Source organism: Sparus aurata, chromosome 23, assembly GCF_900880675.1.
Source record: "Sparus aurata chromosome 23, fSpaAur1.1, whole genome shotgun sequence".
NCBI classification, from domain to species: Eukaryota; Metazoa; Chordata; class Actinopteri; order Spariformes; family Sparidae; genus Sparus; species Sparus aurata.
Genome location: NC_044209.1, coordinates 8,955,569 through 9,095,897, shown reverse-complemented (window position 1 = coordinate 9,095,897; position 140,329 = coordinate 8,955,569). Strand labels below are relative to the sequence as shown.

The window sequence follows — 140,329 nt, the reverse complement described above, 5'->3', positions numbered from 1 at the left end:
GAAACCAGTAGGTCATCTCTAGTATATGTTATTCCCCGCTGAGCTGGTGATTTTCCCTTTTTATTTTCACTGCCTGCACAGTGATGTCTGCTCCTGCTATTAGTAATCGGAGCCTTGAAATAATATTTTGCATGAGAGAAAACATGGCATGTTTGCATACAGTTTTGTGGTCAGTCAAAGGGGGAAGTTGGAGCACTGTCATCTAGGCTCAAAACCATATGTTGTGTGTGTGTAGGAAATATGGGTCTGCTGTGTCTTTTGGAAAATGGAAAGTCTGACAAACGCTCTCATCGAGTTACTTACATCCCCCTGAAGTCATGAAGCTGCAGACAGAGATACAATTACAGTTCCTCTGGTTTCTCTTCAGAGGTAAACCCCGGAGATAATAATACTCCAGTTAAGCTACGTGCGTTTTCCCCTCTCGTCCCCCTTTATCGCCGAGCGTGGGTTCAATGCAGCACTTGTCATTTGCAGCGCACGGTACTAGAGGTCTAGTAAAAGGCAGGGCAGGGCTCTGATGAAGCGTTAATTTGACACACACCGGCAGAGCCCACACACTCTGCTCACACACGCGCATGAAGAGCTGTCAGAGATGAAATCAACTCACAGCGGGGAGTGTGAGGATGATTGATGGGTGTATGGCTGCAAAGAGATGTGCCAGGGCACAGTTTATTGCAGCGAGTTGAGCTCATTTTGTGGCTCTGGGATAACAGAGGAATGTTTTCAGGTGCGGTGATCACATGTGTGGATTTACTGTAGTGTGCTAATATTATTCCTGTTGAAGAAGTGTGTCTTCTGCAGCAGCAGCAGCAGTTGCATCAGTGTATGTATTCCAGTGGTTCCTGTGGTTCTGAAAACGAGCTAAAAATGAGTGTGGTGTGTGTGTGTGTGTGTGTGTGTGTGTGCGCAGACTTGATTGTGTGGAACAACTTGATGTGTAGCCAGAGGGGGGTTTCAGAAGTGGAATTGACCCAGCCACAGTTCCAGCCCCAGATTGGCTGTTTAAACACTCCTTTAAAAACGGGATACATTTTATTCTGCCCACACACTGACCTTCTCCATGCCTGACTCTCATCTCCCCTACACACTCATTCTCTGCAGCCTCCACCCACTAAAAACACACCACTGTACGATGCAGGTCATTTAACTTTTACGGCACTCCTCCATATCAAATCCCCACGCATCACTTTAACCAAACCCAACTGAGATCTCAGTCCCGAGCTCGTAATAACACCACACAGCCCCCTGTTACACGATAATTACCTGCTAATTGCAAATGTGCACATTGTTCCTGTTTAATTGCAATAAACAGCATGAACCCAGAGCTCAAGGAGTGTGCAATCAGAGGGAGCCAAGGTCGACGTGCTACTGTTTTTTGTTTACACGTGTTTCACGGAATTGGAGATTTGTTGTTTTTGGCTGACCTCGTGGCTGTTTATAGCTGCCAAACACACACTTATTTCCCACGAGACTCCTTTATTTTAGTTCAGTTTTAATGGGAGTTCCACCTGACTTAATGGAGCAGAGTGTATGTTCACAACTAAAGGTTGGCAGATGTGTGTGTGTGTGTGTGTGTGTGTGTGTGTGTGCGCAGCGCAACATTTGTTTTAGCCGCACTGTGAGGCTGCAAATCGTTTGTTGATATTTGCACACTCCGTTGCAAAAAAAGGGAGCCTCTGTCAAGAAATCCAGCAGTACCTGCCCCTCTTCATCCACACAGGTTACATCTATACAGGATGGTGTCTTATAGTATAACTGTTTATAGATGTAAAATGGCTGTAAATGGTCCTCTGTCTACTGGAGGTCTGCCGGATCCTCCACCACCAGATTGAGGCCATCTGTCCTCTTCCCTCCCTCCCTCGCATCCGAGAGCAGCAGAGGTAGGACCTGCTGGAGTGTGACTGCACAGAGGGGACGAGGCCGGTAGTGCTGCAACGATTGGTTGTTCCAAAGATTAACCGTTACTGTTTGTTATTAACCATTTTGATGACAATCAATTATTGTGTGTCCCTTTTTCAAGCAAAAATGTCAAACATTTGCCGGTTTCGGCTTCTTAAATGCAAGGATTTGCAGCTTTGTGTTTAGGATTTGGGCGGTTGGTTGGACAAAAGAAGCGGTTTGAAGCCGTCACTTTGGGTTCCGGGAAATTGTGGTGGAGCATGATATTTATTGGACTAATTCATTATTGGTGTGATATTGGAAGTGCTTATCCACATTAGTGAAATTCAAGCTGGTAAATGCCCCCAATAATACAAAGCCAAAATGCTTTTATTGACTAAACAAGCGCAGCATTTACCCACTCCCATACAGTAGCTGGCTGTTGGTTGCTGATACACCAAAACCGCAGATTCATGACATAAAAATTCAAATGATCTGTTATCTTATTGGCATTGACCATCAGATGGGGGAAATGATTGTTATTACTGAACAAAAATATCTATCATGCATTCTCATTTTCGTTTGACATAAAATATAGACTAAATATTGATCAATTAATCCTGAAAATATTTGTCAGATAAATCAATGAAAGCCCTAGATGAGTGTTATTGTTATGGTTGGCGAGGCGGGAGAGGATTTTATTGTGAAGGGTGTGTATCAAGAATCAAATTATGTACATGGTTGTGCAGGAAAAGATTTCTTTCCATTTGAGCAACATGTTTAATGTCAGATGCTCTTTTGCCCTCCATTCCTCTGAGATCATGTGATGATCAGACAGCGTGACTAATGTGTCTCAGGATTTTAACCAGTTGATCATTGTATTCCTCTTCCAAATGAACAGAACATGTTGCTGCAGCTTTGGCAACGTAAAGCCCATCACCTCCTGAGCACCAGCGGGCGTTGAGAGCGGTAGAAATTGTAGATGCAAGCATGAACTGGGTGTAGGTTGAATCTCTGCTGTGTTATATCTAGTGGCCATTGTTATAGATGATTGCTTCAACCTTATGGAATGACCTTACAGGAGTACAGTACAATCCAGTTTGGAACAAATGCTGAGGCAAACATGTCATTCAGGGCGGCGTCCCTTTTCTGTTCAACTAAAGGGATAACACGTCTGAACCAGCAACTTTCCTGTTCTTTTGTCCCTCTCGCTCTCTCACACACGCACTTTCATACACTTCTCGGCGCTCACTAGGGAGTAGAAACCGATAGGAGTGAGACGCAGAGGCAAATGTAGGTGTTGTGGCGCACGCAGAGAAGGGAAATCAATAGATGCGGATGGAAACGGCTCAAGACAAATGGAAACGGCAAACTAAATGTGCGCAATCCCTAAGGTGGAAAGCAGTGTTTTGTTTTCAGGGGATAAGAGCTGAGGCTGGTGTTTGTGTGTGACTGAGAGACACGGTGTAGATGAGAGGATTGAGGTCTTGTGTATGGGAATGGGAGCATGTGATTGTGCTTAGTGCAGTTAGAGACGGGGTTTCCCCCCCGGGACTCGCTGCAGAGAGAAGGGAAGAGATTTATCCTGACCACAACACATTCAAGCACGCTTAGATAGATGTGGTAGCCCTTCATATGTTCTCTTTTTCAGTCTTGCTCTTATACACTCTCACACTCACTCTCACACACACACACATGCACACACGCACAGACACACACACAAAAGGGCTGTAAGTGTTAATCAAGCAGCATGCTATTCAGGTCAGGGTCATGTCAGCTGATACCAATTTGTCTTCCACTCCACTTGCCTAGTGTGTCTGTGTATGTTAAAATTAATGTGATGAGTGTGTGTTTATATGTATTCAAGACACAGACCCCTACCCCTATGTATGTATGTGTGGGTGTGGGTGTAAGAAGATGTGCCTCGGCTCGGACACATCCCCTCTCAGATTAATTGAATCCTTCAGGAGAGAAAACAGGCTCCTTAAGAGAAAGCACAAGGCACCGCTGCCCTGCCACAATAAACCTGTCAGAGGCAGACAAACTGCTCAGACACACACGCACACAAATATATATAACGCACACACACACACACACACAGCTGTCAAACATAAGAGTGATAGGCTTGTGTGTGTGTGTGTGTGTGTGTGTGTGTGTGTGTGTGAGAAAACGAGCGTGTCGTGGCATGTCGAAAATACCCAAAGCATTAGCTAAGTGGCTCTCTCTGCCAGAACCCTCCCTTAAACTCAAACAACACACAAAGGTCACACACTGCGTTCTGTCTGTCTGTTTGGCGGCATGTTGAGTCTCTTACATGTCCCATTAAATAAGGTTCATCATACTCCTCCAGGCACAGTTACAACTCCAAATATGTAGTGACATGATGTGAGAAATCAGATTTGACTGTGTTACACCTGAAATTTATTTTTAAAGCATTCTTTAAGATTTGACTCTTTTGCATCTAAAACTGAACGAGCTGCAGACTCACAGTGTCCTTTCTGTTTTTTTAATCTATCGTCTCACTACGGAGAAACATCCTGATAACATTCATCACACAAGATCAGACTATTTCCTGTCAGTCAGCACCTCAGTAGTCTGACGTTAAAGCCACTTATTAGTTTAAGATGCATGTTCCACCAAAAGTCCGACCCACCCTGTGCTGCAGGCGTAGATGTAGTTACTACTGTGTGTGTGTGTGTGTGTGTGTGTGTGTTGCTGTATCCATGTTACCATGCAACTGTGCATTCCATTCGGGCCGTGTGTGACACGTCTGTTGCGAGCACATTTCCATTTGCTGGTATGGAGGAGTGTGTCAAAATAACACCTGCCGTCTTCACAGGAGTGCACCAGCATGGTACTGCGAGGTTCTAACACACGTGAAGCAAGTTTAGCAGGTTTCTGAGAGCTGCAAGAACAAAACTAACTTTGTGACTTTTCTGTCCTTTAGTTGGGGTTGAAGTGGGCATTGTGTGGCAGGCTGCTCCCGTATTTACTTTGTTTCAGCTCAGATGGCTGAATTCACTCAAGCTGCTTCGGTTTCACTGTCCTGGTGTCATGTCTGAAGGCTACCTGATGAGTAAATAGTCATTTAGCCTCTTAGGCCACAGAGATATTTGCTTTTTAACCATGTGTTTGTGTAGAAAGTGTGCATATTGCATCGTGCAGATGCATAGTATTAATATTTGCGGATGTGCACATCTGTCGTCAACATATGTGAAGTCTGTCACTTTTCATTTTATTAAAGAAACAAATCCAAGGCTCGACAGTAATGGTTACCAGGTTGTCATTGGAAACTATTTTTAGGCAGTATATAAAACAGTATTAAAAATTGGGACAGTATAACAAGCATCCCAGAATAACATCTGTTAGAGCAATATTTAGATATCAGTAATCTAACAATCGAAACCGGAACCAACAACACTGCAAAGTATCAGATAAAGCAAAAACTAAGACCTTTTAAACAATACTATGATGTCACATTTTCATTATTTAGCAGACCTGTAAACTGCATAATATCTCAATTACTCAAGGTACAAGGTGATTGAAGAACATATATTTTCAGTCATTTTCGTTGACCAAACTGGTACCTTATCTCCAGCCTGGCAACCAGTTTGTCAAAGTTCCCCGAAAAAATATCTGATTTCCTTAACGCCTTGATTGTGTAATCTCTTCATCAACAAACTGAACAAAGTCGAGACACGTCAGATTTTAACACATCCTACCATGGTTTTGCAAAGTTTGACGTGTCGTAAGGTGAACTTGTCAAAGAGGCAATTTTAAGTGAAGTTAAAGAACTGTTTGCTCAACTGGAGGCACGTAAACAAAACAGTTTCCTCTCAACACTCCAGAACACAGGACGAACCAGACGTGCACATTTTGAAATCATTAACTGTCACACGTTTAACCACATGCTCTCAGCCTGAACCAACACTTACACACACAGACAGATATGTGCTTCCAGACGTGCATGCAAATCCTGCACATCCATTGCCCGTGTGTGTGTGTGTGTGTGTGTGTGTGTGTTTGTTCGTGTGTGTGTGTGTGTTTGTTTGTTCGTGTGTGTGTTTCTGCTTACCCGCCAGGATTAATGGTTACCAGTGTGCTGGTTTGCTGTGGAAGAGACGGACAGCGCTGCAGAGTTTTACTGTGTGAATGTTTTTTGTTTTTTTTTCTTGCAGGGAATAAAAACCAGAGATCAATAGAGATTTCTCCCCCTAAGCAACTCTGCTCTGAGTGCCACTGATGGATAACAGATGGGTTCATGGAGTGTGTGTGTCTGTGTATGCGTGTGTGTTTGTGGCATACATTTAAACCAGAGATTTTTTTCTCTTGTTTTTTTGTACATGTTCCAGTATTGTTGCTTTTGGATTCTGTTGCCTTTCAGTCCATCTTAGATCGATTTGCGATATCAAGACTCTTGTTCTTGAGTTTGATTTCACTGATTTTCTGTGTGTGTGTGTGTGTGTGTGTGTTTGTGTGTGCGATTTGCAGTACCGACTATCAGAATTGATCTCCAGCGGGCCTTTTCCTCTCTGATATGGAGATGCACTTCTTATGAGGATCTGAAAATGGAGGCTTAGAACGTGTTGGGGAGTCAGAGAGCGTGTTTTTTGGCAACTTGCTTATCCCAATATGGCAAAATAACTGTCTTGTGAAGTGGGAGCCAAATTGTTTTTGTGTGTGTGTGTGTTTGGGGGGGGAGGAGGAGGAGGAGTGGGAAGGCGTTGTGAGGGGAGAGGGAGGGAGGAAGGAAGGAAAGGGCTGAGAGAAAGAGAGAGCGAGGTAATGAAAGCATAATTCCAAAACATTTAAAGAAACATTTCCCTCTCAGCTACCATTTGGATGTTGATTCTGGAACGAAGAGCGCAAATGTTTTCCCTCGCCCCAGCCCTCCCTCTTCTTCCTCCCTCGGACTGTTCAGGAAGGGGAAAAGGGAATTGGGGATTGTATTTTTTCCCCCTGATCACTGGCATGAAGTGTGTGTGTGTGTGTGTGTGGGTGTGTGTGCGCGCGTGTGTGTGTAAAGGGCCTGTAGGCTGCTGAGATTGATCCATACTCTAGTGAGGCATCTGTGCCTCTTGACGTGTGTGTGTGTGTGTGTGTGTGTGTGTGTGTGTGTGTGTGTTAGTTAGAAAGACCCTGGTGTTTGGCCTGAAGGAATGGAAACTGCTGACATCCTACCAGGACCTCAACATCCTTGACAGGTGGTGGTAGTAGGTGTGTGTGTGTTCGTCAAGGAGGTATGTCTAGGATTTTTGTTCCACACACAGACACCAGGTAACAATAAGAACATGGATTTTAGGGGAGGACAATTTGTTCGAACAACATTGTTGGCACGTATCCCGACACACACCGAGTGAATTGTAGAAATGGGTTTCTTAGCAATGTTCATTGTTGGTTAGGTTGGTTTATCCTGTGCATTATTTTAGTAATAATGAACAAATCAGTTTTACAGCCACCAAAAATCAGTGTCAAAAAATATGAGTACACTTAAAAAAACAGGAAACATAAAGGCAGTTTAACTGTCAGCAAATGTCATGGGTTATAATTTGTATTGTTTGTTAAGATGCAAAGATGGTTCTAGGATCCCATATAACCTCCTGTGTAGTGTCACTCTGCTCGCCGACATCAGTTTACGGAAAAAATATAATAATGGATCCTACATATTAAGGATAATTTGTACCTCACAAAAAAGAGCACTGCATAAACATTAGTGTAATGGTTTTTTTTCAAACAACATCTGGAGGGGCCCTAAATATTCCCTAAGGGCCCCACTTTGGGCACCCCTGCATTCATGGATACTGTGTGCTTAACACACAACACATCGTTTAATGTAACATGTTGTTGCTTTCCTCTGAAAACCACGAATCACCTTAATGCTTAAAGCTTTCATCAACTGAGTTTTTTTGGTTTTGTGTTTTAAAGGTGTTTTAAAGCCAGTTTTCTTTTCAGCGATAGCATTTAAATAGATTAACATTCAGTAATTACCTCTCTTTATAGTAGATTCTCTTGTTACTCAAGCACTAGATTAATTGCCTTCACATGCAAGTGATAATTAAAGCATGTAATCCAGCATTATTGTATGTAGCTATCTCGGACTGATATCACCCTCCAACCTACAGCCATGGCAGAGATGTATGAAGTTTTTGCTCATTCAAACCCAACATCTCCTGCTGCTGATAAGAAGAGATAAAATAGAACTTAATGCATTCTTGTGTCAGAGATTGCTCCAAAAGAAATTCCAGTACAACCAGTAACAACCAGCGGGTTCCCAGGGTCAGAGTCACACACTTGGCAGAGTTTCTATAAGAATGCAAAGTCTAAAGTGTTTAAGGAGTAAATGAAAAAGAAACAGCGCTTGATGGAATAACAGTAGAAAGTAAGAAGTTAAGTTCAGGAGGAAATTAAAAATGAACTAAAATAGAAAAAGATATTATTGGCAGTGATATTGAAAGGTAGTTACAAGTTATATTGCACCTTATGACTCAGTGCAATAGTGCCCATGATATAAAACGTTATTGTACATGATAATATTGAAAGTAGTATCGCACATGCTGTATAAGTAAACATAATATTGGTATTATTTTCATGAGTGCCAGTTCACATCAACTGGCAGAAAAGTGAGTAACCTTTTTATTGTAAAGTAATCACAGCAGCTGACAAGACCATGGTCACTTTCGGTATTTTCCACTAGTGAGTCAGTTTTAATTTTTCCTGGTAGAAAGGGTGTGCTGCGTGAATTTAGATTGTGGCCGCTCATGACACGATGGAGAAAAAAAAGACAAATTATTGACTGAATGTATTATTAAAACCGCATGACTGTGTTTGGCTGCACTGTAAACAGATACACCAGTCACTCTTCTATTGTAAGTGTGTCCAAAGTAGCTGCTCAACGCCCGCTCTACTGTTAAAAAAACACTTGATTTTATCACCATTCGTTGAAACTTTAAAATATAAAAGAATATTCTCAGACTCTGAAGTATTCAAGCCGTGTGTGTGTGTGTGTGTGTGTGTGTGTGTGTGTGTGTGTGTGTGTGTGTGTGTTCATTAATTAGAAATGGGACTATAAGTTGTCTCTTTTTGGAGGTGAAACCCTGCACTGTGTGGCTCTTCAGCGCTCCACACAGGATGGGATGTGTGTGTGTTCCAGCAGAGTTAATGTACTGAGACTAACTGAAGGTTAATCACAGGCTGTGTGTACATGTGGTTAGTTGTTCATGCTGCATGTCTGTATGTTCCCAGCAATTGGTGTGACAGTGAGGATCCATACATGCACGTTTATGTGTGTTTTTCACATATGTGTATCTTTGACGTGTGTTTGTTGCCGCACGTTTGAAGCTCCACCAGTGTCTCTGACTCAAAGGCCATTCACTGCAAACCAACACACAACTGTTTGCACATGTCAGTGGTTATACAGTGGTGCAGTGCAGCCACTTCAGCTATGCACACAGAGACTCCCCCCCCCCTCGTACACACACACACGTAGCACACAGATACACATGGAGAGACTTGAAGAGATCTGTGTGATCAGGCTGGGTGTGGAAGCATCCACCTACACAGTAATTTTTAGAGCAGAAGAAAAAGGCTCTGTGTGTGTGTGTACACAGTTTGTGATTAATTGGAAAGCTGCATTTGCTATTGATTTAAAATGCGCCCTGTGTGTGTGTGTGTGTGTGTGTGTGCAGGGGCTGACGGACTGCGGTTTTAATGTACTGATTTAGATGCAGGAGGAAACTCAGCGAGCACAGCATGTCTCTGAGATTCCCACAGGACTAATACAAAAACACACACACACTCAGTCCCTTCCCCCTCGCCAGTATACAGAGAGCACCCTTTCCCCTACACACATGGTTAGTTTTATCAGGGTAATGGTTGTGCGGTGCATTCAGTAATGGGCTGGGTGGGGGCTAACATCAGCTAAACATGAAACCTCTCCCAGCTCTTACGGAGGTTGTGATTGGATGAGGCAGTGATGGTTCAAAGGTTCAAAGTTTACTAATGGTTAGATAGCACACATGCAGGGAGTGAAGTCAAGTCAAAACAAGTCTAATAAAAACAATCGATAGCGGCATCATTTCGAGATATGAAATGTTTTAAGAGGGATAACTCAGTCCATGTTTCCGCGAAGGAGCTGGTTTTAATGGTGACGTCAACATGCTTTGAACAGAGTATACACACATCACTGTCCTCGCACTGGATTGTGGGTTCAAATTGATTCAAACTAAGTGGTGGTGGTCAGTTTTCATTTGTTGAAGCAAACATTATTTGGTTCAGTGTGATTCTTTGGGTCTGCAATTATAAGTTTATCATATTGAAAAACGTTAGTGTTAACCAACCATTATGAATGTGTCCCAGTAAGTTTTCTGCTCACTGAAGGATCGACAGTATGTAAAACAGTAAGTTTTGTGACGAAACATTAAGCAATGTACAAAGTAGAGCTGAAATGATGCAACAGTCATATGACAGAAAAGTTACTCAGTAACAGATTCAATCCTTTTCAAGCAGAAATGGTAAAAATTCACACACACTTTCAGGTTGAATCTTCTCAATTTAGAAGATTTTTTGCCTCTTTGTGGGCATGCATGATATACAGTATATCGTTGTCATTGAAATTATAACCCATAAAAAGAGCCGATAATAGCAAGCCAATATGAAGTCATTTATTCATGACAGCTTTTAAAAAGTGCAAAACATGAGATTTACGTCCACTAAATAAAGACTTGGTACGCTTTAATGGATCTTAAACCAACTTACTGTTTAAACTGGCAGTGAAAAAACTTAGTCGGGGTGGGACTTTCTAATATCTAATCTAATAGATTTGTTTTATTGCAGGAAAATTAATTGATTAGTCCTTTTGGTCTATAAAATGTTTAATTGTGAGAAAAAAGTCTGAGTGATGTCATCAAGTTGTGTTGTCCAAACCCAAAGACTCTTTATTTACTATCGTAAATGACAAAGAAAAAGCAGCAGATTCTCACATTTAAGAAGCTGGAACCAGAAAATGTTTGGCATTTTTACTTGGAAAATGACTGAATTTATTAACTTATCAAAAATGTATCAAAATAATTTTCTCTCAATCAACTAATTGATGAATAAATTGTTGCAGCTGTAGATCAACAGATAAACAAATGAAATCCCTGAACAGGGAAGGATCTGATTATCCGTATCTATCGAGAGAGCGTACTTGCTGATCTGATCCAATCCAACTGTGCACGAGTCCCTAAATGCTCCGTCCAATCAGTGCCTCCCAGAAGAGCGAGTAGCCTCATGACTGCCCCTCTTGGTTCTCTCCTGCTGTGACAACTGTGGTTTTTAGTTGGTGGTTACATTAACTGTCCTTTTCTTCTGTGTACAGTCTGTCTGTGGTCTGTCTCATGGAAACAGAGTGCATGGTGGCTCAGTAATAATGTGATTACAACAGACTGCTTCAGCATAGAACCATCAGCATGTATCGATTGTGCACATCTCACTCTCTCTCACACACACACACACACACACACACACACACACACACACACACACGCACACACACACACACACAGAGGAAAGTGACAGCATGTACAGTTTAAATCAATAGTGTTTGTCGAGTTTGGTTCTTGTGGGTATGAGGGTGACTGACGACCTTCGTTCTCCCTCCCAGGCGATGCCTTCCCGGCAGGCTCCAGTCCCTTCCTATCAGGTTATCCCGGCCCCTCCCCCCTGACCTCTGACCCATCGTACAGATCGGCCAATCCCAGCGGTCTGCAGATGGCTCAGCTGTGGGCGTCACATGCTCATGAAGGTAAATCACCATTCTCCTCGAAGACACTTGGATTTTCTTTTGCTTTCTCTTCCTGTTTCTCTCCTCCTTTCTGTCTCGGTGCATAATTCAGATGCTTGAAGACACAGGCGACATCATATTCTCATGACATTTGTCACAGTGAGCTCCTGTCCAAAGCCCAGGAGGCTCGTTCCTCTCTGTTTCATTGCTTACACCAGTGGGATCCTGTTCCATTTCTGTCTCTCTGCTGGTGGCTGTGCTCCCGGCTCTGTCCTATATGCGTCTCGTTTTCTCCGTCCTCCACCTGTCTCTTACTTTTGCCTGTCATGCGTTACTGTAATCTATCTTCCTCCCTCTTGTTCTTTTTTTGAGCTTCCTGTCCAGCATGCACTTTGTCTCTGTCTGTGTCTCTCACCTGCCCTACTTTTCCACAACATCTCTCTCCTGACCTATCTTATGTACACAGTTTTAGACACACACAGGTGTGTGTGTGTGTGTGTGTGTGTGTGTGTGTGTGTGTGTGTGTGTGTATATGTAGAGAGATAGAGAGATAGCGATAGAGATATATATAGATAGTATGTGTGTGTTTTTGTCCTTTCCTTGGACCTCTCTGTACTCTTCTTAAGGTCTGTTCAGTAAGTGATTGAATCTCTGTTTCCTCTTCATTCCCTCCTGTCCTTTTGTGTCCTGTTATCAAATCTCGCTGGAGTAGAAGGTCAGATGGGAGGAAACGTATCCCGCAGTGCATTTTGTCAAGGTAAAGGGAGAAGGGCGAACAGATTCTATTTAGGATTCATTTAAAAGCTGATCGCATCTCCTGTGTGACACAGATCTTGTTCAGTGCTTTTCCAAACACGGCAAATCAGATTGTGTGCGATTCGTTTTTTTTTTTAAGATTTAGTCTTAATCTTACTCCCTACAGGGATGATTCCGGCACATGATTGCACCTATGATTATCTGCAATAGTCGGAGTAGTAACTTCTGGTGGTTCCCTGACAGCCACTCAGAGCCATAAAACTATAAAAGGGATTAAACAAACATGGTATAATGTGTGAAGAGGTGACCTTTTGGAATTGCTGGTATGTGCACTTTACTTTCAGAGCCAGGCTAGCCTGTTTTTTCAGATGTTTTCTACTAATCCCAGGCTTCCATATATTCGTATACAGGAACTCGTGTTTAAGGAGTACCTATATGCAAATATATGGAAGCCTGCGATTTAAATTAAATTGTATGCATGCCTTGTTCCTGTGAACCCCCTGTGTGTGTGGCGGACTCCACCACCAGCAATCACAGCTGTTAAATTGAGAGCTAATTACAGACTGTAAAAACCTTTAGACTATTGTAGAAAAATGCTAAACATGAAAAGTACCAAGAACAGTTTTTTTGCAATTCTGAAGGGTTGCACCTTTCAAATTATACATTGAAATACACACGTTGATGTCTTACCCACCGGCTCTGAGCGTCAGCCCAGCCAAGACACATCCTGTTTGACTTTAAATTCAGCCGAAGCAGGAAGGATAAAGGATGGATGGACTTTGGAACGCTCGACTTACTGCAGCCTCAATTCAGGCTAAACTGTATCTGAAGCTAAAGAAGCTCAAACTTCCTGCTGGCTGAAGGAGCAACAGAATCCACTTTCACTGATATGAATAGAAATCTTCACAGCCTAAAAACGGTTCTTAATACCTGCTGGCTGGCTCTAATAGCAGCTAAAGTTACTAAAGCTGGAGACGTTTCTGGGCTGCAGCCTTTGGATATGCCTGGGATGCACCATAGCTGCACAGGAACCCTGAATCAAAGCTGTAGTAGATCAAGGTTAGCTGTTAGCCGTGGTTAGAGGACGCTTTGCAAGAAACCTATCCCGCATGCCTGTACACCCGTCACATCGTTCCTCTTATAGTTCTGTCTCCTTGCGCCTTCCTCTAACCGCTGACGCCCCCACCTCCCGCCTCTTCAGGCTTCTCCATTTCTGCCTCTCAAAAAACAGAGACTGAGACAGATTTATACTTGGGCTCTGCTCCCCGGCACTCTGCGCTGGAATGGGTGCGGCGTCTTTGATTTTCCTTGGAATGGCCAGAGTGTGTGGGAACATGGAATGTCTCACCCTCTCTCTGGGTGGGCACAGGTCTTTCTTTTATTACATGTGGCTTGACGCAATGACACCAGCCAGCATTGGGGTTGCACCCAGCTCAGGCCTGACACAGAAATCCAAAGCATTACACCAGGCGCAAGGCTTTGTCTATATTAAGATCTGGTCTCTAAGAGCAGCAGCTGGCTGTCGGGCAGACTCTCGCCCAACATCAACCTCAAGCCGACCTCACCAACAAAACTCATTGTTGCAGGTGACGCGGGGTCAACTGTTAACGCCAGTGTGCAAAGTTTAGTATGATTTCAAAGTGGTCCGATCTGGTTTACATGTTACATGTTCTCACATCTGCTGACTTGTCTGAGTTGGAGCTCAGGGTACAAGTTGAGTAATCCCTCGGTTAATCAATAGAAAATGAATTGCCAACTTTTGGCACATCATATTCTTTCAAATCTGACTGATCATTGTTTTTCCCTTGTTTTCCGTGACATAATGTGTCGTTATGTTGTCATATGTTGTTATAAACTCTTGGTTCATATGACAGGCTGTTAATGTTTTTTGCTGACACTCTGGGGACAAAACAATTAATATACTGAGAAAATAATTGTTGGATATATCAATAAAGAAAATAATTGGCAACATGGGTCTGAATACCCTTGTGATAATGAATCAATATATCTATCAATAACTCAATATAATGCAGTACGCACATACAATTCAGTCGACACATCTCTAAAAATATACATCATAGCCTTCAATTAGGTATGATCTATTGCAGGACTGAATTTGTTTAAATAAACTGACAACTGAGTATGAAAGCACCAGTTTCCTACCAGTAACCCGGGGTGACATGCATTTATTTAATAGGTGAGTTGCTTTACTCCATATGATGCAACAATCAGCAATCCAACCTCATCCTCTGTTTATGGCTCTGTTCAAATGACTCAGTCACTTCAGGAGGATGTAAGTAGGGCTTCAGTGACATATTTTATTTCATTATTAGTTACTCTGTCCATACTTGTCTCCATAAACAATTTGGTCTGTCAATCAAATGTTGGAAAAAAGTGAGAGATCAAAATTGCCATCTTCAGATTTTTTGCAGCCCACAAGACATTTCGTTATCATTAATAAAAACTGGACAAAAGAAGCAAATCCTCACAGTTGAGAAGCTGAAGCTTTCCAAGTAATTGCCAGTTCATTTTCTGCAAGTCGCCTCATTCCTGTCGGCGATGTAAGTGCCAATATTCTGTTTGTGGCTTGACTACACGAGCTGCTTTTAAATCCCAGGAGTTGTTCAGTAGCTTTAAATAGAAGCCATAGTATTTGGAGGACGAGAAATTGCATAGTTATATTTCTGTGTTAACTAGATTGTGTGACATGTTGTGTTTGTGTGTCTCTAGGCTACCCTCCTCTCCCGAGCAGCCTGTACTCAAGCCCCTACCTGTCTCTGGGGCACCTGGACCCTCCCTCGCTCTCCCAGCATCCTCTCTACGACTCACATAAAGGTCAGTCGCTGTCACCATCCACATTCACAGAGACAAGTGGCTGAATTAAGTGTCCACACACACTCCCACACGAGTTCACGTGGGGTTTGTTTTCATTGAGTGAGAAGTATGTTGTGGAACAGGGCCAGAAATGGGCAACATTCAGCTGACAGGAGGACCAGTTTTAGTGTAATGTATCGTTTTGCTCCTCCTGGATGTGACTGTTGTAGAATTATTGTCAGCTTGTGTAACTGTTATATTTTTCTGGCAAGTCGACATTTAAATATTTATTATGCTCACCTTTGAATCTTCATCTGTTCAGGTTATATAATGTAGTGTGTGTTTGTGTGTGTTGTTGTTTTTTTGTTTGTTTTTAGACTCACATGACATGCATTTTGTGTCTTTTTAGATGGATTTTACCTGCCAGCCTCCTTGAGCCAATTACCCCTCCATCCCCCATCTGCACCGCCGACTGCCCCGTCCAGCTCCACACCCCCTCAGAGGACGTCCCGAGACGGGGGGAGAGACCGGCATTACCGGGGGGAGAGGGAGAGAGAGAGGGACAGAGAGCGAGAGCGATCGAGAGAGGAGCAGAGACCGCATAGCGTGGTGGACCTGACACAGGACGGCAGGAGCGAGGAGGACCGCAGGGCGAGGAGCGGTGAACGAGAGAGAGAGAGGGACAGGGACACCGAGAGAGATATTTGGTCCATCCATCCTCACCACCACCAGCAAAAGTCACACTCCCAACCTTCAGCAGAGCCCAGACCCAGGCCGTCGCCTCCACGGCCATCCTTCCCTTCGGGTGGTGGTGGTGGGAGCAGATTTCATGGAGCAGAAATGGACAGAGGGGTTCGGGATGAAGAGGGGGCCTCTCGACACCACCATAACTCTAACGCGAACTCGAATAACTCAAACTCTCACTCAGAAAGACACAGGAGGAGCGACGCTGCAGCCACGTCGACCGGAGGCCTCCACATCTCCTACGCCCATCCTACTACGCTTCAGCCCTCTGCCGTTGGCCCGCCCCACCCCTCCACGCCCAGAGAACCTTGCAGAGAGCAACGAGTCATCGCGCCGACATATGTGCCTTCTGTGGAGGTATACGACGAGCGGGCTGGGCCCATCCAGATCGCCTCGCAAGCCCGTGACAACAAACACGGTGACAAACACCGGGACAGAGACAGAGACAGAGACAGAGATAGGGACAGGGACAGGGACAGGGACAGAGACAGAGACAGAGAGCGGGACAGAAACAGGGAGAGGGAGAGCTACAGGTTTCCTGAAAGGAGCCTTGAGCACCCTCGACTCTCCCAGTCTGGCGAATCAGGCAATCAACGAGAAGAAGGCTCTGTCATTTGTTCCAATGGTTCCATTGGTAAACGAGGACAGGATGCTTCTTACTCCTCCAGTCAATCAAGGTTCAGCCCGGAAACCAGGGATATCCCTAAACACTCGCTCCGATTGGGCATAGAGCGAGGAGGGGCGGAGCCTAAGTGGAATACCATCAGCCCATTAGCCAACTATGCCACGAGTCACATGGCTGCCCTGGCGGCCCAACATGGACACACACTCTCCTCCACCCACAGCCAGCAGACACACACACAGATGTCTCATTCGCCTCACACGAGCCACCGGCCCAGCAACAACACACACTCCACCCACAGCCATTCCCCACAAACACACCCCTCCCAACACGGACACGGGCATGTAGGCGAGGAGGGGAGTCAGAGACGCTACCTGGACCCATCGACACTTTACCGACCTGGAGGGTCAGGTGGTGGAGAGCGAGGCGGGGGCGCAGGTTCAGAGCCCACAGAGGTTTCAGCCATGCAGAGTCTGATTAAATACAGTGGAAACTTTGCAGCTGAGGGTCCTGGGTCCACAAGGCACGCTGCAGACGGCCGAGGGCCCTTTGGGGGTCTTGGTAGCATCGTGACAGAGGCTGAAAGAGAGAGGGAGAGGGAAAAAGAGAGGGAGCGGGAAAGAGAGAGGGAAAAAGAGAGAGAGCGGGAGAGAGACAGGGAAAGGGTTTCAGTTGGATCAGGTGCTTCAGGGGCGTTGAGGGTGCCTCCTCAGCTGAAGAGGGAGCAGGAGCGGCCAGACAGCGCCCGCTCCTTTGGCCGAGAGGGGGAGGGAGAGGTGCGCCACCCTCCAGTTGGTATTGCTGTGGCTGTGGCCCGGCAGAGAGACAGTGTGAGCACCAGTAAACAGACCAGCGGACCTTCAGACTCACAGAGGACCCTGCTGCAATCAGCTATTAAAGGTAACAATCTACCGCATGTCAGAAAGTGCCAGAAAAGTCACCGAAACACTGTTATCAATGCTACATTCATGCGTTGTTTTTTCCTAACCTTCTTTTTAAATTTTTTGTTTTCCTTCATGTGAATCATTTCCATTGTGTGTCGTGTATGAAAAGAGTACAGTTTTTTTAGATGCATTCTGATTGAATATAGGTTAGAAAGACCTGCCCAGAATCATGTGGTGACATTCACTCAATCAAAGAAGTCATTTTATATTTTTATAGTTTCTGGCAAGTTAAATCAAGTGCACTTCCCTTATTGGAAACATTTTTCTAATGTATTTTTGCTTTCAACTCTCTCGGCTGTGGCTTCGCTCAGAATCACACTGCGGGGAACGTAGATCCCCTTAGTTAAATGAACCGAGAGCAAATGATTCCTCATTTCGGTTCCCATGAATAATGGAGGATTCATTTTCTTTCGGATCACAGTCATGTTTCCACAGTCCTGTTTGACTTTGAGGTGTTCATGCATGTAACGTGATTGGAATAGTAAAAACAACCCCCCCACCCACCCCTTCTCCCCAAATTACTAATTATGTCATGGGTTGTATTTTGTTGAAAGGCTCCTTTTTTGGCGAGCGTGTTGGCTCTCCGCGCTGCATAGCAATTCCTGCCATACAGCGCTCTATTCTCGTACGTCAAGGTCATTCAGCTACTGTGCTCCCTCTCATCGCTCTGTCTTTCTCCTTGTTTCTGTTTCTCTTCTCTTCTTTCTCTCTCCGTCCTCCCACAGTTCACCTCTCTCTCTCCTGCTCTTTTCTTTTGGCTGAATGTCTCTCGCCCTTCCTTCCTCTCTGAGAAGGTCTCTTTGTGGCGACACTCCCTCCTTGTCCCACCTCAGGCCCCCCGCTCTTTCTCCACTCTTTTCTTCAGCTCCACCTCCCCAACCCCACCTCCACCCTCTCTGCATTAAACATGTCATTACAGAGTGCAGCTAAAAGCTACAAACAAGCCTTGAATTACAATAAGACCATGGGTGCGTTGCTAAGCAATGGATCAGTCTTGAGAGTGACGGACTGTGTGTGTGCGTGCGTGTGTATGTGTGTGTGTGTATGAGGAATTGTGTGTATCAGTAAAATACTAAAGGTGTATGTGTGCGCGCACTTGCATCCCTGATGGGGGCGTTTATTCATTTCCGTGCTGGAGCAGAGTGATTGGTCTAATAGCATCAGCCCCTCACGCTAAGAAGAGCTCTAAATAAACAGCTGAGGATTTACACAGAAAACACGAGTAGATGGATGAGTAGATGGAGGGAAGCAGGAAGGAGAAGAAGAAGGATAGGTTAATGATAAGGGACGGACGTAGATCGATAGGTTGATAGACGGGAAGAGAGAGGTATGTCGGGAAGTAAAGAAGTGAAAAGAGAGTGTGAGGTGGAGGGAGGAGCGGGCAGAGAGAGGGGGCGTGCAGCGCTAATCGCTGGCTTTCTGATGCAGAGAGGATAGCATGTGGGACAGACTCCCTGTAACCTTGGTAACAGTCTTGAAACCTTTCCTGCGGAGCATGTCAGGGTTTGTTAAAGTCTCTTGTCCCTTTACGGGCTGCACACACACACACGCACACACACACTCGAGCACAACTGAAGGGTTCAGCACACTTGTATAAAACCTTTCTGCAGCTCTGGGACCTTCAGTCAGTGTGGATGGGATGGAAGAGGGTTAACAGGGGAAGAGCGCAAGGAGGAGATCCTCATGTTTATTCTGGATTGCTCGGCTGAGTGCTGCTGCTGCTTTCCTTCTTTTTTTGTACTGCTCTCCATCTCTTGTCTTTTGCCATCGGCCCTCATAGTAAGCAGGATGGGTTTTGCCGTGTGTGTGTGCGTGTGTGTGTGTGGTAAGGCAGTAGTGGTATGTTCACACATCTCCTGTGGCACTAGACTAATAACTGATAAGAGCTGACACTCGGAGTGAGAGCTGTCACTCCATTTGTGTGTGTGCTTGTACAGTATGTGTGCACACGCTCTTTGTGTTCGGGCTGCGGCCCAACATTGTATTTTTAGCCTCTCCTCTCGTTTTGACATGCCGTGTCATGTCACCATTACATAGCCAGTGCCACCTCGTCTCCCCCCCCCCGCCGTCACCCACTTCGTCTCTTCTCACCACATATTTTTCCAGCGTTGCTCTCAACGGTCCAGCGTATCATCTTTCACAGCTTGTATCCTTTTCTTTAATGTATATTTCATGTGGGATCAGGGTTTAAACACTCAAGCCAGCGATGCAGCGACTGAACATCTTTATCTAATCTCTTTCTCCCCCCTCTGTGCCTGAACCCATCACAGATGAGGAGCGAGGGGAGGAGCGCGCTCGCCATCATGATGACAGACTGTTGGCCGGCCGACTTGAGCGCGAGCAGGAGAAAGTGCTCAGGTAAGGGGGTGTGGCTTACAGTTTATCCACATTGACCCAAACCTGGAAATATGCTCTCAACTTTCCATTTTCAGTCACTTGTTTAAAAAAAAGTTTGTTTCTTTTTCTTCCAGAGAGTCCAAGGAGCTGGCAGAGTTTACTCAGATGCACCCGGCCCCGCTGTCTAGCGGCCTGACACCCAGTATGATGACTCCCAGCCTCATGACCCCCAACCTTATGGTGACAGGCGGGGCTGCACTGGCAGGGGCGGGGCGATGGCCGCCTGACCATTCAACTCTAACCTCTCACCCCTGGATGCCCCGGCCTGGAGCCCCTCCAGTCTGGCTCTCCAGCTCACCATATGGTACACTGATGTGCACGTGACTGACGACACTTGTTAACTGCTGCAAGCACATGTTCAGATGTTCCACAAATTATTAAACATAGCCATTATATGAAACGTGTGTCACAAGGAATGTTAAGAGCTTGTATCGTGAGAAAAGTTTTAAGATTATGAGATTGCTGATTTTAATTTTTTAAATGTGATAGGTATTTGAATACCTATTGGTTAGACAAAACAAGTAATTTGATGATGTCACAATAAGCTTAAATGTTTGTAATTAACAGTTGATCAGAAACAAATTGGCAAATTAACTGCTTTTGAAAAAAAATGCTTAAAAGCTTGTAGTATGGCAACACACCATTGTATTATTTGAAGATTATATTTCCATAATATGTTCATCACAACATCATTAAATCTAGTTATGAAAAACACATATGAAAAGGTACATCAGCATGCGACACAAAGCATTAGTATTACAGTAGTTTTCAGTGTATTACATGGAGCAGCACCTTTTATCTAATGCGGTGCTGTAGATTTAAGAGTCTAAATCAGTTCAACACCAGCACGTGGCATGCTTGCAAAATTCTACATGTGCCTGTGTAGCCTGTTCTCATCGGCGTAACAGAAAAGGAGTTGTTGTCTAACTGTCAAGTGGCTAGTCCAGCAGCAGCCTCCAGGGGTTAAGTTCCTCAGACATTCCTGATCTTGGCAGGACATTCCTGCTCCTCCAACAGCATCAAGACTCACATACTTATGTGAGCGTACACATAACTGCGCACACATCAGAAAATATGGAAACCACACATGTGTACACAGATTTCCCCAAGGACCAGCTCTGTCTAGACCAACGGGGCAAAAAAGAAATTCAAAAACAGTGTTCTCACTGGTATAACTCTAACTCCATTATGGCTACAATTTGGGTATATATATATATATATTTATATATAGGGTGAAGAATGTAGCTGAGTAAATGTTAGTTTTAACTTGGCTGAGATTTTTTTCTCTCGTCTAACTTTCTCAGTCTCTAACATTTTTCACACTTTTTCTTTCCACTTCCACCCATTTGTCCCCCTCCTTTCCCATCCAGGCCTGGGTCCTTCCTCACTTCACCAGACCCTCCCACCAGGCTACGCACCCTCTCTGCCAGGCTCCTTGCCCCCTCCGTACCAGTTTGCCAGGGACCCACAGTCTGGACAGCTAATAGTCATTCCCACTGAACACCTGCCACACTACGGTATGAAAGCTGCTCCCTCTGTATGCTTGTATGCATTTAATCTAAAGTATAGGTACATGGTTTTAGTTTGCCTATTCTTTTATTTTTAACATTTGTTGCACTTTGGCAAGAAAATGAAGTATTTCTACATTCAGTTTGAAACAGATGTTGGGATTACAATTACTGTAAACAAATAAAATCATATTCAGTGGTATCGACAGCTTCCATATGTTATTGTAGATGGATGCCAGTTGTTTGTTGCGTAATATTGCTTTTTACCAACTTTGATAGCAAAAAATGCTTTATAAACACGACAAGTTGAAATCTTTTGTCCTTTGTTCCCTGTGCCCTTGTCCATTGCTCTGCAGGAGGTGATGTGCTGGAGCGTGGAGGCCCGGTGTGGTCGGGGGTTTACGGTACGGGCAGCTCGCTGCAGCACGCAGCCCAGCTCCAGCTCCTCTCCCAGCAGCAGATGCTCCGGCAGCAGGAGCTGCTCATGATCCAGCAGCACACGGCTCAGGTCTTAGAGCTGCAGAGGAACGCACAGCTAGTTGTAAGTGGACTTCCCATAGCTACACATGGAATGAAGCAAAGCAGTCCTGCAGCTGTATGAGATATTTGTGTGCATAATACAGCTGTCTTTACAAACACATATTACATCAAGCAAGTAGAACTCGAAATGAGACAAAATACATACACAATCAAGCCATGTTTTTTTCACGGTAATGGTAATAAAGGAAGATGTCACCCAGTGTGGCCCCTTTATGTTATATGTGTGACAGCAGCAGAGCTCTGTGGAACAGAGGAATAAGCTACATGTATATTACTTCAGATACACACACAGTACTGGATCCATTCATTGTTGTTCATGGGATTTGTTCATAATAATAAAATATATAGAATATTACCTGACGATGTATACAACCAGGAGACATATTTTTATGAGAAAATAAGGTGTGCAGCATATTCAGAGAACAGCACATCCTGCAGCTGCACAACTAGAAATTGAAGGAAGTCTAAACAATGCAACCACACAACGATATTTATACCCTGAAGCAAAGTATGTCACATGACGGACACAGCATACAAAGCCGTCTCCTCTGCTGTGTTTCAGGAGCGTTTAAAGGCCAGCGAGCACCGGCCAGAGATGGAAGACAAAGCAGACAAGCGGAACGCCGACCCCAAGCCCTGCCCCTCCTCCATATCCTCCCCGTCTCCCTCACCTGTCCTGCACCCGCGCAAACCTCCCCCTCCCTCTCGCTCCCCAACCCCGTCTACCTCCTCCCTCACCCCGCTGCCTCCGCTGCCCTCACCTGTGACCACCCTCAAGTCAGAGGATGGTGGGCAGAGAGTGATGTCTCACCCACCGACGCCCCTGCCTCACACGCCTTCCCCCCACTCGGCCTCTCCACTCACGTCCTCCCCGCGGCGTCCTAAACAGGAGGCGGCCGAGGAGGTGGAAGTTGGGCGGAGGGAGCAGAGGGGGGGACAGAAGACCTCCTCAGCACCCTTTCAAGGAATCTACTCAGGTGAGTCCTGAGGAATCTTAACCAGAGCTGCTTGGCCTCATGTTAACTCAATCTTCTTTACATTCATGACTGTAATTTCTGTTTTCTTTTAACGCCAGATCTCCCTCCAGGTTACCCTTACCAGTCCATCACCGCCCCATTTGGCTCACCTTTCCCCCCCTATCATATCCCAGCACCCACAGCGGCCAACACAGAAGTTGTCCCACCCCACCGCACCCGCTCTCCTGCCTCTGCTGCCCCTTTGCCCTCAGCCCACCTGCATCCACGACTGCAGGAGGCAGACGTCAAACCACAGAAACTAGAGCAGTCAAAGAACGGGTCTTTTCTCAAGCAGGAACCCGGTGTGGAGCCGCCTCGGCTTGACATGACACCAGAGCCTCTGGGTCCTCTCCGCCGGAGCTGCAGCCCTGTGCTACCCAGCCAGGACAGAGATGGAGACAGGGAAGCCCCTAAGCCCACGCCTCAACCGCTACCTCTGCATGTCCCCAGCCCTCCGACGCAACAAGATGACAGACATAAAAAAGTCAGGGAGGAAGAGAAGGAAGGAGGGCAAATCAAAATGGAGGTGTCATCTTACTCCTGTCAGGCAGCATACCCCCTGCCTCCTCCGCTCCTAGAAGCCGAGCCTAAACCAGAGATCATCAAGGATCCAGAACGATATCCAGCGTGCATCACAGCAGATTCAGACAGCCAGGAATTGTCTCAAGTGTGTGCGTCACGAGAGCAAACAGCCAGCGCTGTGTGTGAACAAGAACGACCTGATATTCCAATGAACCTGCTCATTCCTGGTCAGAAAGAAAGTGTCACAGAAACACCAGTTTGTCCTCCTCCCCCCTCCATCTCACCACTCCCGCTGATCTTCGGTCCGGAGGATCCTATGGCGGGGATGCTGGCTCTGCTGACAGCCAGTGAGATGGCCCAGGCCCGCCCCAGCACCCCACCTGCCCCGACACTCTTACCACAGATAGAAAACCCTCCAGTGGATGCAGGTGCTCTGGAGATGGTGGCCCTGGAGGGGATGGCCCTGCTCAGCCAGATGGCCCAGCAGGAGATGGAGCACATGAGCCTGGAGCAAGGTGAGTAGACATGAGGGTCCGAGAAGAGAGAGAGAGAAGGGGAATTGAGAATAATACTACTCTAATGTTTAAATATACTCTGCTTCACCTCCAGATCTGACGTTGGAGGGTCTGGACTGTCTTCTTGAAGCGAGCAGACAGATTTTGTTGGAGGCCATCGAGAAGCAGTCGCACATCGATCTGCCCAGAACACTGGACCCTGACAAGAAGTACAGCTGGAGGCAGAGGAAGGAGGAGCCGGTAAGACCAAGACAAATGTGATGACCACTTAAATGTGTCCATTTGAGAAGCGTTGTGACACTTTTCCCTTTTGTCTACAGATTTACAGTAAAATGTCCGTGGACGTGCTTGACGCAGTGGAAGTGGAATACCGTGTTCGCCTGGCCGAGCTGCAGAAGACGTACAAGGAGAAACAGAGAGATCTTAGCAAGCTGCAGAGACGGCGAGACAAGCGGTGAGTCTTACATCACACAGCTGTAAGAACCACATACAAGATTAATTAATCACACCGCTGCTATTAATATACACTGAAACACACCTGCATTATAATGTTCCCACATCTCCACCCCAGACAAGCACACACCTTTAACTTTTTTATGCATGTGTTAGTGAGCGGCAGCAGCAGGAGGATGAGAGGCGGAGTCTCACCAGACGGGGCAGAGGGCGACCCAGGAAGAGGAAACACCTGACCACACCTGCCAAACTGGACAGCCGGCCTGGAAAGTGAGTGAAATCTTACAATTTTTTTAGTTTTTTTCGTGTGGTCTTTGGTTTTATGTGCTTTACATGAAGTGCAAATATTCCGATGTCTCAGGGTTGGTAGGTCGGTGCAGTACTCTGAGGACTCTGAGGCTGGGGATGGACAGAGGAAGAGGTTCCGACTGTCCAGAGAAGAAGAGGAGACGGAGGCTGGCAGTGGAGGAGTGAAGGTGAAAAAGAAGAAAAAGAAGAAGAAGAGCTGGAATGACCAGGAGCCGTCCACCAGTCACGCTCTGGAGGTAAGCCACCTGGAAGGCCATGTTTTTAATTTTGCTGTAGAATTGTGCCATTGCTGTCATGACTAATAAGGTGTCTCTGTTTGCGTGTGTTGTCAGGTCTTGAAGGCGAAGCGCGGCCAGGTGTGTGAGCAGGAGCAGCTGGCATCAGACCTCGACAGAGCCCTGTCGCTCTCGCAGCTCAGCTCACTTGGCGCATCGCGCAAACTTTCATCCAACTCCAAATTAGACAAGTCCAAGGGCAAGTCCACAGACAGTAGGATGAAGGAGCGCAGCATCCACTCGTCCGTTAAAGGAGGGAAGCACAAGGTGGCAGCCAAAGCTTCTGTTTCTGAGACCGTCCGGAAGGTGAAAGGTCAGAAGAAGACTGCTTTGTTCTCTTCCATGAGATCAGAGCTCAGCAGCTGCTCCAACAGTGAGTACATTAACAGCTTTATGTGGCTGATGTCGTCAGATGAGAACTCATAGAATCCCAGTAACTGAGTTGCAGGTGACGCACTTTCAAAGTGACAAGACTGGCACAGGACTACATTTCTGTACAGCAGGAATGTTTGTTAGATGTTGGTAATTGTAGTTTGACAAAATAATCTTAATTTAAAGTCTGCTCTCTAGTTTTCCAGAAAAGATGCTAAATGGAAATTATTGTGGATTATTTTGTCAAACTATACTTTTCTTATTGTCAACAAATACCATGAAAAGAAAGAAACCAAAAATTAACTGATCCTTCTGACAGCACTATGTGTTTGTGTGTCCAAAGCCTGATATAGCTCATTCATCTGTGCTGTAGTGTTTAGCAGTTGTCCAAAAACTATTAAAAATCCAACAATGAGCCACTGTGACTCACCAGACACCAGATGAGTAAACATCCACAGCTGAAAAGTCCCCCATAAGTATAAGTTTTGATCCTGTTCATGATTATGTTTTCTGAAAGTTTCACTACCCAGCTGAGCCTTCCTTTTATTTTAAATGTAAATATATTTAGTTTCTTTTGACTCAGACTCACTATCACAGTCTTAATGTCATAATTACTCACCAGAACACCAAATGTGTATTCATCTGCTTAAAATAGTCCCAAACAACTGCATAGTTTCCTAACATCGCAGTCCCATTTTCTAAAAACTGCAGTTCCCTGCTGTTCGAGGAAATGATTGAACCTTTTTTAAGAATAAAACTAATGGTCACAGAGCAGGAACGGAAGTGGGAAAATATTAAACAATGGACTAGAAAATTGTTCGTTTTGTTTTCATTTGATTTGTTGACATTAAGAAAAATATAGACAATGGCAGACTCGACCTTTAAAAACATAATTGTAGGTTAGTCCTGTTATAAAAGTATTCTACCTCGCACTCAAGACTGTTATCTTGTTTATGGAGAATATTTCCTCATCTGACCTGAGAGTGAGTGGTAAACTAAGACCAGCATGCAGCACGTACTTGGTGATCGTACACAACTGCTTCTTGAGTGGTTGTGGTGCTCAGTTGTTTAACAGGGTCAGTCCCATCAGGTTATTAACTGTACTTTCTCTGCACCAGACTCAGATTCAGAGGAACACAATTCTGCTCGAGGGGGCTGGCCCCCTCTCTCAGGGACACGTTCCCACGGCAACCTGACCAGGAAGAGGCGGCCCGCATCATCGCCGACATCCCTGCTGTCCAGTCAGAAGTCTCAGAAAAAGAAACACAAGCACTTATCCCTGCTGCTGGAGGAAGCGGGCCTCAGCTCCTCTGACGACTCCTTCGACCAAGGTTACTGACCAAATCTTACAGCTCCTCGCCCCTCGCTGTTGAGTCAGACAAAAAAAACGTGTCACAATTTGAGCCTCGTCACAGCTTGTGTCTTTGTTTGCGTTCCGCTGCGGCAGCTGTTTTCAGACTGTGCTTGAGCGCGACCATCTCTACCTCTCTTGCTGCTGGCTTCTCTGCAAAGTTGCCTTTGTTTTTTAAGAAGAGTTTATACTGATTTCTATGGTGTTTTTTTTATTGCCTGGATTGCAAACCGTTGTTTTGTAGCATTTGTACATTGAAAATTGTGTGATCTGTGAGATTTTTTTCATAAAGTTGTATTGCAGTTTGGTATCTATAAGCTTTATTAAAGGTGTTGATTTGATTGGCACAGAAAGCAAAGCGCTGTGGTCCTTGTGTCTGCTTCATCTGTCTGTCCGTCTCTGTCAGTCTGTCCAGCTGCCACTGCACCTCACACATCCTTTAGACTGCTCTGTTCGTCAAATATCCCTTCAGTTGTCCTGCAAAAAAAAAGTTTTACATTTGGGAAACTGAATCCTTATCCCAGAGCACACAAAGCTGAATCTGACATCTTTGCTTCCTGGTCATAAAAAAGACAAAAGCATTAAAGGTTGGCTCTTTTTTTAGAATGATTAGTTGAATTGACATCAGGCTAAATGTTATTGATGATGTGGTCTATTGTTTTGGTGATGTGGGGGAGATAAATGCAACACTTCTCATTCTAAACGTCTTAACGGCACCAATCCTCTTAGACGTCGGGGATATTTGGACAATAGAGCTCCTCCTGTGTCTACTAAACCTTCAAATAACCCTTTTCCCTTTTACGTTGCTCTCTCAGACACCTTGCTCTGTCCTCTCACCTTCCCCCCCCTCCCCTTCGTCCTACCCATGATGCTTTGAGTGTCTCTCAGCCTGTTCCATGTGCTTGTGCTACTGCTGCTGCCGCTGCGACATTACAGAAGCTTGGCAAGGATTAGCGCAGCCTTGAGCCTACGCTGCCTCGCTACGGCTAAGTCTATGCTGCGGCTAGATCTTTGCTAGAGCTTGACTGTGCTATGGCTAGGCTGCGCTCACGCCACCACTCTGCCCCGCCCTGCCTGAGGCCACACCCCTGTCACCTGCTCTGTAAGTAGGAAGTGCCCCTCCCTCTATTCTTTATTGACCGCTAACATGGGCTATGCTGAAATTGAACTACACATGCAGAGCATTAACTTTTACCATTTTTTATTTATTTATTTCTTTGGTTTTTGTATTTTTATTCTTCTCACAAATTAAAGCTCATTAATGATAGCCGTGGTTGCTCCCACTCACCCAGCCTCACGTCTCCCGATGGCTTGTGAAAGTTCAGAGGAAGTCTTAATGCTGGGACGGAGGATGCAACCACGTTTACTCAAAGCTCATGCCAACACTAGGGGCCTCACAGGGCTGTCCTCTCAGTGCCTGCCTGTTGTAATGTCTGCCTGCTACGGTTAACACATCGTGGATCCACAGTACAACACAAGCACCCACTTTGGCCCCTAAGACAACATGAAATTATGTTTTTAATTAGTTTATTTTGCTCTTGTCTGGAGCCAAAACTAACAGTTTGACCTAAATAAACCTCATAAATCGATTCAAGTAGAATTATTTTTAGTTTAAGAGCGACTTAACACCCCTTAAGAATCTTGTTTTTGCCGTCCTCTGTGGGTTGACTTCCCAACATGGCGCGGTGACGCACCGTGACATCACTGTGTCGCTGTCACAGGTATGAAACTATCAACCAGAGAGGGCGGCAAAGCGCTTTTTTTCACCCGGGTGTTAAGTTGTTAGTTAAGATCATGTTTTTGCAGACACATATTATAGCTAATTTTCTGACGGACATTTGACTCTTTAATGTCGGTGGGACTGAAAAATAATCTTGTACTGTGCTTCCACCCTCACTGTTAACACTCTAACCCCTGAGGAGACGCTCCTCCTGCTCATCTGCTGCCATGGATCTAACTGCTTACTACCATCAATACACAGCTAGCCTGCAGTTTGCTATTGTGTGTGTGAGTGTGTGTGTGTGCCTCGTACAGTCAGAACTGGAGGAAGATGTGCAGTTTTTCACTTTTCTCTCTGTTACTGTAGTGTCTAAAGATTTTCAAATGATACATGAAATCTGAGTCAGAGTTTCAGCACACATGGTGTGTGTGTGTGTGTGTGTGTGTGTGTGTGTGAGAGTGTGAGACATGCATGTATGTGGTAAATCCCAGTTTTTCCTTTCTATATCTTGCTTACTCAGCATTGCAGTGTGAACATGGGCTGCAGTGGTTTGGACAGTCTGTCTCCTCTCTCGCCACTGTTGTTTCTGATCAGCCTACATGTGAAGGAGTGGGATTGAGTGTCTGTGGCTGTGTGTGTGTGTGTGTGTGTGTGTGTGCGCGCAGACAGTTAGATATAAGTTCCAGGCTGCTGTATCCTTTCACACAGGGTTTAATTCAGCTTTGTACTTAGTTTCTCGTCTTCTGAAAGTCCCATCTAGTTTGTTTTTCTTCAGTTCAGTCATTGTCTCTGTGCTGCGGTGTTTGTGTCCACAACCAGTAGAAACAGTAGGGAGTCATTTGACCTTTGGCCCAGACCCGCCCCGCAGCCACATTCCTCTCTGACCTAAAAATCATGTCTCTGACACAGAAACCTCAGAGGACGAGGACGAGGACGTGTCCGATTCGGATGCTGACGGCGGCTGCGAGGAGAGCGGGCTGGGTCTGCTGGCCAGGTTTGCAGCGAGCGCGCTCCCGGTCAGCTCCACGCCACTGAGCCTTCTCCACGACGGCAAACACCACCGCAGCAGGCAAAGCACTCTGGGTAAGACGAGAGCTACTAATGAGTTGTGTGTGACTGAGGGAATGAATATGGATTTTGTTGAAAGTGGAGAAAAACACAGTGGTCAAGCCTTCATTACTGTATTTAAAGAAAATGTCGACAAGCCCGTTCTCTGCACAAACTCTCCTGCTCTCACTGATGTCACAGGTTCCCCTGACAGCGCTCCTCAGTGTAATTGTAATTTTTGTGGTCGACCAGGTTCTCCGCCTGAGTGTTTCTCCAGGACTGTGTTATTGATTCATAGTTAAATATCCATTTATTTCTAATTGTCACATCAGGCTGCCTGTAATGATTCACTCTTGAATTATTTATAACATACAAATTGATCAGTGGTCCTGTTCACGGGGTTATTGATTGCAGAGAATCTAACACCTGAGTTTATTACTTGCTGCATGTTTATGGGAGGAGTCTGTTTTGTTTTTTTTCCTTTTTGTGTTTCTACATCACGTGACTCTCTCCTCTCCTCTCCTCCGTCAGGGTCGTCAGAGTGCGAGTGGTCCGACTCTGGCTCGGACTTGCGGCTGAGGAAGTTCCCTTCGCTGCTGCACGGGAAACGCTCCGCCCCTGAGCTCCCCCTGCTACCCCCGGCAACCCGCCGCATCGACCAGACCAGCCCCACCAAGCGAGATGATGCGCTGCCAGTCAAACGCAAGCCCCTGCCCAAGCCGCGCCCCTTGCCCCGGTCACCTCGGCGATTCAGCCTCGACCTCCCCTCCAGCTCGGGGGTCGGGGGCTTCAGCGAGGACGAGGGTTGGACCCGGCGACGCAGCGAGAGGATTTTCCTCCACGATGCCACCACCACCACCACCACCACCACCGCCGCCGCCACCACTACAACCAGTCAGACGCCTGCACCCGCCTCCACCTCCTCTAATCAGAGCTCCTCCTCCTCCTCTTCGTCCTCCTCCTCCTCCAGCTCTGCCCCACCTCTCACGCCGAAGCCAGCCTCCAGACCCAAACCCGCTCCGCCCAGCAGAGAGGGGAAAGATGTGGTGAAAGTACGTCAATAATTCATCAGCTTGTTCTGCACCAACTGACACGAGGCTGAAAAACAAAGAGGCTGTTGTATTTCCTCCTCCTCTCTGTGCTCATCTTCCTCTTCTGTTCCACTCGTCTCCTCCTGCCTAAAAACTCTGGTTCCTTTACATCCCCTTTTTATCTCCCTTGACACCTCGGTGTGCGAGAGTGTATGTTTAAGTGTGTGTGTGTGTGTGTCAGAGTGCCAGCAGGGTTTCCCAGTACTTCAGTCACTGCAGCACTCCCCTGCTGTCTTTGCCGTGTTGCTGACAAGAAAGGACAACTGCAGGAAGCCTGGCAGCATCCCACCCTCAGTGTGTGTGTGTGTGTGTGTGTGCGCGTGTGCGTGTGTGTGTGTGTGTGTGTAGATCTGTCCAGTAGTGGGTGCAGTCATTCATATGCATGTTTTTAACTCTGTGTGTTTGACTTTTTGAAAACCAGAAAAAGAAGCTGAAGGACTCTCCTCTGCCTGTGAGCCCGTCCACGCTGTGCGGTCCGGTCCCTGAGGGCCCGGTGCCTCTGAGCCTCAGCCCGTCACGCAAGAGCCAACCAAAAGCCAAGACCAAGGCCAGAGAGGTCAGTGGGATGATGGATCAGCTGCAAAGCCATTATGGATGTGAACTTAATTATCTTGGCAAGGACAAAACCGGAGCCTATTAGCTGTTAAATGTGCACACACAAACACACGCACACACAGTTGACACTGCTGTGTTACACAAACACATGAATAAGTTGCAAGAAATTAAACTGATAGCTTCTGTTGCAGCTAACACTGTTTTGTTCCGTCAACGAGAGGAAAAAAAGTAAACCTCTTGTATCGTGCTATTTTCTGCCAAAGTGTTGCATTGCTCTCCATCTGCCACCAGCTCGAAACTCGAGTTTGTTTTGGAAACAAGAAAGGCAGCTAAAGTGTGTGTGTGTGTGTGTGTGTGCGCGTGTGTGTGGAGCGCATTGTGGCGGCGGAACAGCAGAGGAGATTGTGTATTCAACAGCATAAGTGTTGTAATATGTTGCTGCAAAGTTAATTTGCGGTGCGTCAGCCTGGTAGTTTAGTGGGCGGCCTCAAATTAACCTTAAGGAGCGGGATCATTTCATCATCATCATCTGGGTTTTTGGAGTTTAAACTAATAGATTTCAGGCAGTTTTTTCCACTTAAATGGATAATTAGCGCTCTGAAATCAAAGCCCTTACGCAAGTGTGTGTGTGTGTGTGTGTTTGTGTGTCTGCAGCCTTCCAGGGGAGCAGTGAGCCGGCTGATGGAGAGCATGGCAGCTGACGAAGACTTTGAGCCCAACCAGGACAGCAGCTTCAGCGAAGACGAGCTCCTCCCGCCGCGCAGCAACAGCGTATCAGAGAGGTCAAACACACCTGGTCAGTATACAGACGCCATCTGCTGCTGCTGCTGCTGCCCCCGACACTGTTCACAGCGACATGCTCATTTATCGCACGTGTTGTTGTGCTCAGCTCCAGTGCAGTGCGTGCTGGACAAAGACTCCCTGGTGGACGGACTCAGGGTTCTGATCCCAATGGACGACCAGCTACTGTATGCAGGACACGTGAACACCGTCCACTCCCCTGACATGTGAGTACACGGCAACAGGACTCCGCGGTGACTGACTGTGAAAGGACAGTTTCTGTTTTTCTGTTTGTAAAAAAAAAAGCTGCACATCAAGCCGCATGCTCCAGTTTCCTTCCCCTCTAAAGTTAGTTGTCCTTGAGTTTGAGAAAGACCTGATTCAGCTGCACACAGCTGACAGGTGCACAGAGAAGCCCCAGAGAATTGTACTGGAAGAGAAAAGACTTGTGGGTAGGAACCACAGTGACCTGTTTTTCAGAGCTTGGTTTATTTTTCATATTCACAACCCAGGACGAGGAGTGATCTGTCTATCTAAAGCCCAATCGAGTAAAAGTAAAGATATCGTCTCAGAATATCACTCTGGTTCAGACAATTAGAAGTTGAGTAAAACTCTGAAAGTTTCTTATGTTAAATGTACTTGATAATCAAAAGTCCAAGTGAAAGTAATTACAATGTACAGTTTTTATGGACTGTATACCACTGGTCAAGAATTTAGGTTGAAATCATTTTTGAAAATAACTAAAAAAATTTAGCACATTTACCATGTGAGGAAATAACAGTTTTGATGTTGCGATGTCTGTGGTGTGGTTTTACAGAGATATCTACCGTTGTTAACATGCTAACCAGCTAGCCCCAGCCCATCCCCATCCAAAGCTACTGTGCTAGCGATGTCAACAGCAGCACATCCCCGATCCCACAGCTCCCAGTCCATGCTGCTAGCTGCACGGCTAACAGAACTAACCAGCTAACAGCAGCTACAGTTAGCAGCAGTTATATGCTCCGCCCAGCTGTACTAATTCTGACTTAAATATTGCGTCTTTTAAAGGGATAGTCTGTCATTGGAAATCAGCATATGTGCTTTCTTGCGGAGAGTTGTATGAGGAGATTGATATCACTTTTACATCCGTGCGTCAAAGTGGCTGATTAGCGTAGCTTAGCTCAGCATGAAGACTGGATGCAGAGCTAACTCAACTGCTAATGAAGGAGATATAAAATGTTAACAGGTGAGCTTTAGAGGAGCTGGTCGGCAGTAAGCGTTGTGCAGAGTCAGGCTAACTTTGTCCTTCTGTTTTCAGTCTTTATGCTGAGCCAGCGACATTAGAGTGGTGTTGATCTCCTCATCTAACTCTTGGCACAAAAGATAATCACATTTCCCCAAACTATACCTGCAAGAGTACACAAACAAGAAAACATAGAGCGCTACATTTATATTCTTTTTTTCTTTTTTTTTTGGTAATTTAGCTGAGGCTCAAATCCTCAGTGGTTCAATTAAAGGAAAACAAACAGAGTAAAGCCGTGTTCAGACGGGATTAATATTCCCGGAGGGATTGTCCGTCCACGCTCTGGACAACATTTTAGCCTGAGCCAAAGTACTGTAATGGCAGTTAGTAAAAGGCAACACGTTCCCCGGCTTGTCACACATCAGAGCAGTCAGAATCGAGATAAAGACTGACACAAATGTCCTCCCCACAGATACAGCGTGGTGGTGGAGGGCGAGAGAGGGAACCGACCACACATCTACTGCTTGGAACAACTGCTGCAGGAGGCTGTGAGTAAACTGGATCACATATAGATCCTCCACGTTAGTGCTCCTCTCCACTCTATTTCTGGTGACACGTGAGATACGAGACACTCTGAAGTGTGAGGAAAGGGAGAGTGCAAAGTCTGGCCTGTGAAATAATGCGTGTGTGTGTGTCTATGAGGGTGGCAGCGTCTGCCGTGTTATGTTGACGTATCAGAAGTCGTTTCGCTCTTTCTGTGCAGATCATCGACGTGAAGCCTCCCTCGGTGCGCTACCTCCCAGAGGGCACCCGCATCGCTGCCTACTGGAGCCAGCAGTACCGCTGCCTTTACCCCGGCACTGTTGTCAATGGTACACACCCACACACATACACACACCACTTACATGATTTGATTCATAATCCACTTACATGGACAATTTAATTGTAGCTGGCAGCACAAACAAACGTAAAAGATCTTAACAGAGCCTTCAGTGTGCGACGCAGCAGGGTTTATTAGTTTGAAGAGCTGATGGTAATGGGAACATAACTGGTCTGGGTTCAATTCAATTCACTGAGCTTTACTGCGCTGAACAATAAGAACCTATATTGCTTTAGCGTTCTGACACAGTTAAACAAATCTGCAAAGCGTCAAAATCAAATGCTCTCTGTTTACCTGTGACCGTTTTATTTATTATTTTTTCCAAACAGGAAGTTCAGACATTGACGAGAACGACGATCTCATCACGGTAGAGTTTGATGATGGCGACACAGGTCGCATCCCCCTCTCGCACATCAGACTGCTGCCGCCGGACTACAAGATCCACTGTGAGCGTGCACACACAGACACAGACACACACACACACACACACACACACACACACACACACACACACACTCTCATAGATTTTGTAGACGGTTCTGCAACAGCAACATCTCTGTCATGGAAATTTTTCCAGAGGTGTCAAAAAGGCACACATTCTTTGCTCAAGTAGAAGTACCGATCAGTGTACAGTGTAAGTAAAAATAAAAGTGAAGAAGAAGTTGGATTGAAATCAGTCTTGTGATATTGGGAAGGCATCGTGTGACGAGGCTTGCAGGCTTGTCTGCCCGAGTTTGCATGAATGTGTGTGCGTGTGTGCGTGTGTGTGTTGATGGTTTTAGCATTAGTGTTCCCGGTAGAGTGCTGCTAACTTATAGCTGTTCCGGTACATGGCCACTCTTTAACTTGCTGTGTGTGCACTGTATGTATAGTTGTTCCTAAGTGGACATGTTCTCCAACACTAAAGCTTCATTCTGGCCTCATGAGTGTCCACATCAAACGCACGTACAAGGAAAGAAACAACATGAAGCGCTCTCAGGACAAAACTGAAAATATTTATGGAGCACGGAGCTGAAAATATCTCATAACGTGAAGGTCTTCTCTCTGTGGGCACTTTTGTTGCTTTCCGCACATCAGAAGCTGCTGTAAATATTTATCTTTTTTGCAAGCAAGGTGCTTCCACACTCAAAAACACATCATGGCGTCCAAAACAGCCGATCACCTTGGCTCAGTTGAGAGGTTCAAACATGGCAGGCAGCAGAAGCACAAAGGTAAAAATCTGCAGAAAGAAAACACTAAAGCCTGCCGGCGCTTTGCTTCTGTCCAGGCGCTGAGCCGTCCCCTGCCCTCCTCGTGGCCAGCTGCTCCAGGAGGCGAGTCCGAAAGTGCAGCAAGGAGGGCAAAGAGGCCGGAGCGAAGCCGGAGGAGACCACTCCCAAGATTAAAGGGAAACCTGGACGCAAACCCAAACCCAAACCAGGTGAGCCAATCACACTGCTTCATCAGCTAGAATTAGTCTTTAAGAAGTCTTTTGTAGATTCATCAGGGCTTGAATCTTGAGTTGAGCATCATCATCATTATCTGATCAATAAAACACTACTGAAAGTGTTTATCATGGAAGAGAAACATGTTCCACTTGATTGTTAGGAATAATCAAGTGTGTTGCTGCTGTCCTTATTTGAACATATTTGTCATCCAGACCATTAAAGGGCCAAAACCAACAATGCCTTTGTCACATTCTTCTTCTGATGAGTCTTTTTAAAACAACAGAACCAACAAAAATAGCCCAAAGCTCAGGCAGATCTTTCATCAAACATCCCATTTTTGACCACGGCTGTCATCTCTCACGTCAGTTTAATGAATTTCCTCAAACGGCCCTGTTGTTGTTCTGCTGCTCGTGCTGTAATACACGGAATGTTGCTTGTCTGATTTGCTGACGCTGGCCTTGTTTCTCCTGGGTAAGCAGTTCCTCAGAGGCAGTGTTTTCATTTCAGAATAATTTCTTTGCTGATTTGTCTGCCGTTCTCAGCATGTGAGGCTGCAGACCACAGACAACATGAAGCCACACAAAGAAAACGTCAGCATGTCCAGTGTAAATACATTTATGGTGTAGCACAAGTTCATTTTTAAAAAAAATGTTTTTCTTCTTTCAGAGACCTCTATGAACCCAGATGGCCGGGAGAAAGCTGATCCTCCATCCTCCTCCACCCAGCCCTCAGAGAGACCCCAGGCTCCGGCTAAGCCTCCCCAGGACAGGACCTTGTCTGTCCAGAAGGCGGCTCAGGAGAAGCCGCAGCCTGCATCCCGGCCCACAATGGGAACCCAGCCGAAACCGGCCCGCAAGAGCTCCACCACCTCCCCTGCAAGCAGCCCTACCCTTCCCAACCCAGTGCCCAGGAAGTCCAGCTCAGCCCAGCCTGCTCCTTCTAAACCCAGCCGCCCTCTTCCTCCCTCCCTCTACCCCTCCACTTACGGGAAGGTGCTGACTGTGGATCTGTACAGCGAGCCCAACCTCAGCTCCTACAACAGCCAGCGCAGAGAAAGAGACAGTACCAGCAGCGTCAGTCCCACCGCCAACAGGCCAATGTCCAGGTCGAGCATGTCCTCTACTGCACCCAAGCCAAGTGCTTCATCCACACCGAGGCCCACGTCTGCCTCCACGCCCAAAACCAAATCCTCCTCAGACCATCACAGCAGCTCCAGACCCAGTCTCAGCTCTGGACTCATCCCCAGCCCCATCTCGAGGCTTTCGGCAGGTAAACCAAGCTCTTCACTCACTCCCAGACCTTCATCGTCATCTTCGCTGTCATCCTCATCCGCCCCCAGGCCCAAACTGAAGATGCCGTCCGAGCAGATATCCTCCAGCGCCAGACCCAGCACCATCTCCAGACCGAAGCCCAGCCAGGGGCAGAGTGACGCAGGCTCGGTGGTGAGGCGCAAGCCCCTGCCTGCCGAGCCCCTCGTGAAGCTCGACCACGAGGGCGTCACCTCCCCCAAGACCAAGAAGACCAAGGCTCTGATGTTGCTAGAGGGTCGGGGCGTCAGACGAGATCACACCCCCATCGCTCCAGCAGCAGCCAGTCCGAAGCCGCTTGCAGCTAAACCGAGAGCTCCAAATAGAGAGACCGTCCCGCCAGAGAAAGACTACAAGGCGCCTATGATGGCGAAGGAGAAGGCAGAGAGTCGCGGGAGCGCTGGTACAAGAGGACAAGAGATGGATACAAGGGAGGAGAAGGGTAAAAAGGAGGAGAGGAGGGAGGTGGAGAAAAGAGAGGAGCGGAAGATGAAGGAGGAATCTCAGAGTAGCAGCAGCTCAGAGTCCGAGGAGGAAGGACAGAAAGGGAAGATGAAGAAGAAGAAGAAGAAATGCACCTCAAGTTGCTCGTCCTCCTCTTCGTCCTGCTCTGGTTCCTCCTCCTCGTCTTCCTCCTCGTCCTCTTCGTCGTCCTCTTCATCCACCGATGACTCCTCCTGCAGCTCGGATGAAGAGCGGACCCCCACGCCTCCACCAGGCCCCGTCTCCCCACCTCCAGTGCAGGACAAAGTGAAAGAAGAGACCAAACGGGAAAAGGAAGAAGAAGAGGAGGAAGAGGAAGAGGAGGAGGAGGTGAAGATCGAGACGGAGGTGAAAGTGGAGGAAGAAGAAGAGCTGTCTCCTCCCTCAGAATCTCCCTCTCCTCCAGCCTCTCCGGCTCCTGCTCCCACTAAACCTGCTAAACCAGCCACCGGGAAGGGCTCCGGGCAAAGAGGTCGTCCCCCGAAGCCGAAGCCCAGCGGAGGAGAGGGGAAGGTGGGGAGACCGAAGCGGAGAGAGGGGGTCCACCTCCCCACAACCAAGGAGCTGGCTAAACGGCAGAGGCTTCCCAGCGTGGAGAACAGGCCCAAGATCTCTGCTTTCCTCCCAGCCAGACAGCTCTGGAAGTGGTTCGGGAAACCCACTCAGGTGAGGAGGAAAACGTAGAAAGAATGACAGCCAGAGTTTGTCAAACAGCCCACTGTGTTCGTCCACATGTCCCTCATTTCCCCTCCATGACCAGTCTGTCCTCTTCTGTCCTCCCCAGAGACGCGGCATGAAGGGCAAAGCTAAGAAGCTCTTCTACAAGGCCATCGTGCGAGGGCGAGAGATGATCCGCATCGGCGACTGCGCCGTGTTCCTGTCCGCCGGCCGGCCCAACCTGCCCTTCATCGGCCGCATCCAGAGCATGTGGGAGTCATGGGGCAGCAACATGGTGGTCAGGGTCAACTGGTTCTATCATCCAGAGGAGACGAACCCCGGCAAGAAACTCACCGACAAGAAGGTAGGAGTCCTGGAGAAAATAAGGTGAAGTGGCTGATGGCGTAGTGGAGTCTTTGTTGTTGACGTTAAATCACAAGACTTTGCATCTTGATGAACTGCTGCCGGAGAGTTTCGATTTTTCATTCAGCAGCAGATCATTTTGTTTCTTGAATTATTTTGCCTGAATAACAAACGATCTCATTCACAAGTGTTATGACACGTATTTAATTTCAGGAAAAGTAATTCACGGAAAAGAATATGATTTAGTTCAGTCTCAGAACTAATAGAACCTTCCAAGAATCAATTTTTCTCTCGTCTCTCCTCATTACAATATACAGTATGAGGCTGGAGTGTCATTAAAAAACTGTCATGAGTTGATAATGACTTTTTTAGTTTGTATATGATTAATTCATAGCCATTAAAGAAACGTGTCAGACTGAATACATTGTTGTGTTTGATTAGTTTGAAGCCTTTTTCACTTCATTCCTCTACAGAACTGGGATCAGATGTGTGGTCAGTCTTTACCAGCAGCTCTGCACTCGTCCATCCAGAGGAAAGACTTCATGGAGGTGAGACAAAAAACAATGTTTTATACCTGTGTACTTCAGCTCTGCAAAAATACATACATTTTGGGGATGCTAAAGTGTCGTAAATAATCAAATTTCACTCAAATGCATTAAAACTAAAGTAACGATCCTGTTAATATAACACTTAATACTTTTGGATTATTTGGTTTTTAAAAACAAGCTTCAACTTGTAAAATGTGTTGCAACATTTTCCGTTTCCGCAGCACATTTGATGCAAACTAGCTCAACTGAAATCGGTGGAAGCTAACCACACTGAGCGCCAGCCTTTTCCAGCTAGCTGCCCAGCTAGCTTGGCGCTAACTTACTTCATGAAACTTTTTTCGTTTAGACTGCAGACTGCTGTAGCATCTATGTGTATACGTAGCTAGGAAGCTTATGATAGCAAAGTAAGCTAGCTAAGCTACTAGAAGTTGTTTGTTTGACATGATGAGAAAAGATGCATTAAATCATGCACACCTACAAACAATGCTAAAGTTCAGGATTATTTCCCCAGACATGAAAATATAAAATTATAAAGCTAGAATGGTGTCTGTTAACTTGTAGATTGAGTTACCTCACTAACTTTCTTAGTGTTAGCTTTACAGCTTCATAAGGTGATGCAATAGCAGTATGCAGTATAATGTATAGATGATAAGATCAGGTAAACTGGCTGGTCTAGTTCTTGGGCAAGGCACTGATGTCCAAATAGCTCCAGATGGTCAGAGCAGCACCCTGCGTGGTGGCTCACTGTCAGCAGTGAGTGTGTGCGGGCCACGGCTCGATGAGCAGCAACAACCTTGTAGAACACTTTGGATAAAGGTGCCGTGTAAATGTAGCGAGGTTGTTTAGCATTTTGAGGTACTCTGTTACATTTTTGACTCGGCTGATAAAGTTTTGCCACATCTTTTTCATTTTTGGGGCTGAACACAGTTAACTGTGTAATTGGGTAGAAAGGTGTTTCGCTCACAATCTACAGAGCGCAGCAGATGAAAAATAAAACCTTGTGTCTCTGCCACAGCGCGCCCTGTACCAGTCGTCTCACAGCGACGAGAACGACGTGCAGACGGTCAGCCACAAGTGCCTGGTGGTAAGCGTGGAGGAGTACGAGCAGATGACCCACACGCGCCGCTACGCCGACAGCGAGGACCTCTACTACCTGGCCGGCACCTACGAACCCACCACCGGCATGATCTTCAACACCGACGGAGTCCCAGTCATCTGCTGAACGAACACAGAAACTCGCCCACAAGTTGCTGAAACCAAATCGCGACCCGACTTTGGACGCTGCCTGAGGTCTTTCCAAGTCTAATCACTGATCTTCACTCGCCATGGATCTTTCGCAGCCGCGACTCAACTCTGCTCCGATACCACGATACACTTCAACCAGACTGTCATGAACAGCTACTACTACAGAGACTGGAGACACTATAGACAGTATTAGAAGGAACGAGTCTCTTGAAAACTTTTGCACACACAGACTCCATCGACACACACACACACACACAAGCTGCTTGTGGTGTTCATGGGAAAGCTTCAGAACACACATGAGCACTTCAGTTTCCTCTTACGTGTAAATATGCCCTCCATACACACATACTTACACATGCACAGACACGTGTAAATACTCACCTCCATGTAACACACACACACACACACACCGTTATAGAGGAAAATATGAGTGTTTTATTTTCATGTAATAGATTTATGTCAGAGTACTTTTTTCTAAAGAGGTAAACAGCCGAGAAGCTTTAATGAACTGTGAACGGTGATACAGGAGAGAGGCCTGACAGACACACGCCGGTGATGTGACGTTGTGGTTATGATGTTGCCGTGGTGATGTTACAGTCATGTTACAGTCATATATAAATGTATCTACAGAACAGCAGGAGCGACGGACAGTCGTAAAAAGAGAGACGGAGATGCACAGAAAGAGAGAGGTAGAGAGTCCTTCCGACAGAAAAGCACTTAACAAAAAACAAAAAAACACTTAAAGTCTACCCTCCTTTAATTTAACCCTTCGAAATCCACCTTGACAATCCTAACTCGGACAGGCAGGGCTGTCCGCGTGCGACTAAAACTTCTGACTCCCTCTGAGACTCAGGCTTGAAGAGAGAGAGAGAGAGAGAGGAAGGAATCTTGTACTATTAAAAAGCACTTGCCATTTTCACCCTTGAGTTCCTTCACTTAAAGGAAAAATCCACCCCGAAAAACACTATGAAACAAAACAGCAGCTGCTCCGGTCGACACATATCTTGTGTGTTGTTCTTCGCCCATTTTTTTTTCGCCCCGAGGTCTAACAACAACATGAGGGGGAAAATATATATCCCAGACAAGGCAGACAGAAACCTCACCCACCACGAGATTCAGGTGTCTGGGGCGATGTCCAAAAGGAATTCTGGGAAACGTAAGACCAACTAAGCTACAACACTTGATCGCGGTGACTCCAGGAACGCACTGAACTAGTAAAACCAAATGTATCAGCAGTGTAGGAGTCCCAGAGGGTGGATTTTTCCTTCCATTTTTTTGTTTTTTTTTTTGTTTTTTTTTAGGTGTTTTCAGGGTTGTAAACATTGCAGTCAGTCCCGAGATGCATCAAGGTCGCGGCACCGACAGTCGGCACGCAGCTGCCAGCACTGATTAGATCACGAACGTAATTCAATTTTAACAGTCATCCTCCACAGTTTGGCTATTTATTTTGGCTGCAGCGTTTCCAACCTCTAAACGTCCTCTGTGAAGATGTGTTTGGTTTTTCTTTTGCTTCCGCTGTTTCATGGATGTCTATCTCCAGACCGCCACTACTTTGAACACACACTTCGCCCCTCCAGCAATCATCTTTGACATGAGTGCACTTTGAAAGAGTTCCGCCGCAGAGGAGACTCTGTGACCGGGAGTCTTGTACGTCTTCCTAGAGTATTCTCAACCCCCCCCCTCCCGCCTCTCATCCGCACGATGCCCCCTTAGGACGAACAGACACACGCCGCCACGTCCTTTATTTGCTCGTTCTTCTTTTTCATAGCTGCTTATGAATTTTATTTTATTTTTTCTACGTGCCTAGTTTGAACTGTTTTTTTTAGGGTGAGACTGTTGAATGTCATGCTCAGGGTTGTGAGCGTTTGGGCGGCCTTACTCTCCCAGGCCTTATGATGATGATGATGATGATGATGATGATGTGATGAGGATGATGATGATGTGATGATGATGATGATGCGCCAAAATCTCACTTAGGAGTAAATCAGATTCCCCCAGTCCGTTGACGTTGAATTTTTTGTGATATACATTTTTAAACGACCCTCCGTTCCTGAGCTCTTAACTCACCTAGCTACACTATTGTGTATAGAGTTTGTATCAGTATCTGTATACAGTATATGGTGTACTGTATATGTAGTATGTATCTGTGATTATCATGTTGATTTTCTTGTACGTTTCTTACCACGTTGCCCTCTCTCTGCTTCGCTGCAGAGACTGAAGATTGTCTTGTTGATATTCAATAGGTTTAATATTTTCTACTCTTTGGAGATCTGTTGGTTATGTCTGGATTTGTTCTGACTTTATTATTTTTTACTCACCCTGCGACGGCTGCAGGACGTCCCAAGATGCCGACGTCGTCAATGTAACCCTCTTCCCCCGATACCGCGACAAAAGACGTCTGCCAGTAAAAGTAACTTGTCAGTACGCGTAGTCCAGACCCAGGAAAGGAAACGTTTGAAAATGTGCTGCTAGTCTGTTAGTATTGAAACCAGGTACAGATCGACTAAATGTGCTGGGGGTTTTTTCTCAGATTATTTGAATCGATCAACGGCAGAGAAATTCTTATCTGCTCAAAGCCCCACCTGCTCGCCAAGCTGCCGCTCGAGGATCTTACCCGCCTGACAAAAAAAAAAAAAAAGTTTTGAGCGACATGCGGCCGAAATGGATCTCGGGCCGGTATCTCAGCTGTGGGAGTGTAGTGGGCACACAGGTCGCCCCGGTGTTTGCAGAGTGAACAAGTTAAAGTGCCCGTTATGAATGTTTGTTTACCCCTGGAGCTGCTAAAGCACTTTTTTTCAGTGTGTGTGTGTGTCTGTGTGAGAGGGTGGGAGACCGATAAGACATCACACTCTTATCCCCTGGTATTACACACACACACACACATGCGCACGCTCACACACCTTTGTAACCCTTTAAGGTGTGTGTTATTGCCTTCCAATCTCTGTTTGCCCCCCCCATCTCCATCCAAAGCCCAGCCTTAGGCCTTCAAACAGGGTCCAACGCACACACACACACACACACACAAACACACACACACACACGTTTTGCCCACTTCGCCTTTCATTTGGTGTCTTATATTTTAAGAGCCTGTCTTTGTATTTGTTCTTTTTATCACCGTTTTTGTTGTACATTGGCTTGACGTTTAAAAACTCTGTTTTTTGCTGTGATTTTTTTTTTTTTTCTTTGCATGTTTTGCGTCATTTATTATTTTTTTCTTCCCTTTGCTTCCCCTCTCTGAACAATCGTCCACGCCTCTCAAGCAATACTGCTGACAGGCACTGGGAGCTAGCTGCTAGAGAGAGAGAGAGAGAGAGAGAGAGAGAGAGAAAGAAAGAGAGGAATGGGAGAGAGAGAGTAAAAGAGAGAATGGAAGAGAGAGAGAGAGAGAGAGAGGTGGACTGGAGGCTGGTTCTTCGTCTGCTGTTCCTTCAGTATCGTTATCGTCCTGTTACAGAAGAAGAAGAAAAAAAAAAAAGATTATTTTGAAAATAAATAGAAAAAAATCATCTAAGTTTTGTAAATGATCCTTCACCGTCGAGGGGAGAAAAGCTATCAGAATATACTTTGTACACATGTCTAATCTTGTAAAAATGCAAAAAAATAGAATACATTTTAGAGATAAATCTGAAACCAGATATATTCTGTCACCCTATACTGTATGTGTAAGGAAATGTTTTTTTTTTCTTTTTTTTTTTTTTTTTTTTACAGACAGCAACCACGTTTATCAGTGTTTCTTTTAAATTGTTTTAGTAACTCAGTATTTTATAGTTAATCAATAAACAGATGGAACTGTACCTCTGGTGTTCTGTGAGTCTCTGGCATGAAAATCGAGCTCTTTCATGTTTTTAAGCTTCCTCTGATATCTCTGGATGACATTTGTTTTCCCTTTAAACTGCTAAAATGCCTCACGTTTCCCTTTCATCCCTTCCTTTGGTTTTCTGTCAGTCATGGAGGAGGGGGAGGGGGGGGGGGGGGGGGGGGGGGGGGGGGGGGGAAGCAGGAACACAGTTTTTTGATTCATTTTGAATTCTGAGTTAATCTAATGTTTCATCTTCGCAAAGCGGCTGAAAGATATTTTAAAAAGGAAGTTTGACTTTTTGGGGAATGGCTTGTTTGCTGTCTTGTTAAGAGTCAGATGAGAAGATCGATATGACTCTCATATCTCCTCGTTACATCTGAGGCTTCAGCCGACAGCTGGTTAGCTTGGTTTAGCATGAGGACTGGAAACAAGTGAAACTGCCTGTCCAAAGCCAACACAATTCACCAGCCAGCTACTAATTAACACACAGTATTTTCTTTATTTTCATGAAAGAAGAAGTATGTTGGATTATGTACAGGACATAGGCTCTACAATAAATAAATAGTTGCATGAGCCACCATAGCATCTCTTAGTGGTTAACGGACTACAACACTGAAGCTTCGATCGTGACTTTATAGGCTTTTTTTTTTTTTCAGCCAGAGATGACCATACTTGGATGAGCAATTACAAGGTAGCCATGCCCTAAAGCACACCCTGTTTTATTGTCTATTTTACTAAATGTACATCATTTTGTATTGACTTGAAACAAGCGATTGTGACCATGAGCCAAGGTTTTAAATTGGGTTAGAAGTTCGGTCATTTTCTCATAAACTTGCATACAATTCTTTTGGAACCAGTGGATTCACCTCTTAGAAAACCCTGGCTTCACTTCTCACACCTCCTATCATACTGGCTGTGGTACAGGACTTTTTGACTGGTGCTGTTGCCAGGCAACCAGCACAGACTCCAGGAAGTTTCTGCTCCCGTCATTCAAACTGAGAATCAGACAGCCCTGCCAGATGTTTCTCCCTGTTTCGAGTATTTGTGCTAAGCTAAGCTAATAGGCCCTTAGCTCTAGCTTCATATTTAACGTTGCAACGTGGAGGACATGGCCAGGCTTTTAGTTCAAAACATTTAAGAAGTGAACTAACATCATCAGCAGAGTTTGTGCCAAAGGTGTCTGTGTATTGAGTTGCAGAGATTGCCTTCTTAAGTTAGCATGCTAATCAGCTAGGCAGATTCCAGCCAGCTAATAGGACCACTAGCTGCAGGGCTAACTGAGCTGACTAGCTAATGGCAACTGTTGGGTATAGTGAGCAGCAGTTCATATTTACTGATTTGCTGCTCCCTATTTGTTTGGAGTGACCTCTGACAAGAAGCCGTGAAGGTGCCGCACCTTTTGGGCACAGACATGAGAGTGGCGTCGATTCTCCCGCCCACTGAGCACATTTTTTTAAAATCTCGCTGCTCGAGAAGCAGCTCACTCGCCTAAATTAGAATGCCCTTCTGTTTTATGTTTTTTTGTTCCTTGCCCGTGTGCCTGGGTTCTGTTTGTGTGGACTGCCCCTTTAATCAACAGTGGACTCCATCAGGCCTCCATTTTGGCAGCCAAGTAATGAAGCTGCTGCTGCTGCTGGTGATAAAATGGAGGAAAGTTCAGCTTCCCTGCTGAGCTGGAGAGCTGACCACAGGAGACACATTTTCCGCCGCTGACCATTCATGACTCTGCCCTCAAAGAGCTGGCAAAGATGTGTGTGTGTGTGCGTGCGTGGCTTTTGAATTCCTGTGTGTCCACGTGTAATTAAATCTTTGCTGACATGAACTGAGTGTGTGTTCCTGTTTCACGGTGAGAGCAACAGTCAGGGGTTCGGCCGCCTCTCTGTTTCCCCCAAAGGACCAACATCAGCATAACATCAGAACCTGCTGGGAGCTTCCTCTTACACACGCACACACACACACACACACACACACACACACACACACACACGCATGCATGGATACAGTACACCAGCACAGAAAGGTGTCCACACATCCTAACACTGGCGCACACACACGCTCTCTCCATCCTACCTCAGCAGCGCCCTACACACCCCTCATGTGGGAGTGACAGCATGGAGGGTCCTGATTGGCTGGCATCACGTGAAACAGAGTTGTCCTATTGGCTGGGGCTTCATTGCAGCTTTAACAGAGGGACCAGAGGGAGCTGAGATGTGTGTGTTTGTGTGCGTGCGTGCGTGGGTGTGTGTATGTGCGCACACACGCACCTGTGTGTATGTGAATGTGTTTGAACTCATTACTGTTGAATCCCTCCAACTCTCTTTCTTTCTTCACTCCTCAGCTCTTCCAAGCAGCCCGTGTGTGTGTGTGTGTGTGTGTGTGTGTGTGTGTGTGTGTGTCGCACACACCGGTTTCCCAGGAGACAGGTATCTAAGTGAGGGGGCGTTCAAACGCACACTGAGCACAAACAGTTTGAAAGGGTTGTTATTCATACTGGAGTCTGCTCTCAGACTTCCAGAACACTGTGTTTGTCCTTCAACTCTGTTTTGTCGAGAAAAAAAAAGTGTTTTCTGTATTCATTTCTGTCCTGACTCCACCTTGTCCTTCTTCACTCTTTTCTATGTGTCCGTCATTCTTTCATTCTAACGTCCGTCCCTCTCGGATTTACTTGAATTAAGGACAACCTAGATGTCACATACATCTCGCTGACCTGGAGACACCAGAAACCTTAAATCATCAGGTCATTGTCCCTCTGCTTCATAGCAACAAACACATCAAGACTGAAAGGTTCATCGGCCTCGGCGTGGAAAATGATCTGATAACGTCGATACTGCTCCCACCTGTGTGTGCAAGCGCCCCTGTAAGCAATATGTTTTAATAACAATAGATCAAATGACTGCATCTGTCAGGGGTCGCTCCTCCTGCAGGTTCCCTCGGCTCTATTAAGCTTTCTAACATTAATTCTTTGTTTGGTTTTCCAGCCTGCAATTTAAACATTTGGGTCACTCTCACGGCTCTCATAGAGTTGTTTTTGAATGCAGCGAGCGGCTGTTTTCAGTCACTGTACATTGCCTGTACAGTGCTTACAGACAGACAGACAGGCAAGGAAACCAACCAGCTGCTGAACACAGTGGAGCATTAAAGTCCAGGTATTTCCTTCAGGAATAGGTGGAGACCAAAAACAGAACTAAAAGGAGAATGTAGATATGACTTAATATATGGGGTTGATCAGGTGGATGAATCGCAATAAATATCAAAAAAGTGATAATGTGTCAGCGTCGCCCAGAGGCAACCGAAAACAAAAAAGTTAAAAGTGGTTAGCTAAGCTTAGCATTAAAGGAGCAATATGTAAGAGCTGGCCACCTGTTGAATTCATACTCAAGACATGCAGCATATCACCGGAATAACCACCAACTGTAGCTGCCATTAGCTAGTTAGCTCGATTAGCTGTGCGTTTAGTGGTCCAGACTACTTTTACACCACAAGCACAGGACAGGACGAGCGGGTTAGCATGCTAAGTGACGTAGACACAACACAATACATAGATGTCATAACGTCAAAACTGTTATTTCTTAATATTCCTTCTGTTGATTATTTAAATTGTTGATCGAAGTTATCAACTGAAATTTTTACATCGGCTCTGTTGAGTCACCACCAGCACCCGGAAAAGCTCTCTGATTCATATGTTGCTCCACATTTGTTTATCCAAACGGAAACATAAAAACAAGTTGAGGTTTCAGGAAGAGTTATGTGCTTTTACTTTCTCATCAGTGAACAGCGAACAAGCTCCCTTCTTTCGATATGAAATGCAACCCGAAACCAAACCAAACCCCAACTAGTCATTCATTTTAGGTTCATTTTCATTCGGTGGAATTTACTGAGTCATATCTTGAGGCCTGCAGAAGCATTAAAGGATGTTAAAATTAGAGGAAAGTTGCCCATTTCCTGTTGTGAAATCATGACACGACACATTTTCTTCTTTATTACCATCTTGTTGATCACCTTATGTCCCCTCGAGTCTATCTGGGGACCCCTGAGGTAAGATATCCTCTATTAGTCATTTCAGAGTGAGTCTAGTTACTCTGTGATTCATGCTTTTACAAAAGTAGTTTGACACTTGTACAGGGATCTAATAAAAGGTTCTGATCCAATAAGAATAAAGCCGCTCAGTCACAGAGACAGGAGTAGTAAGTTATTATTTTCAATCTTTGCATGCGTGTGTGATATATATGTACTGTGTGTGTGCGTGTGTAAGTGTGTGAGTGTGTGTGATCGCGTTTGCTTTCCTTGTTTCCTCTGGCTTTTGATCTCACTTTCCCTGTCGCGCCCCTCACCAAGTCTCTTGTTCTTTTTGCCTCTTGTGATAAATTTGAATGCGAAATGACAACTGAGCCTTACAAATATTAGTTCAGAGTGAGATCCCACATGGAAGTGTGTGTGCATGTGCATGTGTTTGTGTGTGTGCGTGCGCGCGCGCTTGTGTGTATTTGTGAGTGATGTACTGCATATCAATTAGCTATCTATTATTCATGCTGACAACATAATGAATGAAACATCACAGTCTTTGAATTTCAGGCATGTTTACTCCTCTCCCTGTCTCTCTTTCCCTGTCAGACACACACACACACACACACACACACACACACACACAGATGCCGTTGTGGGTATTTAGACAGAAGTGACAGTGTGAATGAAATCCCACTGTAGCTGTGAAGACGAGGTGATGCCCACTGAATACCTGACAGCTGAATGCAGCTCTTCTTCATTTACACTGAGGATGAGGATGGACATGACGATGAAGACTCGCTTCACAGTGTCCTCGACTGTCCAGCTGCCAAAATCAGTAATCAGTTAAGAGTTGCAAATAATTGTGATGCCCTCACCTACTTAGGCTTCATTTGTTACCATGTGCTGACAGTAACAGGCTTTTGAAGGCAGAAGATTTGGGGGTTTCTTCTGCCTGGGTGTCGCCTCTCAGGCCACAAACTGTTCAGGCTTTAGTCAGAATCACGAGCAGCCTGACGGGATGTTCTGCAGACACTACTCAAGGTCGAAGACAATACTTCTACATTCTCTTCAACTGTGGCTAGAAAAAATGACTATATTTAAGTCGAAGATAACACCAAGATGAAGCAACCAGTGAAATAGCCGAAAGATACAAATACACTACTACATACATTTACTACTAATGCATTAAATCTACAAATAATTTCACTTGATTTTTTGTTTCACTAGCATTATTAACAAAAGCACAATACCCAATTTTACCATAATTGGTAGTGGTCATCTGGTTTTGCTCTTAGAGAGAGAACGTCAGGGTTCCCATGCCGAAAACAACCCCAGAAAATAATACGACATACAGACTGTACAGCCTATAAATCTTTTATGCCACAGTAAATGTATAATTCAAAAGAAAAGAGCATGTTTAGTGTGCTGTTTGAAGCAAACAGCTAAAAAGAACAAACTAGCCACACAGCTAACACAAGAGTGCTAACATCCTGTGAAAGCCTAAGTTACAGGTAAAAACACAAACTTTTAGCTGTTTCCTGTAATTGAAATATAGTAATTTTGATGAACCAACATATCAGTGATTTAGCTCAGTTATCTCACATGAATGACGTAGTAGCTAAACCCAGTCATGGAGGATAAAAACAGCTAAATTAGTCCTGCGTAGCTTAGCAAAGCTAATTAGCAGTAGCTGCCATTGAAGCTTTTTACTCTGGCGTGGTTTAAATCACATATTCAAACACATCATATTGTACATTATTTGATTTCCTTCATTTGAAGATAATTACACTTGATAAACAAAAGCTGAGAAACACTTCTTGTCCGGCCTATTGACAGCGGGCTTTTTCTACTTATATTATCTGACGTTTTTGCAGAATGATTTTTTTTTTTTTTTTTTTTTGCTTTGAAATTGCTCAAAACATCACATGAAAAGAAATGAGTCATAACGTCCTCCATTTATTACAGTGTACTGAGACTGAAACTTGAAACCATTTTTTTCTCAGCTTCAGCTTTTACTGTATCCCTGTTACCGCTCTCTGCCTTTGTAGGTCAACATGTTGTAATGCACAGTTTGTTATTTCTCTATTTCCACATTGTACACTGTAGAAAGCTCAGTACACTGTCAGCCTTCACCAGCCTGCTTTGCCACTGCTTGAATAAAAAAAATTTAAAAAGCAGAGTGGAGTCATCTCCAGCTCAAGTCCGCCACCTGTAGGAGAGGCTTCTTCACTCGGCGCCTGGGAAGTTTTCTGTCATAATTAATTTTTATGTCTTGTTATACAGGGACAGTTTTTATCATCCTCTATCCATCCTACTTACGACGCGTACCTGAGCATTGTGTCACTTATCAGGATGCCTGCGTCTGTACTTCTGGCCGATCCCTTCTTCTCTGGTTATCTTTCTTTTCTCCCAGCTCATCCATCACCTCTCCCTCCTCTACCGTGTCATCGCACCACACCTTCATGTTTCGGCCATTTTTCTTCATCTCGTCTCTCTCTCAATGGTCTCCTCTACCTCTCTCGCTTTGGTTCTTCCACTCTCCCTGCTCCGCTCTCTCTGTCACTTATTTCTGACCTTAAAATCAAACAGGAATGCCCTGATTAGAGCGTTCATGAATGCACCATCTTGAAATGTGGCTCCCTGCATGTCCACCCGTCCTGCAGGGCCTTCTCTTTCGCTCTTTGTCTCTCCTGCTGCTTCCTCTGCTTCTACGTCAAAGCCGTTTTGTTGCTGAATTTTTCTTAAGCTGAATCAAGCGTCTAAAGGCAAGCCAGAGCAAGTTTATTTGCACAGCACAGTTCAGACACAAGGCAACTCAGAGTGCTTGACACAGGCATACAAATTACATTAAAAGAAAGGAACAATTGCATTTGAAGTACTTTAAAAACAAGTGGGACGACGTCAAGAAACAAAACATTAAAACAAGTTGAGAAATAGGAAAGACGGCTAAAGCAGAAATACGTTTAAAAGAGGCGAGACCGGAAAATAAAAGTCACAGTGCAGCTCAAAGACTTGAAACTGCTTCAGTGAGCCAGCAGCAGGATTTTCTCTGACAGACAGGAAGCCAGTGTAAAGATCTGAGAGCTGGAGTGATGTCATCTACTTTTTTGGCTCCGGTAAAGGGAGGCTGTCATATGTTTTGTAGCTTGTGGAGCCCTCTGAGACATCCATTATAGGCTCCATATTTAAAACTGACTTGCCTTTAGAGAAGAGCAAAGGTGAATGAGTGAAGTGATGAAGAGAAAGAGAAAAACAAAGACAGGGTACATGTACAGACACAGACATGAGTGAATATCTTTGATAGAATGAGAACATTTTTGTTTTACAGCTATACAGGTTTTTTTAAGGGACAGATGTAACCCATTCACAAATCTTTTGACACATCTAGTGTACTTTCTCTCAAAAAGGCTCCGTAAATGGACAACACCAAAATATGAGTCCATGGCTGAGCGGTGCAGATCCACACTCCCTTCAGCAGGAGTACTGAGTTCTTGCTGTTTTTGATTTTTAACGAAAAGTTGTGAAAAAAGAATCAAATTTTTCAGACTGAAATGTCTTAATTTCAAGTACTCTGAGTTTTCTAGATGTGTATTTCCGTTAGCCTATTAATCTCTTTGCCTCAGCATTGTTTTATATAATGTATTGTGTTATTATTCATTAAGGTGATATCCTTGTCTCCAGTCATTCTAATCACTCTAATCATTATAAACATATACTGTATATCTGAGCCATCAAAGAGGTTTTGTTTTTATACTTGAAGAGTTCATTTACGAATGCAGATAAAATACATTCTTACACCGGTTTGATTGACATTCCCTTGTGTGCACAGTTAAAAAAAATAACTTGATTCGTGGAAACGTGAAATTTTTAAGATATTTTATTGAAACAACACAATACATGTCAGATTGATATTCCCCAGAGTGCACAAATACAAGGACAAAAAACAGAGATATCCGGTTCTGCAAATGAAGCCTTCACTTGCCATTTGGCAAGACACACAAAAACTGCTAAGGAGGATGGTTCTTGAGCTAGAATAATCCCCAGTAAACTTTTGGTGCAGATTTCTTCTTTTTCTTTAACATTGCGAGATTGCATTTTTCACGTTTTCGTTAAATTCCTGATGAAATAAATCTTATTTAGGCGGCTGGTATCGTAAGTCACAGTAAGTACAACAGTTGGACCATTTGGCCTTGGCGGAGGTATGCGCTCTACAGAGTGCCGTTCCAAGTTTCTCAGCTCTGTCACTGGGATATGATGTCAGCAGTCAACCATTCTGCAATCCACAGATACATCCAAGGTTGACACATGTAACAAACTAGATATATCATGTCTACATTACATGCTTATCAGCCATCTTTCACATCAGGCGACGTTCAAGTTGATGGCGGCGACCACTGGGGCCTCTCCTCTCTCATCACCCCATCACCAATACGACGGCAGAGTATGCTAATTATGTAGAGAAAAGACGGCGACTTCCTCTTCCAGCTGTTTCATGGGTCATTTTTTAAAACGCATCGTCCCAGTATTTAAAAATAAGTCTTCCGGCTGTGTTCTCACTTCCTCCCTTCTTCATAGAATTTGGTCCACGTCACAGAGGCAGTAAAGGAGAAGAGGAACATCATTTAACGATGTGAAAATGCCACATGCAGCGCTTTCACATCAATAGCTGTCCTTTATTTATGCAGACAAACAGGTTGACAACAGAGGTCATGGTTTATGGCACAAAGCTACGCTGATTTATGGCAACAAAAAACAAAAACACACATTTCATCCTCACAGATGGTTCTGCAAGTGAGATATATTGAATATATAAAGTACCAGGACATTACAATCCATTTGAAAAGCATATGGTTACCTTCGAAACATGGCACCATTACAATTAAGACTCAGTGTAAAGCATACTACCCTTCCTCTCCCTTTCCACCCTCCTCCTCCTCCTCCTCGTCTCTACAGTATGTGGAGCAGAATGACTAATGATCAGTTGCTCAGTCACACACCAGAGACTTTCTTTCCCTGCAGCCATATCCAAAATTAGCGCGCGCGCACACACACACACACACGAATACACACAGGCAGAAATGCACACAGACAAACAGCCAGATATTCATTGGTAGGTCCATGCACACACACACACACACACACACACACACACACACACACAGACAAGAGAAGCAGCTCGACCAGAACACTTTGACCTGTTTAACACTGAACAAGACAGAAAATGTTATTGTCGTCCAGCCTTGTGTGGTTGTGCTCTGCTTAGAGATGCTGTGCTGTAACAGAAAGGTCAAAAAAGGAGGTTTTCACTTTATTTAGAGCTCTTTCTTTCATCCTCTGGAGGCTGAGAAAAAGACACAGCCTCTGATCTCTGATACAGACGCTGCACAGCGGTAGTTTCCATTTGGACCTCAAGTCCTCGTTCTGCTCAGTCCTCGACGTTGTTCTCTGGGCTGCAGCTCTCTCTGCTGGATGGACGCAGTCAATACAGATTTAATTTTAACTGGATGCCCTGCAGGGAGAGATCGGCCGGATTCTTGCTCAAGGGCACTTCAGCAGGATGAGAAACAGGATGTAACCTGCTCACTATACGCTGGAGAAAAAAAAAACCCAAGCTCAGGGATCAAACACTTTCATGTTCACACAGAGCCAAATAACTCTCAGTAATACGATGATCAAACATTTATAACGAGGGCTGCGTTTGTGGAAAAAAAAAGAAGAAAAAAAAAAAGCTAGGAGGTAAAAGATTTTGTGAGATATGAGGTTTTGCGGTGCAGATCTGCTCCGCTCACAGCCGTTTCAACAAGATAAAAACTGAGTGACTACACGTGGCCGCTTCCTGTTTTGACAGACACAGATGAGCTCTGATCTAAATCGTCAGATGTAGGAAGATAAAGCCTCTCGTCCTTCCATGTAAGTACACGTCACTGCAGAAAACGGCAACGACACGTTAAAAAGAGGCGAAACGGAGAAAGCTGTAAACAACTGTTTTATTAAGCTCTGATGATGGGATGATGCTGATTTAACATATTTACATTAAAACAACAATTCAGTTCACATCGTTGGTGAGTTTTGGGCTTACTCTAACAAATTAGCAACTTTTAGGGGATTATATTCATTGAATTAAAAGTGCAATGTGTAAGAATTTAAGTTTAATTGAACCCAGTACGAACCACTAGCTGCACGGCTAACTGAGCTAAATAGCTAACAGGAGCCACAGTTAGCAGCAGTTGGCGCTTACTCCGTAGCACCGAGGCTGCACCTATTTGTTTGTCGTTCTAGGGGTTTAGGATTCTTACATTTTGCACCTTTAATAAAAGAATATTATTTATTCGGATTGTTGAATAATCTCCATCGTGGTTAATGCAGCTAAAGATAATTGTCCTCCCACTCCTGAAAAAGGCGGGTCTGTGAGGTCGTTGAATCCTTTTAATATATGCACATATTTTGCATTTAAAGCTGATCCGACTCCCGTAAAACGGGCCAAATTTAGCTGCTTATTCTTGATTTAGGCTTTTGAGAAGCTCACCAAGAAAACTTCTAATTTCCTCAAACATCATGACCAAAGTATCTTGTTGCAGTAGATATATATACAGATAAACAGAGTAGTGTCCGTATGCTATCTTTCACACCATCCTGATATTTCACAGTGTGCAGTCGCACGAGGGTTGTGTCTAAAATTATCAACACGAGATGGTTTCCGGCAAAATTCTGAAGAAGTCTGTGGTGGATACAAAAACAAGAAACTGGAAGTCAAACAGCAGACTGACACATAACTGACTGTGATGATGAGATAAAAATGTAGTAAAAGAATAAAAATAAAAATAAAAATAAAAAAACAGGTCAGTGACTTTACATGCAGCTCAAAACGGAGAACAAACTTCGTGCCCCAGCGGTGGAATAACCTTCAAGCTCCGTAGTTGCTTTCCAACTCCCATCAGAGGTGAAAACCTCGCCTCATTAGTGTCTCTCCTCTCTGCTCTAGTTCACTCTAATTGCTATCCAAACATTCCATCTGCCGCTCGTTCCATGTGTTTCGTGACACTTCTCTTGCGTGGTGATTCTGTTGGAGCGCCCTGGCTCTGCCCTTTGGTTGGATGTTTTTCGGTGATCTCATTTTGAGGAAGCTTATACTGTTAAACTCATCATAAGTGGCCCTGGATGAGAGTGTCAGCTAATGCCAGAAATACGTTCTCAAATGATAAATGATTCATCAGCAGCGGAAAAAAATACGGAGCGTGCAGTAGGTCAAGATTTTATAATGTCAGTTTTAAACAGATCAAAATGTCATTAAGGCTAAACTCTGCATGAATCATTTTCTACAGTAAAGCTTTAACTATTCATTGCACTGGCAGATAAATGTGCTGGTTTAAAAAAATAACACCGGTGTCATGACAGGATACCTCATCGTTTTATACAAAAACTACCACCGCAGTGAACTACTGTTTTTTTTAGGCAATATATTTGGTCACATCATGCTGAGGGTCAGATGAGAAGATTGATACCACTCTTGTCACTGGGTCCAAAGATAGAGCAGCAGCCGGTTAGCTTAGCTTAGCATAAAGAATGGAAAAGGGGGGGAAACAGCTAGGCTAGCTCTGTCCTGTATCAAAATCCAGCTATCAGCACTTCTAGAGCTCCCAAATAACTAAAGTGAGAGATATAATATGTGAATTTATCAACTTTTAAGGTGTTGGTGGATTGAGACTGAGCTAGGCTAGCATTCTTTGAGCTAAGCTAACAACCTTCTGCTACCTGTAGCTTGATACCGTACAAACATGAGAGTTATCTCGACCTTCTCATCAAACTCTCACAGTTCACCCAGACATGAAAATTCAGTCATTATCTACATAAGTTATTTACACCTGTTTTAAAGCCCCATTTTCACTGTAGCTTCTAAGCTATTAGCGTTAGCACATACCCCCTCTGAAGTAGTTGGGTATCATCCATTCAAATCAATTTGGGATCTCAGGACTTCTGCAGTATTGCATTGCACAGGTCAAACTGTATAGAGTCACTTCATGTTTTTTTGGGTTGTTTTTAATATCATCGTATCGTTTATATCGGCGAATGCTGCAACGCGCTTTTGCTGTAATGCTCCAAAAATATTTAGTGGACTACTTTACTTGCCTTACTCCATCGACATGAGTTTGATTGATAATGACTGAATTTTCACGTGTGGGTGAACTGATCCTTTAAACTAGCATGAAGGGTTGGATTCAACATAAAGATGCAATTTTGTGAAAACCGGACTGTCCCTTCACTGAAGAGCGAGAGATGGAAAGTGATTTTCCATGTCCTTTATAACGCATCTGACCAAAAATAACTAAAAACACCTTCAAATCCAGCAGCTCGCTGAGAGGACACAGGCCTCGGGCAATATGGCAGCGTCAGCACAGCGGGACATACATACAGTAATGAGGTCAGCTCCCAAATGGCACCCTACCATTCTTCAAACAGCTCCGCATTAGGCTCCATTTGAGCCGTCACCTACATAATGTAGTGCACTTCATGGCGTTTTCTACACCGAGGCCGGGCTTTCTTCATAATGTATCAACTCTGAACTCTGATGTAGCAGGAGATCCTCTTTATCGCTGAAAATTTAATCAAATCCAACGGAAAATGTGGAGGGACTAACAGGCTGTGGAAGCTGCTCAGTGCTGTGTTGACAGAATAAAGGAAATAGTTGCTTTCCGGATCGCCTTTACAAGCTACAAAAAATATGAATCTGATATATATTCCAGAGGCTTCCGCATGAATAAAATAAGAGCTCTTCACTGCCTTGAGTGGATTTCATTCTGTATATTTACATTTTTTATCCTGTTAAACTTTTTTAGTACATTCACTGTTTTCTCAGCTACTAACACTGGTCAGACTTTTTGGCACTATTTTTGTGTTTCCCCATATTATCCCACATCATTACATGTTACACACAGACACCGTTCAGAGGGACCCAGAGGCGACACAAACCATTAAAAAAACAACTTCAATACACAGCCAACCAACGTTTTGTTCTCTTTACAGCCATCAGAGGGAATAGGAAGTGATGTGAAGATGGAATTCTTATTACTCTCATCTTCTTTTAGCATTACTGGAAATACAAACAACAGGGGGAAGCAGCTGCTAATGTAGAGAATCATAGTAACCCCATGGAGGTTTATCATTATAAGGCTCATGATGCTTTTCATAATTTAAAATAAGTATGTATATAAGACTGGAGCTTTGCCAGTTCACGTTAGCTGAAGATAGACTGGAAAGATTTCACTAAGTTGCATTGTGGGTAATGTAGGCAACATGTTTTGAAAAAGCAAGAAAAAATAATCAAATAAAACAGTTTATATCTCTGAAGCTGCTGTATAGCTTGACCATTTGTTTAGAAACTGTTTATGTTGAATCCAACATATTTTTTGTGTACATTACCCACAATGCAACTTTGCCACTAAGTGACATCACTGGAGGCAATTGAAAGACTACATTCAGCTTCCTTATGGAGCCACAAAATGCTTTATACTATTTTTTCACATGGACACATTTCTCCCCAAGACCTGTAAACACACTTTAATGTATACAATTGGTGGAATTACCCTTTAACTGCTTACCTCTGATATGTTAAATCCCTCTCTTTTCTCATCCTATAAAACATTTCAGCCATATACATAAATGTATCAGAACAAATGTTATTTTGGGTGACGAGCTAACATTGGCTCATGGGTCATAGCAGCTAGCGTAGTAATGTTATGGGTCAGAGGTGTTTGGGGCTCAGCTGTATGATTTAAATCCCTCTCATAATTATGCTAAGTCCACATATTCCATTATACCCATAAATATGTCACATTACAGGACCTGAACGTGTGCTAGCTTATGTTCAACCGTAAATTAAATGGGGCTCTCTTTAAGTTGCTTTTGGTGCAGATTTCAATAACATTAGCTGAATCAAATCACCATGGCTGTAACTCACTGTCCAAAAATCCTGACAGTATTGTCATCAGAGGCAATGATAATGAGCGAACAGCTGATCTAGAAAACTCCACACTGATCTGCTCATCTCTCTTTTCTGAGTACCAACAGCTCTGAGGAATCATGAAATGCAACATACTGTGTGTGACCTGTGACACACGGTCTCCTTCGTCCCCTGCAGCAAAACATCACTTGATTTTACACTGTACAAATGTCAGCCCATCTGTTCGCACACGCATGCAGACGATAATTTCACTGTAGAGTCACCCAAAGGGCTTCTTGTTGGCCCGCTGAGCTTCCGTTCTTCAGCTCCGGGGAAAAGTTCATCACATCAGAGCCGAGACATTTGAAGGTCACTGGACCGCCGGGCTGGAGAGTGAGAGAGCAGAGAAGTCTGCTACGTTTTTTTACTGTCTAACCTCATTTTCTCCACTACTCAGTCCAATTTCTTTCTCTTCTTTATCCAATGTGCCAGATCAGAGCATGAATCAGCCTCTCAGAGTATAAACAAGACCCTTCTAACACTTTTTACAGATGTCTTCTTGTCCTCTGTAGCTGGACTCGAGTCTGCGCTGCCCCTCCCGACCGGGCTCTTATATGTGAAAATAACTGCAGGTGTGTGTGTGTGTGTGTATATGTGTGTGTGTGTGTTTACATCTATGTGTGTGTGTATATTGTATGTGGACATTCAATACCCAGTACCGTTTGCGTGTGTGTGCATGTTGAGTGTGGAGAAGCGTGTTCCTGATCCCGGAGCGGCGAAGCTGTAAGCTGCATATGCCACCGCCGAGCCCACCATCAAGCCTGTCATATAGGAGACCGTCATGGTGTTCCCTGGAGAGAGACACGGGGAGCACACAGTGACTGTGGAGCTGATACAGACAGAGAATAAAGTACTAGCTTATTTAAGGTGAATGGTGTTAAACAAAAGACACCCCTGGGACAGAAAGCTTGAGACGGTAACGAGACTTAGCAGCTACGTTGCAGCTCTGTCAGGCTGTAATTAGCTGCAGCAGGGCTTTTGAGCAAAATGCTAACTTCAGCATTCTAACATGCTCAGAATGACAATGCTAACATGTTGTACCTGACTGAAGTTATACTGTTTGCTGTGTTTACTATTTTAGTTAAGCGTGTTAGCATGATAGTATTTGCTAATTGGCAGTAAATACAAACTACAATTCTCAGTTACCGTACAGTTTGTTTTTAAACTCTGACTTTAAGTTCTTGTTGAGCGATAGATGAAAAGAATGATATCGCTCTCATGTTTGCACAGTAATCCTGAAGCTACTGCCAGCAGCCAGTTAGCTTACCTTTGCTATTTTAAAGGGTAACTCCGCCGATTTCACAGACTAAAGTGTGTTTACTGGTCTTGAGGAGTGCTTCTGAGTATGTGAAAAAGGTAGTATAAAGCCTCTTGTGGCTCCAGAGGAAGCTGCATGTCTGATAGATTGCCTCCAGTGCTGTCACTGAGTGGCTAAGTTGCATTGTGGGTAATGTAGGCATCAGGTTTCAAAAAGGAAGAGGAATGCATGGAAAGATTCTGTATTGATTTTGATCATGTGTTTTTAAACTGTTTATATTGAGTTAAAAGGAGTGCTAGACCAGTGTACTGCTTCACAAAACCTTGTGCCTACATTACCCACAATGCAATTTTGCCACTGAGCAATTTATCAGATTACATGCAGCTGCCTTTGGAGCCACTTTATGTTTTTATGCTATAGTACTCCCTAAGAACTGTAGAGTTGGTGGAGTTACCCTTTAATTTAACATAAAGATCAGCATTTTATGTTCCTGCAGCTTTTGGAGATTTGGATATTTTTAAGGAGAAATCAAGCCAATCTCCAGTTCCACATTTGTAGGGACAGATCCATGTAAGCCAAAATCAAAAACCTAAGGAAAGTCGCAACATAAAGAATTGAAAAGAAAAACACAATGAAATATTTGTTTGTAAAATGTCAGAAAATAATGAAAATGCCCATAAAAATGTAGTCAAAACAACGTCTTTAGACTGCTTCATTTGACAAACCAAAAGTGCTACACATCCTCCAATTTGAGACGGTGGAAGCATTGAAAGCTAAACTATAAGAAAGAAATCAAAATCTTGTCAATGTTTCCTTACGCTACACATATTTTCCCTCAAGGTAAACAGGTCTCACCTGCCAGCTCCCTCTGTTCAGGCGGCACTTTGCCAGCAGCTTGGATCATCGGCACCGACCCAAAGTAGCCGTTGGTGACTCCCATGAGGAGAGAGAAGAGACACGGCCAGGCGGGGTGTGACAGGGTTGGAGCGCTGGCCGGGTACACGCACATGACGAACAGGGGGATGAAGACCACCCTCAGACAGGAGAAGAAGAGCAGGCGGCCTCCAGACCAGTCATATGGCAGAGCTGCCAGGATCTGAGGAAAGAACAGGGTGCTTTAGTGATGCTGGGGGTTAAATCCTCTTCTGCTTTGTCATGAATGCCTAAGGTTTTAGTTAAATAGTTTAAATGAAATGTAAACTTGCACTTTTCTTAGCATAAGTCTACATTCTGCAGTCATTCTCCTTAGGTCTACTAGTTGCTGATGGCACTTGTCAGAGAGCAACAATAAGTTCAAATGCCACAGAAACAATTTTTTTCCCACTCTATTCATTGTTCTTTGTTATTGTTCAACCTCTAAGCTACCTTAATTTTTCCTTTCCTACTTACTATCTAATTCCTCTTCTTATCTTTTCCCCCTCGTTTTGACAAACTGCTAAATTTGCCGTGAGGACAAAAATTCAAAGAATAAAATCAGAATAACTTTCATTCAGCCAACTTTTGTCCCTTCAAAGTCAAAATAATGACTTCAGGACACCAGATAAGGGTTTCATTTCTGAATATTCAGATAAAGCCTTTGAGCTAAGTGCAATTATCCGAAAATAAACCAGGCTTTTTTTCCCCCCATCCTGCACTCAGGTTTAATAAATGGAGCAACTCCTTTAACAATCTCACAAGGTCAGCTGCTGTGTTAAAGTGTGACTTTGTCACTTTTCGGCTTCTTAAGTGCTGACAAGCCTGACATACAATAAAATCCCAGGATCTCTGTAAGTGTGAAATGAAATGGGGTCATTACCATATTTTCTGTGATTGTGAGGAACTACTTGAATTTTGACAGAGCATAAAAGACGAGGTGGCAGTAACAAAATGATGGATGTTGACATCCCATTATTACAAGTGTATTATTTTATACTTGAATGCAACAGCATGATTTCCATGGGGGATGGGGTTGGGTGCATGTCCTCCTCACTGTTCAAAATCCTATTTATGTCTGCTTCACTTTTTACAATTTTCAATTTGATTCATTCATTAGAGAGACCTCCAGTGTCCTCTAGGTGTCTCTTAGAAAATGTTTACATGTTTTTATTTTTAGAGAACACATTTTTTCTCATGCCGTCCAATGCTGCAGCACCACTCTTCACCCTCTGACTGAACGCTCAGTTTCAGGGCTTGTCCACACATATGAAAACAATCTTTTTTTCCTCCATCTTCCTTGGCATCGTTTCAAGAATATTTTTGGTTCCATACGGATCCACTGAAAATGACCGAAAATGCTGTAGTTCATATTCCAGGCCAATAGGTGGTGCTTGAAATTCACCAAAAACGAAGAAGAAGAGACGGAGCATGCGCATAAAGCTTATGCGTTGTAAACAAACAGACAGTAGAAGGAGAAACCAAACACAACAAGAAGACGAAAATGGCTAGTGCAAGGAAACCAGAATCATTCGTGTGCACCGTTAATGAGGTCGAACTGCTGCTGCGAGGCGAGTAAGTTGCAAGAAAGGCTCAATATCTTCTGTGGCACGAACACAAGCATGTACTCTGCCATAGGTCGGAGAAGTCGGAGACTAAAGGTCGAGGGGTGGGGCGATGGCCTCATCGTTTCAGAGAGTATGCGGATTCGCTGTCGACATGAAAACGGGAGGGCTGCGTTTTCGGATTTTTCCACCCTGAGAACCGTCTTTCAAAAAAGTGCATTTTCAGGCAGTGCGTTTTCATGATCCGTGTGGACAGTCGGCCAAAACGATGCAAAGCGTGCTTTTCGTGTGGACGGCCCCTCAGTCCCTGTCTCTTTAAGGCTCCCCTCCCAAAAAAACCCAGTCTGCTCTGATTGGTCAGCTCTCACAGGTTTGAGCAGGTTGAAACAGGTTTGTTTTAGTGTTTTGATACTTTCCTCATATCTATATAGCATCGAGACCTGCTTTATAATAAAAAACATGGAAAGTTTTGCGAGCAGTAGTGAGTGACTTACAGACTTTCTCTCACAGAGCAGACTAGCTTCTCCTACCCTCTTGGTGGATTTTGTCTCAGCTTGAGAGGAAGTGATGAAAAAGACTACCCAAACTGCTCTGTATGTTTAGGTAGAAAACAAACAATAAGCTGTTTTTAATAATAGATAACTCGCCTTAAATTATGCTACATCTGATATCAATCAAAGACAAAGACAATGCTCTCTGTAGTTTGAAGGTTCCTTATTCATATTTCAAATGGAAGTTTGATACAACAACAATATTCATGAAAAAGAGTAATCTATTAAGGAAATTATACGTCATTGGGTTAGTGCACCATGTGAGATCTATTCTGTACGCTTACGGCTATTTTTGGTACACCAACATTTTTATCGAACCAGGATGACAAATGTAATCACTATCTATTATTTGGTAGAAGATACACATTCATATAAATGAAGAAAATAACAATGATTTAACTTTTGTTATTGAGGAACCTCAGACTTCATTGTGCAGTTCTTAAATTTGTTTTTCTTTTGCCACTTGGGGGCAGCAGAAACAAGCCGTGAACACAACACTGACATTTCATGACCCTGTTAATGGATGTGGTGACTCTGTTTGCACAGAGATGCCTTTTTACACATCCAGCGGTCCTGTTGTCTGGGTACCTGATCAATGAAAGTCCAATATCCACCCTCTTCTTAGTCCACTTTTGGTCTGTAACTGGACATCATTGTAAATGAGTGCTTTGAGTTTAAATAAAGGTTTGAGTGAATGAAAGAACGAATGTGTTTGGTCTCTAGCGACTCCTGAGGGAAATATTTGCTAAGTAGCTGCTAAATGCTTTGCTATGTTCAGCACCTTGTCACTGACTGTGTCTTTCTGCTGTTTGATGCTGAGCAGTGATGTGAGAGTGGCTTTAAAAGCCTTTTCACATATAACTGTCTGCTGAAGCCAAGGCAAAGATACTATTAGAGCCATAGGAGTTCATCAAAATTGTGGTTAAAACAATGAGAATTAAAATGCGCAGTCTTGTGATCCACTGCTGAAATGGAAATATTGATTATAGCTGCTTTAACTTTGCCTTTGAAACCAAACTGGCGAACCCAGCACAGGGCTTTCTATATCAATTCTCTTTCATTCTATTTTTAGAATGAAAGAGAATTCATCCAAAGCTATACCATCACTGTTATAAAACGAAGGACCGACTGAGAACACATTTTTATAAAATTTACGGAACCCCTGAAGGTCAAAAAGGTTTCTATGGGTGTGATTTTGTAAATGCTACACAATACTGAAAGAAACCTGCATCTCGTATTCATCTGTGGGTTTGGCACTTTTATTTTTCATGGCTGATTAAATCAGATCAGGTGGAGGAGTGCTGGGAATTACATGAAGTCACGGGACTCCGTGTGTTAACAGGAATAAGACAGGTGCAACAAAGACGGTCAAGGACATGTCAATCAAACACAGTCTGTACACGCCCACACAGATCTGTGTGTTCACCATGGGTGTGCAGGGACTTTAGAGCAGCCATCGTTAGTTACCATAACCATAACATTTGTCTCTAAAATCACATACGGGAACATAGATGAAAGAGTATTAATTTTGTTCATCTATGAAGCTAAGCTAAGCTTGTGAATCATAAGGACTTTGACTGGCGTGTGTCTCCAAGCTGAAACTGGCCTCTTGAGGTACAAAGTGGTACTATGAGACAGGATGGCCGGGGCCAGCTGGTTAGAATGCTAACCACACATCTCCACAACACAATACATACATGTTTTTAACATAACTTAGGCATTTTCCATTCAAAAAGGCCACTCATCATCATTCATCTCACCTTGCCAACAAAGTCTGACATGTTGAATGTGGCCATGATGAGGATTGGGAGCCATTCCCCTAAGGTGGGGTTCTTTATCTCTGACTCCAGGCCGGGGAACAGACACAGAGTGATGCTGTAGGTCACTGCTATAGACAGCATGTAGGCCCAGATCACACGGGACACCACGTAGCGATGCAGGATCATGTCTGGTTGGGGGAGACACAGACAGGTTGATGTTTAAAAAACCTTAAACTCCCTCTCGAGCAGGTTAATTCACTAAGAACCCCCCCCTCCTCCCTATAATCACCAGGGGATGCATTTAAATTTCAAATCCATCTGTGAGAGTCAGAGGGTAATTGAGCAGTGAGTACACGGGATTAAAAAAGAGAGTACCGCGGACGCCGGGCCAGCTTTTCCTTATCTTGGCTTTTGGGGCGTCGAATCGCACGTACGTCCCACCCGCAATGTCCTCGACGCTTTCCTCTGCGGAGGGCGGTCCTGTACCACCATTTCCCTGAGGACGACACAGAGATATTCAATATTTTGACAACAAATTTCAAGGCTTTTTAAAGGACACGAACAGTTCATTAAGAAAACACTAGAGGTAGCCATCACGCAGTAAATAACCATATTCTCTTGCACTGGTTTGGAATTTTTAAGCTTTTTTTCTCCACTCATAATGGCTTCCTGGCTCCATGACATCAGCTTTCAACTTTTTATAAGGATGGCTATAAGTGGCTGCAGGTTGACGTAATGATGAGACTGCAGATCGGACTGCAAATGAACCCACACACGAACACACACACACAAACACACACACACACACTTCCCTACAAACATTTGTCTTTATCAAAACATAAAGACAGATAGACACATCCTTCTCCATATGTCCCCATTCAAACACACACTTTTAATATGCACAAGCACACATGCACATAGACACACACAGACACACACACTCACAAACACACACACACACACACACACACACACTCCAATCCATTAGTTGATTAGAGGGACCTGCGGGCCAGCAGGCACTACTCCTCTTGATTATCTCATAATATAGAGTGCTGCCTCGGTTTCCCCCGGCAACCAGAACAAAGAGCTGCCTGAATCAGCCCCCAGACTCAGATCCACAAACACACAAACACACCAACACATACGCGCACACCACTGTAGAACACCGGGGGACGACTTCCCTCGCGCGCTTGTCTTTTGCGTAACAAGCCTGAGGTGATGTGTCGCCCTTTGATGGCTCTGAACACACACACACACACACACACACACACGGTCTGATGATCCGCTCCATGTCTTCAGGCTACAAAGTGCTGCTTCACCTTCTCTTCTGTCATTTCGTTCTCTCTTTGCCATGACTGATCTGCTCTCTGCCTTCTCTCCTTTCCTTTCTTGCTCTCCTTCTGTTTTAACTCTAATTTTTGTGATGATCCCTCACTCTTCCTCCCCCTGGCTGCCTCCGTCTCCCCCACATTCTGTTTCACCTCTTTTGCCTCAACAGTTTTCTCCCAGCCGTTTTATCCTCTCAGTGTCGTGACTCTCATTTTCTCTCTGTTCGCTGGAGGCCTCAACCTCTCCCTTCCTCCCTGTAACTCCATCTGTCTTCATTTTTTCTGCCTGCATAACAACTCTCTACCTCTACGTACTTCAACCCTACTAACCCCTCCCAAAAATCTGTTTCTCTTCCTCCATCAATATTTCTCTTTCTGAGTGGTAGCCAAAACGGCAGCGCGCATCTTAAATAAATGATTCTGCATTTTAAAAACGCACACAGCCCTCAATCTTCGTGTACACAGCCGCGCTGAAACAGGCGAGTGGCACTCACTGCTCACAGAAACCAACAAGGAAATGGGAGTTGCATGACACCACGATTTAGAGACCTCACTGTCTTCAGAAACAGTTTGTTGGTGCAACATTTATGAAGGGTTTAATGAATGAAACATGTACGAGAAACTGTAATGACATAATCTGCTCCTCCACATGTACAAACTGTACACATTAAGCTGAAGCTAAATGGATGCTAATGGGTGGACGCCCCGATGATGGATTTTAAGAGGTAGACCACTAAAATAAAATAATAGAGGTGAAAAATAGTGCACAATGTAAATAGAGAGGTTTTAGGCATGGATGATGAGTCATGCAAGAATCTCTTTGAGGCTGTTCTTACACACAGGGGCGCTTAATACTCAACATCTACATTACATTAGATTAGCAAGCTAGCATGCTAAAATTAAGTCAATAAGCGCTAAACACAAACATTTGTATGGGTCCAAAATGTTTTATTTATCTCTGTGTAAGAAAACTGACAGTTGGTTTCATATTCTAACAAGGTTTGTCAGCCAATAGTATAACTGCATTGGTATCACATGGTATCTGTGTTTCAGCGGTGAACAAGAGTCTTGGTAGTTGCCAGTTTGTGAAAAAAAAACTAAGGAATGGCTGAGTTACCATACTGCCCTAATGTTAGCTAGTAGCTAACCTTAGAAACATTATTTAAATTGCTATGGCAATAACAGGAACGTTCATGTTGGCTAGCTAGCGGCAATAGCTAGTGCACAACCTGGCAACCACTTAAAAGGGCAGATGATTCCAACAAAAGCAGAGGTGTAACCTGAATGCAACGGAAGGAGGGAGATGAAATGTGATATGTAGTGGCTAAAAGTTTTCAGTAACACAGAACACAGATTTTGACCTGACGGCGGTATGAGATGAAAAGTTGATGATCCCCTGCACACATGTATTAAGGCATACTTAAAAATGTGTCCACTTGCTTTTGCTACATTAAAATCCTTAACATGACACCCTCTCCTCACTCATCAAAAAATCCTGAATACATGAGTATAAAAATATCCCTAATTCAAAAGTTTGACTGCTGGACTATGTGTCCTACATCACTGTAAAGTCCATTCACTGTGTATGGTTTCCACATCACACTTGCGTTTGCTAAATATTGGACCAGGATTGCCTCCCAAACTATTTATGTAACAAATCGTGCTCATAGGCACGACTCTTGAAATCCGATTTTCAGTGAGCACAGAGAAACCGTACACTTTAAGCAATGAATGTGAAAACAGTCCTCTAGTTTCAAACTCTGCACAGACATCATTTACACAGTGATGCTCAAATATTCAACTGTAGGAATAAGAAGTAAAACACATTTCGAGTTGGACTTTAAAATTATTACAATTCGTCCTGAGGGAGACATGAATGTATTAATGTTAAGACATTGTACCAAAAACCATAAATATGACCCTCTTGGCGGTGCTAGAGGAAAAGTGAGGGGATTACTGAAGTTAGTTGGACTCCTCCCCCGAGGATCGTAAGTGTCTCTATAAAATTTCAGAGCAATTCATAATAAATGTATCTGTCTGGACCATAGGAGAGAGAGAACCCACCAACTGATAAACTAGTATAGAGCCAGACTAGTGACATGACTACAAATAAACATTCAGTAAACTGACTGTAGTCAAGAACCTGTCCACAAACTTACAAATCTTACTTCCTCTGCGGTGACATCATGGTGAACGCGGTATCCCGCCCCGTTGTCACGCGGGTCGTGACACTTCCCCGGACCTTTGCCCGGCGTGTGGCTGGTGTAGTAGCGGACGAATCGGGAGCGGCGCACCAGCAGGTGAAGCAGGAAGCAGAGCATCTCCATGCTGATGGAGACGAGGAAGAAGATGAGCGTGTTCCTCCTCTCGTCGTTGATCAGCAGCTTGGTGAAGATGCGAGACAGCGAGATGATCACCCCTGCAGTACCTGGGTTCGAATAAAAGAGATTAAGACAGATGAAGTGATGAGAAAAGGTAAAAGTGTAAAATACACAGAGAAGAGAACGAAAGCAGGGACGTGTGTGTGTGCATACTTACTCTCTCCAGTCATCACCCCCTGTGTGTACCTCTTGGGCAGCATCCCCATGTAACCATAGAAACTGGACTGCTGCACTGGGGAGGGAAGAGGAAGCGGTTATCAGTGCCCAACAGTCAACATTGTAACAACACTATTTATTTGGAAGCACAGCTTCCTGAACCTCCACACGCCGCTCAAGCGAAGCTGACTGACCTACGGACCTGAGCTAATTAAACTGCTCCGCCGCTGCTGGCTGACAGGCTCTGTGTTCACACTCGCAGTAACAACAGGGAGACCGGCTCAGTGTATGCAAGACATTAGCAGCAGCTGAGGGCTGAAGCCTCGACTGTGTTTGTCCTGTCACTGTTGCTTGTTCGTTTGACAGCTGTGATTGATATTTCATTGGAACAACAAAAGCACCAACATTTTCTATTACACGCTGTATGTAATTTTTACAAGAGGTGGACAGAGTGTCAAAAAACTGCATTGTAGTGCAATAAAGTGTTGTTCATACGGGCCCATATCGGACAACAAATACGCCAATACTGATTCATCTGTGATTGGCCAATATCAGCTGATAACATCCGTCAGGGCTCTCTACTCCTGAGGGAAACATCCGACTCTTTTATTATCATGTTCACCAGCTAGACGCTAACGTTGCCTGTCAGCTGTCTGGCGCTGGGCCGGTGGCACTGTTATTAGTAGTACCTGTACATCCAAAGGCCACCACTCCCACGGACACAAGGTTAATGATGTATGCCTGCCTGGTGGTGAACTTGGCCAGCCACACATCAAACACACTGACAAAGACCAGCGGCCCGAGAGCGAAGATGTAACCTGCAGAGAAAGAGACAGACAGACAGACGGTGAGGACAATCCACTAAACCAGGTCACGTTCTGACTGCATGACTGACCATATTTTTGACAGGCCAGACGTGCGGAAAGTATGGCTTTCATCTGGAGTCCGATCCCTAGTTTATTAGCTCCAGAGACAAGCTCTCGAGCAGACAACACACTTCAAAAGACATTTCCTCAAGGATCCAAGAGGAGCTATTTTAAGCCGCGGAGGGTACGATAGTGGAACCTTGCTCTTACACGCTGTATATGTGTAGAGATACCAAACGTTTTCCTCGGGGGAACATACATTTTTTAAGAGGATTTTTTTTCAGTTTTGCTCAAAAATATTTTTCACGCCGGGCAGGATGAGCAACTTGAATGTTTTCATGTTACTCTCTGATATCACAGTGTCTTGCTGAGGAATATTTACACTGGTCATATTCAGATTTCTCCAGTGTCAGGCTTCTTCTTTCACCAACCTGATTTAAAATCTGTCTGAATGCGTATCTTCAATAGTGTAGTAAGCTCCCTTTCAACATGCTTATGAGGCCCGAAAACAAAACCGGAGATGACACAAGATTTGAAAAAGTTCAAAGAAAAAAAGGGAAGGAAAGAAAAATACCCACACTCTGGAAAGACGGCCCCCTCGTGAATTCACAGTCTCTGGCAAAGTTTGTTTGAAACATTTTACGCATTAAAAACCACAGGAGAATTATGCCGGAGTGTGTTTTTCTCTTCCTCTTTATTCTGTCTTTTCAGCCTTGAGGTTCCCAGAGGGCCATTAATAAATGAGCAACAGCACAAATTGCCCTAACGAGAAATTGTTCACAATTAGAGCTCCCTCTGTGAGCAGCTTCCTGCCCGACTTACCCACAGTGATTCTGGTGTGCATGCTTAGTCTCTCCACCAGCACGTTGTTGAGGATGACGGCCAGCAGAGCTACCAGGATGTACGTCAGACTCATGTCGAACACGATGGACGTCCCTGAAACACACACACACACACACACACACACACACACACACACACACACGAGAGCAATGACTCCTGGGAGCTGGGTATGGATGAGTCTGTAAAATTAATGTCCTCTCTCTGAGCACGTGCACGGCTCTACTCCTCCATATTCATACCTTTAAACTTGTGGTGCAGGTAGTCCACATCAGTGATGAAACTGTTGTAGGGGAGCAGGAAGCCCACCCCAGCCAACAGCATTGCAAAGTAGATGCCATGGTAACGGTCGTCAGGGATCGGCTCCTCAAAGTCTGAGCGGGAAGAGAGGGAGAGGAGGGTTAGAGAATTTGAAACAACAGCGGGGATGAAAAAAAAACTGACTTCAAAACATCTGAATTAGGTCTGGAGCCGACTCATTCGATCTTCATTAACGCTAATCGGGATGAATGGAGCTGTGGCGGCAGCAGCGACGCCTCGGCTCCACTGATGGAGCAGCTAACGCAGCGCAGGACCTCGCTCCCGTTGTGTTGGTGGTTAAATTGATCAGAGAAAGTGCTGATGGTGGACTAGCTGCCCGAGTGGTTTCAGCTGAAAGCTGGACTTTTGTGTTCTGCAAGCTGATTCAGTTTAATGGTTAAAGGGTGATGTGCAGCTTCTTTATATAACTGCTCATAATCCTTTTTGTAATCCTGTGAGCCGACTATTAACGGCTCCAAACCATTTCTGAGCATTTATATTTTACTGACGACGAACAGGGGTAAGAAAACATGAATCTGTGACAGTTTATTTCTTGATGGTATATGTAATTTATTATTATGGTAACGGGGACTGATAAATTATTTTCTTATTTGTCTGCCGTGGGAGTTATAACCTGCACTTAGCTCTTCTGCAATTTCACATCATTTTCTTATAAATACAACCTCATTTGTATAACCATATATGCAGTGGCAATGCATACACAACACAGCTCCTGGAAGCTTTCCCTTCTCGGCTGTTCTGGTGGCTTTGTTTTTTTCTGGGGTAAGTAAAGGAAGTGAAGCAGTTCAGGCTTTCAGCAGCAGGATTGCTCAGAATAAAGCAAACTGTGGAGTTAGCATGAGCCGCAAGCATCACCATGGCTGCAAAGACGGAAAGAAAGATCACCGCCTGCAGAAACTCAAACCTCATTAACCGAAAATCCAATGAAGGCGCAGCACCGCCCACAATGTGTGACAGACGTTTTAGAGCAGAGGCTGCACAAAACCGACAGTTTGGAGGCGTTCTATGATTGATTTTTACCTTTCTGACGTTCATGTTGAAGGATTGTACAAAAACGATTTGGATGTGTGAGAAGCGAGGAAAGGAAGATCCTCCACTGGTTTATTCACGTTTTGTTTAAAACCCTTCCCTTAAACAGACAGTGGGTCATTTCTGCCCTTTAGGAGTCTCTCAATCAAAACAAAAGACGTAGTGAAGGCTCATGGGAGTCGTTGTGACGTGACTCAGGCAATTATCAAAGGTAGTGTAATAAAATGATATTCACGTTATGTCAAGTCATGTTGGCGGACTTCCTTCCTCGCTCTCTGAACACAACGACAGGCGACAAAATGTAACGCACGGTGACAGTGAATGAAATGACCGATTCCTCTGAGTTTGAACATTGTTGCAAACATTTGAAATAATGTAAATACCCAACTCAACTTCTACTACTAATTTTTTACACATTTTAATGTGGAAACGTTCCGTATTTTGTCTTTAAAGGTCATATTGATAATATAACTTGGGGACAGCTAGTTAATGAATAACCTTTGGCCATATTCTGATTTCTCCAGCTTCAGGCTTATTCTTCCACAAACCTGATTCAAAATCCGACTGAATGTGTTGCTTTAATGGCATAGTGTGTTCCCTTACAACACGTTTTGAAGGATGAATGGCGGTGATGAAACTTTTCTTAATGTTTGTGTAACTATAAAGCAATGGAACGCTGAAATCAAATATCCTACTCCTGTCTTACACCACCTTCTCCCTTTTCTGACCCCCTCATACTGTCCCTTAGTTTAACCACAGATTGTTGTGTGTACATGCAGGACAATAAAGACAATAAAGGATTAATTCAGTCTCTGCCTCTTCACATCCGTTCAGTCTCCGTAGAGAGCCCTGTGTTGTTGTCTGTACACTGAGATACGAAGACTGACGGTGTACCGGGGAAAGAGAGGCGGAGTCAAAGGATGGAGAGGCAGAGAGAAGAGAGCGGGCCCTCGCTGTGCATCCTCGGTCACTTGTGATCTGATTAACATGCCCTTTGTGCAACCTGAGTATCTAGGCAACACAGCAATTTGCTGTTAACAAGGCTTGCATCCTGTTTTTACATACACTTCCCTCATTCTGTCTGTGTTTTGATCTCTCAACCCCCAACACTGTCTACAGAGACGCTGAAAACACGTCTTTAATACAATTCAGCCTGACTTACGTTTCTCATAAAAATGACAAAATATAAAAATATGCCAAAGTGTGACTGGTTCTCTGATGGTTTTTCCTGTGATGTTTTGAAAGTAGAACTGAAATGTGAATTCTCCTCACTTCACAGTAAGAACACAAACATTAACGCAGCTATTGTCTGTAATTTTCCGCCTTCTCGACAGAAGACAAAACCATTTATGGACGTAATTATGGAAATAATGGCTTCAAACCTCCAGGTGGGTGTTTCCCATGGTGGCTGCTGACTGACATTTAAACACGGTTGTTGCTAGGAGAGCGCTGTGTACTACTACTCTTCCAACAAAAGAACCCACGGCTTTGTTTTTGTATCACGTCGTATGTTCATCAGCTGTCTGTACCTTTACAACAGTCTCAAAAAGGTAGAGCTAGCAAACTAGGCTGACTAACTTCAACCTGAAAAACTGAAGCTGGTTCTCTTAGCATGCTAATGTTAGCGCTGGTTCCTACAAGTTTACACATTATTGTTACATACGCCAATACTGATACATCTGTGATAGGCGAACATCAGCTGATACTATCAGCCCACTAACCACTCCTAAGGGATATATCTGACTCTTTAGCTTTCAGAGGTACAGCTGTGTTCACCAGCTAGGCTAGTCACCAACTGTGACTGTCAGCTGTTTGGTGCCGCAACGGTAGAGCGCAATGTATCGGTAGGGGAAGTTGCAGCCCAGGAAAACCAAAACAATGAGCTGAAAGAAGCTAAAATACACCATGGAGCTGTGAGAAACTGTAGCGGGAGGTGCTTGTTATCTTAGCATGCTAATGTTAGCACTGGTTCCCACGAGTTTAGACATGACATTTTGTTCAGATAATTTCAACACCTGCTGAATCATCAGCCTAAGACCTGCATTATATCGCCTGAATGAGAGGGGCTAGCTAGCATTAGCTGTTTCTTTGTCATGTGTTCAGTTCAGTTATTTTGGAGCTATCCATCCATCCATCCATCCATCCATCCATCCATATCTGTGTGGGATTTGTTTTTCACTTTGGTAAATTGTTGTTGTTGATACCTCTGTCTCTTTCCTTCCTTCTGTCCTTGTGTGTGTCTGTCTATTTATAAAACCGGTACACACACACACACACACACACAAACACACACACAAACACACACACAAACACACACACACACACACACACACACGCATAGTGTGAATAGAAACTCCCTCACCGGGCTCGGACAGAGCCAGCACTCCTCGCTCCGGGGCATCTTTACTGATCTCCTCCTCCTCCAGCTGGTACGAGTCGAAGCTGTAGCTCTGCACCACGCCGCTCTCCCTTCCCTCTCTCCAGCCCTCCCTCCCTCCATCCCTCCATCCAGCTCTTCCTCCACCATCCCTCCACACATCCCTCTCCTCGGGCGTCTGGACCGGCGTGGGCCTGCGGCGCTCCGCTCCCACTGAGCCCATCTTTGCGACTGAAGTATGCACACAGATACACACACACACAAGCTACACACTTCACTAGACACCGCAAGCTACACAATGTTGTGAGCCTGCATTTTAAAAAACAATCACAGTGACACACAGTGGGAGAGAGGCAGGAGACCTTCAGATGATGGAGGATCTGCGGGGGAAACAGATGCAGAAGCAGAATCAAAATGTAAAAGACGGAGGGAGAGTAAAAAAAGAAACAATCTGTCTCGGTAAAAGTGACGAGAGTCAAGGTTAGACACCCCAAAGAAACGTAGCTGGCTGTGTGGGTGTTTGTGCATGTGTGTGTGAGAGGCATATTAAATGAGAGGAACAGAGTGACAAAGGATGCATGACTGCGTGACAGACAAGGTGAGCGTGAATGCAGCTCTGCATTCAATAAACAGGCACTGCAATATACAACATATATCAGTGAGCAGTGTAGAAGAGGGGAGGAAATCTGTTAGTCAGCTGATAGAATATCATTCAACCGTATTGCTGATGATGAAATAACCAGAACATTTACTCCGATGTGAGAATGTTCTGTTTGTTTGTGTTTAATAACTTTGCATATTGAATATTTTGAACTGTACTTCGGACACAACAAGCAACCAGAAGACTTCAGTTTGGGCTCGGGGAAATTGTGATGGGTTTTTTACACTATTTCCTAGACTAAACAAACAAACAATCGTCATAATAATTGATAACATTAATTGTCATTTGCAGCACTATGGCCGACATAACAGTGTTGAGATGAGTCATCTGTTTGAGTTGTAGTATAAAGTGTAATGAGCCAGAAAGCTGAACAATAAAAGTCTTTTTAAATAAATCAGCTGGCATAAAGCCATTTCATTCCGGGAAATTCAAAGTGGAGGTAACCAATAAAAACCAACAGTGTGTGATAATGATTACATTTATCATTATGCATCTATTGATGCAGCTAAAATTAAAGGTCCAGTGCGTACCATTTAGTGGCATCGTCTCGCCCTCCCCTTCAGAGGATGCAGAAGAATACAGCAGCCACTAAAAACACCAAAAATGTGAAAGGCCCTCTCTAGAGCTAGCGCCTGGTTTGACCATTCTGGGCTACCGTAGAAACATGGCAGATTTAGGACCTGCTACCTCTGAAAATACAAAAAGCTCATTCTAAGATTTAAAAAGAACACCAATAACAATTCTTAGTTCAAGGTGATTACACCACTAAAAAAACATAATTATGAATATTATATTCCATTTCTAGCGGTTGGTTGGTTTTTAAGCATAATTACATAAAAACTGCTCAACAGATTTCCACGAAACTGGGATGCAGGATTTCCCTGGGCCCAGAATAGACCCCATTTACTTCTGGGTCAGATCGGGATAAAGGGATGGATCGTGTAGTTTTCTGCCACTTCCTTTGACATTGTGAGGTTAGGCATTTTTAGATATTGTCTTCAATCTCTCTGGGAATATTGCATGGTTCTTGATGAAAGAAAAATCTGTTCTGTTACGGTGGCTGATATCTAAAGCTACTGTATGTTTACAATAACAATATTCTTAAATTTCCACTGAATCATTCTGGTTGAAGACTGCAGGTCCATTGTCTACGTGGGATGGGATCAGTAGGGTTGGGTCTTACATGCAACAACAAATGACTGATGTGATGAGGATAGTCTGTTTGATTAGCTCCCAGTCCTGAAGACTGATATCTATGATTTTCTAAATTTTGATTTAAACAGTTATGTTCAGAATTTAAGCCAAAGGAGTGACAACAAATGGGGACTGTTGGGCCTTAGCAGTTGTTACGCCATAATCGCTTGTTTCGTGCAAGATACAGTCCAAAAACATTCCATTTGCATTCACATGAATGAAAAATGTCACAAATCGATTATCAAAATAGTTCATTGATCATTTCTCCGTCGATCAACCGTCTAACTGATCCATCGACTAAACATTCAGCTCCGTCATGCACCATCTCTACCCGCCACCAAACATGGCTGACAGTGTATTCTCCCTTCCGTCACTACAGCAGCTGACACGCGGCTCAGTAGCCTGCTTTCATTAACTGCAGTCAACGGGGAACAACTGTTGAGTAAAATGTTATTATTACAAGGTCGATCAATAGAAATGGGTATTGACACTGCTCCATATGCAAACACAGACAGAGAGCCCGTCTTTTGTGTGCTTCCACAGAGCTGCCACACAGTTCAGCTCGTCCACCGTGTGGCCCCTGATGACCTGAGAGCCACATTTCAGCGACTCGGAGAGGAACTGCTGTGTTTTTTTTTCAGAGCCTAGAGCTGAGATCCTATTTTAAACCCGCAGCTGTGTGGAAAGTGGCAGGAGGAGATGATGTAAGAAGGTTATCATCTCTGTAATTTGCGCTCATCCTGATGCTGATGCGGAGGAACAGGTGATTAAACACAGCCTTCCCTGCTGCCGGAGACGAAAACAGTGGAAGAGCTGCTTATTGAATTGCGTGCTAGTTTGAGAAAGAATCAAATCATGGAGCCAGCTTCACTGTGGTCTCTGCAGAGGTTCGGTGTCCAGCCTCGAGGAGGCGCTCTCGGCCCTCCTCGGTTAAATTAAAGGGCTCCAGCCACAGAGCCATAATTGAATTGCGGTCTAATATCACAGTGCAGTTTCTAAAGCTCACTTACGGAGCAAAATGAAAATAAAAAATGAACATGCAGAGTGAGAAAAACGCACTTTCGCACCTTTATCCGCCAACACACATCTGGTTGGGTCGAAACCAGATGTTTGGTTTAAAATGCGTAAATTCCAAATCAATTAAGCTCACGTGTTACTACACAGGCGCTCGTGTTAATGATGCACGGTGGTTAATTAGAGGCGAAAACACGACGGTTGAGCTGCGGGGACGCACACAGCTGCTCTCCCAGTTATTCTTCTCCAAAAACCAACATTAACAACGACCTCCAACCAAGTCCAACAAGCTTCAAAATGTCGCTTTCTTAAAAAAAAAGGGGGGGGGGGAAATCCGTCCTCGTGTTTTTGTCTGCAACGCCTGCGAGCACCGCGCGTCCTCCCCCCAGATGATCAACACAAACACACAAACAACAGGTTACTGATGGCCCCGTTACCTCCGGTGTCTCCCCTCTCGCTCCCCTGTGTCGCGTCCGCTCCTCCGGCTCTCACGGCAGCGGGGGGAGCGGGAAGTCCTTCCTCGCAGGGTCCTCGAGAGGTGGGCTCTGCCGACCGGACCTGATGGTCTCTCCTCCTCCTCCTCCTCAGCCCGTCTCCATCAGACAGAAAAGGGAAGCCCCCGGTGCCGTCCTGCGTGCGCTCCTAGCGCACCATCCAGCAGCAGAGCAGAGGAGAGGAGAGGAGAGGAAAGGAGAGGAAGCGGGGATGGATGGATGAGGAGAGAGAGAGGACAGGGGGGTGAGGGAGGGAGGAGGTGGAGGAGGGGGGTGGAGGAGGGGGGTGCTGCCTCTGGCTGCTCGTCTTTTCCAATCAGTCGTTTTTCAAAGGCAGCCTGAGAGTGGAGGATGGTGCCGTTGAAATGAATGTGAAGCAACTTTTTGTTTTCTTTTAATGCAGAAGACACTTTTTTATTTTTATTTTTTAATTATGAAGAGTATTTTTGTACACGCTGTAAGGAGTGGATGTGATCACACCGGGATTTTAAAAACAAAACAAGAAACATGCCAAATCCGTGACGGTTTTAAAAATAAAAAAAAACCTTGTGATCAGCAGAGTTTAATTCACCCACACAGACACACACAGAGAGAGTCTCATCTTTGCAATATATGTAAAAGCTTGTTGCCACCGCGATAAATGAAACATGAATGTGACTGTGGTGACAGAGGTTCCGCACATAAATCCCAGGAGCTCCCACAAGAATATGGAGTGTTTTTTTTTTCTTTTGAGATTTTTTCATCTTTTATTTTTCATTATTTTCCATTCTGTCGGCTTTATTGGAATAAATGTGAAGCCGTGTGCTGCCGGAGCTTATAGATAAGGAAAACAGTGGGAAGAAGAAGAAGAAGAAGAAAATAATAATAGATGGGAGAGTAATCTGTGATTGACACTTTTATCAGTTCAATATGCTAATGCTTTATTATTGGCAGGAGCTCTGTCATATTGCACACCCCCACTGTTTCCATAGAGGAGCGGAGCCAGATGGGAATAAGCTAAACGGTGGAGCTGGATTTCGAGGTGTGCTGTCAGTGCGGCACAACAGACCCACGGCCTGCTGCTGCTGCTGCATTACAGGCAGCGAGCGAGTGAATTTGAATCTCAATCCCGTAGTCCCTTTGCATACTGCCTGATAATATAAATAAATAGATAAAAAGGCAAGATGTGTTGACTCCACTGACGCAAAATTTAGTAACTTTTGGCTCAGCATCACAGAGCGCATCAAAGATCAACCGTGTCAAATGATGTAGTGCATCAAGGCAAAAGGTGTGTCTCATCAGATTATCAAAGCTGCTCCTCCGTGAATATGAGTTTTTTGCAAATAATGTCACGCTGATGTTTTAAAGAGGATGTGCAGCGAGCGTTGTGATGAAAAAATGTGATGATACTCATTCAGTGTGTGGACGTACCAGCTGTAGGCATCAATACACTGCACCTGCTTAAAGGACAAGTTCAACTACTAATGAAAATTCAGACCTAAGTCCCCATCTAGTTCAGTTGTTCAGGAGAATGCTGCAACGCTGCGAAGCTCAAAAAAAATGTTTTGTGGGCTACAAAACTAGGATTTCAATCGGCGTGAGGGGTGAGTGGACAACGATTGCAATTTCCTTTTTTGTGTGAACTCCCTTTAAACCGCTTCTTTAACATATGACTAAAAATCGGCAAAGCAACACTTTACGTACGCAATTCTTCACGTCCATGCAAAGACACTCACTTTATAAATGCAAATTGCAACACATTTCATTGTTCATTTTCTTTTTTTTTTCACCACACCAACAGTGATGCACACAACTCAAATCACATGACAACTTAGAACGCCAATGGCAGAGCAGAGACAGGTTCATGTCAGATAAAGACGTCCGGCATGTCTTTATTATGCAGAGTGTGCTTTACTGCTGCACGTGTACAAAAGACAAAGAATCAGAGACAATGGCAGAGCAAGAGACAAAGCTGTACTCCAGCACTGTCATCTCCTCGGAAGACATCACAGCTTTGGACAGACGGCAGACGCTTTGGTACTGAGTGTGCTGTTGTCACTGTTCCTCAGCGTGCAGCAGCCTCATCCTGGCTGCTTCATTGTTGTTTCTTTCACACTCTGAACGCAGATCTGCCCGTGGGATCAACGTTCTCTCAGTCTGACGGCAGATTTAGAAGGAAAAGCAGTCAGCAGTAGTTTGGAGAGTTTTGACATCACTGACCTGAAGCTTCACTGCAGAAGCCCCTTCAGAGGAGCACACACTGTGTCTTACCTGCTGCGGCCCAACAAACAGCCGTCTTCCTGTTTGTGGCTGGCTCTAGATATGGCAGTGCCGGTCGGTCAGGATGGATTACCAGACAACGGGATGGATTCAGAATGTTTTGTAGTAGCTTTAGATAATTTATATCTGGTGCCATCGTTGGGGAAAACTTTTAAATACTTGGTTTAACACATTAACACTTCCGGTCAACCTCAACTGATATTTGTTTTTTGGTGCTGATTAGCTGTCGCATTCAGCTCAATGCTGGTCTTGCTGGTGACTGGAGTTCTCGTGTGCTTACTATGTGAAGTATTTACAAAAACTGAACTTGCAACTGAAATACTAATACTTCTCAATTCGCCTTTGGTAATCATCTGGTCTAAGTACTAATGATTTCCAGATAGGCTACTTTTCTTTTTCCTATAGGTCCACTCGATTAAATGGAGGACAATTTCAAGCAACAGTGACGAAAAGGCGCAAAATCGCAAAACAAATCAAACAAACAAAGACAAACAAAACCCTTCGAAGCGCCAACCGTTCTTGAGACAGTGCTGTCCGGACAATGAAGCAACACTAATCTGTGATTTATCGACTGAGCTATTCTTTATGAGACACACAAACACATCCAGGGACACAGCAGGTGTCTTGACGCCGGACCAGAAACACGTTCTTGAGATGAATTTAATCCGCGTGAAATCCTCTGGATCAGGGGGTGCGATGTTTCTGGTTGTCTGCCTGCTTATCTCTTTAGCTGGCTGTTTCTTCTTCTTCTTCTTCTTCTTCTTCTTCTTCTTCTTCTTCTTCTGCCTGTCTGCCTCACACTTTACCTGTCTGCCTGGGTTACAATCGAGTTGCCAAATTTCTGTTCGTCTATCTGCTTGTCATCCTGCCTGCGTAGCTCTCCGTTTGGCTGCTTGCCTTCCTTTCTATCCCTCTCTCTGTTTTCATCTTCTTCTTCTTCTTCTTCTTCTTCACTGCTCGGCTTGTGGGGGGGCTTGCGGCTCTGGATTTATGCTGCGCGTTGAATGGCAATAGTTTGTCATCTTCTTTTAGCCCACAGCAATCTGTCCAGAACAGAACTAGTCACTGTTGATTTTTCTCGGTGCGTGTGTGTGTGTGTGTGTGCGCGCGCGCGTCCCATAACTGTGTTCCCAGGCAGCTCTCTGTTATGAATGTGTAAAAAGGTCAGCACCATGTTACGCCTCCTTCACTCAAACAGAATTACATTTTTTATGTACAACCTACACCCTGCAGGACTGCACTGACAGACGTGTCTGTAAGCCGGGGCGAGTGTGTGTGAAAGTGCTGCCTTCTCCACCATTTTGCGTGCGTGCGTGCTGCTGCGTTGATTTCGCAATGATTTATTATTTGTGTGTCCTCTCTGTAGCGTCCGGCGTTGCTAACAGTTGTGCGTGTTTTATGTGTCTACGCCTCCATCCGCTCATCCATCCCTCCTTGCAGCGTGGTAAAGATGCTGAGCCTCAACAATGTCTATATTTAGCTGCTGGTTCAATCAATGACGGCAGAGCCACAGCACCATGACTCTGCATACTGATAGTACCACCGCCCAGCGCCACCTCCGCTCACCTCTGGAGAGAGATAGAGAGAGAGAGACATTAAAGCAAGACGGAGGGAGAAGTAAAGGGAGAGAGGCAGGGAAACGGGCAAATTAGAGAGATGACGACGAGAAAATGAGAGCAAAGCCACCAAAAGACCGACCCCCCCAAAAAATGATAATTCAAAGAGCGAGAGAGAGAGAGAGAGAGAGAGAGAGAGAGAGAGAGAGAGAGAGACAGATGGGCCCTTAATCCTATCACACGGTTAGAGGAAGACAGGAAAAAGCGAGAGAAAAAGGGAAAGGAGGGAGAAGAGGACGATGTTATGATGTGCGAGGCAGGCAGGTGAAGAAGAAGAAGGGGAGGAGGAGGAGGAGGAGGGATGAAAGGAAAGAGACAGGTGTAAATGCAGAGGCAGAGGTATCGAGGGATGGAGACAGATGGAAAAGGGGTGCGAGTGGAAGGGGGGTGAGGTAGAAAGAGGAGGTTCACTTGGGCAGAGATGTGGAGAGTGAAGGGTGGATGAAGACACAGACAGAGAGAGAGAGAGAGAGAGAGAGAGAGGAGAATAGCTGCAGTGTCTGAGAAAAGAGACAGAATTGAGCTTCTTACAAACGGAGAGACCGAGAGGGAGGAGAGGGGGAGAAAGAGGTTCCAGGGCAGGGGGAGAGAAGACAAAAAAAGTTCACACAAGAGCGAGCAGAGAAAGATGTAACAGACTGCAGAGTTTTCTACAGCGAGAGAGCAGAGTGTGCTGCGAGTGGATGGAGGGGAATGAGAGTAAAGAGGCGTACAGAGGAGGAGGGAACAGGTACGCTGAGGGAGGAAGCATCAGGGAGAGAGAGAGAGAGAGTCTATTGACACTACTGAGATGTGACAAAGAGACACGGAAGATGGAGAAAAGGGATGTGCAGTGAAGCACTGTGGACAGGAAAGAGAGGTCAGGGCTGAGCCACTGCTCGCCGGTGCTACTCCAAATTCTGCAACCGTCAGAATCTGTGGCCTTTTTTTTTTTTGGAAATGAATACTTTATCACATCTTTTTATTTTGATAGCTGACACCAAACGTGGTTTCCTTCTTAACATTTAAGGAACAGTTTAAAATTTCGGGTCACATTTGCGTATTTGCTCCTCTGCTGATGGCGGGATGAAATAAAATTGATGTACCGGCAGGTCAGAACGTTTTACAGACACTGTTTGTTTACAAATTGCAGAGATGAAATGTGAATAAACTGTTCATTAGTGAGCTTTGAAGATGTGGTAGGATGGAAAATGATGCAGATTGTATATAACAGAGGCATCCGCACACGCTGAAATCAAAACCTTTGTGCTCAGTCGCAGGGCTTTATGAATCTGCATCATGAACGTTAAGAAACTAAGGGGAAAAAAGGAAACCAGAAGTGGAGATCGAGGGGAGTTCTGAGTTCAGTCAGAGCCCGAGCTGAACACGAACACACAGGCCATTCACACAGGTGGGCGCGTGCTAAGAGAGGTTAGGCAAGTTGTGAATGTGTCAACTTGAGCAAAACCTTGGCTCTTATCCCAGGGCTTTATTTAAACTGCTTCATAAACCTCAAGAGACAAAAGGAAAAAGGAGACAGACTGGCGGGAAACCGCAGAAAGAACTGCAGATCCAGGTGAGCTCTGAGCTAAGTCGGAGGATGATCGTAACAAGAGCATACAGGTACACTCGCATATATGATCGGTATCTACGTTACCAGCTTCCGTAGCAGTCGTTGGTGTAGTGGCTGCTATGAAAATACAATATGTGTAAAAACATTTGCAGCGGTAATGTGGTTTAAAATCCTAACTGAGTCACAGAATCTGATGGGTCACACAGAATTAGTTTCAGCACCGGCTTTTGTCCCCATCATTGACTGTGGGTGCAAATCTCTCAAAATACGCGGAAAATAAGTGTGCACAGGCAGACACACACACACACACACACACGCACACAAACACACATACAGTTGTGTCTTTTCTATTTCTGTATGCAGACGGCTGCACAAATACACACTCGCACAAGGCACATAATCTCTCGCATGCACAAATAATCTCTGTATCTTTTTCTCTCCCAGGACCGTGCGCACAAAAATGCAAACACACTCAAACGGGAGACAGACACAGACTCCCGTGCACACGCACAGACACACTTTAAGTAGCGGTGAGAACTAGAAAGCGCCTTAAGCACTTGGAAAGCGCTCGCTGTAAATCCACACTATTGTTATGTTTGGCTGTGATCTGTTCTGGGCTGCAATTACACGACAACACAGGCGAAGCCCAACATCTCTCTCTGTCTGTCTCTGACACACCAACACACACACATATATACGTGTATATAAATGCAATCAGGTGCATTCAGACAACACAAATAGGTCAGATTTTATTTTTTCCTTATTAAAATTACATTAATTCAGGCTCAAGCTGTGAGGCTCCTGAGCTCATCCTCAACTTTCCATCATTCAAAAAATATTTGTTTGTTTTTGTACTGTAGCTGAAAGACTTGTGTTTTGTTCAATAAGCCTGTGTTGTTAGATAGATAGATAGATAGATAGATAGATAGATAGATAGATAGATAGATAGATAGATAGACTTTGTGTGCATGTGTGTGCTTTCTCTCTTTCTCAGTTCAAGCTTTTAGTGCTTTGTTAAACACGCTGCATACTCGCACACACACACACACACACACACATGCAAACACACATCCATAACAAATCCCGGCTCTGAAACTCAACACTCTGCCACCAAAGCCTAGCAGACTCAGAGTTCAATTACTCGCTCTGTGTCTCTCATTATCATTGTCTCCATCTAACAGCCGTTGTTTATTAAAGGTTGCTATGTAACCACCAGCCGCTTTACCATTTCAATTACACAGCTCTGTTTGTGCCTGCACAGATTTTCATCCTCAGTGTGTGTTTTGGTGTGTATTATAGTGTGTGTGTGTGTGTGTGCAATGTAATTTTATTTTTCTCTGTCCTCAGCTGCAGTATTTCACAGTAAACCAATAGCACCAATCTGTGTCTAATCTGCTGCAGAGGCTCGAGGCCAGGTCGACTTCACCTTCCCCTGCCACACAGACAACGCTCTCCCAGTTCATTTTGTCCTGGAGGTGTTCAAATAGGAAACAAGAACAACAACACACTAATTTATGGGAATTAGTTGAATTAAACAAGAAGAGTCTCCAGACGTGCTTGCAGCTCCGCAAAGCTGTATACACAGCAAGGCAGCGCTTTTAGCTAGATGCTAATTTAAACAAGCTAACATGCTCATGATGGCATTGCAGCACTCGCCCTACAATTTTCATGCTAGAATGCTAACATTTACTAATTAGCACTAAACACAAAGCACGGCTAAGGCTGGTGGGAATATCATTAGTTTTGCCAGTGTTTGGTCATCAAACTATTGGGTGAATAAAAATTTTGATCTGATGATGGAGCTAGAGGAGAGTTTACGGTTCAACAAAGGAAGTGCAATTGATCCTGAGGGGCATATGAATGTCTGAACCAAGTGTCAAGGCCATCCATTCATTAGTTGTTGAGACATTTTACTCAGAACCACAAAAGTGAACATAATGATCGTGTTTGAGGGGAAGTCAGGGGACCACTGAAGTCATTTGGAATAATCCTCTGGGTACAATGAGTCCATTCAGTAGCTGGTAATTTATTATAGTCTAGACCAAAGTGGTGGACCCACTCATAAACACTGCCATCCCTGGAGCATCGACAAAACTGTGGATTCATTTTTTATTTTCAAAGAACACCGTTTCAAAATAGAGAGTTGAAATGGGTTCCATTTTTTCTTCTAAGCAACCACACCTGTCTCTATGAATGCCTGTCATAAACATAACAGTCATATTTAGAGATATATTGTATGAAACTTATATATCCAGATTTCTATTTAATGTTCTGTGAAGTTATGTTTTATACAGCTAAATAACTGCATCATTGCAATATCAATGAAAATTGATATTAGGTTTAGGAAATAACAGGGCAAGGGCATTAAAGGGCCAAAGACACCACAGACAGTTTTTACTCAGGATTTGAGTTGGTCAGATCGGCTGAAACTGAACTCTGAGGAAGAAAGAAGGAAGCATAATCCCAGGACGGCTCTAAGTGTTGATACTTGCACTGCGATCTAATATGATTAAGGCAGTTTATTCTTTCACATTTAAACAAAAAATGATCATTGATCACTTTGAAAATAAAGGATGTCTACTTGGAAAAGGCCAGCGGTGACAGGATCTTGATGCGTGTATGAATGTTTAAAACTAGAGGGAAATGTGGCTACAGAATAATTGATAAGTATTAAAGTGACTCTGCTATTAGCCACTTTGGGGCTTTGGTTAAATCATGACTCTTGATATATCCTCTGTGGAACACTTAATGCAAAATGTAAATGCAGTCTGCAGTGATGGAAGCATCAGCGCCATTGAGTTGCCCTTGAGCAAGGCAGGGTAAGTATACAGTAGCTGTACGACTGTGAAGAAGAAATAATCGCATCAAAATGTACACATTCCTTCATCATTCAGTCAAGTGTACGTGATAGAGTCTGTGCCCATGAAAATCATCCTTGGATAAACCTTCTCATTAATCAATTTGTAAATTACAGCAGCTACAATCGATATTTGTGACAAGGACAGTGTATCAAATTACTGTGTGTAATGTGAAAGTGGTCGCTCATCATGATGAATTTACAAAGAAGTTATCAAACTGACTATTCAGCGCATGTTATTGTGGATGCCACTGGTTTTCTGCAAGACCCATCCTGTTGTTATTGTATGAAAAAAAGCATGAACAGATTTATGGTCCCTGTACTCTGTGCTAAAGGTTTTTCAATGGGTCAAGGTAAGAAAAGCTGCAGAGTGGATTGTGAGCTGTAGTTTCCCTGGTAAACACACCGATCTCCTCAGCTGTTACAGCTACACTGTCTCTAGGCCAGCAGCAGGGCTGGTCTGTCTGCTCAGCAGCTCCGGCAGATGAGTGACCCCAAGAGGGGTGACAGAACACCAGGAATGATGCTGAAGACTTGGTGTGTTTACCAGGGACACTAAAACATAAATCGACGGGATCCATAAAATGCTGGCGTGCCCCTCAGCTTTTTGGCACTTGATAGTTTCTCTCAGCACATTGTTTTGTTCTTTAAGCTCAAAACTGAAAGGTATTGGCACTTATAGCATCATATTTGCCAGCAGTTTCCCCCTGCTTATAGTATTTATGCTAGACTAATCATACCCCCTACTGGCTTGAGCACCTAATTAGATTTATATTAATTTAAAACTATGAAATGGTTCCACACACAGAATAAGGAGGCTTTGTGCATTCAATCAACGTACCGTTTATCAAGGTGAAATGAATATTCAACCGGGTGTCATTTCAAATGAATAATAATAAAAAAAAAAATCTTTACCACAATTGAAGCAAAGTTTGAGTTGTACGGTCGGTCTGCTCTTCATTATGCTGTTTCACATTCTGCAGAAGTGTAGCCTCGATTAGTCAGCATGCCATTAGCGGCCATTACATTTAAGTGTGTGAGTGAATGTGAATGGGAAAGTTTGATTTAGTGGCCAACGCTATTATCGTTGAGGAATGAAACTGTCCCTGTGGAGTATTTCCACACATGTGGTTTCTTCTTTCTCTCTCTCTTTAAACCTCTCTGTCTGTCTCACCACACACACAGACCCATATCTCCTCTGGGACCCTCATCAGGCCAGCGAGCTCCTTTTAGCGGCTCCCCTGGTGATCTCCATATCTCTAATGAGATTATTGTAGTAATAGGAGAGTTGATAAACCCATTACCCAGGATCCATCCCTCCTGCCTGCCTGCCTGGCTGGCTGGCTGTCTTTCTGTTTGGCTGATTCTTGCCCGTCTGTCCTCCTGCGAGCTCTCGACCAGGACGGAGAAGAAGAAAAAGAAACATTGAGGTCACTGAGAGGAGAAGGAGGAGGAGGACGCGGGGGAGGAGATGACATTCATGACAAGGAGGTAGTTGGGGAAAAAAGAAGAGAGGGCAAAAGAGCAGGAATAGAGAGGAGGAGAGAAATCAATGTGGGAGAGTGGAGCAAGAGGAAACAGGAAGTGTGAGACAGTTACAGATGGGGTCGAAGAGAAATCGCTGACAAGAGTAGGGAAAAAAGTGTCGATTAAAAAAGAAAGCACAGGGGGAAGTCTGGAAAAATGACATGAAAGGAGACGTGGCGCATGAAGGATGGATGATTGGGGAGCGACTGTGGAGAGTGGCTGTTTAAAGGTCATGTGTATTAGAGAACTGTGTGCAGAGACACGGGCTCCTTCCCCTCCTCTTTCCTCTCCTCTATCCTTCATCTCCCTCCATCATTCTCTTTCTGCCGCCAGTTTCCCCTTTTGCACTTACAGTCTCATCCTCTTTCATCCCTGTCTCCTTGCCCTGTCTGTCTGTCTGTCTGTCTGTCTGTCTGTCTGTCCTCCCCCCTTGCACAAACCAAATCCCTCCCTCCCCCATCTCTCGTTCTTTCTCCCTCTATCTTCCTCCATCAGCTTCAAAGAGCTGTCTCTGTGGCAGACCTCGAGGGCACCTGCCTCTTGAGGTGGAATAAAATCATCCGTCCCCTATTGCCTTTGTCTGTGTGTGCGTGTGTGTGTGTGTGTGTGTGTGTGTATATGTGTGTGTTGCTGGTACAGACTCTGAAGAGCAGTGAGGCCCTAGGCAGCTCTATAACAAACAAACACAAACAATGAACAAGCAGGTGAACCTGGACCAAAGGGTAGTTTCTGCCTATGGGTTTACTCCCTTAATGAGATTATGTTACAGTGTAGTTTCTAACCTTTACAGCCTAAATAAAATCTGCGTCTGTGTATGTCTGTTTATGTTTGCGTGCCTGTGTTTCTCTGCATGGCTGCAGAGTGTGTCAGTCTGTCACTGTGGGTTCACCTCTCTGTATGTGTGGATCTGTTCGCGTGTAGGTGTTTGATGAGTGCACCTGGGAATCTGCCACATCTGTGGGTGTGTGCTGGCTGCTCAACGGCACCTAGTGCGATTGGATTAGAGCTCCTGGCTCACGCCGTGTGTAAATCAGACAGACGCAAGATGCTGGTTTGAACCAAGTGTGTGACTGAGTGTGACCTTCGGGAGGAGATGAAACGAGGGGAGCGGTGTTGCCAGACTGGGCTGTTTTCTGTCCAACTGGGTGGCTTTTTGTTCAATTTCGAATCACTACAGGCAGCAGTGTGTCTCTATGATCCTCTCGGTTCTCCATGACTTCAGTTGTCACAGTGATCATGAAGGTGACACCACTGTACAGAGTTTGAAAGCTGCAGTATAGGCGAAATCTGTCTGCTACTTCAGCGGCGTGGATCTATTAATACACAGCACAGCTCGGCTACTCATTGCTATAAACTTGTACAGACCTCATTCAGGTAAAAGATCAATGAGATAACAACATATTCAACTAAACAACCACTCTGTCTGTTCCTGGGAGATGGACAGGGTTGATGGCCGGCTAACAATAGGCATGAATTTTGGTCATTTTTTTGGAAGAAAGGGGGTGGCTTTCTCAACGATCCCCTCACAAATCGCCCACACTACTAATGGGTCAAAAGAACCATTTTGGTGGTTTCTGCCCATTGGCACTGGGTAAAATTATCCCAATACTATGTCAGGGCCCTATCGGCCGCCAAGTTGGTCAGTTTAAACTGAGCATTTTCAGGGTGTAGAAAGTTCAAGCTCATTGTTTAGTTGTGTGTTTCGTAAATTAAATCAGGAAGCTGGTTTCCGCAAAAGGAAAATAGATGTTTCCCTCTGGAGTTGGTGGAGAGCTAAAACAGCGACTTTAAGGTGTATCATTTAAAATGTTTCAGATGAAAACATAAAAATTAAAAAAGTGGAAATTATCGCTACAAAATGAAGATTAAAGGTTATGATGTCTGTGTTTGTGTTGCAGAAGTATCTAAAGAGACATCTGAAGTAAGCATGCTAGCTGGCTAGCCCCAGTTGTCTAGGTCCCATGCCTGTGATGTAAACACCACACTTCCTGTGCGTCCAGTCCACACCGCTAGCTGTACAGCTAACTGAGCTAACTAGCTAATGGCAGCTAAAGTTAGCAGTTTAGAGTATGAATTCAACAGGTAGCAAATTTTTAGTGTATAATCTAAAAGAACAAGCGTAAAAAAACTAAGTATATAAATGAAACCACATTTCGCATATGTTCCTAGGTTCCATACACTGCAGGTTGTGGTGTTCATTCTTTGTTAAATACAGAACTAAGGAAAAGAGGACTTCTCTCTGTATCCTGATTTTGTTACTATTAAAAGTCATTCAATCACAAATTCTCACAAATTGCACTTTTAAAGGCAGTGAAAATTGGACGTACATTTGTCAGAAGAAGGAGAAGAAGAAGAAGGAGGAGAAGGAAGAGGAAGAAGGAAGAGGAGGAGAGTTGGATGCACTCAACATGCAAAACCAAACGTCATTTCAATTCCTTAGCTCTAGGCACTTAATTATATTCCCGAGTCGTAACTCTCTAATAATACATTTTTAATAAAAGCTTCCATCTGTTCAAACAAGTAAAGAACGTTTCTGTTCAGTGTCACATTATCCGACAGATTTCCTGGTGATCATTTTTCAATAAAGTTGCTGTAGTGTCAGGTTCACCTAAGTGTGAGCCTGAAACCTGGCACATAGAGAGAAAAAAAAACCATCTGCAAAAGAAACCAAAAAAACTGGGTCAACTTTTGACAATGACAATTGGGCTGGTTGAGGCCTCTGATTGGGCTGCTGGGTGTCTGTCAAAACTGGCAACACTGGAGAGAAGACGAGAAACATTTGGGTCAAAACGCAGGAAGGAGAGCTGAATCATCGACACGAAAGACTAAACCTGGTAAAGATTCATCCATGTTCAACTCACACAATGCACTCAATGTATCCACCTACGTAACCCTCCCCTCCAAACACACACACACACTCCGCAGAGACACTGGCTTCCTTTGTCATGCAAAATAAACTGCATGTACTCTACCGTCAGTATAAAAATTCATCAAATTAGACTGATGTTGAATAATTATCAAATGTGTGTGTGTGTGTGTGTGTGTGTGTGGTGAGGGAGGGGGAAAAAAACAGATGGGTGGGTGTTGGACATCTATATGAGTCCTCGATCTAATGAAAGTCATTAGAGTGAAGCAGGAAAATCAGTCTAATAAAGGAAAGAGGTTGCTGCTCAGTCTTGGATGAAGGCCAAAACCACCACTACGCACCGTAATTCACTCTGTGTGTGTGTGTGTGTGTGTGTGTGTGTGTGTGTGTGTGTGTGTGTGTGAGCGAGAGAGAGAGAGAGAGAGAGATGAGATGAGATAGAGAGGGGTGTATTGATCGGTGGGCGTGTAGCGAAGGGACCTGAACTACCACAGCACCACCTCCACCACTCGCACACAAACACAAACAGCAGAACTGCATGAGCTCTGAGCTACGTCTTCGGGTATATTATGTACAGCAGCGCTACCGGCTGCTGTGTTGTGCATTGATCGGCTGCTCTGTCTCGAAAAAAAATATTCCTCTGATAGAGTGTCAGGAGACAAGAGTGTAGAAAACCCTTCAGGTCATGCTGCTAAAGGAGAGAGAGGTTGAGCATGGGGTTGCACAACAACACTGAGGAACCGGAACATGTTTGTTTAGATACCAAGCCTGTGAGGATTCCTGGGTTAAAGTCTTTTCAATTGACAGTATATTGTGATATTTTAGATATATATCAAGGCACAATTGCAAAACTTGCTCTCATATGGTGGACATTTACTGTTACAACTGTGTCTTTTACATATTCATATGTTTTATCTATTGATGTCTTAACATGCATTCACTGAGACAGTCGTTCCCAACCCCACAATACTAAGAAATGTCCTTTCAGTCTCCTTTTTTAGTTGATAAAATGGTGAACGTGCTAACTAAAGGTGTTTCTGCTGTATTTCCCACCCCATGTTTATAAATAAAGGTAGGCTAAATAGGCTAACGGAACCACCTCTTTGTATACTGCAATATAATTCAACTAGAAAACAAAACTACACCCTCCAAAATGACCTTACAGATGAAGCAACACATCTCGAACAAAGTTTCAACAAAAACTGAACAACATCACCATAAATGGGGGATTCATTGGAGGGCTGTTTTCAGCTAGTTTTAGCTAGATGTAGCTGATAAACGTACCAGTCTTAAAACATGACATGAGGGGCTCTTTAAATACCTAGTTTGTTGTGGCTCCAGGTCGATGTGTATGTGGTGTTGTGATAATGAAGCCATTGGGTCCAATCCCAGAACATGTTGTCTCATGTCCTCTGCTGCCCTCTGGCGGATAGATGAAACAACTACATATTCTCCCATAATGCACTGCCGCCGTTTTTATTCCCATCGTTCCCTGCTTCGAGCTCTCTGCACCAGTCAAGATGGCGGACAGACCAGGTAAAACATCGTGTCCTCTGCTTAAAAAATTACAATTTGTCTCCGTGATGTGTTTTGTTGTCGATATATTTTCACAAATTGACAAACGTTATGTGTTTTTCTGACTGACGGACATCTCATGACACATTTTAATGTCTTCGTCTGACCGAAGGCCGCACTCAATCCTTTGAGTCACGTCAAGGTCTTTGCGTGTCATTGCCAGTGTTTAAGTTAACATTAATCTGCGTGCCGCTCTTGGACATTTGGTTAACATGTCATGTTCACTCATTAGAAACTGTAGATTTTACCTCCAGCCTTGACGAAGTTATAACACATAAACTGTCTTTGCACACGGCTTGTAGCGGTTTCTTTTGGCTAGCTTGCACGATAGCTTGCAAATACGGTGTCTAACGTCACAGCAAACTCTGATATTCTCTGGTTGATTTATTCTTAAGCCAATTAACTGTTCAAAAATAATAATCAGGAAAGGCCGTGCTTTGATTTACAGTAGGTTTTAAACGGTGGTCTAAGAGTATTTCATTCATAATTTTCGGGTTGTAGCTACACACCTGCTAAATGTCAAATGTAGCACACACAGTGTAAAGTTTGCTCCAGAGGTGGAAGGTAACATGCAAGTGAGCTGGTGCGTTCAGGTGCAAATACGAGCAGATGCAACATTATTAGAATCCTTTTGTTTTCAAACTATGCAGAGACTTAAGTTGTTGACTACTTTGCTGTGTTTAGGGTTTCAACTGATAATCTTTTCAGTACCTAGAAGTCTGCAAATAGTTCCTTCTTTTAAAATAGAAGAATGGTAGGTATATCTATAAAAATGTCATTGAATAGTTATAAAATGCCATCGCAACTCTTTGGCGTCCAAGGTGACTTTCACATTCCCTGTTTAAAGACAAACCTCTTCTGTTGGTCACAATTAAGACAGACACGTACCACAAATTATGTTAAACTTATGAAGTGACCGATCAGTTCAGCTCTGGCCCATTTAGTTTGTAGCTGCAGATATTGTTTTTTTAATGACTTATGGATGATTTAAGTGTTAAAGACCCCCCTGCCTAACCAGAACACACACTACAACCCCTTTGCTCATAATGGATGACATGTGATCAAACTGTTGTTGCTGTCTCCACCAGTTGCCATTGTTGAGAAGCGTCTGATGGACGTGAAACTGGGTGAGCTTGGAACCTGGCTTGGAGGTCGAGACTTCACTCCCAATGGCATCATTGCATCTGTTCGCAGAGGTGAGGAAACATGTTCTGACTGAAACATTGTTTAATTTTTTTCTTTGGTTCCTGTTGCTTTAAGCTGACTAACATTTAGTATAGTTTAAAATAAAGGTGATTTGTGAAATGGACAAAGCATTTTAGCTCCAAAACTAGCTTGTAATGTTAGAAGTTGAGGGACTTCCAGAGAATTCTTAAGTAGCCAACACCTTCCGCTCGACAAATTATTATTTAACCCAATTTGTTTGGCAGGTCAGTAAGTGTGCATTTACATAATCAGAGCTACAGTAAATAAGTAAAGCTGATTTCATGACCATCACTGGGTTGACCAATGCTTTATATAGAAATGCCTCATCAGAGAATAAACATTTCGAAATAGTTTTAACTTGAAACACTTAGTTTTAATGACATTGAGGAGGGTTTTGACTTTCCCTTTTCACCGTGTTCACTCACATGTAAAAATCAGTGCATGTCGCTTCTGTATTCAGGCCATAAGGAAGAGCTGTGGTTAGTGCTTTGTTTTGTCTTTCAGGCCACGACAGATACTACAACAAGTACATTAACGTGAAGAAAGGAGGCATCGGTGGTGTAGCTATGCTGCTGGCTGGCTACGTGGCACTCAGCTACCTTTGGGAATACGACCACCTCAGTAAGAAACAAACACTCCCTCACGTCTTGTTTAGAATGTTCTACATTATACAAAAAGTTGTTGTTCTACTAGATAATGTGACCTCGACATTCACATCAAAACATTTTCTCCATCTTTTTTTTCAGAACACGATCGCTGGAGGAAGTACCACTGAGGCCCCTCAGCAGCCATCAGACCATCGGGGGTTGAACTTGAATCTCTGTTCCTCCTGTTCTTTCTACTCTCAGCTCTCTGTGTTGAATATGTGACTGTTCTGACCAATAAATAATAAGATTTAATTCTGGATATTGTGTTTGGGTGTAAGATTCACCTTGCAGGAGTGTAGTTTTCCCCTCACTTTATAAACTGATGCTACCACGCTGTTGCAGTGACATCAAAGTATAACACGCGACTCTGTGACAAGAACATTTATTTGTACAGACTGTACAGACTGTATCCACACAGCAATGAAATTAAGTACTTTTTTTTTTTTTTAGACAAACTGCAGTACCAACTCGCATCCTTTCAGGTCAACTTTGATTGGATCCCTGTTCAGATCTGACACAGGTCCTCCACACACAGCTGGAAAACTTAACAATTCCAGGATTTAAAATACAAATGTGTAGGTACAGTAAAAGTCTAAAATGTGTCTAGTGTGACACTGGAAAACCTGAAGACTAGGTGATGTAGCGAGAACATGCGAACAACTGCAGGATGGAACTGGGATCCGATTCATTTCAGCAGTTTCAGTACGAACAGTAATTTACATTCCTACACTTTTTTCTTTTTTTTTTTTAATTATACCATGTACACAGTCAGATTTTCTACATTTAGCAGGATAGAGGTCTGGTGTCACTGATGCAGTTACATGACTGGAGGAAATGTGAATATCCTATAAGAAGTGGCAAAACATGTCACAGCACTGCACCTCTGTTGGACCCTGGGTGTGACGTGTATTTAAATATTCTGTGTGCTATACAGTACAAACATCGTAGAAAACAGTAGACTAACCCGCACATCATTGTCATGTATCCATAATGGCAAAAATAGAAATAGTAGCTTTGTTGTATTTTTCCTACTGCCTGTGTCTGCAGTCATGTAAACACACAACAGTGGCAGTTAAAGTCTTTAAGTTCAACTTCAGCCTGTGGAGCAAACAGACATCCTCTCCTCTGCTGCTCCTCCTCAGCTCTCTTCAGGAGGGGGGGGCTCAGCTACAGCACTGTGGTGACCTCGAGGCCGGAGGTTACTGTCCACTCAGGAAGGCAAGATGGCCTTTAGTGCATTTGTTGGCATAGTGGCCCTTCTCGCCACACTACAGACACAGGGAAGGAAGAAGAGCGAGTGAGTGTTTGTAGAGATAATCATCATTGGATGGTCAAGTGTGTTCGAGTCAGCGCAAAAGCAAATCCTCAAATTTCCGAAGACAAAAGTTTTAGCTTTAATCCACATGATAAGCACATCTGAGTGGGTTCATTTTGAGTTAAATTATACATATGTTTTACATGTAACTGATAGAAAACGCTCCAAATGTGTGATGCATCATACAACTTTCCCAAACATCTGATGTTGATTACCAAAAAGCATTGAAGAAAATCAAGATTTGCTTTCATCCCCACTAATATACTACAACTGCTTTCTGGCCAAGAGTTCGACAAGAAGAGCAATGTCACCGTTATGTCGGAACAGTAAATTTGTAGCTTGGCCCAGCAGCCATGTAGCATGGTTGCTCTGTCCCCAGGCAACAAAATAAACTTAGTAATTAAAAAAAGTGATAATTTAAGTGATGCTATGTGCTGGACTACTCTTAGGCTGGGAGCAGTTGTCAGACCACCTGCAGTGACTCCAGTAAGTCACTGCTCCCAAACCAACATGTAGTCCAGCTCATAACTTCCACAAAATATTCTGTACAATATACTAGTAACGGAACAATATAAATGCGTGTAGTCTCATGATGGTAAGGAATGTTGTATAGGTATTTAAACATATTAAATGCACAGTATGTCATTTCTGCCAATAGGGGTCACTCAACGCAAACAACACAAAGACACAACATAGTTCGATGACATTATGAAGTAGCGTGGGATCATGGGAGATGTCTTCGCTGTTAAAAAACCACCACTGTCGATGGAAATCTGTCTGACGTGCCTCAGACAGAAATGTTTACAGTTTTAATATTAAGTCACATTCACTACCTTCCTCTCACTCTGATGTATCATCTGATGTTTCACCAGAAGTTATAGCGTCAAGCGACAACATAAAATGCACCTTGAAATGTTTCCTCAAGTAAAAATACACATTTCTCTGGGTTTTAACATTGTTGGAAATATTTGGGATTTTATTGTGCAGAAATGTTACATTTTATCCAATTTGTTTTGATTGTTGAGACTCATTTCCAGGATGTCAAATACCAACGCTTTGGGTTGGAAGGTTGCGCTGGGCCACCAACCATGCATATTTCATAAAAATTGCTTACTGCACCTTTAATTTTTATTTAACGTCATCATTATGATCTTCATTTATTTGATTTTATTTAACTTCCTTTTTGTTTTGTGTGGAAATAACTCGTGTGGTAGCTTCAACATGTATCTATGGTATTGATCTCGTCATCCAACTCTCAGCAAGAAAGGCAAAACAACTACGGTGAGTGTCTCGAAACAGATTTTGAAGACACATTGGAACGTTAGCACACTAATGTTCAGATGACTCACCTTGTAGCAGGTAACCTGGTCCAGTGGCCGAGGCCCTCTGTTGCCAGTCATGTTGTTTTGCTGATTCATCCCCATCGGTGTGTGGTTCATGGGCCGCTGGCCTGGACTGGAGTTGGTCAGCTGGATGAGAGAGAGCGACGAGCGGCCGATGGTGGGCACAGGCTGTGGAGGGAAACGCACACCAAGAAATCACTTTTAGATTTGACCAGACACTACGCTCTCTGAAGACAGCCCATCGTGTATACATACAGATGTGCGGCTGCTTGTGCACGTATCCTCTTACCTTTGTCTGGTTCTGGGTTTGCTGTGGCAGAGGAGGCTGTTCCGAAGCTCCCATGGGCAACTCAAAACGTGGGCTGTAGGATAAGATCTCAGTGTTAAATCTCCGTAACGTTAAGGTGAAGTCTGCAGTTGTTTTTATTTTACTGCTGTAATCTTTCAGCCAAGGATATTTCGCTGGATAACATTAATTATCCCATAAATATGGCAGATAAAAAACTATGTTTCTATTATGTGAGAATCAAATAGAAAGGAATACATACTGCATAAATTTACAGGATTTTCCTTCTGGACAGAATCCCACCAGGTAGTTCACACAGATCACCCTTCTTGTGTGTCTGTGTCTGCAGTCAGGACCTGAGACAGGATGGATGAAGATCAACAAAATATGTCTAGGTGTTAATATCCCCACTGCATCATCTCTACAGGAATGTTCACGTGTACCATAGAGCAGGACGCACCGTGTTTGCAGAAGCCTCGGTCATACCAGGGACAGTCTTTAATCTTGGACTCAGGATCAATGTGCAGGAACGGACATTCCTTGTTGCTACACTCGCCTGCGGGGGTCAACACACGCACATTAACGTGATGCACTCTGGGCGAATACAGTCACTAATCTGTGTGATTTTATGAAACATCGAAGTCTACGAACCAAACTTGGAGTAGAAGTAGCATTCAGGCATTTTGGTCATGTCGTATTCGTGGAGGAACTCGCACTGGTCTCCCTTCTTGCACAGTCCTCTGAGCCAGTGCTTACACACCACCGTCTTCTCTCCGCTGATGTGACGGAACGGACACATCCCACCTGGGAGTGGAGACAAAAAAAGAGTTACAGTATGGCACAGCCCTCCTAGTGACAGTGTGTCAGTCAAAACAACTGCCAGAAATATGTATTTTTTATTTCTCCATACTCTGTGTGCTCTATCCAAGATTTGAAATAATATTCATAAAACAGAGAGGAAACGTGCTGTGTTGTAATCAGCTGGAATGTATCATGATTTGAACAGCTGTATAACTAATTTAAGGTGCATCCCTCGGAATAAACATATAAATGGTGAGTTTAATCTTAATGGAGTGAAAGTAAGCTAAAAGCATGCTTTAGATCTGAGAACTACAAACTTTACTTAAAAATGTAAGATATTACTGTTATTCTGGCTAATCCAATCTGGTCGGTTCTTACATTCTTATTCTGTATGTTTTGTTGGTAAAGTTTTAAATATTGAATGTGCTTGGCAAGATACTATTATTACTATTGTCATAATTGTTGTGAGATCTCACACCCTTCCTACATATCAAGATCAAAACACCTCTTATTTTGCACATCCTGTTGGGAGGAAAACCACTCATGCGATGTGCAAATCACAGAAACACATTGTCATTCACTGTGATACAGCATGAGCCTTCCAAACCTGTGAAAAAGCCTATTATTTTTCCCCATCACCCAGCCCTGCTGTAGGCTTAAATTTATTATGTTTGAACATAAGAAGTTATCCAAGTTAAGGACAGGTTGCTGACGAGTGTGTTCAAATTTCAATATTAACAATAGTAAGGAGGTAATGATACAAATCGCTGCATTATGGGAACTATAGGATCCAGTGTTTTTGGAGCTTGACCCAGAAGAAGTAGAGAGTCAAAGATAAATCCCCTCTGTCGCTTTACCTTTTTTACTTTATCTGTCTCTTTTAAGTCCTCAAGCTCTATGGAAGCTGGATTACCCCTTTCAAAAAGTCAGTTATCATCCCCCTGTTCTATCAGTCGACTTTATTTAGTCATATCATTATACATTACACTACTGCTACTGCCTGAAATGTGCAGCACACCTGTCTGAAGAGATGTCCCTGATGCTGTTGTGTTGTGTTTTTACCTTTCACACAAGCCGCTCTCATGAAGAACTCACACACAGCCGATCCGGATTCTGCAGAGACACATTAGTGCAACTTTAATAAAGGTATAACATCATGGTTACACAAAGCTCACATGAACAGTCACCATCGTACAGGTGTCGCTGTCAACCAGCCGTTAGTAACCATCAGTTTTACCGTTAAGTCTGGTTATAGTTCACCTACAGCGGCTAAGCACCAGCTAGCATCCCAACACTTACTGTCCATGCCGGGGAAAGGCAGGGGCTGCGCTCCTAGCTGCTGCTGCACAGCGATTTCCAGGTCAAACTTGATGTGATCCACGTTAGCCAGTAAGTCCTGCATGTCTGCGTCGGTTTGTGGTGCTCCGATCAAAGAAATGTCAGTTTCGGTTAGCTAACTTGAAGTTGAGCTAAAGCTAGTTGTTAGCTATTGCTTCATCAGCCAGCTAAAGTGGCTAACGAGGCTAGCTAGGCTAACCGATAAGCTAAGAAACAATCTGCGAGCTCCCCGGGGAGAAGCAACAATAGTTGCCGTTCTTTTGTAGCTTTACTGGCCTGTTTTAAAGAAAAGACCTGAATATTGGTCGACCTGGAACTTTTATTGAGTCGCAAACAGCTCCTTAGTCTCTGTGGATGGACCGGAGGCGCGCGCACTGACCTCTGACCTGACGGAACAAGGCAAAACTAATCGATCCTCGAGTGGTTTGATAAACTCGCACCAGATTATGGTGGCGTCACTGGCCAGATTTTATGGGGACAAATTCCCTAAATTTGTATTGCCCCTTATAGTAACCTTACTACAAAATAAGACCGTTCATCTTTCACTACTTCTGGTAATTTTTCACATTTCTTTAAATATATATTTTACATATCTTCTATACTTAATCATTAATTTGTTAATTTGTTCTGAAACTAAACTGATGGGGAAGTTTGTCACTAACAAATATATGGAGTCTGAGAGGTGTCATGGAGAAAAAAAATTGCTGCAGATAAAAATGCTTTTGTTAAGAACAAATTAATTCACTAGTGATCATGAGATAACAGCATTAGAATAAAATAATTGCAAGCACAGTGGTTCTTCACTTCCATAAGTATAGTGTCATCATTGTGAGCTTTTGTGCTGATGTTTACATTTAGCTCAAAGCACATCTCAGCAGCCTTGGAGCAGTTATGTGTTTAACTTATTATTCAGGAAAATGCTTTGCCTAGTTTTCAGTCAAAATGAAAGATCACACACAATCTCTGTTGGTTTGTTTATTATGTTCACCATAATTAAATGTAACAATTGTGGTTTTATTGTTTTCAAATTGTATATGGACACAGGATGATATACAGCATTCAGTCTTTGTGCTTCCTTCTGCACTACAGTAACTTTGGATTGTAATTGTAATACAAAGATTAAAGCTTAAATGAGATCATAACATTTGGGACCAAAGCTTCAGTAAAATACAAAACCCAATCTAAACCAGGACAGGTACTGTAGCATCAATGAATAACAGGAAGACAATGAGCTCCAAAACTCCATCTTTGTGTTAAGATAAATCTGTTGTGATGAAATATGTTGATTTGACAGAATTAAAGGTGTGCACTCAAAGAAATATACAGACAAAAAACACACCACAAAAATTGGCATTCATTTTGTTATAATCCTCAGTCAAGAATCCATCAGTGTCTCTACAGCTCAGGCAGGCCAGGCATGGGGAATTGACCGGCAAAAGCCTCCACCTCTGCTTTAATTTCAGACACTCGCTGCTGGAACTTCTCTCCCTGAGCCAGAGCCTGGATGAACTCCCTCAGAGGGGCCTTTGGATCCAGGCTCCTCTGCACCTCCAAGGTCAGCACAATACCTGCAGAAGAAGGGAGCCCACCACAGAAATGTTAGCTCTGTGACTGGATGTTTTCTTTTTTTAAACTAAAAACTGCTTGGGAGTTGTGGTTGACGTCTCCCCTCATGTTTTTATGTTAAAAAAGTCTAACAAATTAAGGGTAGACAGTTTAAAAGCAATGAGGCTCATTTGAGTCACTTCTGTTTAACCTGGTGATGGCTTAGGTCAGCTGCTTATCAGGAAGTGTTTCCACACCAACGACCTTATACCTTGACACCCATATCTAATGATCTGGTCACCTAATTTTTCAGAGAATACATGGGCTTTTAAAAAAAGAAAAGAAAAAAAAAGATTACCTCTATGAATGAACTCTGCCACCTTCTTGAAGTCATCTTCCACCAAGCCTCTAGAGGTCAGCGCTGGAGAACCAAACCTCAGACCACTGGGGCGCAAAGCACTCTTATCCCCTACAAACACATGGATGTAGAAATATTAAGAACGGCTTTCTGTAGGGAAAAAAGGACTTTCACAAGAATCAGTCACAAAGACAAGGGGCTACACTCGTATGCAAAAAAAAAGCTGTATATATAATTGCCTATCAGCAGTTGAACTACCTGGGCAGGTGTTCTTATTGCAAGCAATGGCACAGGCTTCCAGGACCTTCTCAGCTCGGCCTCCATCAGTTCCTTTGCTGCGCAGGTCCAGCAGGATCAGGTGGTTGTCAGAGCCGCCTACACAGGGAGAGAAAAAAGATTATCAGACACCACAGGGACTATGAAATTTGTAACTGCAACCAGAAATCTGGCACCACAACTCTTTTATCGCCTAGCAATGCAAGAAAGGCATGTCTTCACTTCTTTGTGTATACGATTATACTTTTTCTTTTTTACCTGTTGTCATTCAAAAGAGATTCAATATAAGGATGTATGCATATGCAAGTTAATGTCATGTTGGCTTTTTTTTAAGGCTTAAGAAAAGTACTGTATTCATTACGGAAGGAAAATACTTTCTAATTGTAATTATAGCTTTGTATCATGCAATTTTATAAAACAGTCGAAGATCTTTTTCTTTTAAGTCTGAGAGACATGTTGCAAAGCTATGAGGTAAATTATCAAAGGATCCTTTGAGTATCAACGATAACTCGATCAACTTGACCTGAGTCTTGCAGACCACTACTGATCAGCAAATTGAAAATTAACTGACAAGATCTCAAAATGTCTAAAAATGTGAAAACTAGGGAGCAATAAAAGGTACATTTAAACAGCAACTGTCATATGTTATTCACTTCTATACAGCTGATAAATTACCTTAAAGATGCTCGGTGGTACTTACCAGTGACAATCTTGTAGCCATAGTCAATAAGAGCACTAGATAGAGCTTTGCAGTTAGCAAGAACCTGCGTCTGGTAGGCTTTGAACTCTGGTGACATGGCTTGTTTGAGAGCCACAGCAACACCTGCCAATAAAAAACAAGTCCTCAATGAGACTGAGGGTGACACCAACGAATGACAGCTGAGATGAAACGGGATGGACAATTTAAAGGGAGATAATGAGATGTACCTGCAATAGCGTGATTGTGTGGTCCTCCCTGCAGCCCAGGAAACACAGCCTGATTGATCAAAGACTCCAAGTTGTACATAATCTCCTTGCCCTTGGCATCCACACTCCGCACACCTGGAGAAGGGTAATGGAAGGATACAGTGAAGAAAACAGAAAGCTAAAGAAATCAGAGTGCTAATACAAAAATAGTGACAATAAAGCAAAAAATGGAAGTGGTTTGTTTTGGCAGAAGCACCGTCCATTCACACCTTTCCTGTAGAAGATGAGGCCAGCGCGGCAGCCACGCAGCGTCTTGTGTGTTGTCGTGGAAACAATGTCACAGTAGTCAAATGGTGAGGGCACCAGTCCAGCAGCCACCAGTCCACTGATGTGAGCCATGTCTCCCATCAGATAAGCACCATTCTCATTAGCAATCTGCTTCATGCGGGCGTAGTCGAGGTTTCGGGAGTAGCAGCTTGTTCCTGGAATAAAAACAAAAGGTGAATGTGATGGTTATTTACAGTTTCTTTCTGGATAAAGACTCCTCATTCCACGGAATTTCTTTTCATTACTGTGAGTTAACAAATAATAGCAGATGTTGACATGAATCATGTGTGCATGTGTGGGTGTGATAAAGGACCTGCAATGATGAGTCTGGGGTGGAACAGTCGAGCATTTTCTTGCAGTCTGTCGTAGTCAATGTAGCCAGTTTCAGGATTCACCTAAAAACAGGAGACCCAGTCATATCAAATACATCAATATCCAGACATGGCAAGAAAAGCATGGTTTAGTTGAGTGTTTTTACAGCATTAGTAGTACATCTGTAATAGTCTTGTTTGATTGTTAACTGCTTTCAAGTACTCCCTGGAAAGCAGCATTAATACAGAGAGCATTTAGAGCAATAATAATGTAAAGTTACCACCAGAAGATGTGGAGTGAATAACTACAAAGTGTTTTCAAATTCAAGTTTGATTTAAACTAGTTTTTTTGCTTGCCTGTTTTAGTTCCCCAAATTGGTCAAATGATGGCCTATTTGGCATCCTTCTCCGGCTCTCACGAGGAGCCACAGGCCAATGCCATGTGCGCATAGTTGCACTAATGAAGAATAATCTTGTTTGTCCTGGACTCCATGATCGACAAACAACTTCTCCAAACTCAAACTGTGTTTCAGAAAGCCACTTTTTAAGCTAGAATGAACTATTTTATGAGACTAAGAAATAACGTAGGTGAAATTTACAGTGACAGATTTTTTAAAGTAACATCTGAAACAAGAGAAATGTCAACTGCCTGTAAAGGTATGACTACAATCCATTACAAATATACTGTACATATTCTCAGTCTATGCTGTTTGTACTACTTCCACAATGAAACCATTGTGCCTTGATTCTTATTTAAGAGTTATTACCATTTTGTTTTAGAATATATATTTTAGTATACATGTTAAATAGTGTGCTGTTATTGTTCACATCTTTGCAACTTACTGTATGTGACCTTTTTTTGTACCTTATACGGCATGGACTCAAAGAAGATGGACGTTGCGGAGATTTTCTTCTTCTCCGTCATGAAGCCGTGTGTCAGATGACCTCCGTCAGGAAGGTCGAGTCCCATGATCCTGCCATGGGGCTCCACGATGGCGGTGTAGACAGCAAAGTTAGCAGGTGAACCTTAAAGAGAAGCACAAACAAAATATGATTGTAAGTGAAAAAATGTAGTCATAAAGTTTGAGGAGTGTGAAAGTAAAAATATTGATCACATCAGTCAGGTTCTAAATAACAGTTCTCAAATGTCTAATCACTATTATATACCCGAGTATGGCTGCGCGTTGACGCCCCATTTGTCAGAGTCCAGACCAAAAGCCTCCAGCGCCCTCTTCTGACAGAGTCTCTCCAACTCATCAACGTGCTCAGTACCACCATAATACCTGAACACATGGATCATACCGATTAATATTGCTGTCGTGATTTGTTATTAAATAGATAAGATAAAGCAAAAGACTTCAGTTATAAAATGTACCCAATGATTAGCATTTCAAGCACAAACTTGATTATTCTTGTACCTCTGACCAGGATACCCCTCAGAGTATTTGTTGTTCATACAGGAACCCAGAGCCTCGAGAACCGCTCTGCTGGCAAAGTTCTCTGATGCGATGAGCTCCAGACCGTACGTCTGCCTGTGCTTCTCATTCTTTATGATGGTAAACACCTAAAACAAAAATACTGTATTATTTCAGGGGACAACAACCATTTGACAAACAAGCAATTTACAGAAAAATTATAATATAAAACTCATGCAAAGGGTTAGCACTGTTGATATCACTGCAGTTGAGACTTTCTGTTTCTCAAATCCAGGGGACACAAACCTCAGAGTCGTTGACGGACAGAGGCTCCATCATCATCTTGTTGTGTGAATTCCATGTTTCTTTGCTTATACTGTGGCCATTTGTTAAAGACATGATTGCTGTATCTCTGGTCACGCAAAGTAGAAATCTGAAGAGGAAGATGATTCTTTATTGAGAGACTAGATAAGAATCAAGACAATCAAGAAATAAAGCCATAAAAACAACACCCAAGTGTGACAAAATACTGTTCCAATATCACAGTCCTAAGCCTTAAACAATGAAGTACACATGCAGCACCATCTTTGCTGTCCGCAGCAGTGTTGTAACTCTTTCTCTGTGGCACTGTATGGTGTCATCTGTTAAACTTTGGACTTCTGCATTGGCTGATAAGCTGCAGAAACTCATAACACGGGTTATTAGGTAACCCAAAATTACACATTCGCAACTCCATGAAGTTGACGGCTGTGTTTACAGTTGCCTAATCTTTATCAGTGTTTGCCTTGTCCTGTCTGTAAAGTTATTGCAGGTCAGACATGTCCACGGAGCGCCTGACACATATTACTGTTAATTGGTCCGGCCGACTGACCCAGAAAGTGAGCATCAAAGAGGGAAAAACAACAACGACTATACATGTTGAAATAAATAATAGGTAAGGTAATAGGTAAGTGACCTGTGAAAAAAAAAAATACCGCTAGCGTCAAGAATACCAACATGTTAGCAGGCAGAAAACTAACTTTAGCTAACGTTAGCTTGCTACTTTTGAAGGGAAACACCTGCAAACCGTTAGCACGAATGTGTAACAACACCGCGGGAAAACAGACACACGGGGCCACATGAGACGCTTAAACACCAGTTTAAAGTTGACCTGTTCTCCTTAAAAAGTTCTGAGAGCGCAAACAATGGCCTCCAGTGTGTTTACATCCCCGTGTGCCCATGAAACATTAACTGGTTATTAACCTTGTTGACTCACCAGTTGAGTGGAGAGAGCGGCCGCTGTCACTTGTAGGGCTGGACTGATTGCACCCAGCAGGACTGCAACAAATAAACTGCTGCTCTGCGGGGGATAAAGTCCGCCAAACTTTACACCAATCCACTCGCTTACTCTTCTTCTTCTTGAGGTTATAATTCAGCACATTCTGCGCATTACCGCCTCCGTCTGGTCAGTGAGCAGCTCAGGGCCCACTTTCCCCTTTTTCATGCTGCAAATATTTCAACACATTGTGAATTCACAGCTAATATTATTCGAAGCTTTTTTTTAATCAGAATTAAACAGTTTTTGGTAACATTTAGCAAAATAAAGTCTGCAAAAAAAGTATCATGAAGACAGATAATAACAATTTAAAGTGAGAATAATACCTGGAGGTCCTATCAAATGTATGCAAATGAGAAAATATGTTTAATCAACTGTGTTTTCCAAAACAGAGTAGGCTACTCAGAGGTGAAAACATTAAGATGATTTATTCAGACTTCTTTTTTCATTTCTCTGTTAAATAATTCATTCTTTCACTCAACCAGATTCTTCACAGCTCATTCAACAAAACACACATACAATCAATGTGGATGTGGTTAATGAACTTCGAGAAAAATCAGGCCAATGTCAACATCTGATTATAACAATATTGAATCTATCAACGTCACCAACTTATTTGCATTGCTTAGGAAGGTGTGGGTATTGAACCCACTTTGTCTTCTATTAACTTATCATTATACTTCTCCAAAATATAGACACTGCGTAGTTGCTTCTGATCAATCTTCGCTGATTAAAGAGACCTCTCTTATATACTTTGGGAGCTGACACCAATTATTAACACTGGGGAACATTTATGTAAGGCATTTATTTTTAATTGTATGAATAAGGCAAAATTATTGACTGAAACTATATACTATACATTCTGACCCTGAGACTAGATCCGACCATTTCATCCTGTCTTGGCTGAGAAAAAAATATATAAAATTGCTTCATGTACCACTTGATATGTTCATCATCATCTCCATATTTACATCTTTGAATCCAAATCTTGTTTTTTTTTGTTTTTTTATTATACCACTACTGAGTTCAGGGCAATTTTTTTCAATTAATTCATTTAACCATTAACTGTACCTGTTCAGTTATACTTTATCCATTCTGACATCTGTCGATTCTAATATTGCAAATTAAACTGCAAAATTATCTGCTATATTGACTCATCTCATCTTGATACAAGCCAGCAAGCTGGTTGCTCTCAAAGCAGTCAAAACAGTTTTCTCAAAGGGAGCTAAAGCAAATAAAGAAATGGACACATTTCACTGTTTCATCATATTAATCTGAAATATTTCCATAAGTCTGTTATATACAATGTTAGATCCCCAAATAAAGAAAGTGGCAAAGCTCAGTTAGCTAAGTGGGAATTGTAAAATGATAAATATATCATTATTAATACAATGTACAAGATCATAGGTTAGAAGAGGTTCATTCCAAGTGTACACGAAGACCGTCAGATTATCAAATGTAGCTTTACCTCCAGCAGGGATCAACGCGGCCTTTTCTCCATGCCGAAATATACATAACCCCCTCTCCACGGGTGTCTCTTCAAACGTTTTCCAAATGGACATATTTTACAGTAATGTCAACACCATAGTTCCTCTTTTAAAAATAGTCAAATATTTATATTGCGCCAGTCCATGAACATGTGAAAGTGCCTTCTGATAAATACTGTGCATCATTTCAGTGAGAGGGAGTTTATTCCTCTGGCTGCTGCTGCCGCTGCGTCTTTAGCTGTAAGCAGAGAAGAAAACCTCATCAGTTTGACACACTGGACATAGACAGGTACACAGTGATAATATGCAGACCGTTGCTGATGTTTGAGCTCTGCATGTTAAAAAGTGAGTTACTGTTGCTGCATTCTAGAGGTAATTAGTGACATCAAAGACCATATGTTTAAAATCGTGGTTATAAGTAAGATCTGACAGGTGTCATTCTATCATAAAGTCACCTTCCTCGGCTGCTTTGCTTACATATCGCATATTTGCGTTTTAGTCCCTCGTGTTGTTTTAGTCCCTCATGTTGTTTTAGTCCCTCATGTTTTTAGCTTCTATGCTTTTTTGCCTTATTTTACTGTTTTAGTTTATCAGTTTTTTATCTCCAGTGTTTCCTCATGGGGGCCTGCCAGACTGGGAGTTGTCCCTGGTCTGGCCGCGGGGGGTGCTGTCCCATGGACGGTTTCGGCCCGGGTGGCTGGAGGGCTCTGCACCTTGGTGTGGGGCCTCCTGTCTGCCCGGGTTGGGGTGGTCTCTGTGGTGGCGCTCCCTGCGGCCTTGGACCGGGATCTCTCCCAGTGTGGTTGGCCCCCCCCAAAGGTAGCTTCCTCCACGCCTAAGGTCTCGCTGCCCGGCCATGTCTCTTTAGTGACAGCTAGTGTATGTGTGGGTGTGAGTGTGTGTGTCTGCGTGTGTATGTGTGAGTGTGTGTATGAGTGTGTATGTATTTGTGTATGGGTGTGTGTCTGCGTGTGTATGTGTGAGTGTGTGTATGAGTGTGTATGTATTTGTGTATGTCTCTGTGCATGACTGTGGGGTTGGGAGGGTTGGGTTCTTTTAATTTTCTTCTCTTGACTTTATTTGCTGTTTCTCTTTTTCTGCTGTTGTTTGTACATTTCTGTAAGGCACTTTGCGATACTTTTTTGTATGAAAAGCGCCATATAAATAAAGATTGATTTGATTTGATTTGATTTGATATCAGACAATCAAGACAGAGGTTAGACTTTTGGTTTACTGTTTGTATTTTCAAACACTTGTGTTTTCACTTTTAACTTTACAAAAGAATGGCCTTTTGACGAGGACTAATCAATCAATGTGTAACTTTACCCTGGATAACAGGTTTGTCCGGGCCGCTGGAGTGTAAACTTCCTCAGATATATTATAGGAGTACACAGCCGCTTACATTACTTTGCTATAAGCAAAGCTGCTCTACTTTGCTCAATTATGACTGGACAATCGCTGCTCAGGGTAAGGGTTAAGCAAGCGGGCAACTGCCAAACTAAAGCTCAGTTATGCATATTGAAATATTCGTAGATACCAAACAGACTACAGAGACAAAGTTTTGAAGCAGACTGAGACTGCAGTTGTGGAGACGCACAAACCTGCCCAGATTCCAGTCATTAAAAGTAACAAATGAATAAATATATTTTATACGATTTAACTCCTCATGCTTCTCTGGGGCACATTCTCAAGATAAGAGAATACCAACATGCCACAAGATAACATGAGAAGGTCGTCCATGTGACCTGCCCTATTTTGTGAAGAACAGTTGAGTTTCTTCAATATAATGAAAATAGGCCTTCATGGCCACATCAGAGTTTGTATCAGGTGATACAACTTTGAAGCCTTTTTCTGGCTTAGAGCACACAATACATACTCTGTTTAATGCAACAATTAACTTTACTATTATGACCATGTGTTTTGCTTACCTTTTTTCTCTTCTTCTTTCTTTTTTGCTGCCTCTTCTCTCTGTTTCTTGATGATGGCGAGGCGAGCGAGGTCAGCCTTGGCCTGGTCCGTCTTCCCGGCCAGGTGCATCTTCATGTAGCGCTCCTTCGCTTTCTGCTTCTCGATCTCCTCTCTGTGCCGGAGTTTGAGTGTGTGACAGGGCGGGGAAAGTGACATCAGAAAAGTCACTATCAAACATTTTTTGACTGGGAATTATTGTAACTTGATGTCATGGACACAAAAGACACACCTTTCTCTCCTCGATAGTTGCTTGGGCTCATCCAGCTCAATCTGCGTCACCTTCTTGGACTTCTGAGCCACTCTGTTGGGGTTCTCAATTTCTATCAAGCCCTCCACACCTGCTCTCCTCCTCTGCAAACACATTACAATAGCTCATACAGTATAAATTGATTGCTATGAATGTGGCACACAACTAAATAACCACACAAACACTTTTGTGAATGTGCCCCACTGAAAAAAACTGCAGAACGAGGTTCTTAAAACACAGTACTAGTGATATCATCAATACTTTATTATATAGAACTGTGTGTGAGGTAACAGAGCAAGGGAGAGACCGAGACAGTGCAGTCGTACCAATGAATTTTCATCATCGCTGTCCTCTGATCCTGATCCAGGTAGCTTCTCCTCTGCAATGTCGTTCGGAGCTGCACCCGCCTCCTCCGCCTCCTGCTCTTGCTTTATATAATGACCACACACAGGAGAACATTATTAGGAAAAAGCAACAGGTCGAACACAAGAAGGGATACGTCAAACACTAAGTATGCAGGTTTTTTCACCATCCAAACAACACAGCCCCTCTCCTCTGGCTGATGAAGTGTTAATGAGTGCAGTGAGGAGTGATAGTGTTTTGGATGTTTAAGGGGTCCCTCCGTCAATTTTAAACTGCACATTCTGCACATTCTTGGGCAGGTATGGCAGATACTTGAACATACTGTGAATGTACACTCTGTACCTTTTTCCTCTCCTTCTCTTCCTTCATCTGGGCGTCTATCTCCTCGGGGCTGGTGTACGTCCTCATGCGACCCTTGTGGCCACCTTTCCTACCTACAACCATGATGAAAAATAACATCACACACAGATTTGAGTACACATTGTACGACAGGTGTCAGGGACAGTGAACAGACAGGTGTCAGGAGAGGCAGAGTGGTTTATAAACGTGCTGTCAGTGCAGTTTTAGTGTTTTAATACGCCCCAAAGCAGAGATATATAAGTTGGGAAAGCTATTCTTACTCTACAGAGGCGTTACGCCTGGATCGCTGCCTGTTGTTGGGTGGCTAACAGCAGGCTAACAGATGTCCAAAGCTAATTTTAACAAAATGTAGCTGGTTAAAGATATTCCTTACCTCCTCTGGGCATTTTGACAAACGAAGCCTTTATTATAAAGTCACTGACAAGAAAAAATACTGACACAAAACATAAGTGTTAAGGCAGCACCACGAACTGACAGCTGGCTAAACTCAGAGTCGAGATGAGTAACACAATACTGTTTGTAGTTCAAGTATTTGCCTTCACAAAACCTTTAATAAAGAAGATTCTTACACCATTTAGCAACCACATTTGATGCTATATGCGACACACAATGCAGAAATGTCCAAATTATTCCAATATACTTAAATAACGTTAGTTATTAAATAAAACAACCTAAATCCTGTTTTTTATCTTCAGGCAATTTGTTAGTGTGCTTAAGTGATGCAATATGCCAGGAACGACAGAAATACATCTACTTCTACGTAACCTCACTGAACATCTTCAAACTGACCTGAATGAGTGTTTTTATAAACGTATGCAGTGTTTTAGTCCTAAATAGATATAAGATGTTGTTAAACGCCAGTAAACTGAGTATGTTTATTTGAGGTGGTGACGTCGGTCGAGAGACGAGAGGGTGAAAAGGACCCCCGCAACAAAAGTACGTCATATTGTAGCGCCTGAGACCAGGTTCGCAAATCACAACGAAAACACCGTGTGCTTTTGTTCGTTTTTGTACAAAACAGAGAAAAATGCCCAAAGTAAAGAGGAGTCGGAAGCCACCTCCAGACGGCTGGGAGCTCATTGAGCCCACTTTAGACGAGCTGGATCAGAAAATGAGAGAAGGTACGCCGGTAGAAGATGATGGTCCTCAAACCCATGGCCGTCGGGGTTTAGCATTAACGGTGGTGTGCAGTTTGTGGTGGTGCAGTAATTTTAACATTCACTTCGCGTCGTCCTGAACTGTAAACAAATGCTCAATACAATACAGTATAATCAACATTTGATTTTACCGCTGATTAGTCCGTGTGTGCTCCTGGGGAGATTAGTTTTTTTGTTTTGACATTTTGAACATCGATATTCTAATGAACAGGCGGAAATTCCACTGGTGGTGAAGCGGCTGTAGCTCAGCCAGATGGCAATATCTGATGTTGCTGTGTTTTAACTTGATCGTCTGTAATGCAGTCCTAGGTCAAAACTACTCTATGCTAAAAACTATTTGACCGTAATATTATCAACATACAATTGATTTAGCCTGCGCCTCTTGGATCCAAATAAGTGAAATCATAATGTCATTGTGTATAGATGTAAATGTGCTTTTATATATATATATATTTTTTATATAGAAAAACAGCTGGGGTAAGGCTTGGGAAAATTACCTCAAGCACAAACCCAGGCCATTGAAGAAATATTTTTCTTAGTGTTATGAGGAAGAACTACTCTTAACCACGTCCAACACCTTATGAGATGTACTGGCAGGTCAGCCGAGACCCAAATCTTATCAATTGCTTACCACTTTTGTCTGTGAATGGAACAATAACAGAACCCTGTGGACAGATTCTAAATTCCATTGTTAAATATTCGCAGAAGAGTGGAGTCACCAGCAGAAGCGTCATATTCATGTGTTGCATCTGATATTACATGCTTATTTATATAGAGGCTAAAGTGGCATTTTAATTCCACAAGCAGGTGCAGCATTGATTTCGTATCTGCTTACCAAAGTTAACTTAACTCATTTTCCTCTGTGTCTCAGCTGAAACAGAGCCTCACGAGGGAAAGCGAAAGGTGGAGTCCCTTTGGCCAATTTTCAGGCTGCATCATCAGCGGAGTCGATACATCTACGATCTCTTCTACAAGAGGAAAGCCATCAGCAGAGGTAGACAGAGCTTTTACTTTACCTATTCAGCTAGTTCATATCGAATGTTTCCCTTTTCCTCTTTGTTTGTTCCTCTTTTCCTCTCCTGTCTACTTCAACATTTGATACAATCATTCCCGTAATCTAGCATGATATATTTGATATCTTCAATCAATATAAAAAAACGGTTCTTTAATGTTTGAATTATATTTAAGCTGTGCAATGTCTGTGATGAACCCTAAAGGATTTGTAAAGTCTTTTAGCTTTTCCATCTCCCTTCATTTAAGATGTTTATCCCATTTATAGTTATACTCCATGTACTAGATAGCAAACCGATGATGTCTTTCGATGTTTGTCTCCTGACAGAGCTGTATGAGTACTGTATAAAAGAAGGCTATGCAGACAAGAACCTGATTGCCAAGTGGAAGAAGCAGGGCTACGAGAACCTGTGCTGCCTGCGCTGCATCCAAACTCGAGACACAAACTTTGGAACCAACTGCATCTGCAGGGTCCCCAAGAGCAAGCTGGAAGTTGTAAGTGTGACAGAATTTTAGTTTTTCTTGCTAAATTTGTCAGCCACAAGCGTTTTTAAAAACAATCCTAGTTACCAGATGCTGGCTTCTAAGAGAACCCCCCGCCCTGAACCTCTGGAAAAATATAATAAAAGAAATGCACAGCATGGAACGCATAACTTTCATGTTGAGACAACAGAAAGAAAAGGGGAAAGACTATTGGGCTAAATGGCTTATATACTTAGCCGATTTAGAGTGTGACGGATGAAATGGTTGTAGATATAGCTGTGAACAAAAGTGTACCATTCTGTGGCAAGCACTTAAGTGCTTCATACTATGTGAATGAATGAATGTATATGACCTCATGTTTGTGTTTATGAAAAAGAAAAAATAAAGTATATAAAAAAAAAATTAAAAAAAAAACAATCCTAGTGAGAGCTTGTGTTATATATATGTTAACGGCTTAGGTTGCCCCCCCCATTTTACAATATTCCTGCTGATGTACAGACATGAGTTGGTACATGAGAAACACACTGCAAAAAAAGCCTAAGTTTGAGAAAGTAAAGACAATGCTTCGCCCCTGCACTCTGACAAAGATTTCTCATTCGACTAGATAGTATCTCGGGCTCCTTGATTGGAAGAGTGAAGCCAGAATGCTCACTGGTCACTGTGTCAATACTCACTAATCTTTGACAGGCTTTGTGTGGACAGTACAGGAAGCCACTGCAAAGGAAAAACAAAACATCTTTTTAAATTTGTAGAGTCTTTAGAAAACAGAATATTGGTTATAGGAAAGTAAAAGTTGTCCAGCAAACTTCCCAAATGGAGACAGTATGGCACATGGGGTGGCCTGTTCATTCAATGTGTGTCCCTGTGTCTTAAGTTTTGCTGTTCTTTCTCTCTGCAGGGAAGGATCATTGAATGCACCCACTGTGGATGCAGAGGATGTTCTGGTTAAGTGCAGTTTTTGGACTGATCTACTTTCTGTTGGCCTTTGGGGCTTGCCCAGCCTCCAGTTCTCACATCTCCAGAGCAGCATTGTCTTCTTTCAGTCACTTGCATCAGAAACAAATCTCTAATCTTTAACACTGGGGAGCAAAGGCGAATCCACTGAGAGGGGCCATATTGTATACTTTAACTTGAGGGGGGTTTTTGCGTGTTTTTTTTATTTTATTTGTATTATTGTTGCCCTCGGCTCCAAAAGTAGACAGTTAGGGAAACTCTTTCTGGATCAGGCCTTTCATTCCAGCTAGTCATACCCACCGTGAAAGACTTTTTACATTTGAATGTGTTTCATTTCATTAAAAGGGCTGGGAGGGATATGACTTTTGTTTGAAACGTAATTGTTTTAAACCATAGTGCTGTTTTTTTTTTTCCATTATTGTTCTTGTAGTCTAATTTTAAATAAAACCATCTTGATTTACTTGCTCTCTTACTTTTTGTATTGTATTATGAAAATGTGTGCTCTTCATCTGTAAGCATACTTAAATTTAATGGATGTTTTCTTGTTGAATTTTTAAAAGGCCATCGTTGACTGTGGAGTTCGATTTTCTCACCAAGTTCTGCTTCATAAAGCTGAGATTTAGGTGTTTGTTGCCAAAATAGTAACATTGGTGTGTTTTGACTACAATATTTACCTCAACATTTCTGAGATGTCGCTTCATGACTACAAGGCAGCAATATTCCTAAATTAAATAATTAATACTCCGTTTGCTCCAAATCTGAAGAAAGAGTACATTTGTCGATCGCGTTGTCTGAAGATTGTGCTTACACTTCAAAGTTGGTTCTTACCAAGCATCCTTATTTGTCAGCATCACATTTTCCCCAGCCAGTGGTCAAAACACTGGTAACTACTAAAGACAACTATAAGATAGTAATAGTATAGGATGAGTCTACTCAATGTGGAAATGCAGATATGCCATTTAATGGTATTTTCTCTTCTCATCTGAAGCACAAACATTGCAGATTAGTGTTACTTAAGAAATCTTACTCTGTCACTGATATGTGTGAGCTCTTCTTTTGTGCAGACCTGTAAGATTACAAAGGAGCAGCTGAAGGTCAAGAACCTTCTGCATCAGTGGCACATCACCCATAAGTAGTCAGGTTTTATCTTTAAGTGGAAAGGCACACTTCGAACACATAGATCTGCCCACTCACTCAGTCCCTGCAGATTATTGTAAAGAGTGAACAGTACCGTTTCAAAAATGTTCTCGTGTCATTCAATTACCATTTCCTCTTCAGTCCGACACCTCGCCTTCTGCTGCTCCAGCAGGCCAATTAGATGTTTTCACAGATACGCGTGTATTATTCATGACACCTCAAATGCTCACACATCCGTCATCGCCACAGTGAGTCACACAGACACGAGTCTGTCGGAGTATTGGTCGTTTAATATTTAATGCTGATCTGTAGGTCGGATTGGTCCGTTTCCTCCGGTATCTCACAGTGAGATTCAGCATAATCATCACGATCACCTGAGCTCCTGCGTTACCCAGGCATGCACACACATAAGAAATGGATTCAAATAATTTAATGGAATTAATGAATATCATCAACATTACATGAAAGCATCAAGACATTCACAACGTGCTTCATTAAAAACCACTGGCAACGCTGCCGTCGCCCAGGGCCTCGTGATGAGATACAAAAGGTAGACATGATATGGCAACATAAGGACACTGAGTGACGACATGTTAAGCACACTGTGGTATGGCTTCTTCAGGTTACATTCACCTTTTTGCATTAGAGGAACAATATCTAAAAAAAAAAAAAAAATCAGCAAAAAAATGTTATTCAAGCAGTAAAAAATAAAAAGACTCAAATCTGGCCAAAAAAAAAAAAAAAGAATCATTAAGCCCAAAATGCAGTAGGTGGAATTAAAAATATGAGGTTGCTGTCAATAGTTAAAATAATAAGCCTTAAAATAAAATCTTGTCTTGTTCGTACAGTAGCAGGAAGGACAGCAGTCATGATCCCACACAGTTTGACCTTTTCACATTAAAACCTTGACCATGCAGTACAGTTACAATCCTAGATACACAAGTTCAGCTCCATCACTGACGCCACAGAATTATTAGGAACAGTAAAATCTAAAATACTCTCAAAAGGCCCATGTAACAGAACTTTAAACAGAAAGGTTTTGTGTACTCGTGAGATTCCTGCAAAGAGGAAATCTGGCCGCAACTTGCTTTTTTTTTTTGTCTCGACGCAATAAATATAGAACCGTTGAGTTTCATAGAGTTTCATAAATATAGGCAGCTGTCCTCACTCGAGTGTCAAGCGCTGAGTTTTGCCTTTGATGGCACAGGAAGTCAAATTTCCCCATAATAAAGTCTATGCAAACATAACATCACTGTCTCAGCAACACATCTCCACAGCATCTTCCTCCAGATATAACAAAACAGAGATATCAATACGGTGATTCACCCCGGCACAAGACAGTCTCATGCTAACACCACGACACCACGACACTCTCACGCAACTGTAAGACAACAGTGAAGTTCAATACATTTAGGTCAAGCGGCTTTAAAATGCTCCTGACCGAGTGAGTAATATCCATGAAAATGCTCGCCAGCGGCTGATATCGACAGGTTTTGGCTGCTGCTGGCCCTATGTGGGGTGAGTGTGCGCGTGATGACGTTACTTCTCTTCACATGCAATATCAACGTGGAGCCGACTGGGTCCAAGTCACACAGCTAATACACTCGCTCATGCATCACGACCTCTGGGAATGTTTGCTCTGCTCTCAAAGGTTAAATCTACTCAATCCGACGTCATGTCTCTATTCGGAACAAAATGAGAGATTCATCCCTTTCTGCAGGAATGTGGCTTGAAGTGGAATCACGAAAAACTTAAAGTGTAACAGAAATAAGTAAAAAAAAAAATAAAGAACATGGATTTCAGAAAGGCTTTGGCCTTCGGAAATTGTGTGGTACGTTTCAAAGAGCGAGGCGTGTCACAAAACCGGCTGTAACAAGCCTGCATGGCGCTAATAAGGTGTCATGGACAGATCCAGGGAATCATCTGTTCGCAGCAGGCAGAAAATGTGCGAGTTTGTTTCAGTAATCCTGAAAAACATGTTTACATGTAGCTGATATCATAGCTGACAATACTGCTCAGTGAGCGCTCAGCGTTAACACAGAGCTGTGATTGAGACTTGTTAGCGAGTCAGCTGAGGTCAGAACAGCACTTATGACACAAAGACAGCCATGTTTGATTGAGTTTTGTAAGATTAAGTGTGTGTGTGTGTGTGTGTGTGTGTGTGTGTGTGTGTGCGTGCGTGTGCGTGCGTGTGTGTGTGTGGTGAGGAGGGTTGAGGGGACTGACCTTAAACGAGTAACATTTTTTTTCAATGGAAGTGAAAAACACACACACACACACAAATGACATGCGGGACAATAAGTAGAGCCGACCTTTGTCCGCTCTGTTATGTGTGTTCATGAGTGTGCGCATGCTCTGGAACAAATAAACGCAAGTAAACACTCACTGACATTCACCACTCGCTCCGTCTCCTTTTTCCATCACAGAGAGGAAAGATCAAGACGAGAGAAAAGGACAGCAAGGCAGAGAGAGATTAAAGAATAACCAGTTCAGAGTTCATCCTGAAACTAAAAGACCTTTTTAAGATCCCCTTTGGTCCAGAAACCAAAGAAGTCAAAGGTGATTTCTGCTAAAACGTGCGTGGGAATCCATCTCCCAGTATAATATTAGATTTTGTAAAAAACGCTGGTGGTGTAGTTAAAACTAAAACAAGGAGCTGCTGCGCCGCTCCCAGTGGCGGGCTGTAGATACTGCTGAGTGATGAGCTGGCTGAGGTAGAGCAGTATCCGGCTGTCCTCCTCACCCAGCCCCAGCTGCTCCTGCAGGAAGCAGCGCCGTCGGCCCTCCACGACCTCGGGCCCCTCTGTGAAGCTGACCGGCAGGTGGAGGTGGTGGGTGAAGGTAAACAGGAAGGCCTTGGCTGCCAGGTGACAGAGCGTGCTCTGCAAGTGAAGAAAATAGGTGGACCCACGGCGGATGTAGGTGCGGTGGTCAGCGATGTTGGCAAGGAGTTGGCCATGATAGGGCGGACAGCGCAAGGTCTTCTGGTCTGCATCTAGGATGGAGATGTAGCGACTGTAGCGGGACAGCGAGTAAAGCATGCTGGAACCCACAGGGGATGCTACTCTGTGGGGGGACAGACAGACAGACACACGGGGAAATTCATATTTTTCCGAGGAGGATTATCAGGTTCATCACCATTTGTTTAGCACATTTGCACAATAAGATGTTGTTCTTCGGTACAAGTAGAAACATCACAGTTTAGAAATACTATGTTACATGTAAAAGTCATGCATTTAAATATTTATTGATGTAAAAGTACTAAAGTATTTGCATCAAATATACTTAAAGTACTAAAAGTAAAAGTACTCAACATGCCAAATGACATATTTGATAATGCTGTATTTTATTGGATAATAACACATTTACATGTAAACAGTGATTAAACTACTATATACAGTTGACCTGCTGGATACATCATAATTTATTAGTTGATTTTTTTCCCTATCATTTAACTAACACGGCAAAGTAACTAATATATTAAGTTGTTAAAGAAATCAGGTTATATAAAATAGAAAATGAAAACACAAGTACTACCCTTACCTCCAAAATTGTACAAATAAAGCACTGTACTTGATTAATGTGCTTAATTACTTTCCTCCATTGCACATTTGAAGTCATCCATAAATACAGTCTGTATGTCCAATTTTATCCATATGTTAAATTTTTTTATAGCCATGTTTGGTCCAGAACTTTGCCACAGGAGGGCAGTGACGAAATATAAGAGAGTTAACAAAATCTGCACATGAATATCAATATACAGGTTTGTCTTAACAGATATCAATTATAATCCTGGGGTGTAAAGATGAAGAAAAAACACAGTGTCATGTGTCACAGTGGTGTCACGATTCAGTACGTTTTGGATACAGCTATGTGCCTTTACAACTCTCATTTCATTTCATTTCTCAGCTTAAATTTACCGTTGAACTTGCAGGAGAATAATGTGAGACTCTACAATGAAGTGGTGAAGGTTGGCTTCCCATAAGCTTGTAACAATACAGCATTTTTTTTATTTTTTTATATAAGCCAAAAGTGTAATTCTTTGGGGAAAGTGGCAGCCCACTCCATCGTAAAGAAAGACGAGTAGAAGTGAAAAAAGATTCCAAGGACAGATGTTAGGCTTGAGGTTTAATAGCTGAATAGCTGGTTGTTTGAGTCATCCAGGACTGAGTCAGAGCAGATGAGTAACAGTGCAGTTAAGTGTGATACAAACTACAAAGATGAATATACCATTGTTTAGCTTCAAATTGATGTAGCATCGATGTTGACAACATCATCATTGGTGTAAGACGGTCCAGAACCAGAAAAATGGGACTCAGCTGGCCAAGCGACGGGAAGAGAGAAACAGCGGTGGCCATATGTTCACAGAGACCTGTCTCCACACTACATCCCAGATCAACCTGCTGCACTTGATGGGCGGACCACGTTCGAAGCAGAGAGAACGCAGGACCATAGCATGGCAAGGAGCGGTAGAGTCTGTGTTTACAACTCAGACATTAAAAAACTGCACCACGTGTTTATGTATATATGTATATAAATAACTATATATATGTTCTAGGTTTGTGAAGCATGGAGAAGTTATAAACTTTAATTTAGTTATGTAGCATTGTGTAGTATGATGACAAATAAATCACCTAGAACCATAAATGCTTAAAATATAAATCAAAATTGGACATACCTTTGTAATCCGATGAGCTTCCACCTCTGCAGATCAGTGAGGGTAAAGGGACACGACAGCCAGGCTTGAACCCTTTCTCCACACTTTCCAGGACCAGGCACAAAGAGGGCGAGAGCAGCGACCAGTCGGCGGACTCTCCCCTCGTCTGCTCCGAGCACCACCAGGGTTCTGCCGCTCAGCAGACACCACAGAGCTTGCATGGCAAACGGGTACTGCCGCACGAACCTCAAGGCTCCCTGTCCAGCCCTCTTCCTCTGACGCAGGGTCACCACCCCTCCATAGCCAAGAGGTGAGGCAGCCCGATCAGACCCAGTAGAAGCACTCATGGTACAGTCCGACCCGTCCTCCACTGAGGTACGGGAAACTGCATCTCCAAGGAGGCCCACAGGCAGCTCCAGCCCAGCTGCAGGGCTTTCTGGGCATGAAGAACCCACCGTGTAGTCGTCTTGGAGTGGGAGTAGGGCCTGAGGCTCCTGGTTGACCACTAAAGTTTGATCATGTTGCACGTTGGAATTTTGGCCAAAACGAGGAACCGTCTCTGGGGCAGAAGCCTCGTAAAGGAAACCCTCTTGAGCCATACAGCATGCTGTGTCTAATGGAACCAACAAATCAGACTCGACCTCACAAGCCCCATTGGTAACAACCTCACACTCATCCTCCCTGCCTTCCAGCTCAGACATCACCTCCAGCAAAGACACAGGTGTCTGGTCACCCTCATCCTCTCCAGCAGTTGTCTCAATATCTTCACTGCTGCTCTCCCTCTCCAGGTCAGTGTTCTGGTCAGGATCAGGAGTCAGGTCAGAATCAGGATCTGGACCTTCTGACGTCATAGCTAGATTCTGTTGTCCCTCTGCTTGACCCAATCCGCTCTTATCGCTGCTAAAGCTTCCTTTGGTTTCTTCCGAGCTCTCTTGGGTCTCCAGAGTCTGGTCGGAGGGCGAGGACTCTAGATGGCTCTCCACAAGTCCAAGCTCAGACTCATGGGTATGGCTAGTCTCAGAGGCTGGGTCCAGAGGATCTGGAGGCTCCAGAGCATCGAGCTCTAGAGGTTCTGGTCCTAGAACAATAGGAGGTGGATTTAACGTGAGTGTAAAGTTATCTACAGCGTGGTTCACAGCACAGAATGGTCTTAGTGTTCCCCCTTCATCCTCATCATCATCTCGGAGGTCTTCCTCAAACAAGAAGTTGGTAACTCTTAGTTTCTTGCGTAGCGCCCTGTCCAGGCGGCGTGTGTGCAGGTAGCTCAGGTCACCCCGGAAACACCTCTCCGTATCCTTCAGGAGCTCCACAGTGGCATTGTAGAAAGTATCATCACACAGTTCTTGCAGGGTCTTCAGGCGCTTGTCGAAACACTTTGCGGACTTAGCTTTGATCAGCTGTGGCGTGTAAGACGGCCTGCGTTTAACGCCCTCGTCGTCCTCTGCGTCCACTTCTTCTCCACCTTCGTGATCAATCTGACCCTGCCCGTCCTCTCCCTTCTCCCCTTTGTCACTGTAAGTGAAGGGTTTGGCAAGTTTGGCGTATTTTTCTAACAGCTTCTCACACTCACTCACGCACTCTGTGATACACTTGTGGCAGGTGACGGCATTCGGATCTCGGCGGGGACGTTGATGGTAGGAGCTGATCTGTCTCAGCAGGTCTCTGTGCTCATAGATGCTCTTTTCCACGTTTGCAAGCTCGTTGGCCTTTTCCACAGCATGAGCGGAGTACATGCTCTGAGGCGCCGCCTCTCTCTGCAGGCCCTCTTCCCTCTGCAGCACAGAGTGAGTGTACCTGAGGGGAAGAAAACAGAGTTACTGATTCACATCTGTATAGCACATACATCCATCAAGGCCTAACAGTCCCCTTTAATTCAATCAAATGATATATCAAATAAAGCCTATTCAAATCTGCTAGATCCAGATTTTTATTTGGATATGCATCCATTTCTACTCACTCATAGATACTAGCCACCTAAATATACCTGATTTTTTTTCATCAAGCGCCATATATTATTCACTCACATACAGTCAGAAGCAGGTTCACATTATTGGCTTTAAGAGAAATATCTTGAATAATTCAATAGATTCGCTTTGAAATTTGGTAAAGAAATTCGTGCTCCCCAGAGGATGAATCCTAATGACTTTGGTGATCCTCTGACTTTTCCTCTAGTGCCAACATGAAGTTTGCATTTGTTGCTTTGAGTGAAACGTCGGATGATGACTTTTACCTTTGGTATTCTCCGACAGTTCATTTTGTGTCACCATAAGACTTAAATCATGTTGCTTTCGTTTATTACCAAGTGCATCCATAACCAATGACACTCACATCAGCGAATGTTAACATGCTAACAAGCTAAACTAAAATTGCGAAAACAGTAAACCTTAAAAGACCTTTCAATCATCACTTTTGCCAATGTGAGCATGTTAGTATGCTGATGTTAGCATTTAGCTCAAAGCAGTTTCATAGAGGAACTAGCATGGCTGTAGAACTTGACGTTAACAGGGAAATTAATTCAGTAAGCTTCTTGTCAAACTGATCTCCAAATGGCTATTTTAGTTTCCTACATGTCGATGAAATTTGAGGACCAAATTAGGAACACTGATCAAAAGTTCTAAAAGACAATGAAGTACTGTTAATCACAGCTGGATTACTAACTGAACTAAAGGTGAGCAACTTCCATGAGGGCCCAAAGGTTTTAGGTTTGGTTTTGGTACTTTCTTTCAACACAATTTTGTTGTGGACTGTTAGCCAAAGTACAATATCAATTAACATTTTAAATTTAAGAGGGAGAGCTCCTGTAACTGCACTATTATTGGCCAATTGTTTACTGTCTGGTAGAGGGATACTGTGTCACAATCCATTTTAAAAGCTTTACTGTTTCAGTTTACAATATCCTCATATGGTGCATATTCCTAGATAAATCAAATTACCGCAAAATAGCTGACACAAACAAAACCTTGGAGTCTGGTGGATTTATTGAAGCCCTATTAGGAGTCCTGTTTTTTCTCTTGGTGTCTAGACATACAGTCAGGCTGCCCTGTATTGTTGATAGATGTGTGCGATACACAGAGGGCAGTAGGTGTGAGGTAGGTAGGGGTGTACCAAAATATCAATACAATGATATATCGCAATATTTCGTCTTGAGGTACGTTATCGATACATTGGCGCCAAGTATCGCTATTCAATAATATTTAAGTTACGGTCAGTGTGTGTTAAGAAGAGCCACTGTGCAGTACACACTTTGTTTTACTTGGCTGTCATTCATGTGAAATTGATTGACAATGTTTTGTAATTCCTGTGAAATGGATTCAGTGCAGTCAATAAATTCTGAATTTCTTCAGTGACACAGACATCGTGATATATCGTGGATGAAATTTCTTGCAATATATCGATTATTGCAGAATAGCTGTACCGTGATATTATTGTTATCGTGGGCAAAATATCGTGATAGTATCGTATCGCGAGGTACCTGGTGATACCCAGCCCAAATTTCATCCACGATACATCATGATATCTCTGTCACTGAAGAAATTCACAATTTATTGACTGCACTGAATCCATTTCACAGGAATTACAAAACATTGTCAATAAATTTCACATGAATGACAGCCAAGTAAAACAAAGTGTGTACTGCACAGTGGCTCTTCTTAAAACACACTGACTGCAACTTAAATATTACTAAATATCGATACTTGGCGCCAGTGTATCGATAACGTACCTCAAGACGAAATATCGCGATATATCATTGTATTGATATTTTGGTACACCCTAGATGTAGGTGTAGGGAAGAGGGGCAAAAAGCATGGAGCTTTTTGCTCCATAACTGATTCAACCGGCCTATTTATTATTCACTTAAATAATTCAACAAAACATTTGAAAGGGTTCATGTTAAAATATGAGATTTGGCTTCGACAAACTGTGGAATAGCAGTTAAAAGCTTGTATCAATGGTCTTACTCCAGGTCCCGGAGCTTCCTCTGGAGCTCCTTGGCAAATGCTCTCCTGTTCCCAGACTTCAGACACTCAGAGGCCTGTGAGAAGCGGAGGGACAGCTCCTGAAACTGCAGCATGATTTTCCTCTCATCTGCTGAAACGTACGCCATGCAGAACGGTCGCACGAAGCCCCTTGCCTCCAGGTCGTAAAGGGTAAGGTGGTGGACATAGGCGAACGCCCCCTCCTTTGAGTCGCCCAGCACCACCCTCGAGTCCTCCACAAAGCTGAGCCTCGGGTAGCCTGTGCCAGGCGGATGTCCCACAAAGGAGGCCTGGTAGTCCACCGACATGATGCGCAGGGAGAAGTAGTTGAGATCAAAGGTGCCACAGACTTTGGGGTCATCGGGGATGGTGAGAAGAGGCTGAGGGCCCACCTGCTCAGAGAACTCTGAGATGAGGATGAAGTCTTTGGTGAACTTGGCGTAGGAGGTTTTGGACCAGGGGTTGGAGTCACAAGGTGGATGGAGGGGGACAGAGAACTCCTTGGGGAGAGCCCAGGGGTCGGGACTAGTCTCCCCATATTCATCCTCCTTAGTGAAAGCCACCACGTCAGGTGAGCCTATCATAGTGGTGTTGTTGAGCAAGGCATGGGAGACACAACACACAGTGCAGGGCAGCTAGCAGTCATAAATCAGCTGTCAGAGCAGGGAAGTGGAGGCCAGCCACATACAGCACAGTCAGACTGTTCCTTCTGCGGCACATTTGTTATTGAGGTTAAAACAGCTGTTGATTCCGGGGACCACAGAGAGAGACAGAGTCCACAAAAAATGTAACTGGTTATATAATTTTAAAGGGGATCCCAGAGCAGAGTGGGCCCAGGAATACAGCTGTGTCCCCACAGGAGCCAGTCAAGAGTGCTGGTATTTGTCAGATAAATTATTAATAGCCATCTTAAGAGGAATAAAAAAAATCAGTGTGCCTGCTAACAAAAGCAATTACCCTGCGCCAATCACAGAGTCCGGACAGGCATCAGACCATTAAAGCTGTGCAGAGAGAAAAAAACGTGAAGCACAGTCAGTGAAGCGCGTCTCTCCTCCTCCTCTTCTCGTCTCCATGCGTGGCGCCCATCACGTTACTGTGTTCCGGGATAAAATGCGGGACGTCGGTGTGCCAGAAACCCGGTTAAGAGACAGAAGCGATGTACATGTAATCTTCACATCCAGAGACAGACGCCATGTTTACCCAGCTGGTTGTAGCCTTGTCAGGTGACCAATCCACCTCCCCATCTGGAGGAATTCCACCCTAAAACAGATATTTGACATATTTCTCTAGGATGACTGTAGATTATACTTAATGTGACTCACAAGACTTTTAAGTCACGTTAATCATTCATTGTCAAGTTTCCGGTTTGGGCGGACAAGTGTAGGATTTTAGAAGTATCTCATAGAGGTCATTACTCAGTTCCACAAAAAAATTATACCAGCACTTGTTATCATGTGGATTTTTCACATTATGTTTATTTGGGTAGCAGTCATTTTACTATTTTCTGCACGATTTATTCAAATGGAATATTTCCATTGGTCCTGGCGTTTCTGTAGAAATTAAAAACATGTTTTAAAAAATTCAACACCACGGAGCAATATAAATATCTAAAACCTGACTCGAAACATTGTCACTATTTTACCCACTCAGTGTTACATTACATGCTCTTTTCTTCTTCCCACTAAAATAAATAAAATAAATGCGACTGTTTTATTAAACGATGGCCTTTTTCAGAGCTCTCTCCACACTGTCAGGATACAATTTTGATGGAGTCATTCTAAATAATGCATTTAGCCAAATAACATTCAAATGTATTACTATATCCAAAAATAGAAGGAAAAAAAACATAATGAATACCTTCTTAAATTTAGAACTGCTTAAACAGCTTATTCCAAAATAACATTATCATCTAATCAATCTGTTTGTGGTTTGTAGATGACATATGGCAAAATGCAAAATTCTGATTTAGGGTGGATTTTCTCTTTGACACTATAATTCAACACAACTATCTACATTATAATTACTGTTGCGATGAATGTATTATTTTAATAATACGACATGTCCTACAATCGTTACCAATAGTCAATTTAAATGCACTTAAGTCGTTTTTATTATATATTCTTTTCTTTGAACGTCTTGCTGGTTGCATGATTTTACGACAGTTCTGCGACCTGGATTACGGCAGTATATGACAGGCGGGCGGGGAATTTGTAAACAGAGCTAACAGCTCCACTGGTGGAGCTCGATATTGTTCCCCATTACAGTTTTAAATCAGCATTTTTAATGTGTCAGCGTTACTTTTCTCTATTTAATGTATCGGGAATTAACTTAGTCAACTGGTGACCACTTTTCAGCTCCTTTGTAAAAGTTTTAGGCAGCGGACACCATGACGTTAGCAAGCTACGTCAAAGCAACATGCTAACAAAGTTGCGTGACAGCACCAGTGAGGCTGGCTGGAGGACACTGGCTGCTTCATGTGAGGGCGGCCAGGCATGGTAGTGTACCTACTGGGGAGATCCTTGCTTCGATCGGGACTACAGCGGCTAGGGTTCCAACGGAGGTGTTTCTGTGCGGCGCAGAGTGTCCTTAACACTGACATTTCACAGCAGGAAGACATGATCCGCAACCGGACTCAGATCAAGAGGGTCCTCTGCGTAGCCGAGAAGAACGATGCAGCCAAAGGCATCTCAGAGATCATGTCCAACGGCAGGTCCAACAGGGTCAGTCACACCATCTCAGAGCACAGTCCTACACAAAATGCAGATAGTGTAACTTGTGATGGTGACTTGCTTTTGCCAAGTCAGTTGACTGACAGTTCAACGAGCAGTTTGTCTCCTCAATGTCAGTTAGCTTTTCCAATTTGTGGCCCACCCCACACTGACTACAAGATCACCATACCAAGATTTACATACATATCTTAAATTCTAAATCCACTACACTTTAACTGATTTTCACTGATATAAGTCACATGCCCCTATCAAACACCCTATGGGAATGGGTGGTTTTGTTAAAAAGTTTCATAATTAGTTTAAAGGAACAAATGCCCCAAATAATCACAGGTTAAATGTGAATAATGGCTAGTGGTTTATGTCCGTTATAAGAGCTCTGAGAAACTGTAGTGTAGATTTTATAGACCAAACACTGAGCTGAGAAACTGAATACACTTGTTAAACCAAGTGTTAATTGCATCCTAACATGTATAATTATCTTTATCCATATTCACAAACATATGTAAAGTTATTGTCTATGTAATAATCAATTCATATTAAGACAACAATTTTGGGGGCTAATAAATTAAGAAATAATACAGATTATTTTGTCTAACCTGTGTCAATAAACTGATCACACACCCGTCAATAGAAGTTTGACCATTTACCATCCACATGAAAGATTATCTATCATAACCTGGCAGAACACTCCTTCCACCGAGCTGAAAAGACTCTCCCATTTTCCCCGAAAACAGCAGATATTAATAGAAATGATGAATGGATTAGATTCTTTTATTCCCCTTCGGTTGCTCTAGCTCTGATTTTCTTCTTTTCTGTTTTAGAGGGAAGGGATGTCGAAGTTTAACAAAATCTATGAGTATGAATATCATCTCTTTGGTCAGGTGAGTGAATCCTATGAAACAATAAGACGCGCTCAGATGCAGATGTGTGTCTGTTCTTTTGTCTTTCATGTTGCATCTGATGTTTCTCGTTTCATTGTGTCTTCATCCTGCTCCAGAATGTGACAGTAACAATGACGTCAGTATCAGGCCATTTGCTCGGTCTGGAGTTCAAAGCACCGTTCCAGAAATGGTAAGTGGAAACGGGTTTCTTTTTTTTTGTTTTTTTGAAGCGTCACACAGTATTATAACAACCAATATTATTTGTGCTATTCCCCTCCAAAGGCACAGTTGTAATCCAGTGCTGTTATTTGATGCTGAGGTAGAGAAGTATTGTCCAGATAACATGATGCAAATCAAGGTATGTTTATTTACTGTCCTCCTCAAATCACAGAAATATAGAATAATAATTCTTTACATTGTATTTAGATGAACCTATGGGATCTGTCACTCTGTCTGTCGCCCCTTTTTGTATGTTAGAGTGTGCTTTGATTGATACTAGTATGTTAATTGTGATAATTTGGACACAGATTCACTTGTAACCAAATTTCTTGCTTTGCTCCAATAACTCACTAATAAATTACTTTCTAGTTATGAAACCAGGATAAGCTACACCATTTATTTATTTAGAGTGGGCAGTAGCCCAATTGTTATTCAAAAGAAAATCATGTTGAAAATGGCTAATAAAAAAGAACCACAGGTTTACTTACTCCCTCACTCTCTGCCTCTCTAGCGGACACTAGAGAGGGAGGCGAGGCAGTGCCAGGCCTTAGTCATCTGGACTGATTGCGACAGAGAGGGAGAAAACATTGGCTTTGAAATCATAGATGTCTGCAAAGCAGGTATGATAGTAATATGTGTGGGTTGTTTTGTTGTTGTGTTTGTGTGCAAGTGAGTGTGCATCAGAGCTTCCTTTGTGAAGGAATACCTTCGTCGATATATTGCACAGCAATACAGTAAGCTTAGCTTAGCAAAAAGACTGGAGCAGGTGGAAAGCCTGGCTCGGCCCAATTGCAACAAAGATCCACCCACTAGTGCTTTCTAAAGCTCAGTATTAAGAATGTTATATCTCATGAAGAATGTTATATCTCATTTGTTTAATTTGATCAAAAACTGAAGAGTCAAAATGACATGTTATAAATTCTTGAGGAGTATGGGCCAGGGCATTTTTTTTCCTTATTTCGTTCTTTGAGGTAAGCTAAGCTAACTGGTTAGGCTGCTGTCTTTAGTTTCATATTTACTGTTCAGGTACTAGAGGGGTATTAAACTTCATATCTATCATATTAACTATTCCTTCAACAATGTACATTCTGGCATGTAGAATTAAAATGTATATACTATAAAAGAATATGTGGAACCATTTCTATGACCATTCCTAAATAATAGCTGTTTTTGTGCTAAAAACATATGTATTTCTGTGTGCTTTTGTTTTGTAGTGAGGCCTAATTTACAAGTCTTTCGAGCAAAGTTTTCTGAAATCACCCCCAACTCCATTCGGAGAGCATGTGAGACTCTAATGGCGCCAGATGCTAACATCAGTGATGCTGTTGATGTACGTCAGGAGCTGGACCTGCGGATAGGTACAGCAGTATGCTGAAAACATCAGGATGCATTAATGTTAGGTGTTGTCAACAGAAAATATGAACAAATAGCGAGAAATATTGGCATAATCACAATTAAAATTGTGGATGACGACTTCTGTGGAAAAACTGTAAGGTCTTAATATGACTCTGTCCTCTCTACCGTGCTCGTCATTATCAGGTGCGTCCTTTACTCGATTCCAGACGCTTCGCCTGCAGAAGATCTTTCCCGAGTCTCTGGCCAATCAGCTAATCTCATACGGCAGCTGTCAGTTTCCCACTCTGGGCTTCGTGGTGGAGCGCTTCAAAGCCATCCAGGCTTTCATACCCGAGACTTTCTACAAGATCAAAGGTACAAACTCGTCTTTGCACAGACACACAGATCTAACGCAGATGCAAGTATTGAGGTTGTAAACTGACTCTCACTCGTCTTCGTTTCTTCTGTTCTGTGTGTCTGTCTTCGTGTCAGTGCTGCACGAGGTGGAGGAGGACACTGTAGAATTCAGCTGGAAGAGAAACCGTCTCTTCAACCACACAGCTTGCCTGGTGCTCTACCAGATCTGCATGGAGGTAGGTGCCTATTTGTGTGTGTATGTTTTATGCTGAGCACATTCGTATGTGTCAATATGCATCTCTGCGATGTCATGTGCTCTCTTAGAGCGATATAATGAATTGAATCAGGCCTAGGAATCTCTTTAGATCCTCTAATGTAATAGATGCCTTAGTATGCTTGTGGATCAGCTGATGTCGTCTTTCTACAGAGGAGTTAATGGGACAAGCCTGATTGATTTAATATGTTGTGTGTGCTGTTGAGCGGACAGTTTTAACACAAATGAGTTGTTGACATGTGCAAGGAGAGGCCTTATTCTTGATCTTGTCCTATGCTAATTAAATGTTACGTACACTTCAGTGATGCTTACAGCTGCACACCGTCCTGCTGTAACCTCATACGTTGGCTTACAACATCACAGACTTTGTGAGTACGCAACCTGTACCTACTTACCTCATCAAACGTACGGCATTGAAGAAGTAAAGAAGCATTGAAGTTTCAGTGACCAAATATTGGATGAATAGACATAAAGTTTTACATCATCTCGAGAGTTGTAAACATCTGAAAAAATATATATATATAACTCTAACCCTACACACTAAATAAACCACCAAGAATATCCGCAAAACTGTTTTCGCCACATCTGGTCAAAACACTCACAAAGTAGGCAATTCCATCATGTCATAATTTATTTTTTACTTAATTCATGCACATGAGTTATTCTTGTGATGTTGAATTTATATTGAAAATTAAGTATGATGGTATCTTTAATTGTTATCATACTATTTTGAAGTCTGAAAAGCAAAGCCACAGTTAACGTTTTTTAAAATTACATTACGTTTTGTTTTTGTTTTCATTTGTTTTACAGTGTCAGCACATTTTGTTGTTCAGTAATCTCTTGTTTGTTGATCGCGCCTCGGCGTGTTTTTGTTTTAAACCCTGCATGCTCTCAGTTACTGGTAACAAGATAGAGGTGTCGTCTGAACCTATGACTGCAAAACACTCTGGCTCATTATTCGCTGAGATGCTCATAGCTGACAAGCATGTAATTATCACTTCACCCATGTGACTGTCAGGAGCCAAACTCAGGTCTGACAAAAAAAGATACTTCATGTCCCTGTACACCAGGGCTCAATCGACAAGATGAAAAAGAGTTCCTTATCGCCCTTGGTTTCTTGAATAATCCATAATGAAGAAAAGCAAGTACATTATTATGTAAATTTGTGCGTATTTAATATTTTATTTTTATCCATAAATTCTGCATTAAAGCTGCATCGATCAATGATTTTACACTTAGTGTTAGTTGTAGTTTTTTTTTGGTAGTGACTGTAAACAGAAACTCTGTTTAACATTCACTACCAAAAGACATCGTACGTATAATTAATAATTATAAATGTGTAGCTTCATTCTGAAAACTGCATTGTGAACATGCATATTTCTATGCTAACATTCTGGTACATTTCTGCGATTCTTGCAGCATTACTGCCACTTGTTGATTAGTGTAAATTTTGTGAAACCATTGGCAGGATTTGTGTATCGCATCACCATTGCGTATGTTGTGCATTACTATTCTCACAAAGCCAGACCTACCTCGAGCACTATCCCAGTGCTCTTATGAGGGAAATACATTGTCACTTGTAAGTTCTCCTACAAACGAATCACGATCATCTTGGGCGGCGCAAAGCCCGGATGCAAGGGCATCGCCGTTGCAAAATAGTGTCGTGCCACAGCCTACATCCTGTGAGTCAGACCCGCACATTTTAAACAAAACAGCCCCCCACTTATAAAACCATTGCATCACTGGCTACTAGTGGTCAAATTCTCCACAGCTTCATCAAGGAGGAGGCCGATTTTTCCAAAAGACTGACTCTGCTTTGATGTTATTTGGCAATTATGATGCTGAATGGACTGGTCAGTCTTAGATAATTGTATTTGTTGACAGATCCCGTTACGGCTTAGTGAAATTATGCACATATGAACTTCATGAACTCTAAGAAGTTCAGCCGTTGTTAGGAAACGGAGCACCACTGCTGTCAAATAGAGGCACAAAGCTCTTGCATAACAGGTGCAAAATGTATTCATACTGAAACACAGCAGCAGCAGCAGCAAAGCAACAGGAGCGTGAATTTGTCTTGACAACATATTGATGTGGTTGAGTGGTGTGGTGGTCCTGATCATGCAAATTAGTGTATTTATTTGACATAAATGCGAAAAAAACAACTGTGTCTGTGTCTGTGTCTGTGTGTGTTAGTGAGTAAATCGAAACATGTGTAACCTGTCCTTGACCTGCAGCTGTAACCTCGGGAGGACACAGCAGCAAATTTGGATGTGTTGTCGATCCACCTCAGTAAAGTGGGCTAAAAGCCATACATGTAGAGAGGTACACAAGAGAATATCCTTTCATTCATTTTCAGGATCCCATAGCAACAATCACCTCAGTAACCAGCAAACCCAAGAGCAAGTGGAGACCGCTGCCTTTGGACACTGTGGTAAGAATAAACAGTCCTGTACACACGCTGCATCTCAGAACACATCTGTTTATGGTATAAAGTGTGTGTAGGTGTTTTCCCAGAACAGTGTTTTGTCCTATTCAGTGTCCTGGGTCCTTGTTTTGAGATCACCTTCCAGCTCTGAACAGTCCTACCTTTACCTTTACCAACAGGAACTGGAGAAACTGGCATCTCGCAAGCTAAGAATAAGTGCCAAAGAGACCATGAAAATTGCAGAGAAACTCTATACCCAGGGGTGAGTGCATGTTAGGTAATGTGAATGCATGCTGCTATCCACACAGCAAATTATTGAGTTGGTGCAGCCATATGCTAAACATCCTCATCAGCTTATCCTCCCACAGTTTTTTTGAAGTTTCATCTGAACTCAGATAACTGGCTTGCAGCCACCTTATTAAAGGCTTTGTGGTGTCAGTTAAATGGTCAAATGTAGTTTTTGTTTACCGGATTGTTACACCACCTCAAAGTCAAGCCTATTTTTATACATGAAAAGAGACCATCTGGCAGGCGTTTAATAGACGTGTTTACCCGCAATGTCACTTCACTAAAGCGTTCACTCTGCTTTGTTTGTGTGAAGATGACTTGTGACAGTGTGTGTGTGTGTTTATTTTTTCCACTAAGGTATATCAGCTACCCCCGTACAGAGACAAACATTTTCCCCCAAACCCTGGCCCTCGGCCCCCTCGTGGAGCAGCAGATACAGAGCCCCAACTGGGGGACGTTCGCCCAGCGGGTGCTCGACCAGCCTGGGGGTCCGAACCCGCGGCAGGGCAAGAAATCTGACCAGGCCCATCCTCCCATACACCCCACCAAGTACAGCAATACACTGCAGGTAGGTCTGCAAGAACTTTGTGCAAATGTCCTTTTTTTCCCCTCATAATTTGGATTTTTTGCCACCTTCTTCCTCTCTTTTCCCCCTTTTTCAATTTTTGATCAAATATTTTGATAAAAAGTGAATGATTGCTGTCAGGTCTTTATGTGGCCAACCAGTCCTTGTCTTGCCCTCAAAAGTTTATTTTTGTTTAATAATAGGATGAAAACTATTGGCTGAAAGGTTTTACAGATTGCCTGTAGCAGCTCAAAGGTCACAAAAGTTGTATGCAGGCAAGATTAAAAAAGATTCCTTTAAAAGCTGCATTTTAAGCACCCATTTCTTTTTAATTGTATTTTGTAAACTACATGTGTATGAGGTGGCTGGACAAACATAAACACACTTGAAGAGATGATCATATTTTATGCATATCACACAAACTTGTATTCCTAAGTAAGCACAGGCAGTGTGATGTAATGACTTACTTTTTCTTCTCTGTCCAGGGCAATGAGGGACGTCTGTATGAGTTCATCGTCAGGCACTTCCTGGCTTGTGTTTCCCAGGATGCGTTGGGGCAGGAGACCGTGGTGGACATAGACATTGCCCAGGAGAAGTTCTCCACCTCGGGACTCATGATCATTGCAAGGAACTACCTGGATGTTTACCCGTATGACAAGTGGAACACCAAGGTGTGGAGTCTGTTTTTGATAATAGACTATGCACTCAATATATTAATGTTTTTGTTTGAACACATTCAACCGCTTCCTGTTGTGAGATATGTCCCTGTTCCCCTGTTGTGCGTGTGTGTTCCAGCTGATTCCAGTGTACGAGCAAGGCTCCCAGTTCCAGCCCTCTGCTATCGAGATGGTGGACGGACAGACAAGTCCTCCGCAGCTGCTCACTGAAGCTGACCTAATATCACTGATGGAGAAGCATGGCATTGGTACAGTGTAAACACACACAGATGAAAACTTTTTTTTGTGTGTGTGTGTGATCCCAACCACTTACAAATCTTGCTAATGAACACCAAGAGAAGAAAATAGACTCCCATAACCTTAAATTTAGTTTTACGACATCACTATACTGTATATTTTCACACTGACATGAATTGATTAGTGTTTAATATATTTATTAAATCAACAAATTGTGATTTCCTGGAGGAACGTAGTAGATTGTTGATTCTTGTCCCCAGATCATCTGAAACTAACACTTAGGTTAAAGTCCAGGTCAGACGCAGTCCAAAGTGTCAGTATTTGAAGACCTGGGAATGACACTCAACTAGGACTGCACCTAACAATCATCTTTTTATTGTTTATTCTAGCAATTATTATTAGGATGAATCTAAATATTATTTCTTATAACTTGATTAACATAACAATGAATTTACCCAAAAAAACATTTAAAAACTTGTCATTTATATTTCAGTATTTTATTCAATCTTCAACAAACAATGGGACAAAGTATGCGCTGCAGGGTTTTATTCCCCAACAAAAGACAGGCCAGTTTTAACTGGAAATCTAACATTCAAAAATCTGTTACTACCAGCAGCACCGCATTGCCTTGCCAAATATCATCCTGGCTTTTTGCACATTATAATAAGTGTTTTTTACCTGTAATAGTTTTTCTTTCCTTTCTTTGTTTTTTTGTTTGTTTGTTATCTTTTCCTCAAGTCAGCACACAACACATAACTTTAACTGTTTGGACCGCGTCATTCCTGTGTCACATCTTGCGTGTGTGTTGCTAATAAGTCATCGATCTGTCGACGGTTTGAGGACTTTGAAAGTCAAGTGTGTTCAAGCCATTAGTGACCCTTTTGTCCAGTCAACATAGAATTGTTCAGCTTGGGACTAACGGTTTGGTGTCTGATGACGTGTGTTCTGTATGAACTGTGTATATGACAGGCACAGATGCAACTCACGCGGAGCACATCGAGACTATAAAGAGTCGCATGTATGTGGGCTTGACAGCTGACCAGAGGTTTCTCCCTGGGGAGCTCGGCATGGGACTGGTGGAGGGTATGTATGCACACACACACACTGCATACCAAATTATACAGCAGGTTTTAATACATGCAGATATTGAGAGGCTCCCTCATGCCGTTATCCCTGCCATTCAAATATGTGTGTGTGTTTGTTAAGGTTACAACTCCATGGGCTATGAGATGTCCAAACCAAACCTGCGTGCTGAATTGGAGGCCGACCTCAAGCTGGTATCAGAGGGCAGGAAGGACAAACAGAGCGTGCTGCAGCATCACATCCAGAAATACAAGACTGTCTTCATCGAGTCTGCCAGGAAGGCAAAGAAGTTAGTTACATTTTTGTTTTGTTTTTAATGCCTGTACCAAAATGAGCAGAATCACGTGTCAGGCTGGTCGTTGTGGTGACCCTGATAAGAAGTTGTTTTCTTATGTCTCCCCAGGTTAGATGAAGCCCTGTCTCCATATCTGGGTGCAGCTCAAGAGATCACTGAAGAAGAGGAGCAGGATATGGAGATCCCGTTGCCAGTCAGGAAGTGCCCTAATTGTGGGCGGGACATGGTGTTGAAGAAAAAGAGGGAGGGAAACGGGTAAGGCCAGACCCACAGCAAAAAAGCCTAAAACTATGTTATTACAGGAACAGAAAGACGCTTTCTGTCTCCAAAATATCCCCATTAACTACACACCAACTGCACATTAGCTTCAAGTTAGATCTTTCTTTGGTAGTGTTTCCATTTTGTTCCATTTAGTTTCCTTCTACCTTCTCAGTCTATCTAACTCGTGTTTTATTCTTATACACCCATCCACAACCAACACAGCTTCTTCTGTCCTCTCCACCATGTGTCTGTCCCCCTGTAGTAAGTACCTGTCCTGCGTGGGCTTCCCAGCCTGTAAGACAGCAGTGTGGTTCCCTGACACGGCGCTGGAGGTCAGCAGAGACAACAGCGTTTGTTCCACCTGTCAGCCGCACCCCGTTCACATGTAAGTGTCAACGTTTAATCTAATTTCCCACAGCTGCACACTTTCCATCAAACACGGGACACACAACCATTCATGATCAACAGAAGTTAAGACTCTTCACCTCACATTTTTCATCCCAAAGTAATCTGGATACTTCACCAGTATTACACACGAAAGTTCAGTTCACTCATCAGAAGTTCTCCTCAACCTGTGAAAGCAGCTGTATAATGTGTTCTGTGACTCTGGAAGGAAATGTCTAAAGTTTGACAAAATAACACTCTCCCAATTAGAAGATTTTACCATGCTAACATGCTAAACTAAGTGAACGTGGTAGTGATTATACCTGCCTAACATCTGCGTGTTAGCAATGTGAGCACATTAGCATTTAGCTCTGCCAAAGTACAGTCTCACAGAGCAGATAGAGTTAGGTGCAGACTCCACAGCATTGACACTATTTCTATGCCCCTGTAGCGGTTTCAGTCGTAGCCTGAGGCAGTTTTCAGGTTGTCTTTCAGGTCAGTCTGTCTGCCACATTCTTGTGAAAGTGATTTCTAAATGAATGCCTGGAGGGATTTTCAATTAGTCTGGCACAACCGCCAACTTGGACACAAGGATGAACTGATTACATTATAACCTTACAAGACATTTTTTTTCCATATCTCAATCCATGTGCCAATTATGACAAAATCTCAAACAAAATTTCTAAAAGGATAAGGTGATGAAGTGATGACGTATTATGAGGTCGAAGGTCAGCTTCACTGGGACATCATGAAGCACTTTTCTGGCCATTATTCAAGGCCCCGTCTCAGGAACAGAAGGGGAGATTGTGACCATATTTCACATTTGGTTGGTTACTGATTGGATGACACTCATTTTGGGTCCCCACCTTGAAACTGGTTATAGTTTCAATCTAATTAGCTGCCAGGTTGATCATGTGTGGGAGGCTCTTTCATTTTACAATTTGTAGCTTCTTCATGTTTTATCAGAATCGGCCAAGCATGTGATCACTTACAAGGAGTTTGATGAATCGGTTTCGCTGTAATTGGGCTTCAGGTGATTATTGATGCACAGCATGATGAAGTTCTCTACCAGTCCTCTGCACTCCTCTGTAAAGATACACTCTAAGTGAAGACAACATGTTCCTCACTGTAATCATACATGGCAATAAAGTGGTAACTTCCATTTCCGTCAGAAAAACGTCATTATTAAATTCCTTCAAAGCCCTCACAACATATATTATATGAGTCTGATCAGACATGGAAGTAAGCTGCATCTTGACAGGTTGGCGGAGGCATAAAACCGCAAGGTGGTAATTCTCGTTTAATCTGTGTCAATCATGTTGGGGTTTTTTTTCTTTTGCTGTAGTAACCTAAATGTAAAAGCCTCGACTGCAAATACATCCGTTGAGTTGCTTGTCTTTATGTAATGATGTTTACCTGCCTGGTCCCTGTTAAATAAACAAATAGATAAAATGACAGTGAAAGACAGCAGCCGACAGTCTGTATGTTACAGCGCCTCTTGAGAACATTTTGAAGAGAGGGAATTCAATTATATAAAAGCAGGGCATCTAAATATTATAGTCCTGAACAGTTGACTATCACTGCCAATAAACGCTCCTTTTTCAGTCCCTGGTTGTCATCTTTAACCCGATCAGGAAATAAATCAGAATTTATGGTTATTGGTTTGAATGTTTCTGCCCTGGTTTCTTTTTATTGTGCGCTGTTATAAATACTGTGTGATAGAGATTCTTCAGTCCTTTGAAAGTTTCCCTCAGAACCAAACCAACTACATGTGTCAGACTTTGAAAACATTTTGTTGTCAGTGGTCACTTCAACAGCAAGTTTTTTTACCATGCTTAAGAAGAAGTGTATGTGGGCTGCACTCTGTGCTGTGCAAACACATCAGCAAACCCAGATGAGCCTCTCGGTGGCCTCAGCAGTGCAAGAAACTTGTCCAAATTCTTGTTTACACAAGTGGGCGTTAACCCCTTGAGCACGTGCCTCAGCTCAGTCCAAATATAGGGCACGCTTGCTTGCATCGAGCCAAAGTGCTCCACACCAGCATCTGTTACCATAGCAACCAATCTGGTACAGAGCTAAAAGTTGAACTACAGCACTTACTGTAAAACAATATCACTGTTTTTTTAATCAGGTCTCACCCAGCAGTTTGAGCTTGTTGGATAACTTCACACACTGTTAACATTGGATGTGTGCAAACAAACTAGTTGCATTATCAATCCAAAGCAGGTTCCTACAAGCTTCTTCTGCACAATATATGCAGATTTTACTGCATGTACTGTGGGTGTAAAATGAGGGTATATTACAATTTCCCTGTGTGGAGTTTGCATGTTCTCCCTGTGTCTGTGTGGCTTTCCTCTGAATGCTCCAGCTTCCTCCCACTGTCCAGAGACATGCAGGTTAATTGGTGACACCCTTAGGTGTGAATGTGAGTGTGAATGCTTGTTTGTCTCTTATTTGCGTGCGCCGTGATGAACCTGCAACCTGTTCAGGGTGTTGTTTGGATCACTTTTTATTGTTTTGTCATGAATTTTCTTTTAAAATCTTTCAAATTTCTACCGACACCAGAAGTCAGTGAAGTAATACTACAGTTGTACAAAATTAGAAGATAAACTATGTAACACAGAATTACTGTTAATTTGACAGCATTGTACTACAATAATGTCAAAATATGATAATAATGTAAATACCTTGAGGTCAATACAACATGTGTATTGATATTGAAACTGATATCTATGACAAGCTGGCATCTGCGTTTGTAATTGTAATTGCTGTAATTGCAGTTTCAAGAAGACCGGTTTGGTCTGTTATTGTTTCAGCTCCATCACACACACTTCTTTTAACATTCCTCTCCTGTGTGTCCTAACTTCTACAGGTTGAAGTTCAAGTTCCGCAGGGGCAGCCTCCCCCCCATGATGCCTTTAGAGTTTGTTGGCTGCATCGGTGGATGTGATGAGACACTCAGAGAGGTGCTAGACCTGAAATACCTGCGAGCAGGAGGAGGTGGAGGAGGAGCAGGAGGAGGTGGAAGAGGAGCAGGAGGAGGTGGAAGAGGAGCAGGAGGAGGTGGAAGAGGAGCAGGAGGAGTTGGAAGAGGAGCAGGAGGAGGTGGAAGAGGAGGAGGGGGAGGAAGAGGAAGAGGAGGAGGAGGAGGAGGAAGAGGAGACAATCCTCGTCCACCAGTACCATTTCCCCCCAGACCAAAGCCACCCAGAGGCTCAAGTTCAGATCCCCGACCTCCCCTTCCTGCTGTACCCTCCTGGACCCCGCAACCGCGACCTCCTCCTCCTCCAGGAGGCGGCGGTGTCATTGCAGACACCAACAGTGATGACATCGTGTGCAACTGCGGTCAAGATGCACTCCTCCTGACCGTGCGAAAAGACGGTCCCAATCAAGGTCGCCAGTTCTACAAGTGCGGCGCTGGCAGCTGCAACTTCTTTCTGTGGGCGGACGAGCCCAGTCAGCAGGGGGCACCGCAGACCTTCCAGCCCCCTAGACCGTCTTTGGGTTTCAGTAACACCCCTGTAGGAGGCATAGGGCAGCAAGGGGGTGCGGGGGAACATCCAGGTCAGACGATGTGCAACTGTAATGAGACGGCAGTGATGCGCACTGTGCAGAAGGACGGCCCGAACAAGGGACGGATGTTCCACACCTGCGGGAAACCCAGAGACCAGCAGTGTGGCTTCTTCCAGTGGGCCGATGAGAATGCACCTCCACCAGGCAGGGCTCACACACACACACACACACACACACATACACACACAATAATTAAAACTTCACACTGCTTTATAATTGTACTACTCTTTATTACCCTGAGGCATGAAATGAATATTCATTGATTAAATGGTTTACGGCCATAAAGCCCATGAATTGTAGTTCAGTGAGTTGATCCACCACTTTGATCCAGACTGAAACATCTCAGCAGGTGTGAGATAGACTGCCACAAAGTTTGGCAAACATATTCGTGTGCCCCTCAGGATGAATTTGCAGATCTCTTAGCTGATCCTCCAACGTCACCAGCTTCGCAATTTAAAGTCTAATCCAATATCAAACTTCATAGCCCTGTATTACTCAAAAACTTAAACCATCCATAACTTCTTAACCTTAGTTTAAGCTCACCAGATCTAGAATCTGCCACAAATTGTACTCACTTATTAATACCAGCCACCTAAATACACTTGATTCTTTTTATATAAGGTGTAATTTGTAAGAATGGCCACCTGTCGAAATCACACTCCTTTCAAAATAAGAGTAACTATTAACTGCTGCTTTGTCTAGTAGCTGCTGTTAGCTAATTTGCTCTGTCACCCCCAGTTTCCTCCGAAACAAATTAACTACGTAGCCTCCTCAACCACAATAGAAGTACAAAAATCAACAAGTCAGCAATATAAGGCAGGCGTGACGCTACGCTTCTGAAATGCTTCTGGTGGGATAAAAAAAGACACGAGGAGGACAAGCCAAAACAGCCGCGCACGAACCAGGTAACAGAGACGTGCCCAGTGGAATCAAGTTGTTAGCAATGTAGCTAGCAGCCTTATTAGCCAGGGGCGTGTTGCTACAGTGTACTTTATGATTATTGGCTCTGAGCTACATAGTGGTATATATGGCAGGCCGGGGCTAGCTGGTTAGCATGCTATCTTCAGTAGCCATCTCTGCAATGCAGTGCATAGACGTCTTTGAATTAACATCAACACTTGTTTTACTTTAGATTATGTGGATTATTATTTTTATTTTTTTTATGTTTTCAACTATTCTTACATATTGCGCCTAAAATCCCTGAATTATTCCCTGAGAAATCAATGGAAATGTTGGAAATGTTCCTCAATCTGCCCCTTTATCTGGATCTACACCAAAAGTTCATGTGGTCTATTCTGGGCTGAGAGCCTTCATCCATCCAAGTTTCATGGAAATCCATTTTGGAGGATTTGTGTAATCCTGCTGACAAACAAACAGACACAGGTGAAAACATGAAACCTCCTTGGCAGCATAGTCTTATTAAGTGAGATGTTATGTTTTATTCCTTAAAAGGTTTAGCAGCTACACTGAGTTGAATCTGGGCTACTCATTCTGACTGTATTAAAAATAGATCACTGAAACACATTGGTTGCATAAAGGACTATAGCCTCCTTTCAAAATAAGAGTTTTGGTATTGGTACATTACCTTAGGTTATCTTGACCAAGAGAGAACTTTGAGAAAATCCCTCATTAAATTGTTTTGGTTTTGGTTTGTAGTACTTCTCAGGTACTTACTCTTTACCGTTTTACTTTCTCTGAAACTCCCTTGCAGCACAAGCAGGTCCTGTTTTACATTTAGGGGAAACACCCGTTCATACATTCACAGTGCCTGACTGCATTAATCAGGCTGTCAAAACCTTTCCACCATGAGCCTGTTGACAGCTGATGCTCTCCATATGCATTTATAACCATGTTTTTTAAATGCATTCTGATACAAGCACATAAAGCAGAACCGATGTACACTCGAATCAAACACTGTTGAGAGAGACAGATCCTTCTCACCTCAATACTTAACGATAATAAAGAAAAGCTGTCACGACTCATAAACAAACACTCCCACTGAGACCTTGAGGCATCCACTTACCAGGCTGACACAGTGCCGTCAGTCCCAGTGCACGCAGAAAAATCTTTGGTGCTTTTTATCCAGTGACCTCTAATGCCTCATGCTCTGTTCAACCTCTGTTCCCCATTTCAGGTGGTTTTGGCGGTGGATTTAATGCCGGTGGAGATGGATGGAAAAAGGGAAGGAAGATCACGGGTGATGCCACGGCGAGCAAACCCCCAGCTGCTAAGAAAGCTCGTACCTGCGGCATCTGCCACATGCCGGGACACACCCGAGTCACCTGTCCCCAGCGGTGACGGCTCAATAGAGACACTGTGCAGTTATCGAAGTCTATGACTTGAAAGTGTGAAGTCAGATTTGATTTTTCAAATATGCAAGAGCTCAGACTGTAAGTACCTCCTCACAAATGGAACAAAGACTGTGTCCTTCCTGTAAAGTTACTGTTTGATAATGGTTCTAAGAGGGCAAAAAGGATTTTAAAATCTGAAAACTTGCAGTTGTGTAGCAGAAGTGGAACTCTACTGTAAAAACTGAAGGGTGTCACACATATTTTGTAAAAAAAAAGATTTTCTGTATTGTGTATACTGAAGTTCCACTGTTGACTGTTAAGTTTATTAGCATATTTACCAAAATGTCAAACTTTTCCATTAAAGCTTAGTGCAGCATTCATAAACACCATGTGCTATTTGCAAT

The 140,329-nt window shown here is 43.4% G+C and overlaps 9 protein-coding genes and 1 long non-coding RNA gene across 14 annotated transcripts in view; 4 read left to right on the top strand and 6 right to left on the bottom strand.

Annotated features, from left to right (window-relative positions):
* The window catches only part of tnrc18 (trinucleotide repeat containing 18), a 46,868-nt gene extending 3,089 nt beyond the window's left edge, over positions 1–43,779 (top strand). The window contains exons 3-31 of one of the 3 annotated variants that reach the window (XM_030408953.1): positions 11,519–11,659; positions 12,351–12,395; positions 15,125–15,229; positions 15,618–17,474; positions 19,789–19,876; positions 19,990–20,219; positions 21,286–21,432; positions 21,780–21,964; positions 22,526–22,940; positions 23,051–24,016; positions 24,111–24,256; positions 24,337–24,470; positions 24,626–24,739; positions 24,831–25,014; positions 25,111–25,426; positions 26,544–26,756; positions 29,406–29,579; positions 30,075–30,595; positions 31,056–31,190; positions 31,844–31,985; positions 32,079–32,196; positions 33,664–33,739; positions 33,955–34,063; positions 34,401–34,517; positions 35,339–35,491; positions 36,165–37,954; positions 38,073–38,309; positions 38,782–38,856; positions 39,872–43,779. In XM_030408953.1, the coding sequence (XP_030264813.1) occupies positions 11,519–11,659; positions 12,351–12,395; positions 15,125–15,229; positions 15,618–17,474; positions 19,789–19,876; positions 19,990–20,219; positions 21,286–21,432; positions 21,780–21,964; positions 22,526–22,940; positions 23,051–24,016; positions 24,111–24,256; positions 24,337–24,470; positions 24,626–24,739; positions 24,831–25,014; positions 25,111–25,426; positions 26,544–26,756; positions 29,406–29,579; positions 30,075–30,595; positions 31,056–31,190; positions 31,844–31,985; positions 32,079–32,196; positions 33,664–33,739; positions 33,955–34,063; positions 34,401–34,517; positions 35,339–35,491; positions 36,165–37,954; positions 38,073–38,309; positions 38,782–38,856; positions 39,872–40,078 (9,140 nt within the window). In that variant the 3' untranslated portion in view covers positions 40,079–43,779. Of the gene's footprint in view, positions 1–11,518; positions 11,660–12,350; positions 12,396–15,124; positions 15,230–15,617; positions 17,475–19,788; positions 19,877–19,989; positions 20,220–21,285; positions 21,433–21,779; positions 21,965–22,525; positions 22,941–23,038; positions 24,017–24,110; positions 24,257–24,336; positions 24,471–24,625; positions 24,740–24,830; positions 25,015–25,110; positions 25,427–26,543; positions 26,757–29,405; positions 29,580–30,074; positions 30,596–31,055; positions 31,191–31,843; positions 31,986–32,078; positions 32,197–33,663; positions 33,740–33,954; positions 34,064–34,400; positions 34,518–35,338; positions 35,492–36,164; positions 37,955–38,072; positions 38,310–38,781; positions 38,857–39,871 lie in introns of all 3 variants that reach the window. The other 2 variants (XM_030408952.1, XM_030408954.1) reach the window with 2 other exon arrangements.
* A 10,094-nt stretch (positions 43,780–53,873) lies between these two features.
* On the bottom strand, positions 53,874–76,868 carry slc29a4a (solute carrier family 29 member 4a). Of its 2 annotated transcripts, none has more exons than XM_030407968.1 (11): positions 76,553–76,868; positions 73,232–73,626; positions 69,762–69,893; positions 69,502–69,615; positions 68,503–68,631; positions 67,815–67,889; positions 67,436–67,704; positions 64,324–64,444; positions 63,949–64,136; positions 60,016–60,256; positions 53,874–58,693 (listed from the first exon to the last, which is right to left on the bottom strand). In XM_030407968.1, exons 2-11 carry the CDS (start codon positions 73,467–73,469, stop codon positions 58,548–58,550), a joined length of 1,653 nt encoding a protein of 550 aa, XP_030263828.1. In that variant the 5' UTR covers positions 73,470–73,626; positions 76,553–76,868; the 3' UTR covers positions 53,874–58,547. The 2 variants fall into 2 exon arrangements, with proteins under 2 accessions (XP_030263828.1, XP_030263829.1); XM_030407969.1 differs by having other exon boundaries at positions 67,445–67,704.
* Positions 76,869–76,996: 128 nt separating this feature from the next.
* Positions 76,997–79,710, bottom strand: LOC115575721 (uncharacterized). Its single transcript, XR_003982716.1, has 2 exons — positions 78,860–79,710; positions 76,997–78,745 (listed from the first exon to the last, which is right to left on the bottom strand). It is a non-coding gene; the product is annotated as an uncharacterized LOC115575721 (long non-coding RNA).
* Positions 79,711–90,686: 10,976 nt separating this feature from the next.
* On the top strand, positions 90,687–92,973 carry atp5mf (ATP synthase membrane subunit f). Its single transcript, XM_030408704.1, has 4 exons — positions 90,687–90,822; positions 91,950–92,057; positions 92,572–92,688; positions 92,814–92,973. The coding sequence occupies exons 1-4, from the start codon at positions 90,807–90,809 to the stop codon at positions 92,840–92,842; spliced, it is 270 nt and encodes an 89-aa protein (XP_030264564.1). The 5' UTR covers positions 90,687–90,806; the 3' UTR covers positions 92,843–92,973.
* A 107-nt stretch (positions 92,974–93,080) lies between these two features.
* On the bottom strand, positions 93,081–97,912 carry cpsf4 (cleavage and polyadenylation specific factor 4). Its single transcript, XM_030408705.1, has 8 exons — positions 97,759–97,912; positions 97,522–97,572; positions 96,310–96,462; positions 96,119–96,214; positions 95,921–96,014; positions 95,662–95,734; positions 95,379–95,540; positions 93,081–93,982 (listed from the first exon to the last, which is right to left on the bottom strand). The coding sequence occupies exons 1-8, from the start codon at positions 97,859–97,861 to the stop codon at positions 93,914–93,916; spliced, it is 801 nt and encodes a 266-aa protein (XP_030264565.1). The 5' UTR covers positions 97,862–97,912; the 3' UTR covers positions 93,081–93,913.
* An 845-nt stretch (positions 97,913–98,757) lies between these two features.
* On the bottom strand, positions 98,758–104,347 carry shmt1 (serine hydroxymethyltransferase 1 (soluble)). The gene is made up of 12 exons (XM_030408212.1): positions 104,191–104,347; positions 103,242–103,368; positions 102,939–103,084; positions 102,688–102,803; positions 102,386–102,546; positions 101,523–101,604; positions 101,152–101,364; positions 100,904–101,017; positions 100,677–100,799; positions 99,959–100,075; positions 99,701–99,811; positions 98,758–99,365 (listed from the first exon to the last, which is right to left on the bottom strand). Exons 2-12 carry the CDS (start codon positions 103,332–103,334, stop codon positions 99,193–99,195), a joined length of 1,449 nt encoding a protein of 482 aa, XP_030264072.1. The 5' UTR covers positions 103,335–103,368; positions 104,191–104,347; the 3' UTR covers positions 98,758–99,192.
* Positions 104,348–104,659: 312 nt separating this feature from the next.
* Positions 104,660–109,191, bottom strand: pdap1b (pdgfa associated protein 1b). Its single transcript, XM_030408213.1, has 6 exons — positions 109,049–109,191; positions 108,658–108,749; positions 108,279–108,380; positions 107,935–108,056; positions 107,666–107,817; positions 104,660–105,975 (listed from the first exon to the last, which is right to left on the bottom strand). The coding sequence occupies exons 1-6, from the start codon at positions 109,059–109,061 to the stop codon at positions 105,920–105,922; spliced, it is 537 nt and encodes a 178-aa protein (XP_030264073.1). The 5' UTR covers positions 109,062–109,191; the 3' UTR covers positions 104,660–105,919.
* A 398-nt stretch (positions 109,192–109,589) lies between these two features.
* bud31 (BUD31 spliceosome associated protein) lies at positions 109,590–112,740 on the top strand. Its single transcript, XM_030406425.1, has 4 exons — positions 109,590–109,796; positions 110,704–110,826; positions 111,172–111,338; positions 112,225–112,740. The coding sequence occupies exons 1-4, from the start codon at positions 109,703–109,705 to the stop codon at positions 112,273–112,275; spliced, it is 435 nt and encodes a 144-aa protein (XP_030262285.1). The 5' UTR covers positions 109,590–109,702; the 3' UTR covers positions 112,276–112,740.
* Positions 112,741–113,832: 1,092 nt separating this feature from the next.
* Positions 113,833–123,274, bottom strand: smcr8a (Smith-Magenis syndrome chromosome region, candidate 8a). 2 transcript variants are annotated; one of them, XM_030408950.1, is made up of 3 exons: positions 122,034–123,274; positions 118,096–119,868; positions 113,833–116,483 (listed from the first exon to the last, which is right to left on the bottom strand). In XM_030408950.1, the coding sequence occupies exons 1-3, from the start codon at positions 122,633–122,635 to the stop codon at positions 116,024–116,026; spliced, it is 2,835 nt and encodes a 944-aa protein (XP_030264810.1). In that variant the 5' UTR covers positions 122,636–123,274; the 3' UTR covers positions 113,833–116,023. The 2 variants fall into 2 exon arrangements, with proteins under 2 accessions (XP_030264810.1, XP_030264811.1); XM_030408951.1 differs by lacking the exon at positions 113,833–116,483 and adding an exon at positions 116,502–117,825.
* A 962-nt stretch (positions 123,275–124,236) lies between these two features.
* Positions 124,237–140,080, top strand: top3a (DNA topoisomerase III alpha). The gene is made up of 19 exons (XM_030408827.1): positions 124,237–124,771; positions 125,602–125,661; positions 125,778–125,851; positions 125,944–126,019; positions 126,392–126,500; positions 127,095–127,238; positions 127,420–127,590; positions 127,708–127,808; positions 130,203–130,277; positions 130,451–130,533; positions 130,917–131,127; positions 131,610–131,795; positions 131,920–132,049; positions 133,008–133,121; positions 133,245–133,410; positions 133,525–133,671; positions 133,940–134,062; positions 136,934–137,778; positions 139,769–140,080. Exons 1-19 carry the CDS (start codon positions 124,544–124,546, stop codon positions 139,930–139,932), a joined length of 3,207 nt encoding a protein of 1,068 aa, XP_030264687.1. The 5' UTR covers positions 124,237–124,543; the 3' UTR covers positions 139,933–140,080.
* The last annotated feature ends 249 nt before the right edge of the window (positions 140,081–140,329 follow it).

Excerpts from the sequence above, each read along its gene's own strand:
- smcr8a (XM_030408950.1), bottom strand. The coding sequence starts at position 122,635 with ATGATAGGCTCACCTGACGTGGTGGCTTTCACTAAGGAGGATGAATAT. Across the intron at positions 119,869-122,033 it reads AGGAAGCTCCGGGACCTGGA|GTACACTCACTCTGTGCTGC; the intron begins GTAAGACCATTG and ends TCTTCCCCTCAG. Across the intron at positions 116,484-118,095 it reads AAGCTCATCGGATTACAAAG|AGTAGCATCCCCTGTGGGTT; the intron begins GTATGTCCAATT and ends GTCCCCCCACAG.
- slc29a4a (XM_030407968.1), bottom strand. The coding sequence starts at position 73,469 with ATGGGCTCAGTGGGAGCGGAGCGCCGCAGGCCCACGCCGGTCCAGACG. Across the intron at positions 67,705-67,814 it reads GGGGGTGATGACTGGAGAGA|GTACTGCAGGGGTGATCATC; the intron begins GTAAGTATGCAC and ends ATTCGAACCCAG. Across the intron at positions 64,445-67,435 it reads CCGCAGAGGAAGTAAGATTT|GGAAATGGTGGTACAGGACC; the intron begins GTAAGTTTGTGG and ends TGTCGTCCTCAG.
- top3a (XM_030408827.1), top strand. The coding sequence starts at position 124,544 with ATGGTAGTGTACCTACTGGGGAGATCCTTGCTTCGATCGGGACTACAG. Across the intron at positions 133,672-133,939 it reads AAAAAGAGGGAGGGAAACGG|TAAGTACCTGTCCTGCGTGG; the intron begins GTAAGGCCAGAC and ends GTCCCCCTGTAG. Across the intron at positions 134,063-136,933 it reads CAGCCGCACCCCGTTCACAT|GTTGAAGTTCAAGTTCCGCA; the intron begins GTAAGTGTCAAC and ends TAACTTCTACAG.
- pdap1b (XM_030408213.1), bottom strand. Across the intron at positions 108,381-108,657 it reads AAGAGAAGGAGAGGAAAAAG|CAAGAGCAGGAGGCGGAGGA; the intron begins GTACAGAGTGTA and ends CATTATATAAAG. Across the intron at positions 107,818-107,934 it reads CAACTATCGAGGAGAGAAAG|AGAGGAGATCGAGAAGCAGA; the intron begins GTGTGTCTTTTG and ends ACTCCGGCACAG.
- cpsf4 (XM_030408705.1), bottom strand. The coding sequence starts at position 97,861 with ATGCAGGACTTACTGGCTAACGTGGATCACATCAAGTTTGACCTGGAA. Across the intron at positions 96,015-96,118 it reads CCGAGGCTTCTGCAAACACG|GTCCTGACTGCAGACACAGA; the intron begins GTGCGTCCTGCT and ends ATCCTGTCTCAG. Across the intron at positions 93,983-95,378 it reads ACCAGGTTACCTGCTACAAG|TGTGGCGAGAAGGGCCACTA; the intron begins GTGAGTCATCTG and ends CTGTGTCTGTAG.
- atp5mf (XM_030408704.1), top strand. Across the intron at positions 92,058-92,571 it reads CATTGCATCTGTTCGCAGAG|GCCACGACAGATACTACAAC; the intron begins GTGAGGAAACAT and ends TTTGTCTTTCAG. Across the intron at positions 92,689-92,813 it reads TTGGGAATACGACCACCTCA|AACACGATCGCTGGAGGAAG; the intron begins GTAAGAAACAAA and ends CTTTTTTTTCAG.
- shmt1 (XM_030408212.1), bottom strand. The coding sequence starts at position 103,334 with ATGTCTTTAACAAATGGCCACAGTATAAGCAAAGAAACATGGAATTCA. Across the intron at positions 101,018-101,151 it reads CCTCATCTTCTACAGGAAAG|GTGTGCGGAGTGTGGATGCC; the intron begins GTGTGAATGGAC and ends ACCCTTCTCCAG. Across the intron at positions 99,366-99,700 it reads GGCAGAGTTCATTCATAGAG|GTATTGTGCTGACCTTGGAG; the intron begins GTAATCTTTTTT and ends CTTCTTCTGCAG.
- bud31 (XM_030406425.1), top strand. The coding sequence starts at position 109,703 with ATGCCCAAAGTAAAGAGGAGTCGGAAGCCACCTCCAGACGGCTGGGAG. Across the intron at positions 110,827-111,171 it reads GAGGAAAGCCATCAGCAGAG|AGCTGTATGAGTACTGTATA; the intron begins GTAGACAGAGCT and ends GTCTCCTGACAG. Across the intron at positions 111,339-112,224 it reads CCAAGAGCAAGCTGGAAGTT|GGAAGGATCATTGAATGCAC; the intron begins GTAAGTGTGACA and ends TTCTCTCTGCAG.